Source organism: Zootoca vivipara, chromosome 2, assembly GCF_963506605.1.
Source record: "Zootoca vivipara chromosome 2, rZooViv1.1, whole genome shotgun sequence".
Classification (NCBI taxonomy): Eukaryota; Metazoa; Chordata; class Lepidosauria; order Squamata; family Lacertidae; genus Zootoca; species Zootoca vivipara.
In genome coordinates, this window is record NC_083277.1 from 93,411,447 (window position 1) to 93,553,509 (window position 142,063).

At 47.0% G+C, this 142,063-nt stretch overlaps 4 protein-coding genes across 10 annotated transcripts; all 4 read left to right on the forward strand.

Moving 5' to 3' along the window:
- Positions 1-667: 667 nt before the first annotated feature.
- Positions 668-11,288, forward strand: RSAD1 (radical S-adenosyl methionine domain containing 1). Its single transcript, XM_035104381.2, has 9 exons — positions 668-975; positions 3,053-3,186; positions 3,704-3,908; positions 4,980-5,345; positions 6,404-6,467; positions 6,690-6,837; positions 7,819-7,873; positions 10,198-10,301; positions 10,416-11,288. Exons 1-9 carry the CDS (start codon positions 823-825, stop codon positions 10,528-10,530), a joined length of 1,344 nt encoding a protein of 447 aa, XP_034960272.2. The 5' UTR covers positions 668-822; the 3' UTR covers positions 10,531-11,288.
- Positions 11,289-13,952: 2,664 nt separating this feature from the next.
- MYCBPAP (MYCBP associated protein) lies at positions 13,953-38,158 on the forward strand. Its single transcript, XM_060271872.1, has 20 exons — positions 13,953-14,083; positions 15,333-15,374; positions 15,946-16,073; positions 16,542-16,704; positions 17,023-17,129; positions 19,161-19,341; positions 19,815-19,930; positions 20,864-21,014; positions 22,662-22,777; positions 23,339-23,457; positions 24,246-24,351; positions 25,568-25,757; positions 27,444-27,631; positions 29,334-29,480; positions 30,728-31,036; positions 32,067-32,188; positions 33,377-33,492; positions 34,942-35,054; positions 35,506-35,688; positions 37,995-38,158. Exons 1-20 carry the CDS (start codon positions 14,026-14,028, stop codon positions 38,094-38,096), a joined length of 2,757 nt encoding a protein of 918 aa, XP_060127855.1. The 5' UTR covers positions 13,953-14,025; the 3' UTR covers positions 38,097-38,158.
- A 2,397-nt stretch (positions 38,159-40,555) lies between these two features.
- Positions 40,556-74,418, forward strand: EPN3 (epsin 3). 6 transcript variants are annotated; one of them, XM_035104366.2, is made up of 10 exons: positions 40,556-41,062; positions 50,470-51,166; positions 52,737-52,855; positions 62,655-62,738; positions 63,563-63,670; positions 64,606-64,783; positions 65,883-66,197; positions 66,831-66,920; positions 69,022-69,252; positions 69,904-74,418. In XM_035104366.2, the coding sequence occupies exons 2-10, from the start codon at positions 50,587-50,589 to the stop codon at positions 70,227-70,229; spliced, it is 2,031 nt and encodes a 676-aa protein (XP_034960257.1). In that variant the 5' UTR covers positions 40,556-41,062; positions 50,470-50,586; the 3' UTR covers positions 70,230-74,418. The 6 variants fall into 6 exon arrangements, with proteins under 6 accessions (XP_034960257.1, XP_034960262.1, XP_034960260.1 ...); XM_035104371.2 differs by having other exon boundaries at positions 64,606-64,690; XM_035104369.2 differs by having other exon boundaries at positions 62,658-62,738.
- Positions 74,419-83,648: 9,230 nt separating this feature from the next.
- On the forward strand, positions 83,649-141,922 carry SPATA20 (spermatogenesis associated 20). Of its 2 annotated transcripts, none has more exons than XM_035104363.2 (16): positions 83,649-83,847; positions 92,527-92,664; positions 94,716-94,780; positions 97,194-97,348; positions 97,443-97,586; positions 99,012-99,213; positions 99,458-99,588; positions 101,059-101,163; positions 105,395-105,469; positions 106,388-106,600; positions 108,545-108,737; positions 110,150-110,318; positions 114,835-115,037; positions 116,615-116,814; positions 117,694-117,774; positions 134,152-141,922. In XM_035104363.2, the coding sequence occupies exons 1-16, from the start codon at positions 83,756-83,758 to the stop codon at positions 134,320-134,322; spliced, it is 2,337 nt and encodes a 778-aa protein (XP_034960254.2). In that variant the 5' UTR covers positions 83,649-83,755; the 3' UTR covers positions 134,323-141,922. The 2 variants fall into 2 exon arrangements, with proteins under 2 accessions (XP_034960254.2, XP_034960256.2); XM_035104365.2 differs by lacking the exon at positions 83,649-83,847 and adding an exon at positions 83,850-83,985.
- Positions 141,923-142,063: the final 141 nt, after the last annotated feature.

Sequence of the window (142,063 nt, forward strand, 5' to 3'; positions counted from 1 at the left end):
CAGCAGTTCGAAAGCACGTCAAGTGCAAGTAGATAAATAGGTACTGCTCCGGCGGGAAGGTAAACGGCGTTTTCGTGTGCTGCTCTGGTTTGCCAGAAGCGGCTTAGTCATGCTGGCCACATGACCTGGAAGCTGTATGCCGGCTCCCTCGGCCTGTAAAGCGAGATGAGCGCCGCAACCCCAGAGTTGTCCGCGACTAGACCTAATGGTCGGGGTACCTTTACCTTAATGTAGTCCCTACCGCTCATAGCTGTCAAATTTTCCCTTTTCTCGCTTGTAAGCCTATTCAGCATAAGGGAATTTCCCTTTTTTAAAAAGTGAGAACTTGACAGCTGTGCGTACCGCTCCCTATTTCCTTCTCTCCTGCAAATCGCTCCCCATTTACTTCTCCTCTCCTGCAAATTTATATTCTCCCAAACCCCGTTGGAGGCGGGTCAGGCTAAGAAATGAAAACGGCTGTCCCCAGCTCTAGTGCTGACACGCCAGCAACCAACCCATCCCTGGGTTACGTGAGATACCGCTCCATGAGTGCTGAAAACTATAAAGCGCACTCTGCACATGCTTAGTGAGCTGCCCTTCCTGCGAGTTCTCATGCTAGATCCTTGCAGAGAAGGAAAGGGGCCGGATTTTTTTATTATAAAAAAGCGCATTACTGTATTTATTTATTTTTACTGTGCAAAGCAACGTGGGCCAGAGAAGCTTCAGCCGAGCCCAGCCTCTCCCGCCCCCTGCCCTCCCCGTCGCTAGGGGCGGACTCCTCGTCGCCTCCGCCCGTCAGGCGCCGGAAGAGATCTCCGGGACCCGAGAGCAGCGCGGAGCGGCATGGGCGCCCTTGGCAAGCTCTGGGCGGCGTTCCCGGCTGGCCTGCGGGCAGTTCGACCGCCAGAGAGGCTCTTCGGAGGCGCCTCCGCCTCGCAGCTCCGCCCTCAGCCTCCCGCTCCGGAAGCGGAGGCGGTCGCCGCGCTCTACGTCCACGTGAGTCCGGCGGGAAAAGGAACGCGACCCACCGCGCGCGGGAGGGAATTTTTTTTTTTAATTTTTATGCGCTTGCGCACGCCGGCTTCCCCAGGAGCGTTGTACGCTTTTGCGCATGCGTACCCCGAATTAAAGCTGCTGCTCCTCCTCCTCCTGAGCCGCTGAATAACTCCCGGCAAATCGTCTGCTGGGGATGCCTTCCACCCCAACCCACCTTTTTAGTAAAGTGCGCACGCGCGTTTCCTTAGTCGTTCTTTAATTCCGGAAGGAGGGTTTGCCTTGTTTCCTTTGCAGGCCTCTTTCCCTCACCTCCAGTGCGCTTGCGTGGGGTCTGAACGGGTGCAAGTACGCTTCCTCGACGGAGCGGGTTTCACTCTGCGCATGCGCAAGCTGATGATAATGTCTCTTCTGTTCTCCCCTCCAAAAAGACCCCCCTCTTACTGAAGACTTGCATATGTTTTACCATCACAACCCAGATGGTTATGACTCAACGAGAGTTGCACCATAACTCAGGAGGCAAAATACTACGGACAGATCTGTGTGTGTGTGTTCGTGTTCAGATCCAGATTTATCTACCCGATCTAGTTTCTAAGAAGTGTATAATGTATTCTGCTCAGCCAAAAGCCTAATAGACTTCCTCTGAAACAGAAATACGTGGCATTTTATCCCAAACTAAGCACACCTCTCTCATAGCTGACAGTCTTTCCTTGCCTTCATTCTTCCATGTCTGCCTTTGTCCTTTTTCTGTCTACTTAAGAGACAAGCTACACATCATTAACATGATAGGCTGATGCTTCCTGAGCAGTATGATTTGATTTTCAACTGAGGGTGGTTATATGAATGCTCCAACATGTTAAAAACAAAAACCTATGCATCAGGAAGAATGTATGTAGCACATTCCCATGAGTAAATGGGTCATTTTTGGAGGCCCTCTTCAGAAAAGAGTCCTGGAAAACCACCTGTGCTGACTTTCTGTGAATTGCTATTAAAATACCATTCCGCTCTTGCTCTTCCCCATCTAATTCCAAATTTGTGTTCAGAACCACAAACTGATTTTATTTCAAAACAAGTACATGCTGGGGCGTTGCCATAGCAAGTGTAGAAGACTAGGTTGCCTTGTGCTATACTTCCTCCAGCAATCATCCTCTTCCCAAGCATAATTCATTATGCAATACTAACCATATCTCCACAGAAGGAAGTCCTATTGAATTCAATGCCGCTTACCCCCAGGTTAACTTTCCCACATACTCCTTTGTAGGGTCCTCTCTTAAACATTTCACCTGCCCACAAATATGCAGACTGAAATACATGATGGTCACAATGACTGGAAAGCCTTTGAAGTTTAGCCAAAGCTAGAGATGGAGCATCTTTATGAAATAAAATGGGTTTGTGGCTGGTTGTTTTTTTAATTGGGCTGGCATTTATTGGCTGAGATTAAACTGTTGCGTAGGACTAAGTCTATAGTGCAATAAGTATATTTGTATTTTGAATCTACCATGTTTTTAAAACATGCTGGTGGTTACTTGGTGCCTTTGGGGTAGAGTGAGTGCAGAGTTAAATATTTTGCATTCCAGGCCGTTTTATTGATTGCTGCTCTTGGTAGGTAGAAGTGTTACAGTCTTTGGTCTGACAAGATGTTGACGATAGCAGGACACAGCAGGGTGAAGGTACCAGAAAGTGTGTTCTTAACAAATAAGGTTTCAGTGTATCTGAAGAAGTGTGTATGCACATGAATCATACCAATGACAAACTTAGTTGGTCTCTAAGGTGCTACTGGAAGGATTTTTTTTATTTTGTTTCGACTACTCCAGACCAACACGGCTACCTACCCGTAACAAAATAAAAAAATTCCTTCAGTAGCACCTTAAAGACCAACTAAGTTTTTATTTTGGTATGAGCTTTCGTGTGCATGCACACTTCTTCAGATACATGCACACGAAAGCTCATACCAAAATAAAAACTTAGTTGGTCTTTAAGGTGCTACTGAAGGAATTTTTTTATTTTACTTCGACCCAGACCAACACGGCTACCTACCTGTACCCATAACAAGAATTCTATTGTTTCCTTGGTCTCTTAGTGGCCCTACTGTGAGAAACGCTGCAGCTACTGCAACTTCAACAAGTACATTCCCCGAAACCTTGATGAGCAGAAAATGAGGAAATGCCTTGTTCAGGAGGCCCAGACCCTGATCCAACTCAGCCAAGTCAAGAGGTTAGTATAGTATAGTATAGTATAGGGGGAGGTTTTGAACAGTCAGGATTTACAGTCAAGGAACTTTGGAAGGAACGGGAAAGAGCATCGGATAGAGATGAGTTTTACAACAAAGCCAGCAGCTGCTCTTGCGTTGGGAATTTTGGAATAAGCCCAATATATTCAGTACTGATGCCCTTCACCATTAGAGGATAGTGGCTTTTGTGAAATCCTACAGAGATCTGAAGTCTTTCTGATCAGTGGGAGCATTATGTTGTATATAATAATAATAATAATTTATTATTTATACCCCGCCCATCTGGCTGAGTTTGCCCAGCCACTCTGGGCGGCTCCCAATCGAGTGTTAAAAACAATACAATATATTTGTTAAGTGGCTTGTAAACTGCTATAGGAAGATTTATTTATTTTATCGAAAAGCAGTAGACAAAGAAAAAGGCAAATTGTGGCTGAGACGTATATGGCTCAACACTGTGGGTTCCTCAGATATGTCCCTCTCACCCTCTCCTTGGTTTTGCAGAATCACATCAGTATTCTTTGGTGGAGGGACGCCAAGCCTGGCCAACCCACTCACCATTGCTGCTGTCCTAGACACTGTCTCCCAGTGTGCCCATTTAGCAGAAGGCACTGAGGTTACACTGGAAGCCAATCCCACTTCAGCAGATGCCTCGTGCCTGGCTGAGTTCCAGAAAGCTGGTGTCAATCGCCTCTCCATTGGCATCCAGGTGAGGTGACGGGTGCGTTGCTTTCAGGGCTGTCTTAATCTGTGCTGATCCAGTTACAATATTCCTTTGGGGGAAGTTTCTAAAAAAACATTTATGGAAATGTTTGGCAACTTGCATTTGTCAAAAATGGTTGAGCTTGCCCAAAGTTTACCCGGTCTGTCCCGCTCCGTTCACCAGTATTTCTCTTCCTCCCCCTCCTGCCCACAGTGTGCCAGAAACAGCCCACAGTTACTTACGTTTCCGAGCACAATTCAAAGTGTTGGTGCTGACCTTTAAAGCCCTAAACGGCCTCGGCCCAGTATACCTGAAGGAGCGTCTCCACCCCCATCGTTCTGCCCGGACACTGAGGTCCAGTGCCAAGGGCCTTCTGGTGGTTCCCTCACTGCGAGAAGCAAAGCTACAAGGGAACCAGGCAGAGGGCCTTCTCGGTAGTGGCGCCCGCCCTGTGGAATGCCCTCCCATCAGAGGTCAAAGAGAAAAACAACTACCTGACATTTAGAAAACATCTGAAGGCAGCCCTGTTTAGGGAAGTTTTTAATTTGTGACATTTTATTATATTTTAATCTTTGCTGGAAGCCGTCCAGAGTGGCTGGGGAGACCCAACCGGATGGACGGGGTAAAAATAATAAATTATTATTATTATTATTATTACTTATGGAGTAAATATCTCAGAATAAATTCCTTTCCTGTTCCTATTTTTCTACATCCACTATTTTCAAACTAACAGTTAAATTTGGCAAGGGGGAAAGCATACAACAACCTGGGGGGTCATTCAGGGAAGGAGTTAAAACACACACCTCCTTTGTTGCTCTGATCACACCCTCCCCCAAGAATGTATTTCAAAGGGGAGAGGGAGGAAATGGGAAATCTCGCAAACTGTTGCTTTTTGGCCACCAGACTCTTCTCTTTTTGCTCCCATTAGTTCCTGCTTGCACCTGACATTCAAAAATCTTCATGCTCTAATAGTGTTTTCACTCTTGCCTTACTCATATCTCTTTCCCGACATTTGCACTTCTTCTTCCCCTGATAAATGAGGCAAATATACTCATGTTTTCCCATCCTCATCAATAGTCACTTAATAATACGGAACTGAAACTCCTTGGAAGAAACCACACATCTTGGGACGCCCTACGAACTTTAGAAGAAGCCAAGAAACTCTTTGCAGGCCGTACTTCTATTGACCTCATATTTGGACTCCCGGGTCAGACCAATGCATCGTGGATCCAGGGTCTGGAGGAACTGCTCACCGTGGGTGATGACCACATCTCTCTCTACCAGCTGACACTGGAGAGGGGTACTTCACTTTTCAAGCAAGTCCACCAGGGCTCCTTGCCCATGCCTGATCCGGATGTCATATCAGAGATGTACGAGTGCTCCCGGCACCTTCTGCAAAATTCAGGCTTCCATCAGTACGAGGTCTCCAATTTCGCTAGGAATGTAAGTCTGTTACTTTGCCTAGAACCTCTGCTATATAGCCTAAATCAGGAGTGGGGGGACCTTACTCAGTCCAAAGGCAGCATCCAAACATTGTTAATCTTCCCCACACACCAATTCATACATATGTCACCTGCTTCCGTCCATTCTCACGTATAATACAGGCCATACCAATACCCATTCATGTTTGTTTTCTCCCCGCCATTAACGCACACACTCTCACATACACACACTCACTCTCTCTCTGACCGCACCTCCAAATAATTAGGCTTGAAAAAGGATTGGAGTTGCAGTCTCCACAAAGATCTCTCTCACACACACATAAACAACAGCTAACCTTGAAAACAGCTTCCTATTGGAGTCACTGGGAGACCTTTTTTCCAACGCTTTTTTCAAAGGTGGAGGGTAACTGGGGATGAGGGTCATAGCTGCTACGGGAAAGGTTAGCCTTCTCCCCCCCCCCTGTGTGCTGTGACACCCACACCTGGTTTTCAAGCCTGCCAAGCAAGAGGAGCTTTTTCCAGTGTGGGGGATTGCAGGATATGGTTAACCCTTTCCCCTTCAGTTGCAACCACTCCACACACAAACACGGAGAGGGGGACATGCAGAGAAGCACTCATGGGCCGCATCCAGTCTTCAGATGGATTGGTGGTGGGGTTCCTCTGACCTAATCAGAAGGGAGTAGACAAAAGAATTTCAGATAATGAAATCAGCTTGCTTGCTTGGTGTGTGTGTGTGTGTGTGTGTGTAGGAAAGAAAAGAGGAGAATATCATCCAGCTACAGAACTGAAGCAAACATGCTCTGAGGATGCCTTCTTAGCAAAGAACAGACAGAGCATGTTATGGAAGGCAAACTGAGACAGATAGTCAGAAGGCTTAGTTCCCTTTAAAGAGAGAGCTTTAAATCTGAGCTTTCCACTTTCTCACAAAACTTGCATGCTGGATCCAGTCAGGTGCTGAGCGTCCTCAGGAGTCAATCGCTAAAGGGTGCCCAGCATGGTGTAACACTGGACTACCCATTCCTTGGTGGTTATGTTGTTCTGGTTTTTTTTCCCATGCAGGGGGCACTTAGTACCCACAACCTGTCCTATTGGCAAGGGAGTCAATATATCGGGATTGGACCAGGTGAGCAATGGTTGGGGAAATGAGAAGGGCCAGCCGCTTCCCAATCTGGGCTCGCCAAAGTGCTTTTCAGATGGCACCATTTTAGCTGTGCTTCATGTTAGACATAAGTTGTTGGGGAAGGATGGCCTGAGCTATCTGATGGCTGGGCAGTTACGCACATTTGCTTCCCACACCCTCTAGAGACGAAGAATTAAGTCACAGCCCTGGCTCCCCTTTTCCTAGGAGCCCATGGGAGATTTGTGCCACGGGGAGATGGCAAGGTTCATCGGGAGGCCAGGATACAGACTTTGGAGCCAGATGTATGGATGAAGGAGGTGTTGGCCGTTGGGCACGGGACCCGGAAGCGGACTGAACTCAGCAAACTGGATATGTAAGCAGAAGGGGAGGCAAGGAGGCAGTTTTATCCCCATGTACTTGAGAGCAGAATTCCTTCAAACCATGGTAAGGCAGCAGGAACACCTTGGGTTCAAGTTTTGACTTGACCACGAACTCAGTAGTTGCCCATAGGCATGCCATGACTGCTTAGGCCCCCATCTGCAATAGGGGAATACTAAGACCTACATTACACTGCTGTTAGGATTTCTGAGAAAATCCATGTGAAATGCTTTGAATACTCTTAAGGGTGTGTCTGGATTTTCAGCTCAAGGGCTTCATTCCCTCAAGTCAATCTTTTGGGGTGACAGTGGTGGGTGGGGCCAGAGGCAAGAAATGGATGGAGCCACAATGACTCTTATCTTTGGTATGGTGGCTACATTTCAGCTGTGGAGAATCCAGAGGCTTCTATGCATACACATCTCTCCACCCTTCAACTGGGCCAGGGTTTCCCAAACTTGGGTCTCCAGCTGCTTTTGGACTACAGTTCCCATCATTCCCTGCTCATCATTCACTTGTCCTGCTAGTAGCTAGGAACGATGGGAGTTGTAGTCCAAGAGCAGCAGGAGACCGAAGTTTGGGAAACTCTGATCTAGGCAAACAGGAGGCATTCTCACAGTCCAGTTTCCTCATCTGTGTTCTAAAGCCCTATATAAACACCAAATATGTTTTAAATATATATAATGCTTGAAATAGCAGGTGAAGTGGGTTCAGTCCTCTGTCTAGGCCAGGCATGGCCAAACTTGGCCCTCCAGCTGTTTTGGGACTAAAGGACCAGTGGTCAGGGATGATGGGAATTGTAGTCCCAAAACAGCTGGAGGGTCAAGTTTGGCCATGCCTGCTCTAGGTTAATCTGCTACAGTCGCTAGGAATGGTGTGTGCAGAAAAAGCAGTACAGGTTTCTGGTGACTATTCCTAGGTTGCTAGAGAGTTCTACGTCCTTCTGTTAAATGTTACCCTGTGACTGTCTCCTTTGTAGACTGGAAGAGGTTCTGATGTTGGGGCTTCGTATGGATATTGGAATTACACACAAGGTGAGGTCGTGTGATTGTGCCAGCAACTGCACTTGCAGCCAATTGGGTGGGACTGAAATTTTCAGTGCCCTAACTCCAGAGCTTTGAAAGCTTTGAAAAACATGCTGGTTGTGGCTGCTAAATGAATGAAAGCTGGAAATAACATTTGTGGGATTTCCACTGGCCATGAGGCTCTCAATTTTAGGAACTGCAGATTTCCCCCGCCCTCAGTTTATTTTCCTTAAAACACACATTTTTACTTTCAGTGATCCAACAAGGAGAGAATTAGCTGTTGCCTAAAGCAACCCCCTGCACCTTTCTCTCTCTCCAACTTTTATTCAGAGTTACATTTGTCTCCTTGCGTCTATCAGCAGTATCCAGTTATGCACACTGGGAGCAGGAAAGAAAAGGAAAATAACATGGTTATATCTGACCAAAAGCATTACTAGGGTGGGGAAAAACAACTCAACACCCAGTTTCTTAATTTGGCAGCAGTGCTGTGCCAGGCATCTTGTTGAGTAGTACCGTAAGCTACACCAGGAACTGGGACCATGGGGCTCTCCAGATGTTCTTGGGATTCCAACTCCCATCAATCCCAGCCAACAAGGCTGGTAGTCCAAGATCCAAGTCCAACGTTGGGAGGGTCATGTTTCCCATTCCTGCCCTAAATCTTCATCCCTCCAACAAAGACAAAAATGGTGAAGTCAAGCTTTGAAAATCAAACCGATTCAAGCTTGCCAAATTGCTTAGCATATTTTGGTTATGGTAGAAATCTAGAAACCGCTAGACAATTTTGCACAGCCCCAGTGCAGGCTAAGATAAAAAAAACAATATACTCCCACCCTTGCTGCAACTTATCTTGCCCGGCTTATTCCCAACGATGGTTTGTTGCCAACAATATAAAAGGGGTGTTGGCATTCAAATATGGGTTTGCCACCAAACTAGCATCTAGATTCTGTTTTAGCAACTGGCATGGCCACTCAGTTACCGACCTTCATTACAAAGATGCAATCAACCTAGGATTTCAGAAAGATAAGCTAGCTTGAATGCTGGTTACCAGGTCTGGGACAGAAGGAAAAAAACAAAAAAGGAATTTATTTTTACGTATATGCATTGCTTCTTGCCTTTTGGTATTAGGAGTCTCAAAAGGTAGCTAGAAAATAAATAAAGACCATAAAAAACCAATTTACAACAACTCATAAATCAACAACTCATAAAATCAGTAAACTTCAAGCAATATGTAGAGCTGGGTTGAACATAATACTAACTATAAAAAGGGTAAAGGACGCCTAACAGTTAAGTCCAGCTGCAAATGACTCTGGGATTGTGACGCTCATCTCACTTTACTGGCTGAGGGAGACGACGTTTGTCTGCAGACAGTTTTTCCGGGTCATGTGGCCAGCATGACTAAGCCGCTTCTGGCGAAACCAGAGCAGTGCACAGAAACGCCGTTTACCTTCCCACCGGAGCAGTACTTATTTATCTACTTGCACTTTGACGTTCTTTCGAACTGCTAGGTTGGCAGGAGCTGGGACCGAGCAACGGGAGCTCACCCGTGTCGCAGGGATTCAAACTGCCGACCTTCTGATCGGCAAGCCCAGGGCTCAGTGGTTTACACCACAGCGCCACCCACATCCCAACAATACTATGGCTTAGTGCAAATGGAGAAATTGCAGTCATTTTGCTGCTGCTTCCATCTTGTTGCTGCAGTCCCACTACTGTGAGCCAAACCATGCCTTGGCTTAGGTTGTCATCTGAACCTAGGCTTGTGGTTTGTGTCACTCCAGTCAAAGCATGAGCTGTAACTATGGGGTGTTCTGGGTTTGCAGCTTGTAATTTGTCTGGAGCAGGTAAACACAAAGCCTAAGTTAAGGCAACATGCTTAGCCAAGGCAGGGCATAGCTCACAGCAGTGCAGCAGGAGGAACATTCTCCAGGAACACTCACACCAAGCCATGGTTTGTTTGGTATAGTGTTATATACAAACTTGATAGCAGAATGGGAGGCTGTGGGGGGGAGTTACTGCCCTTCCTGAAAATTTCCACGGAACTAGCCTTGCTTGTGAGCATCCTGGGGGACGTGCCACAAGAGAATAGGTCTGACTTCTTGAGGGCACCAGTTTAAACTCTGATGGTGGAGGGGAGCAACCAGAGCAGGGCCCCATCATATGCTCTTAAAATTATAAGAGAGGCTGAGCAATTCATTGCGAGGACTTTATAATTGACATTTGGAAGCCGCATCTCTCCCTCGGCTCATTAGTGTTCTGATAGGACATCAACTGCAAAGCAAATTCTCGAAACTATCAAGCAACACCCAGTTTTTCCTAGCAGCATTTCTTTTCTACAGCACTGGCTGCAATTTGCCCCTGACCTCAGCCTGTGGGATGCATTTGGAGAATCGGATGAAGTGAAAGAGCTGGAGGAGTGCGGTTTGCTGCTTCTAGATGACAAGTAAGGGGCCCCTATGGGTTCATCACGTTTCTCTGTGAAGAAAGATGCTGTTGTCCGCTGTGCAAGACTAATCCATGTCCTTGTCGGTGGGGATTGGATTTTTTTTTTTTGCAGGGGACTTAGATGTTCTTGGAGAGGCCTGGCTGTGTTGGATTCTCTGCTGCTGACACTTCTTAACCAGTTCCAGAAAGCCTGGGTGGAAAGAGAAAAAACGTCCAATCAAACCTGAAGTCCCTACTTAGGTTCCTTGAGAAGTAAAGGATCGCAGGAAGCAGCCTTATACTGGGTAGGGCAGGACACTAGGGATTAGGAATGCTACAACCTTGTGCACTGACTCACACTATCATCCGGGGCTAGTAATTTAGCCATCTTGATCTCATTTTCTCCACCTACTAAAGCTGAGATAATGACCATGAGCCTTGCAGATGAAATACACGTTATGGAACCACAGCATTCTCATGATGTTAGTAGCAAGGAGGGTAAAACAAGGCAACAAAATGGAATGCAGTGCATCGATCCGTACAAGGGCAGGGCCCACATCCTCAGGTGGCGTCACTAATCACAGGTCCAACAGGCTGAACAAGTAACTTTCTACATAGGATGAAATTTCAGCTGTTGTCCATTAAACCCATGGCTAAAAGCACAGTGCAAACTTATATTTCAGAGGTAGAATGACAGTATTTCAGGGGTGATTTAAATTGAGAAAGTATGTTGCTGCAGGAGCTTGGCTAGATCAAGTTTCCTACTAGATATAATTTTGGTTGCGTGTGTAGATTATAGTCGCACATTTTGAGAACCGTGGTGGGATTCAAATGGCTCCAGCTAATTTATTTGACAAATGAAATAAATTAAAGAGTTCAGTTAGGTTTTACACACATTATATACAAACTCCCATGCATGGATTCTGGACAGGAGGAAATGTGCTCCATTTTGCATTTACTGGCTAACACAGTAACACAGATCATAATAAAAAAAAGTAAACAGAAATGTGACATGTCTTTTCTGCTCAGGTTCATCCACTGGGAAGGTGGGGTGTGCAAAGGTGTGTCAGCTAACTTGATGCACACTGTGCTGATTGGCTGGCCTCCTATGATGTCACCAGGAAACTTCCTTGTGCTCATTCCCTGGAGCAATGCTGCACTGTTTTTTGAAGGCAATGAAGGGAAGGATGAACACATGAACAGGATAGTTTGGAAAAATAAATTAAAAAGGACAGCTGACCTGAAGCATGCTGGAAGTACAAGACTAATTAATGAGCCAGCGTCTGATTTGCTGATAGGCACATAAATTGTTTTGGGCTCACTCCACAGCCAAAGACCAATTCAAGCTCTCTTAGACTGTTCAATTTTATTCTTAAAAGCACACAAACAACAGAACTTTTAAAACATCAATAAAATTCAGTTCCAGAGACTAACAGGCTCTTTTTAAATATTATGCCTGGAGCTTTTGCACCTTAATTGTGAAAATAATTTAAAATATGTAAAATAATATGGCAGAAGCATGTGAATGGAAAGACCTGGAATCAAAGCAACGTCATGCAGCTTAAAGTTCATTTCGCCAACATGGTGAAAAGTTCTTACTTAGTATGTTGTTTGTTGGTTTGTTTTTTGCCAAAATTGAATAAGATTCCTGAGGTGAAACTACTTTTATGCTGCTTTTTTAAGGGAACAAGCCTAGCAATCTCCTGTGCTGTTGGTTTTCTTGCCGCAGGATAGACTTTTAAAATAATTTCTTGTAAGCCACACAGGAAATTTGTTGAAGGGTGAGATTTAGATTCCTAAATAAAACAGACTTGTAAGTGGCATAAGTACACCAAACACAGCTTCACTAAACATGCAAAAATTCTGTGAGTTTTGCACCTTGGTACAATTGCATGGAGGTAAATGGGCTGCTAGGTCATTTCTAACTTAACCATCAGGGGTTTGTGTGTGTGTATAATCTCTCTCATGAAAAACTGCCTCTTCTTTCCAAATGCAGGGAGAGAGAGAGAGACAAACACATTCACATCTAAGGGCTGATTAAAATCAGTAAAGCAATTAAAGCTTATTACAATCACTCTGGGAGGCAAGAGTAAACTGCTAGGGCAGGAATTAAACTTAAAGTGGAATAATTACAGCTCCTTTAATTGCAGCTTCTTTTTACGCTGGATTTCAATCTACTCTTCTACTATTGTGCACATAACTTTTTAATAGATTTACTATGATTAATAGTCTTTAATATTTGCCATTCTCCTCCTTGCAGCAGCTAAGCTATAGAATCTGCAATGTAAATAGGGCAAGCAGACACATTCCCTGCCCTCCCACTCCCGTTCTTCCTTGTAGCATTTCCTACGCTAGGGTTTTATTTTGGAACTGTCAGGAGCTCACTGGGCGTCTCCTGCAACCCTTAACGTTTCTACATCACTTGATAAACATGTAAACTAATAGGACTTTTCCTGTCACCGTCATATCCGAGTTTATGGAGAAACAAGCCTGCCTCAATGGAGTAGGCGGGGAAAACAATGGGCTAAGTACCGAAACCCCCGAACTGCATTTGCTCGCGTATTTGCGTCCTACTTCCCATTTTTAGAAGGGGAAAGGAAGGGGGATTTGCTCAGAGTTGGAGGCAGCCGGTTCTACCGCTCCTCTTGCAACTGAAGCCTTGGTGTGAAGTCGGCACTGGCGGAGGTTGGGGAGAAGGAGGTTGGGCATCAAAAACAGCAGAAGAAGAAGAGGAGAAGGTGGCGGTTCATGTTAAGCACAAGGTTTGAACTCGCTCCAGGATGACTGTGGGCAGGATTCCTGTGCTGCAGGGGATCTAGATGAGACTTGGGGCCCCTTCCAACGCTATGATTCTACAGGTGAAACTTGGAAAATTAGAATATCGTCGAAAAGTGCATTTATTTCAGTAATGCTACTTATTATTTTTTATTTTTCTTTTAATTTTTACAAATGCTTTCTTTTGGAAATTCCAGAGTAATAAAACAATAGTTACAATAATACAAAAATAAACATCGATGTTACATTTCATTAATTACATTCCATTTATAATTGACCTGCCTAACGACAAATAATTACAATTACAACAAATAACATCTCTTGCTTTGCATGTCATGCATCTCTCTCATATACTGGTTTCATCTTTTAAGTTGCATTACTGAAATAAATGCACTTTTCGACGATATTCCGAGTTTCACCTGTACGATTCACAAATGAACCAGGAAGGCAAGTAGGGAGCCACTACCTAGCAGGCATTGCCGCGCAACACAGCGGGTGCTTTTTCCGCACTCCTTCCTTGGAGCCAACCCGAGCCTATGCAGCAAAGCGCAGCTCAACGCGCTTCCACAGCTGATCTGCAAAACCTGCTTACGGAGGCACGCGCAGCGCGACTCTCGCCACGCGCGCCCCAGCTAATTGCCATGGGGTTTTGCACGGCTGCGCCGGCGCGCACGGAACACGGCGCCTGTGCGCCGAGCCGTGCGCGTGCGTCCGGGGAGACCCGGGCTTTCTTCCCTCTCCTGCTGCTGCACCCTTCCATCGGCGTGTGGGGGCGTGGCTCTCCGCTGCCTAATTGGCCCCGCCGCGAGCCCCGCGTGGGGGAGGAGAGAGGGGAGGAGCCGCCGCCGCCGCCGCCGCCGGCAGGGCTGTTAGAAGGAAAGTCGTTGCCGTGGAGACGGGGAACGCTGCGCGCTTTTGCGGGGAAAGTAGCGTAGCGGTTCCCGCGGGTGGCGAGAGCTGGAGGGAGCATGAGCATAATGAACAAGCCGGGAAAGAAGGACTCGCGCACCAGTAAAACGCCCCCCGGTAGGAAAGGGAATAATAATAATAATAATAATAAATAATACTCAGCCCATCTGGCTGGGTTTCCCAGCCGCCTTGGGAAGGAAGCCGCCTTGCATTAAGCTCGTCATAGAGAGAGCACTTTATTTATTTATTTTTAAAAGAGATGCCCACAGGAGGAGCTTGCAAGGTGCTCTAGCGCCATTTTTCATACCACAGCGAAGGATGGAGGCAGGGGTGCGAAACTTGAATAAAATAGGGGGGTAGGGGGCAGGTAAGCCCCACCCTGAATAATCGATCACATAACATGGTGCACACACACCATTTGAATGGCAGTTCCCATCAACTTTGCAGGGGAGGGGCTCGGCCCCTTAAAATATTTTATTGGGGGCCTGGGAGTTGGGTTCTGTGGAACGGAGGGGATGGGTCGTGGGGCCTTATAGCTGGTATTTTACCCTCTGATAAATTGAACATTTAGGAACTACTGCCTCTCACCTTAGAAGTTGTATATTCAAGCAACATAGGAAGTTAGTTGCCTTCCCGCTGTTGACCCGTAATGACTGGCAGCCAGGGGTGCAAACAGCTGGACTTGGAGTTGCCAGGGATTGAACCTGAGACCTTATGCACTATAACCTTCATTGTTGCTGCACTTTTCTATAAGTTCTACAGGTTTCAGGGTTAAGTGTTTGCTCAGACTAAGCCCCTTGCAGCTGGGGCATATCCTGGCAAAAACTCCAGAGACCTCTCTCTTCCCCCCCCTCCATGAATTTATTATTTCATTTCATTTCATTTCATTTATTAAATTTGTATCTCAGTCCCGGGATCACCATCTTCACAGAGGCAGAAAGTGGCAACCAAAGGGTGGTAGAACAAGCACAGTAAGAGAACAGGGTGCTGATTCTCCTGTGAGAGACCTTAACTCTGTGTGCGTGTGCGCGCACACAAAGTGAGTGCGGGGGGGGGCGTCTTTCAGTGGTCGGTTAATTCTTGACAGTAGAAAGAAAGTCCTTCTGCACATTGTGTGGAATTAATTTACAGAATTCGCTGCCACAAGAAGTGGCAATGATCACTGGCTTGGTTGGCTTTAAAAGGGGAGTAAACCAATGTGCAGGGGATAGGTCTGTGGCAGAAGTGTGTGGCTTCCATCAGGTCTCTGTGTAGAAAGAGATGTACTTATTTAATAAGGCATACATAAACTTTCCTGTAAGGAAGCACAGAAATGCAACGCTTAAATGTGTCATATGGTGATCAACTTCACCATGTTTTTGTACAGGAGAGCTGCGAAAAGCTGGGGCGCATGGCGAGTTGACACAAGGTATCCCTCCTTTTCTATGATTGTCCTGAGATGTTGGAATGCTTTGCCCTAGGAAATGAATCCATGGCTTAAAGGTGGCTTAAATAACCTGCCTTGTTTTGAAGCTATAAGCCATAGTTTCTGGGTTTGTCCATAACAGGAAGCTGCTGGTTAAGTGCTGGGTCCTGGGTTTTTCCAGGCATGGGCAAACTCTGGCCCTCCAGATGTTTGGGACTACAATTTCTATCATCCCTGACCAGTGGTTCTGTTAACTAGGGATGATGGGAATTGTAGTCCCAAACATCTGGAGGGCTGGAGTTTGCCAATGCCTGGTTCAGCCGCTCATGCAAAGGGGGAATTGAAGTGGCCACCAGGAAGAGTCTCCCAGCATCCCACATACAGCTCATGCATATTCTCTGCTTTGTGTGACCTGTATCTGGATTGAAGCCAGAATGTTGTATAATTCCAATATACCCTGGGGATGGAGCAATGCTTTTTTCTTTGCACTGCGATTCTACCAAACTTTAAACGATGTTTTCAAATTGATGAGTGAAATGGAATTTTTGTAGAAAACGAAGGAATTGTGTTTCAGAAAAGAAGAGGCAAAAAACATATGAGCAGCCTTCCTCGCCGGTTCAAGAAGAGCCGGAACCTGTGAGCTGTGTATTGCAAGGAGAGGATATCCAGGCTCTAGCCATCAAGTTGGAAGACTTGGAAAAGGTGGGTATAGGACAGGCATCCCCGAACTGCGGCCCTCCAGATGTTTTGGCCTACAACTCCCATGATCCCTAGCTAACAGGACCAGCGGTCAGGGATGATGGGAATTGTAGTCCAAAACATCTGGAGGGCCGAAGTTTGGGGGTGCCTGGTGTAGGATGTCAGCAGTCTTTGTGGAAGGCTAGATAGCTTCCTAGTGGTGCAGCAATCAAACTGCTAGCACATTAGTGAAGCCAAGCAGGGGTCTGGTGTGGTTTCGACTTGGATGCAGAACTGTGTGTTGAGATCCCTGCATTTCATGGCGTTGGACTACATGAGCCTAAGGCCTTTTCCAACTCTAGGATTCCTTCTTTGTTTTTCTTTCCTAAGAATTTCTTTTACTACCTGAACGTGTAAAAATGTTGCCATGGAGCCTAGTTCCATGTTTCACTCTAGCGATCATTTCATTGGGGCTGTGTTTTGTTTCGGTAGCTCCGTGCTGCACAACTGCCTCAAGAAGAGAAAGAGAAAACTCCTGTGACCAAGAAGTACCTTATTCGCAAATCCAAGCCCCAAGAAGTTGGGAAGAAGGCGTATTTCCTGGTTGCTTATCCAACTGTTTCAGATGAAACCAAGAAATCACTGCATTATTCTGGTATAGTCAATCTTCAGTTTTTATTCCAGAGTGAGCTATGCTAGATATTTGAAATTCCTGAATAGTTGTTGAAATTCCCTACACTTACTGTTTTAAAAAGCTTTGAGGTTTGAGCTTCCCCCCTAAAAACAAGTTCAACAACTTTGGCCTGCCCCCCTAAAAAAAGCTTGACAACTCCATCCCACCCCCAAATGGGTAGATCACTGCCAGTTTCCACCCCCCCCCTGGAAGTAGATCGCAGTCTCTTGGGAGTTGGACGTCCCTGACCTATACAATGGGTCTGTTCTATGATTTATTGTTTTGCTGTCTTTGTTGTAGGTCTAGAAGAACCGGCTGTTGATAACTTTGGATATGTCCTCCCCCATAGCATATTAGGAACTCTCCAGGAATTCAAGCAAGAAGCTGCAAAAAGAGGGCACGATCAGGTTGGTTTCAGCTGCTGTATTTAGTATTATTTTGCGGGTAGATTGAGCAGGCATCCCTCAAGGACCTTTTTATGCCAGCAGGCCCATATAGCTGTTTAAACCAGGCATCCCCAAACTGCGGCCCTCCAGATGTTTTGGCCTACAACTCCCATGATCCCTAGCTAGCAGGACCAGTGGTCAGGGAAGATGGGAATTGTAGTCCAAAACATCTGGAGGGCCGAAGTTTGGGGATGCCTGGTTTAAACTTTCTAAGACTGCCATTTTACTGGTGATTTTGTCTGACTTCCTGCATTCAAATAAAATAAATAAAATATAGACACTTTTATCCGATGCAGCACTAAGTGAATATCCCATCAGAGAAAAGATTTATGCTTTTGGAACAGGACGTTCTCGTTCTGTCCCATGTGCCTTGCACCTTCCTCAAATCTGCTCTGGAGGGTTGGGGGGAACACCCAGAACAGATTTAGAGGTTGCGTGGGAGGGTGGGGAGTCCTGTTACACAAGCTTAAAACCTAGCACTGATGGGACACTTTTAGATTGGATTCAAGTCATGAATACCTTTGTGCATGCCCAGAACAGAAAAAAGGCAGGGGAAGCACTCATTGAGGTGAGGGACATCACTCACCCATTTCTGCTCCAGATACATTCCATCAGGCTCTGCCCACTGGTGTAGATGATGAGTGGCAGAATGGCAATGATGGTAGAGAATGGGACTCTTAATCTCAGGTTCGTGGCTTCAAGCCCCACATTGGGCAAAAGATTCCTGCATTGTAGGGGGTTAGACTGGATCCTCCTCGTGGTCCCTTCCAACTAAAAAAAAAATTAAAAATTTCTTAGTTAATAATAATAATAATAATAATAATAATAATAATAATAATAATAATAATAATTTTATTAATTGTACCCTGCCCATCTGACTGGGTTTCCCCTGCCACTCTGGGCAGCTTCCAACAAAGATTAAAAATGCACTAAAATGTCACACATTAAACACTTCCCTAAAGAGGGCTGCCTTCAGATGTCTTCTAAATGTCAGGTAGTTGTCTATCTCTTTGACATCTGACGGGGAGGGCGTTGCCTCTCTTTTCAAGTTGTGTTTTCTGCAGATCAGTTACATTTGTTGTGAGACATTAGTGTTGCATGCAGTATTAGGTTGGGAAGGAAAGAGGGGGAAGGGTGGGGTGGGGTGGGGTGGGGTGGCAAGGCTTCTATTCTTCTGCTCAGTGTAAGTGTCGGGTTTAGTGTCAGCGTCACTTGTGCGGGTTCCCTTTCTATTCGCTTCTTATATTTCCTTGGTGGCGAGAGAGGCTGGGGGGGCGGGGCGGCCTACGGTGCAGTTGGTTGCCTTTGGTTGGCTGTAGTGAGATTTATTTGTGTGAGGGGTGGGTTTTTGGGTCAGGTTAGCCATATTGATTCGTATACTGTCAGCGGATTCTTGTTGTTGTCTTCTTGGGCTACAGTGGTACCTCTACTTACGAATGTTTCTACTTACGAATGGAGCTCCGTCCGCCATCTTGGATGCGGTTTAGATAGGATTTTTCCTACTTACTAATTTTTAGATAGGATTGCTTCGACTTATGAATTTTTTCTCCCAATGCATTCCTATGGGATTCGACGTACAATTTTTTTCGACTTACGAATGTGCGTTCGGAACGCATTAAATTCATAAGTAGAGGTACCACTGTATGTACGTGATAAAGGGGAACTGTACCGGGGTAAAGGCCAACTACAATTCTATGATTGTAACTGAAAAATCTGGGCTATAACATGCCCAATAAACATCCAGGAAAATCTGGATGCAGCCACCCTGTTTGCATTATAAGGCTTCTGTCTAGAATTGCCTAGAGTTATGTGTTAATTAGTGATAAAGTTTGCGGTCACACAAACTTTTAATGTGATAAATAAATAGTGGGTGCATCGCATCGGGTCAGTATCTTGCCTATTTGAGGGTTGTTGGTTTTTGGCTGTTGTTCCCTATATGGGAATTAAAGCCTGCACCGCTGTTTTGTTTTGTCGTCCCCCCCCCCCCCCCAGGTAGCGAGACTAGTTCCTGATGAATTACTTCATGGAGCGTCAGTCCAACTTTTGGGGAGGTTCAGAGAGAAGCGCGAGGAAGAAAAGAAAAGCGCCCCGTCGCCTTCGCAGCAGCACATGGCCCTTCAGAACTGGAACCGCAACATGATGCTCAGGAGGATGCAGCAGAAAAGGCTCTGTGGTAAATAAACTATTGCAGCAGGCAAGTTGCAGGCGTTCCCAAATAAACCTAGATACACCCGTGTTAGTGATGGTGGCTGATGGCGCTCACTCCAGTGTTGACTAGTGCCTTTTCTATATTTGACTGGAGGGAAGGTTTTAAGTAAGGGGGACAGTGTGGTGTAGTGGGTAGAGGACTGGGCTAGGACCAAATTCCCACTCGGCCATCAAGCTCACTGACTTTCTGTCAGCCTAAACTACCTCACGGACTTGTTGTGAGGATAAAATTGAGAGTTGGGGGGAGGGGGGAGAGAAGAGATGTGCTTCTGAGCTCCCTGGAGAAAAGTTGGGGTGTATATGCCGTAATTAATAATAAGTGATTGTAAGTGTGGAGCTATAACCCATAGCATATGACACATGCCGTGTGGATTTCCTAGATCTCGGGACTGGCCTACAGCGCGAGAACAACTGTCTGCTTGTTTGTTTTGTTTTTAGAACGTCTCCACAAATCGGAAAGCACGCTGCTGATGAACTTTGCGGAGAGTTACAGAAAAATCCAGGAACAGCGTACTCTAATTGACCGCAGCCTCCCTTTTCTGTACCTCGGAAAGGTGAATGTCCTTGATAGCTTACTTTGGGTGATGTTTGAAGAGACTTGTGACAAATTCCACATCTGCGTAGTTAAGCGTGTTTTGCACACGCACCCTCGAAGCATTCGGGGTGGGGTGGAATGCCAGTTATTCAGCTGGGCTTGAACCATTGCTCCAAATGCATCCCCACAAATGAATACGGATGTTGAAGGCAAATGTTTAGCTGTAGCAAACCTTCGTAGCAGCGCATGTGATTTGACTCTGGAGCAAGGCAAACGATGAGCCTTGGGTCAAATAGCCAGACTAAGGCAAATTGTTGGCTCACGGCAGTGCAGCAAGGAGGGAGGAGAAGCAATACAGTCACAGCCTCCTCTCCAGGAACTTGCATGCTTGTACATTCATGCAAAGTCATGGTTTGGCTCAGCATTGCATGAGAACCTTATAGTTACTTCTTAGCTTCAGAACAGTAAGATCGGCAGATGGGAAAGGCACAAGAGCTCTGCAGTATTTTATGTAACATAAACAAAAATACCGGTAATTAACATTCAGTCAACATTTTATTTCTGTTTCAACATGCAAACATTAAGTCACCATTTGGCTGTTTTTAATATCTACTTCATTAGATTTGTAGTATGCCTTGGTGCCTTTTCATGTCACTGATTTTGAACTTTCGTTGGCTGTGTGTTGCTTTGAGTGTTTCTGTGTGTGATTTAAAAAGTAAAATAGAAAAGCAGGGTCATAAATATAGAGATAATATCAAAGCAGGGTTGGATGGAGAGTAATTGCAGGTAACAAAAAGAGCTCAGGCGGTCACTTTGGTCATCCTTAAACCGAGCAGCTCTTCAAAATCCTGAGTCGTATCCTTACCTTGTGTTCTTATTTCCCCCACATTGTACCCACATTTTATCCTGTGTCGCAAAACCAAACCAAAGCTATGTGACCTTTCTTTCCTAGGGCTTCAATGTAGGGACTGAATTCTGGAACCAGCCTGTGCTCATTGGCGATGAGGTCAACGGACTGGCAGTGACAATGGGCCAAAGCGAGCTTGGCTACCCAGAAGAAATCACTCACATTGGGAAACCTCGCAGCATCTGGAAGGAGATGGGTTAGGCACCATGAACCTATTAGGCTATTTGGGGGGGGGGGGTATGCCGAGAATGACTTAGAAGGGGTAGAGTCATTTCCTGTTGCTTTGCTGCAAATGTGATCTTGCAGTCATCCTGCATGTGGGCAGTAGCACGGCATCCACCTGCGGCACTGTTTGCTGTCGGGCCCTAACAAGGCTGAGATGGTAAATATGGGGGGGGGAATTCTGAAGTCCCAACTATTCCCAGCTAGGATTAATATTAAGCAGGTGTGTGCAGGCAACAGAACAGAGCAGGCATAGGCAACCTTTGGCCCTCCAGATGTTTTGGACTACAATTCCCATCATCCCTGACCACTGCTCTTGTTAGCTAGGGATCATGGGGATTGTAGGCCAAAACATCTGGACGGCCAAAAGTTGCCTATGCCTGGAATAGAGCAAAATGGTCCAACAGTCATCCCCTCCATCAGTTTACTGGTGCCCAGAACAAGATCTATCTATATAACAGCTCAGGACCGCAATACCTCTCCCCCATATGAACTTACCCACACCTTGGGATCATCCTCTGAGACCCTTCTTTGTGTGCCTCCTCGAGTGGTCCAGAGGGTGGCAACATGAGAACGGGCCTTCTCTGCAGTGGCTCCCCTTCTGTGGAATGCTCTCCCCAGGGAAGTTTGCCTGGCACCTTCATTATACACCTTTAGGCGCCAGGCAAAAAGGTTCCTTTTTAACCAGGCCTTTGGTTGATCTGAATTACATCCTATGCCCTATTAAAATGTGTTTTTTTGGGGGGGGGCTATTGGGTTGCTGTTTTATTTTTATTGCGTATTTTGTGTTTTTATATCTTGATTTTATTCTGTGAACCACCCTGAGAGCCCCAGGTATAGGGGGGGGTATATAAATTCAATAAATAAAAAAATATATTCAATCAATTAGTAATAATAATATTAATAAAAATAAAAATAGCTATCTACACAAAAATAATGAGAACAGCAATGCATAACAAAGTAAGCTTCATTATATCGAAACAGTCCAACAGCAAATTCATATGATGAAGAAATCATATTGTTTACTATCAGTAATGATAAAACAACCCCTGCTTTGAAAAAAACACACCAGTTATTCCTTAATGTCAGCCTTAGCATGGCAAGAGATTTTGTGTCCAGTACAATATGCCCATGTATTCCTTAAAGAAGGAAATAACACTGAATAACGCAGGGGAAGGCAAAACAAAGACAGTACCATCCCAGCCGCTAACCCGTCCAATAACCCAGTTGAAATTATCTCCTCTGAGACTGAGGGGGAAATCGGTCGCAACACACACACCCAGCCCAAAGGCTGAAAGCAAAATCCAAACACTAGATTCCTGTAGAGGAAAATGATCACAGCATGCCGTTAGGTGCCACCACATCTGAGTGTTGCTGATAATCTCATATGAGGTTTTGCAGACAGGGGTTGTGTGTTTGTACCCAGAAAAGCAATAGAAATCTCCATGCTGCTTGGGAGCTAGAATTTCTGTTCAGATCAGCTTGAGTCAGTCAGAAACTGCTATAGCTAAGCTTGCAGCTTGGCATTCATGAGGACACTTTCTATCGGGAAACATAAAAGCTCAGTTGCTAGACCTCTTGGTGTATCCATCTGTGGGTCACATTTGGGTATTCCCCACAGGTACCAGACCTTCAAAATACCTCAGTTTCCATCGCACCTGGGAGAAGAGTCTCTTTCTGAAGCAGCGGCGAAACGAGTTAAAGGATGTCATGGAAAAGCTGGATTTTTACAACCCGGTATGTATGGCGACAATAGGGACGCGGGTGGCGCTGTGGGTTAAACCACAGAGCCTAGGGCTTGCCGATCAGAAGGTCTGCGGGTCGAATCCCTGCGACGGGGTGAGCTCCCGTTGCTCGGTCCCAGCTCCTGCCAACCTAGCAGTTCAAAAGCACTTCAAAGTGCAAGTAGATAAATAGGTACCGCTCCAAGCGGGAAGGTAAATGGCGTTTCCGTGCGCTGCTCTGGTTCACCAGAAGCGGCTTTGTCATGCTGGCCACATGACCTGGAAGCTGTACGCCGGCTCCCTCGGCCAATAACGCGAAATGAGCGCTGCAACCTCAGAGTCGGTCACGACTGGACCTAATGGTCAGGGGTCCCTTTACCTTTATGGCGACAATAATTTCAATGTGCAAGGCTGTTCATACGAGGCCAGAGTATAACTTCTCGGTAGCTTTCCCCTTGTCTATAATGTAAATGGTGTTTGGATATTCTGATTTTCCTTTTAAACAATAGAAACAAAGCCAACCACAAATCACAGCACATTTTCTCCCCCCACCCCCTCTCTCTCTCGAGTTAAGGACCTGGATGGCCTGGAAGTTGTAAGCAGAAATCACCCATACACCAGTGTAACAGCAGAGAGTCTATCATCCTTAGCAGAAGAAGAAGAAACTAGAGAATTTCCTGAAGAAAAGCACTGGTTAGTAACGTTTGGCTGAGGGCGGGTGGATGTGAGGCCTGGAACAAAGCCTGACTTTGTGAGGACAGCATGGTTTCTCCAAACCCGTATTTCCCATAAAACATTCATTCTGGGGCAGCAGGTATTTGCAGGGCGGGGGAATTAGTGAGTGCAAGTGACCGCTTAACGGTCCAGGCATGTCAAACCTGCGGCCCTCCAGATGTTTTGGCCTACAACTCCCATGATCCCTAGCTAGCAGGACCAGTGGTTGGGGAAGATGGGAATTGTAGTCCAAAACATCTGGAGGGCCGCAGGTTTGACATGCCTGGCTCCCCCACCCTCCAATTCTTCTATGCAACACCCTCCCCATTTTATTTTACTTTACCCATTCAGGCTCTGAAACCCAAAGTGAGTTGGGGCTTGGCTCTCTTATTCTTCTTTTGATGACATGCCTTGTATATCTCCATATTTGATTTAAAGTGTGTACCCCTCCAGCAGTGGCCTGCATGCAGCAATTCTTCATTTAAGAAAACTCTTAAGTTAATGAGTTAAGTTAGTCACTTTGGTTATTAAGAGAAGAAATTACCAATCGAAGACAAAAAAGCCCCGTTTAGAGAAGCTTTTAATGTTTGGACTACTGTATTTTAATACTTTGTTGGAAGCTGCCCAGAGTGGCTGGGGAAACCATTTATAAATGATAAATTATTTATTTATTTGTTAAAAATTGACTAAATCTTGCTGAGCTACATAATTGATACCTTGAATGATTCTCATTCTCATCATTTTAATTTTTTTGCTGTATTTATTAGGGACCCATTAGCAAAGTACCCAGATGTGGTTTCAGCACCAGTGTTGGGCCCGTCTCTGAAGTTCTGTGAACAACCAGCTCGCTGGATCAGCACCACTTGTGAAGAGGTGGGGGGGGGGGCTTGTTGTGGTTGGCATCCGTCTGTCTCGGGAGTGAACCTTTGGGGCCGAAGTCAAACCGTTGGAAGGTTACGGCACCTGCTGGGGCTGCAACTTCTGCCTCCTGCATTGTAAAGTGACCTCTCCAGGGCGCAAGCCCTGGGCAGTGTGGGTGGAGATGCTGGGCTGCCCAGATGGCAAGACCCCATCCCTCAGCCTCGCTGATACGGTCCAAAGCAAAGAAAAGCAATACATTTGACACCAGCTTATCTGCAGGAGCTGCCAGAGGAGGCATAAAAGATGCCACCCAGCTGCCTTAAGGACTCCACTCCGAATTTGTGTCCGGCTTACTCCTTAGCCTTTTCTTCTCCCAAAGATGTCCCGCAAAGCAGTGAGCACCAAAGCCTTTCTCACGAATGAGCACAGCCTCAAGTCAGTGGAGGTTTAGGGGTCAGAGTTTTCCTTCTCCTAGATGGGCTACCTTTCCAGGTTGATGAGCCCCATCTGCCGCTCAGTTCCCTCTACAGCGCATGCAGAAACTGCCTTCTTGACCGTTGGACCCGCTGTTGGTCTCATTCGCTCAATCCACCTGTCTTTGCACGCAGGAGATACAAGAAGTCCCTAACTCACCAAGGGTTTAAGACCCATTGGCTACCCTCACCTGATTTAACTGACCAGTTTAAGCTGTTTTCTGGGGTGTGGTCGCTTGTTGCATGCCGACAGCTTCTAGGAGCCACAGGTACGAGGGCAGGAAAGAGGTAGGCTAGGTTTTTAAAATCGTCCCCAAATCCATGCTGCCCTCCAGATATTAGTGGGCTCCAACTCCCATCAATCATAGCCCGCATAGCTAAGGGTGAGGGATGATGGGAGTTGTAGTGCACAATGTTTAAAGGGCACCTTGTTAGCTGCTTCCGCTCTAGCCTTCTGCCTTGTTTTCATTCAGTTTGTAATCATGTAGGGGTACCTAATGATGCAACAAAAGCTGCCTTCCAAGGCAGATCGTTGCCATGTGCTTTGAAGAATGTTCAAAATGTTCATGCGTGTCACATTTTCTGGGTCTTTGTTTGCCAAAAGAGAGGTAACAGAATCAGGAAGCAGGACTGGCTTTGGCCCTCAGCTGGTAAGGTTGTTTTTTTGGGGGGTGGAGGGTGGGCAGTGTGGTCATCTCAGGCAAAACCTGACCATTTCTGGCATCCTTGTGTTTTGTTTCCTTTCGGCCCAGTAGGGTGAAGTTGGCATCGCTGCCCGGGTCACCTTTGAAATTCTAGTAGGTGAGAAAGCTGAATCTCTGCTCACTGTGAGCAACGACGGCACGGCTGCCATCTGGTATGATTGGCGAAGGCTACCTCAACCCTTTAGCTTTCAAGAGAAAAAAAGGAAAGACATGCAGAATTTTTACTTCAACACCAGATCAGGTGGGTGATTCCTCTTCCCATCCCCAAGTTCGATGTTTGCAGCATCGATAAAAATGCCAAATGCAGGCAGGCAGGCAGGCAGGCAGGACAACCTCCTTAGGAGGTTGAATTGAGCATAACGGTTCTGATCTCAAGTTATCTCCCGCTTGGACTACTGCAATGCGCTCTACGTGGGGCTACCTTTGAAGGTGACCCAGAAACTGCAATTAATCCAGAATGCGGCAGCTAGACTGGTGACTGGGAGTGGCCGCCGAGGCCACATAACACCGGCCTTGAAAGATCTACATTGGCTCCCAGTACGTCTCCGAGCACAATTCAAAGTGTTGGTGCTGACCTTTAAAGCCCTAAACGGCCTTGGTCCTGTATACCTGAAGGAGCGTCTCCACCCCCATCGTTTAGCCCGGACACTGAGATCCAGCGCTGAGGGCCTTCTGGCGGTTCCCTCACTGTGAGAAGCAAAGCTACAAGGAACCAGGCAGAGGGCCTTTTGGCCACAGTGGCACCCGCCCTGTGGAACGCCCTCCCATCGGAGGTCAAGGAGATAAATAACTACCTGACATTTAGAAAACACCTAAAGGCAGCCCTGTTTACGGAAGTTTTTAATCTGTGATATTTAATGTATTTTGCTATTTGTTGGAAGCCGCCCAGAGTGGTGGGGGAAACCCAGCCAGATGGGCGGGGTAATAATAATAATAATAATAATAATAATAATAATAATAATAATATAAGTTCGATCATCTTTGTGTCCTGGTGGTAGCTAGCAGGTAAATGTGGATGCTTAAAGAGGAGGAGAGGCAGAGGGTGGAATTCAATGTTGTGATCTTATAGTCATTCCATCTATGCAAGCATGACTCCCCTACTCCCCCTCTCCCCTGTGCACTATTCTAGGGTTTCTCCCAACCCACCCAGAGCTAATTTTGGGGGGTGCAAGAAGGGCAGGGGGAAAGCCCCATTGTGCAAATGGAAGTCCTTGCAAGGGGCTTCTGACCGTGCTTGTTTGGTGACTCCCGCCCTCCACCCTTTCTATTTGCATGTGGCACTTCTGTGGCCAGGCATTGAGGCAAAGGGGATCCTCCTGGGTGCCAAATGAAGAAAAGCTGTTGGAAGTTGTAGAGTCACATGGGTGGGCTTCAACCATATGGTTAGGATACTGACCGTTTGTGCCTAGAGCCTAGTGTCAAACGTTTGAGTGTCGGTTTGGATCTGTTTTGTCCAAGGCCAGGTCATTATGCACTGACTGAAGAGATTCTGCCTAATAACTCCCGGTTCAAGGAGCGTGATATATATGAGACAAAATTAACAGGGAGGCTGGCACCAGAGGGTGAAGATTATATGGAGTATCCTGGCAAGAGGCCACCTAATAATAAACCGAAATCCTTCTGTTCTGTTCCTCCTTCCTACACAACGACAAAGGCATGCTTAGCGGTGCTTCTACATGAAATAGGGGGCTGTGGCCATCCTACAAGTGCTTGTATAATTTACACTGCGGCAAACACATGTTGTTGTTTTTGCAAGCCTGTGTTACATCCTTACAAAAGCCTTGAGGACTCTTGCTTGTTGATAGATGGGGATATGAATGTGAAAATACGTGAATGAAAACCAAAGCAATGTGTGAAGTGGATGTCAGAGGAGTTGCCTTGCCAGTGGAAACTGCAATGCATCCCCATCCCCTTCTGTTCCTGTTAGGTGTTATCCTCCCTAGAGAAACCAGGAAGTTTTCTTTCATCTTCAAGGCGATAAGCGCAGGCATCTTCACGGAGTCCTGGGAGTTTGGCACTCGCCCTGTGTTGTTAGGAGGTGCTATGTTGCAAGTGACCCTGTGGGGAATTGCTGTGTATGAAGATATATCAGCTGACCTCAGGAACGAGATAGAGGTAATCAAACCGGGGCTAACAAACATGGCGGGTTATCGGGTGCTCTAAGGTTAGGTGTCTTTTGTGAGATGAGTAGGCTTGAGCACACATTCTGTTATCCCACGGGGAAAGATACCTTCCTCGTCATGGTCACGCGGATGAAAGAATGCCATAAGGGGTTTCTCTAGAGCAGGGTGGCTTAGCCTGTGACCCTCCAGATGTTGCTGGAAACTACAACTCCCATCATTCCTGACCATAGGCCATATTGGCTGGTCCTGAGGGAAGTTGAGTCCATCACCACCAAGTCCATCACTATCACTGAAAGATTCAGGACTATGCCTCTCTTACGTAGTGTACAGTTTGCATTCAAGCCTGCAGTTCTCACGTGTTTCCCTGGATCTTTTGACATGAATACCCGACATACCTGCCAAGTTGCTGTCGGAGAAATAAGGGACCAGGCCAGAATTAGCAGACCGGAAGTAGCGCTGCCGCCATTTTGGAACTGGGCGGAGCATGCTCAGAAGTGACTTTTGATGCTGCTTTGCCCAGTTCCAAAATGGCCACCGCGCCACAAGTCGCACTGCAGCCATTTTGGAACTGGGCAGAACAGCATCAAAAGTCACTTCTGAACATGCTCTGCCCAGTTCCAAAATGGCTGCCGCACCAGAATAAACCGGGAAAAAACAAAAAAATCCGGTTTTTCAGCTAGGAACAGCTGGGAAAACGGGGATTTCCCGGGGAATACAGGAGACTTGGCAGCTATGATACCCGATTGCGCTCCAGATTCTGGCACCCCCAGAGTTAACAAAAAGCACACTTTATTGTATCGGGGGGCGGGGGGGGGGGGAGAGTGAAGGGTTGGGCTTGCCTGATGGGCTTGCCAGAGAGGAAGGGGTCTTTAGCTCTTGTCTCTTCAGTATCCAAAAGCTTCCTGGTTTGCTGAGGCGAAAAAGCAACAACTTTTGCCCAACCTGGGCCTAAAATCTGAAAAACAAGAACAAAGACTTCCAATCCTGTCAGGAAAGGTTTGCCCTCAATCTCTTGAGAAATGGTTTCTAAAAATACATCTTCGTCCTGCCCTCCAGTTTAGTGGGGGAGAAATAGATCGAGCTATCTTTGGGGGTTTTCTGGGGGGGGGACCTCAGACCACTGAAACTTCTTGATTACTTAATGTGTGGAGGTAGCAGCAGCAAGGAAGGAGTGACATTTTGGGTGATCTTATCTTGGCTTGACATTTACAAGTGATAAGAGAAGGTGGCAAAGATCTGCAGTGAGGGAGACAATGATCCAAGGGCTCAGCATGCACAGTTGCAACTCAGCTTGCTGGTGTTCCCTGGCTGACTATAATGGACCGTTCCTTTCTTGCCTCTCCAGGCCAAAGCAGAACTTCCAGCCAGGACCAGGGAGACCAGAGTTTAAAACTCCACTCATTCATGAAGCCCATTAGGTGACCTTGGGCCACTCACATTTTTAGAGTGACTTTGTGAGGCTGGCTGGGCAGAGATGCTCGGATACTGTAGAAGGGAGGGAGAGAAACCATGTGCCCATAGCCCTTGTTCATCTGGGCAGTGGCAGAGGGCAGAATTTCCTTCCTCTTTGCTTCTGCCGCCCTGAGGCGACAGTGCATGTTTATGTATTTCTCTCTCCGTGTGCTTCAGCGGATGAAAGCAGCAAGAGGAATGTGCACACCCAAACTTTCATGTGCTTTTCTTGGAAATCGCAGGAAGAGCTAGAAGCCCGGGAAGTTTCTGTCATAGTGGAAGAGAATCTGAAGGACCTGCTTGATCGAATCCGTGTACCAGAGCGACCACGGTCTCCTCACGATGCATATGTCACAGAGGAAGAGCTGTTCCACAGAATGAACCCAGAGGTATCTTTCTGCTTTGGAGTAAGAGTTGGTTTTTTATGGGTCAGGATGTAAGGAATCAGCTTTAGGGTTGATGCACTGCACTCCTGAACTGCCTCTATTCAGAAGTGCGTGCCACAGAGTTACATGCTACTTACTCCTGCCTAAGTGCATACAGGACGGTTGGCTTAGTCACCGAGGACGGGGCTCAATGTCATGCATTTTCTTCATTACTCTAGAGGTAAATGGAACAGGAAAGGAATACAGTGGTACCTCGGGTTACAAACGCTTCAGGTTACAAACTCCGCTAACCCAGAAATAGTATGCTTCAGAATGAGAACAGAAATCGTGCTCCGGTGGTGGCGCAGCGGCAGCAGGAGGCCCCATTAGCTAAAGTGGTGCTTCAGGTTAAGAACAGTTTCAGGTTAAGAACGGACCTCCGGAATGAATTAAATTCTTAACCAGAGGTACCACTGTAACTCTTTGGCAAGATGGGGACATACTTCTAACAACATTCCTCATTGAGGAACATTTGTATTTCTGTTGCCTAACGGCTAGAAGGAAGAGCTTTGAACTTTGAAGGGATTGTGGATTTTAGTGACACAGTCCCCCTTCCCCCCAAGAGGGGCTGTAGCCGCTGTTCCAGGAACTTATACTCTCAGTCTGTAAAGCATGAGACTCTTAAATCTCGGGGTTGTGCGTTCAAGCCCCACGTTGGGCAAAAGATTCCTGCATCGCAAGTGGGTTGATGACCCTCGTGGTCCCTTCCAGCTCTACAATTCTGTGATTCTATGCTCCTCCTGTCAGGTGATTTCAGGGAAGAAGCTAGGCCAAGATGTTGTTTTAACAAAGGAACAGCTTTATTGTAAGAGAACAGCATGATTCACTGCCACAGCCGGACACAGCGACACCTATAGTTGAAGTAGCAATCGTTAACTCTACATCACAACTCCCATGGCAGACCCGGGAGCCATTTTTATTTATTTATTTATAGCTGGCATATCAAGTTATATCCTAAAAGGGGATTTCTACATCATGGAATCCATCGGAATCCGTTCAAGTATGTTGATATCATAGCGCATTTAATCCTTCCTTGCTGCCCTTATTTTCTGAATACCAGTTGTTGGGCCTTGCAAGTAGGGAGAGTGCTCTTATTTGGGGGTCCTGCTTGCTGGAGTTCCCACGAGCGTCTGGTTGGCTACGGTTGAGAACAGAGCGATGAACCAGAGGGGCTTTTCTTATGTTCTTCTCTTCTCTTCTACCGCTTTCAGTTGTACTACCAGCACCAAGTGGTAAAGGAGCTGTATGAGCTGTGGAATAAACTCATGAATCCTCCCCCGTACGAGGAGGAGATGAGGAAAAGCCAAGGAGAATCCTCTCCACCCAAGAGCGGTAGGGAGTCTCGGCAGAAGAGTCCCGATGAATTGCCCCGTAAGAGTGTGTCCCCAGACGAGTCGGTGAGGAAGTCCATGGCGGAGGAGCTGGCTGGTGAGCTGAGTAGGTCTGATGTGGAAGACGTCAACCGAATGGAGGACATCAGCAGAGTGGAGTGGAATCTGTCCATCTTTGATTTTAAACAGGTGCTTGATTCGGGTGTTCCTTACTTCTCCTGGCTCTGCCCTATTCCTAGAAAGCCTCGTCCTCTTTATCAACATATCCAAACTTTTGGTTTATTGAAGGCAGCTAGATTGAAAGAAGAATCGGGAGTCGTGTCTAGGACTGAGACACTGGAACGTGGTGTGCACAAACGTGCCGTCTTAAGACGCTTGCACAAGTAACCTCAGAAGAGCAGGGCACTGTTAGTTCTATTTCCCAGTGACTGTCTTTCTTTTCCAATTACAGGTAGGTAGCCGCAGCTTCCAGAGATCCAGCCCACCCCCAATGCTGTTATCTTCATTAGAAACTCAAATGAAAATATGGCTTTTCATAGGTTTAGTCCCATGTCGTTTTTTAAAGGTGGATGCCAAAGGGGAGAATCCCTGTAACCAGTAAATGCAGATCTTGTGGCTCAGGCATTCAGTACAAGGATGCGGGTGGCGCTGTGGACTAAACCACTGAGCCTCTTGGGCTTGCTGATCAGAAGGTCGGCGGTTCAAATCCCTGTGACAGGGTGAGCACCCATTGCTCTGTCCCAGCTCCTGCCAACCTAGCAGTTTGAAAGCATGGCAGTGCAAGTAAATAAATAGATACCTCTGTGGTGGGAAGGTAAACAGCCTTTCTGTGCGCTCTGATTTCCAGCACGTTGTTCCGTTGCGCCAGAAGTTTATTAGTCATGCTGGCCACATGACCCGGAAAGCTGTCTGTGGACAAACGCCGGCTCCCTCGGCCTGAAAGTGAGATGAGCGCTGCAACCCCACAGTCGCCTTTAACTGGACTTAACCATCCAGGGGTCCTTTACCTTTTACCTTTATTTCCCATGGACAGGGGCGTGTTGGAGGTGTGGAAGCGTTACAAGGCTGAGGCCAGCTATTAACTTTCACAGAGGATGCTAGAGGTGGGGCAGCTCTTTTGCCCAATTTTTTCATTCTACCAGGCATGGTGATCTTGGTCTGGCCATGGATAGCCAGGAACTAAACCGAGAAATGTTGGCTGTGATTTCTCTCTCGTTAGGCTTTGCTGGCAATCCCTGAGGAAGAGGAACGAGAAGTTGCCCTGGCCCAGCTCAATAAAGCAGCCTTGGAGCTTTGTTATCCACCAGTGATGCCTCAGACAGACCTCCTTTACCAAATATGGTATGTTGCGGATGCTTGTAAAGCAGGGATGGGGTTACCTGTGGCCCTTGAGATGTTGCTGAAATCCAACTCCCATCAACCCCAACTAGCATGGCCAGTGGCAAGGGAGGATGGGAGCTGGAGTTCAGCAACATCTAGAAGGTCAAAGGCTCCCCACAACTGCTGTAAAGGATTGATTTTGTCCACCAGACACCTTACGCTAGCTAACTGGTAACATTGTCAGCCAAATTAGAGATGATCAGGGGTCTGGAAACCAAGCCATATGAGGAACGGTTGAAGGAGCTGGGTATGTTTAGCCTGGAAAAGAGGAGACTGAGAGGAGTTACGATAGCCATCTTCAAATATCTCAAGGACTGTCACACGGAACAGGGAACAAGCTTGGTTTCTCCTGCTCGGATATGAACAGGACATGAACCAATGGCTTCAAGTTACAAGAAAGGAGATTCCAACTAAACATTAGAAAAACTTTCTGACAGTAAGAGCTGTTCTACAATGGAACGTTCTCCGTCGGGAGGTTGTGGACTCTCCTTCCTTGGACGTTTTTTAAGCAGAGGTGGTATGGCCACCTGCCATGTATGCTTTAGCTGAGATTCCTGCATTGCAGGGGGTTGGACTAGATGACCCATGGGAACCCCCCAATACTACGATTCTGTTATCCCCTCCAGAAGCAAACCCAAATGCTATGTAGAGTAGGGAAGAAGCTGGGGCTCCCAACAGGTGGGTTGATCCATGTTAAGAGGAGGAAAGGTATTTTGGGGTGCTGGGTGGCTCACATTTGTCTTCATTCCTAAGCCAATTCTAGATGTAGTTGGGTTTGTTTGTTTATTCCACAGTCCCTTCTTCTAAGGAGTTCAGGGAAGCATGTGTTGTTCTTCTCCTGTCTCCATTTCCTGCCCCTTGCAGCAACCTTCTTGACTGGCCTGACAGATGGCGACTGGCCCCAGGTCATTGACTTGAGCTAGGTAGTTAGCTCAAGTTAGACTTGAGCTGATTTGTTGGAGTGTGACAGCAACACTTGGAGCTTCCCTATCCTGCCTTGTCGCGTTAACATGGGGCAGCTCCTGCTAGTTTCAGGCTGCCTTTGGTTCTGAAGGTGGAGAAAAAACATTGAAAAACAGGTAGCAACGTTCTGTTGCTTTCTCAGGCCCCCTCCTCCTCCGACTTAAATTAGTTCCTTTTTCATTGCAGTTTCCAGCTGTTGCGTGAAGTGATCGATGGTCTGGTGGGCCGTTCACTGGTGCTCAGGTCGCTGCTTGGTATGCCTGAGAAGGATACTTACGTAGAAACTGTTCCAGAGGAAGTAGGTGAGCTATTGTGTCAATGGAGGAGATCTTTCTGTGGAGCTCGGCAGAATCTGGAGAGGCCAGGAGTGCAGCCTGCCAATCCAGCTATGTAGTTAATGACCTCGTCATGCTAGGATGCAAGTGGCACTGTGGTCTAAACCACTGAGCCTCATGGGCTTGCCGATCAGAAGGTTGGCGGTTCGAATCCCTGCAAAACCGCTGCTCTGTCCCAGCTCCTGCCAACCTAGCAGTTCAAAAGCATGGCAGTGCAAGTAGATAAACAGGTACTGCTGCAGCAGGGAGATAAATGGTGTTTCCATACATTCTGGCTTTAACCATCCAGGGGTCCTTTACCTTTTACCATGCTAGGTAGTCATACCAGTGTTGTTGTTGTTATCATTAATTTCATTTCCATGACGCTTTATGTTTTAAAGAAACATCGCAGAGCGGTTTACAACCTACATCAAATGAAACAAGGATAAAACATTGCTGAAGAAAGTAAAATATAAAGTATATATATATATATGAAAAATTTCCACATACAGTCATACCTCGGTTTAGGTACGTCTCGGTTTGAGTATTTTCAGTTTAAGTACTCCGCAGACCTGTCTGGAAAGGATTAATCCACTTTCCATTACTTTCAATGGGAAAGTTCGCTTCAGGTTAAGTACAGACTTCCGGAACCAATTGTGTTTGTAAACCGAGGTACCACTGTATACACTTCAATACATTGTTTTACGACTTCCCATCCTGTTTTCCATGGTGATTTTATTTCCCCCCCTTTTACTGCGCCCTATCTTCTATCTCTTATATCAAAACAATATTATACTAAGTCCTTCCCCCTCCCCCCTGTTGCTCATGCTTCAAATCCTGCTTGCAAATTCATCATACTATAATATTTCTTTAAATAATAATAATAATATTTCCCGGCATTTTGACTAAGATCAAGTGTGGTATCTGTTCTTTGCAGTTTAATAAAGTATATATTCAAAGCAATATAATTAACAGGAAACTAAAAGTTTAGCATGAATGAGCAACCAAGTGGGCTCTCAGAGAGGAGATTGCAGCTGCTTTGTTCCTCCCCAGTCGTTTTGCTGCTGAGCTGAGCTGAACTAAGTCATGGTTTGTTGTAGTGCATCATCTGAACTTGCGTTTAGCTTTCTCCATACAAATCACAAGTGGGCCAGCTCAGCTCAGCAGCGAAAGGAGCAGAGAGGAGCAAAGCCTTTGCAGTCTGCTCTCTGGAAGCCTGCATGTTCATGTGTTCATGCTGAGCCGTGGTTTGGTTTAGGGTGATGTGTGAATGATGTTTGTTGAACAGGATCTCTCAAATGTTCTTGACTTTTCAGAGCTCGGTACTAGTTACCTGGCAAAAAAAGTAGATGACGGAGACCAGTGCAATAATGGAAAGTTGTCAATTCTAGTCCAAAGAGGGTTTGGTTTAGCAAAACTGCTCTGTTTTCTGTGCAGTTGAGGTGAAGCCAGTTGCCGTGAAGACAGGGAAAGAGGACCGGAAACTTCAGAAAGAAGACAAGAAGGCTGCAAAGGAAAAAGAAAAAGAAAAAGCGAAAGCTGCCAAAGAGGTACATAGCTGGACTCTTCTAAGACAGTGTTTCTCAACCTTTTTTGGGCAAAGGCACACTTATTTCATGAAAAAAATCACGAGGCACACCACCATTAGAAAATGTTTAAAAAATTAACTCTGTTCCTATATTGACTATATATAAAGTAATTCTCCCACGGCACACCAGGCAACATCTCGCGGCACACTAGTGTGCCACGGAACAGTGGTTGAGAAACACTGTTCTAAGATACGAATGCTGGAAACGAAGCACTTGGTTCAGAGGAAGTATTTGAAAAGGATTTTGGAGCTTCTGAACTGAGCTGCCTCTTTGCTGTGAAAGGGCTGCTTCCTTCGGACGTGCAACTTGCTGGGAAATACATATGAGAACACGTGCATGTAAATGCATGTCCTTGGCTTGCTCCGAACTCTCTCTCTATAGTCTATATCATACCTGTTTTTTTTCTAAACAGGAACGCCCAAAAAGCAAGAAAGACAAATTGAAAGAAGAGAGAAAAGCAAGAGGTTCTACAAAGGAGACAAAGGAGGCCGTCGCTGCGTTACAGGAAGCTATAGGGGCAGATGCTCAAGAAGCTCACCAAGAACAAGTGGATCCAATCCTGCAGGAAAAGTACCACGAGAAACTTTATGTCGAAGTAAGTCAGTGTGCCCAGCGCTGTTACCTTTTGCCCATTTCCTTACCGCTTTAGCTGAAGTTCTGAACCCTGTTATTTGTAGGTACAGTGGTACCTCGGTTTGTGACCGCAATCCGTTCCGCGGAGCCGGTCGCTCCCCGAATCGGTCACTCGCCGCACGTGCGCGCTGTGCAGATCGTTTCTGTGCATCTGAGCGCCACGGAACCCGGATGTAAACACTTCTGGGTCTGCGGTCGTCGGAAACCGAAGTGGTCGCAAACGGAGGCGGTCGCAAACCAAGGTTTGACTGTACTGTTAAAACTAGTGGGCCTTGCTTCTGAGCAAATGTGCCTAGGATGAGGCTGCTTGTCAGTTGCTTTTTCATTTTGTGCCATCTTTTCAACATACGGCAATTGATATCAGGCTTAGAACTTTCTGTGCAGTTGTGAGAGACGGACAACTGTTTAATCCGGGCTCCTGAGATGAAAGTTAAAAGTTCTCTATAATGATTCCTTGATGCATGCATTGCTTTTGAAACAGGTGCCTTCTCCACAATTTCAGAGTGACTTTTCCCTTTGCTTCCTCAGAGGCAAAGGGGGAAATAGAGTCTCCGGCAGTCCTGAAATACGAATCGGTTCTCCCCACTGACTACTTCTCGGTACTCAGGCGGACACTTTTTGTCTCTTAACAGCATAGGGCTAGGCTGCAAAGAGATTTGGGTAGGGCTGCTATTCCGGAATAAACTCAGCCAGAACCATAACATTTTAATACAATCTATGGCCTTTTAAACGGGGGGGTGGGGTGTTTTTGTTTGTTTTTATAATCTAAATGAAGGGTGGTATAGAAATTTAATAATAAAAATACAGTCGTACCTTGGATCCTGAACGCTCTGGAACTCGGACGCTTTGGCTCCCGAACGCCGCAAACCCAGGAGTGAGTGTTCTGGTTTGCAAACGTTCTTTGGAACCTGAACATCCGCGGGTTCTGATTGGCTGCAGGAGCTTGAGAGAATCCTGCCTGACATCCTGGAGAGCTGCTGCCAGACAGAACTGAGCTAGATAGGCTAATGATCTGATAAGGCAGCTTCCTCTGTTCCTAAAATCTTATCCATGTCTACTGAGCCACACTTGAGTATGCAGTGGGCAAGTGTGCATTTCATGGCCATCTAATTCCTGCCACTTCTCACCCCTGATCTTAGCTTAGAAGGGCAGGCTAGACCAGCACCTGAGGTCCATTCCAGAATCTCCCAGGACAGCCAGCAGGCACAATAACCTGCCTTCAGCCTCCACCAGCCAAAAGGATATACGGGCTTGCATCTTCTTCAGCTGAACAGGTCAAACATGAGAGATAAAACGTGGGACAGAGAGTGCTTCCCAAAAATTTATGAAGCACTTAACCTATTGAAATGACAATTCCACCCTGCCTCTAAATGCACAGTCCTTTTTTGCACCTGTGTGAGGCAAGGTTTCAGCCTTTCCTCAGCCCACTGAAAAGAAAGATGGGCAGCAGGTTACAGCACAGTCCTACTCAGTAGTCCTGTTGAATTCAGTGGGCCTTATTCCCAAGTTTGGTGAGGCTAGGGCTACAGCTTTACATGCACCCCAAATAGTATATGTTTATATCATGGGTAGGCAAACTAAGGCCCGGGGCCCAGATCCTGCCCAATTGCCTTCTAAATCTGGCCCGTGGACAGTCCAGGAATCATGTGTTTTTACATGAGTAGAATGTGTCCTTTTATTTAAAATGCATCTCTGGGTTATTTGTGGGGCATGCCTGGTGTTTTTACATGAGTAGAATGTATGCTTTTATTTAAAATGCATCTCTGGGTTATTTGTGGGGCATAGGAATTCGTTCATTTATGTTTCCCCCCAAAAGGTCTGAGGGACAGTGGATTGAAACAGTTTGCTGACTTATATGTTTATATATGTTTGTAGCTTCCTCAGCCATTATGCTAATGGAAGAAAGAGGCTTTAGGAACTGTTGGGATTGCTCCAATTTGTCACTGATGATGGAATTCTGCAGCAGTAATATTGAGGGTTATCCTCAGTTGCAGTTAAGGCTGCAATCCTACACCCATATATCTGAGAGCAAGCCCCACAGAGCATTCAGTGGGGCATACTTCTGAACAGACGTGTACTATACAGGGTTGCTCTGTTAAAGGCTGAAAAATGCCTCTCTCACACACAGAGAATGTTTGTTATGGGATGCCTGCACACACACACAAACCACCTGAGAAAAAACATACTTGACTGTTCATGCGCACCTTTCTACTGGGACTTTGCTGTCCACATTTTTGTCCTGAAAGCTTTTTTGACTTCTCTTCTTAGGTTTATGGACTGCTGGATTCAATGGTGACCAAAATGCTTTCCCTCTTTGAGGTGCTGAAGAAGGATCCCTTAGAAAACAAGAACAAACCACCTTTTGTCTAAATACTACTGATTTCATAATGAAATAATAATAATAATAATAATAAACCCTGTTTATATATGCTGTGCCAGAGCAGTTTCCTTTTGTTTACAAAGCTGCCAATTGGTTAAATAGACATGAGGGCTAATCTGCACAATTAACTCTGCCACAGTTGGCTGGTACGACTCTTTTCTCTGTCCTCTGCTGTGTATAACCCTGTCGAAAATTTCGGGGGTGTAATTAAGGGCAATCCACAGTATGGCAAGGTTTTCAGACCGATGCTATGACTGGCTTCATACAATAACGACGACATGGTTGAACCCAGGGGTAGATCATAACTTCTTGTTGTTGTGATTCACCATCAAGTTCCCTCTTCCTCATAAAAACAGATTTCAGGCAGCTACTTCTATATGCATTGCAGAGCCCTGGATTATGCTTGTTGGGGCCTGCAGAGCTCCATCAATGCTATAGTAGCCTGTTTACAGACAAGGCCTTTCCAGAAGCTTGGAAGAGGAATTGTTCAGCTATGGTGCTCCCCCCCCCCCAAGGAAATGCCCCATCAAGCTAGTTTTGTAGTTCTTCAAGCAAAAGCCCCAAACTCATACCCACCAAGCAGCATGGCCAGCCCTCCTGTGATAGATGTGCAAGGATCTGCTGAGGGCTGGTCTTTGGTCGTCCCCATGGGACCACTACCGATGAGCAGCTCTCTGGGAAATCTAGAAACTTAATTGGTTACTGCCAACTTTGGACTACATCAACACGATGCAGAAATGTGGAATATAAATGCAATGAATAAATGCCAACTTTCGAATGCTTGCAGGAGATGTTGTTTATTGGAGTTTGCTGTATTGAAAACATTCATGGGTGAATGGGCCACTTATAGAGAAGAAATGCCTCTCCTATAGCAATGGCCCCCATTCCCTGTTTCATCTAAAGCCTGCGACTGGGACTATCGGCAAGGGAGAGCCCAGTACCTTATTGCACTTGTAACTCCTGTGCCAAGTGTGTATCCCATATCTCTAGCCACCTGCTAAAATTGCCGACTTTGCAGCACTTCAGGCAGTATCTGGGTGAAAGCTCAACCTCAAAACTCCCAGCAGTTCTTCTGCTTGGATCAAGGCAGTTGGGAGGTCCCAACCTGGATTGTGCAGGACAATATCCATGTACCTTTTGCCTTTGTATGCTGTTAAGTAAATTGATAAGATGAATTCAAATAGGAATTGATAAGATGAATTCAAATAGGAATCAATTCCAGTATGATAGTGAGGCAAATAAAAATAAATTCCAGTGAAAAAATCCCAGGACAAGGTCCTGTTTCGTCAATTCTTCATCAGCAATATTTTAATGGTCAGAGTGTACCAAGTATGTTTGCCTCATCTTATCATTACATAAATAAAACCTTTTGAAGACTTACTTGAAATTCATCTTCCTCCTGGCCCGAGTTCTTGCAATTTACTGTTTATTTCTGGACTTCACCAAGAACTCCAATTTCTACATTAATAAAAAGGTCAGCAGGAACCCCCACCCACCACAGCACACCCAGGACCCTCCTCCCTCCCGGTTCTCCACAGCAGGTGGATGGGTGGCTTGTTCTCAGCTCCCGCTTCATCCCAGGAGAATCATAGAATCATTTGAATGGTAGTTGGAGGGGGAGCCCAAGGATCATCTAGTCCAACCCCCCTGCAACGCAGGGTTCTCAGGTTTTTTTATTGTTATTATCCAGGAGAACACCAGAACCGTCAGATAGAAAAGAGGCGAACAAATCTGTTGCTTATTCAAACACATGGTACAAAGAGTGGAGTGGAGGCGGCAGCTCAATGACGATGAAGAGTATGACAGCCGTCATCCCCGCCTCCTGCTCACTACTTGTCAGTGGCTCTTTGGGGAGGGGGAGGGGGTGAAGGTGGGGGTTCCCCCCCCCCCCGCCGCCGCGAACAAACACGTCGTCGGTGCTGAAGGGAGGTGGGGAGAGGTGGGAACGGGCGAAAGGACAGTCCTGGTGGTGGCGGCAGCCCTTGGGTCACGCCGCCGTTTTTGCTGTCTAGGCAAACATAACAAAGCCCCGGGGGCCCCCGGCGGTGGCAGCGCTCCAGCTCTGGGACGGCAGGGACTGAGCCTCGTCCAGGGCTTGTTAACGCTTCTGCCTCCCTCGGCCCTTCTCTCCCACATCGCCCGCCGCCGCCTTGGCACGCCTGCCTGGCAGTGCCCGCCGCCCGAAGGGGTTAAGCCAGTGATTCACTGCCTCTCTGCTTTCATAATCTCTGCCTCTCCCTCTCTCTCTCTCCTGGGCTGCCTTCTGCGTCTCCCTCGAAGCGGGGTCGCTGAGAAGACTTCGGAGAGTCCCTGTCGTCGACGTCGCGGGCCTGAAGCGGTTAACCAGAGCCGTGGCGGCAGCAGCAGCAGCAGCGAGCCTGCCTCCTCGCTCCCTCGCTCAGTCCCTCCTGCTTTGCGCGCCGCGCGCGCCTGGAGTGTCCTGTGGAAACTGAAGTAGACCTGCCCAGCAAGCCGAGCAACTTTTTGCTCCCCGCCTTGCTCTCTTTTAAACGCCGGGCTTGCGAGGAGGTCGAGAGACTCCCTCTGCAGCTGAGGGAAGACTAGGCGCAAACACCGAGCCTGATTGCGCGCCGTCGTCGCGTCGTGCGCCCCTGCGAGGCAAAGCGCCTGTTCCCCTCCTGCGTGGACTCGCAAAGGTGAGAGGAGGAGGAGTAGAGGAGGAGGAGGAGGAGGAGCAGCATGGAGGGACGGCTTCGCTTTCCCGCTGGATGGATTTAGGGACAGGGTGGCGGGGAGAGGAGGCTGTAAGGCACCGAGCAGTGCGCCTGGCTGATCCGGTCGTCTGAGGGGAAAAGCACCTGAAGGAGGGGGTTGAGGATGGCAGCCGCCGCAGCACCAGCCGACTGCGGACACCGCTGCTGAGGGAGAGCTTGGCGGCGGCAGGAGGAGGAAGAGAAGGACAGGCAGAACAGCAGCTGCAGCAACAGCGCCTGAGGTAAGAAGGACGCTCGCCTCAGGACTGCCCAGCGGGAAAGGACGACCCGGGTGAATGGTCGCCCTGCCGACCTGCGCCTTTCCTCGACGGGCGGCAGTGCTGCGGACCCCTCTGGAGTGAGGAGGAGGATGGCGCTGGGTGGGGGGCAGCAGAGAGAGGAGGCTCAGCCTCGAAAAGGTAGCCCGGAGGAGGAGGAGGAAGTGGGGAGAGAGGAAAGTTCTGGACGCCGAGCGCGCTTTCCTGACTGCAGTGAAGCCTGCTTTGATTGTCATCGCGAGTTTGGCAAAGCCGAGCTGCTGCCCCCGCTGGGCTCCTCGCACTGCGCCGCCGCCGCCGCCGCCTGCTGAAGTTTCCTGGTCCGCAGAGGGGTGGGGTGGCGAGCAGGGAGACCTGGCTTAAAATGGGGGGGGGTGCTGCTCTGGTGCTCTTGTGTGCGCGCACGAGGGAGAAGTCCCCTTTTCCTTACCCAGATGCAGCAGCAGCAGCAGGAGGTTACCCCGCGAGGTGGGCAGTCTGTGCTCTGCACACACACACACCCCGTTTCGCCTCGCTCCGTCTCTCTCCCCTCCCCGCCTCCCCTCTCTCGCCACCTGCATGCTCCAGCGCCCTGCCAAAGCCACGCAGGTCGCGCGCCTTTGGATGGGTTAGATCGGGCCTCTGCCAGAGAGCAGCTGCCGCCTCCGAACTCCCCAGGATTTCTTCAAGGTGTGTGTAGGCGCGCGCGCCCGCGCACACGGGCACCACCACCCCCCGCACACCTTTCCTTCTCTCTCTCTTCCCCCTCCCCCCTCTCTGGCGCTCGATCGCTCGCTCGCACAGGGACTAGGTCGGGATCGTAGGAAGATTCAGCAGGATTATGTAATGCCGGCTGCTTTGGCTAGCAGTGCTGGAAAGGGCTGCCTGCCGCCTGGTCGCGCGAGCAAGAAAGGGGGTAAGTCAGTGCCAGGCTTGGGGGTCCCGAAGCACTTGGGTGGAAGGCAGGACAAACAGAGAGACAGACAGACAGAGCACCAGAGAGTCTTCTACTGGGGCTTCGCCCGCCTCCCACCCGGCGCTTTGATGAATCAAATCAGGCTGTGAAAGTTTCCTTTCAGGTCCTGTTGCCAACCCGGCGCCCCATTTCAATCTTTTGCCCACCCCACCCCACTTTATTAAAGCTCAAGTCCCTTCTATCCCACTCAGATTGGTCCTTTTCTTTCCCAGGTCAGGTTAAATTTGAGGTTCAGATTACACTTTTGTTGTACATATTAAAGAGGGGAGTGGGACTATTTCACTGGCTACTTGCCTTCTTCACTGTTCGCCAAACTGGCATCCTCCTGATGATTCTGACTTTTCCCAGCTCCATAGTTGTGGTCCAAAGCACCCAGAGGGCACCAGGCCGGTGAAGGGTGGACTACTAAGAAGGCTCCCTGTTACTTTTCTGTGGGAGCATCTCTGGCAACACCACACCAGATGGAGACTCACTCCCTGGGCACAGTTATAGGGCAGAGCTCAGTGGCAGAGCCGTGCGCTGCTTTGTATGCAGAACCCCTCAAATTCAGACCCCCAGAAATCCTGGAGAGCCATTGCCAGTCAGTGCAGGCAACACTAACCTAGATGGCAGCTTCTCATGTTCCCAAATATTAGAAAAATTAAGAGGGGTGCATTGTTATTGTTGTTATTTTGTTTTGCAATCAAGTGGCATATAAATCGTATGAAATAAATAAATGAAATAAACTGCATCGGAGAGAAAAGGAGGGTCAGCTGTAGAGCAGGATGTTTGAAATGGATGGCCTGTGACCCTCTTTCCCTGCAGCCTCCTACAGTGCAGTCCATCCTTCAGGGTCTTTTGGAGAACTTGCTTCCTCCACCCCCTCGCATAGCCGTTTGCTGCCCCATCTCTTTCCTTCCCCAACAGAGTTTTGCTTCTTTCCTTCCTCTGTTGTAATTGCATATTCGAATCAGTGCTTGCCTCGCTTTACAGAGTGGCACAAACAAAAGGAAAAACAAAAACAGAACAACAGGGCTGGTCTCTGCCCTGATGAGCTTACAGTTTTATACTTTTCCAGCTTATTGGGAAAGACAACTAAGGGGGGTTAAGAAAGAGAGAGGCAAAGGTAACAAGGGCTGGTCCTGTGCAAATGTTACTCCCCACCCCCATCTTACCACCTTTTCTCCATTCAGGTTTTTCCCCTTGCTATCTCTGGAGTTGGAGTATTTCTTAGTGTCCCTGGAAATGAAACACAGAATGCATCCTATTCCTGCTACTAGTAATAATACTTATATGCAGTTAAGAGGGTGTTGTGGAAACCCAGCAGGGATGATGATGGGCCCAGTCTAGCAGGAAGTTCTCCTGACCAAGCCCTGTTGCCTGGGAGCTGTGCAAGAGCTGTGCCGTGTCTGGTTTGTTGCAAGCAGCAGCAACCTGGGAACCCTTGGCTCACCATACAGCCTGGGTTGTCTTGCTGCAGTGTAGGCTCAGGTGGTTCTTCTTCTGAATTGTGTCACTTAACTTAAGCTAGGACTTTGGGCATTCCCTGGGCAGTGAGTGCTAGTCCTCCTTCGCATGCCCTCCACACCTGACCATTTCTTTCAGTCAAGGTCACTGCAGTAATTTCATATGTAGCTGCCTGGTGCTGCTGTCTTATCTATTGCACGGTTTCTGTTTCCCTCTCTTTGTGTTCCTGGGGATATTGTGTTCGATAAAACTTACTGCTCTTAACACCCTTGGCAGTTCTCCAAACACAAACACTCTCTCCTCTCTTTTCCCTCTCCTCCCACCGGGGCTGAAACAGAGACTTCGAGGCCGAGGGCTCATGCTGAACCCTGAGGGTCATGGGCTTTCCCACACAAACACTTCCCACCCACCTACCCTTCTCCCCCCCCCCCCCCAGCTTCAGATGTGGTGAGGATGAGGCACTTTGCACATGCTCAAGGACACAGGAAGAGAGGACAATTGCCTGTGTTCTGCCCTGACCTATGCAATCAAAAGCAGGCTGTGCAACTAGGCCCTGCCTCTGAGCTCTCAAGAGATTTTTCTTTCTACACGTTGTGATTGAAAAATGCCCGGGACGTTTCTTTAATGGGTGCCTTTCACAGCCTTAATTAACTCAGTTGCCTGAGTCTGACCCTGGGAGCTCCTCTGGAGGTTGGAGCCAGGTGTTTGCTAGAAAGGAATGTCCTCCTCCTGACCCAAGACTTATGTTCTAGGGACGCTTTCATCAGCATGAACTTAGTGTTTGCTGGAGGAGGAGGAGGAAGAGAAGGAGCAGCAGCAGCAGGAGCTTTCATAAGGCGGAACCTTATCGGTAACCTTGTCAAAGACAGAAGGAGAATGTTGGTATCTGGAGTTCGCACATGATCTGCTGCATTGGGCCACCCAAGGCCGCTGCCCCCACATGCCACCATGTTCCCTTCAGTCTGTGCCGCCTTTGTAGGCCACAAACACCCCTGAACTGCAATCAGCTTGCAGCCAAGTTGGCTCCTACGGCTTTCAAGGGCCTCCCCAGATAATTTTATTTCCCCTGTATATATATCCAGGGATCCAGGTGGCGCTGTGGGTTAAACCACAGAGTCTAGGGCTTGCTGATCAGACGGTTGGCAGTTCGAATCCCTGCAACGGGGTGAGCTCCCGTTGCTCGGTCCCAGCTCCTGCCCACCTAGCAGTTCGAAAGCACATCAAAGTGCAAGTAGATAAATAGGGACTGCTCCGGCGGGAAGGTAAACGGCGTTTCCGTGCGCTGCTCTGGTTCACCAGAAGCAGCTTTGTCATGCTGGCCACATGACCCGGAAGCTGTCTGCGGACAAACGTTGGCTCCCTCGGCCTATAGAGTGAGATGAGCGCCACAACCCCAGTCGGACACTACTGGACCTGATGGTCAGGGGCCCCTTTACCTTTATATATATACCTCGGGTTAAGAACTTAATTCGTTCTGGAGGTCCGTTCTTAACCTGAAACTGTTCTTAACCTGAAGTACCAGTTTAGCTAATGGGGCTTCCTCCTCCTCCTGCTGCTGCTGCTGCTGCTGCTGCACGATTTCTGTTCTCATCCTGAAGCAAAGTTCTTAACCTGAGGTACTTCTTTCTGGGTTAGTGGAGTCTGTAACCTGAAGCGTCTGTAACCTGAAGCGTTTGTAACCCAAGGTACCACTATACACACACACAGTCACAAAGCACCTCAGAAACCCAGACTTTACAACCTAACATGCTGACCGCTCGATTAGCCATCACCTGCTGTGTGCTGTTCGCTGTCTGGTCATGGCCACTGGTATGCCAGTCCAGGCAGTGGCCCCCCTATTTGGCTTCAGTGCAGGTCAGCTTGGTGGCTGCAGTATCCTTTCCCATAGCCTCCTTTTTAAGTTTTAGTGGAATGGTGTGTTCCTTTCACCCCCTCTGTGAGTTGCTGTGCTTGGCTGCAGTCATTTTCCTGGCGCGCAAGCTCCACTCAGGATCTAAAAACAGTAAGTGGGTTGGATTGTGCAGAGCAATCAATACAGGGAAATGTCTTGAAAGAAACTCTGCAAGCCATACGCAGGCAGTCTCTAGATTCTCTCTTCCTGACTCACTTGTCAGGGATGCTTACCGTCACTAGGGTGGAGAAGGATGATGGCTTGTTCCTCACCTAGAAAAGTGGACACAGTCAGGTCATGCCTACTGCAAAGGGTGGAGCTGTTCCCCTAGAGAGGAGTAGGATATGTGAGTCATTCTTTTGGTTTGAAGAGCCATGCACAAACTTCCCGGGTGTGTGTTTTATGGGCATGCATTTCCAGTCAGCAGGGGAAACGGAGTGTGTAAGGGAAGCTTGAATTTTGACTCATTTGAGACGGCAACATCTGAAATCATGGTGATGATGAAGCAACTGCATTTCAGAGAGACTTCTCTCTAGGGGGTTTTAATTTAGGAACTACGGTGGTACCTCGGGTTAAGAACTTAATTCATTCTGGAGGTCCGTTCTTAACCTGAAACTGTTCTTAACCTGAGGTTACCACTTTAGCTAATGGGGCCTCCTGCCGCCGCCACACGATTTCTGTTCTCATCCTGAAGCAAAGTTCTGGGTTAGTGGAGTCTGTAACCTGAAGCGCCTGTAACTTGAAGCGTCTGTAACCCGAGGTACCACTGTAAACAGGGTTGGGGTGATCTGTCCCCAGCCAGTCCAGTCCTTAGTGGCTTGCTTTGGATCTATTTACAGTAACCCTGGAGAAAAACGTTGCTAGGTTGGTCAGTTTCCTACATTTGGGAACAACAACAAAAAAAGAAATAGAAATCCAGATTTCTTAAAACTCTTTTGAGTGTTCCCCAACATTTTATTTTAGGATGATGGCAAGAATTTAAAATATGTGGCAAAAGGGTAGATTTGAAACTGAAGGGCAGATGGTGTCACTCTGTTTCTGGTGGCTGGAGTTTTGGGTCTTGCAAAACTGCTGCAGCATTTCTTAAATGTCGTGATTTCATGTTGTGCAAATGATTCACCCTGAAGTGTGTTCATGGAAGAGATGATGGAGCCATGAATCAGCAGATGGGTATTGCTTCGTTACTGAGGCTCTGATTGATTGACAAGCTATAAACAGGGAGGAAAGTTTCCTGATGCCATATTGAAGATTCTGCCTTCCTTCGTTGAGGTATGTCACATGCTTGGCCTGTCTGAGCCATCCAAAACACTCTCATGACCACTCTAACAGCCATTGCATCCCTCAAATAATCCTGGGAACTGGGAGCTACAATTCCCACCACCCATAAAAAAAACACACTACACTTCCCAGGATTCTTGGAGGAGAGCCATGTGTTTTAAATATAGATGGTGTGGATGTGACCTGGGATTGTCTCTTCCCCTGTGGCTCAATGGACTACATTTGTTCAACTTTTCAAGGGGCCATGCCCCACAACCATGCATTGGCTGTGGAATCCTTGCATTTTGTAGAAGAGTGTGGGACATGTTCTAGGGTGCTCAACCACACCCGGACAAACCTCTGGTTTGCCCTGCTGGGCTGCATGAAAAGTGCTTGCAGTTCCAAACTGTCAATATTTTCATGCAACAAAAGCTGATTGGGGAAACAAACCCACTCCCCCCTTGCAAATATTGGACTTTGTTCAATAAGGATGAGCGTAAGTGATGGGAAAATGCACTGGAAAATACTTGATGCAACATAATTACCCAGTTGGGGGTGGGTGGCAGTTGTGGCCCATTGTGTCAGGCTCCAAGACCCCTGGGGGCAATGTTCATCCAACTGGCTGGCATTTGGGTAATCCCTGGGCTGGCCACATGGCACATTGGGAGTTCCTGCTGGCCAGCAATTTGAATTCTGGCCAATCTGGCCAGGCCTTGGGAGCGGGGCATAGGAGCAGACTGCAGCATAGTAGTCGCCTGCGCTCCCGACCACTCCTAGCCATTAAAAACCGCCAGCAACTTTCCTCCCCGCCTCTGTGACTGTCCCCCGCCACACCACTCTTTTGTAACAAATAGCCGGTGAAGCGGTTTAGCAACAATTAAAACACTGATTAAAAATAAAACGAAGGCAGAGTCTTAAAATGGAACCCACCACAATAGTTATCACAAATGTGTGTTGAGCGACACATGGCCCCACCTACAACAGTTCATCACACCTGCTGGTGGAGTCAGAACATGAGCACAATGCTCCTGGTCGTTTGGTGCATCATGTGCAATCCCACTCATAGCTTAAAATGGAAAGGAATGGTTGGATAGCACTAGGAGCCCACCCATCTGGAAGCAGCCTACGGCTGCTTGGTGATGCTGAGTCACAGGCAGCAATTTCTTGTCACTTGGTCCACGATAATGATGGCATGAATTTCCTATTGATTTCGTTAGAATCCCAGTACCGATTTCCAGGTTCTGAAGGGCGCTTGTGCAAGGCGCACTCCCTCTTCCCCAAGCTGCCCCTGGGTCTCCATTTGGTCCTCACCATTGCTACCATCACCGGCTTACTGAGCAGGTTGAGAGCCAAATGAGGGTGCTGGGGCAGAGTGAGAGGCAGGTGAGTAAGCAGGTTACAATGGAGAACAGGAGGATGGCCAGGGAGCTACGGTCAGCCAGGTGCTTGCAAGAGTGTTGATTCCTGACCATGCTCACCCTTGCTGGTTTCAATGGGAATTCAAGTGTGAAGTATGCGAAAATAGGTGTGGGTGTGTTTGTTGGCATGGGGGGGGGGCAGGATAGGAAAAGGCAACTAAACATTTCCCCCATTCATCCTTCCCTTCTTTGTGGCCTGTTGATAAATCAGCAACACAGAGAAAGAAAGAGGAAAAAGCAGGGCAAGTGAAGTTCAAGGTAAAGGGGGAGATTTGTTTGTGAAATTTGAATGAATCTCTCATGGACTCAAGTAGGACAAGTCCCAGATGAGAGCATCCCAAGCAAATGAAGGGTTTTGTGCATCTCTCCCTCCCCTCTTCTCCATCCATTCCCTCACTCTTCTTATTGTGTTATAGATTATTAGCCTACTGGCAAGGAATTTTCTCCTTCTAAAGTATTGTACAGCACCTAGTCATTTTAGGCTCTTTATAAATAAAATGTGATGACATTGATTATTATTTTTTCCATCGCAGTTCTGTATTTTGCAGGGCTTTATCTTAAGATTTTACATAATATTCTTGCATTTTTTTGCGGTAGTTTTTTTTAAAAGAGATTTTGTAACCCATCATGAACCCCCGCAAGAGAGAAACCTTGGTAATTAACTCACTCTAGATACTAGTTCTTTAGCCTTTTTTTTAAAAAATCAGATTTGATATTTAATTTTGAAGCTGAATTTCCTCGGGGAAATTCAGCCACAAGGCGTTTTGCTCTGAATGATCCGAGATAGATTTGGAAAGCAAAAAGTCATGTGATGCATGCTCCATAATGCACACTCCTATGCTCAGTGGCATATTAGATGCTGAACAGTTGGTTGCAATGGATGGAGTCCAGCTTGGTTATTGGATATTTTGGATGCCTACCCCAACCCAACTCTTTCTGAAAATCATATTGGTTTTCATTTCAAATCATATCCAGCTCTGGGGTTGCAGCAAGATGCTTCACGTGTGAATTAGTAGCCCTATTTGTATTAAAAGGTGGAATCCAGTCAATTCCGCAGGGCCTGGATGAACATTGCAATGCAAATGGTTTTGTTCACCCACACCTGCACCATTTGTATTTTGTATTTTACAGACAGGTGAATACATTTGCTTGATCAGGGGGATTATTTCCCTGTCACTGTATTTGTTTTTACTGTGAACCACAAACAATCCTGAACCTCCAAAGTTTGGAATACTGTAGTTCATGATTGCAAATGAGTCTCACTCTCCCCATCTCTTTTTTCCAAAGAGATTGCTTTAATTGCAACACAAAACTTCTGTTGCAAATGGCACACCAGCCCAACAGATGCATCAGTTGTTACAGAATGGGAGGATGAGGTGGGACTGCCCATTTAGTTCTTCATTTTAATAAACCTGGTTGTAGTTTGCAACTTGGAGAGGTTGGGGCAGTCACTTAGTTTGCAGCTATCTAACTCTGCAGCCTTAAGAGATGCAACTAGCTGTTCTGGTTGCTCAGCCGCTATAATTTATTACTGCCTGTTCCCTGTAGGGCATCAGACCCAGGGGCCAAATGTAGGCCTCCAGACCTTTTGGTCTGGCTCTCAAAACTCCCCTAGACCACACTTCTCACAGGCCCTCCCCCCCCCTTATGCATTGGCTCTATATGAGGGGAAGAAAATCTGTCTCTGTAGGTAAATGAATATTCTGATTTACATGTATTGATTTACTGGTCAAAGCCTTTACTGCCCCACCTGCAATAAAACATGTCTGTCCCATTTGCAGGGTTGACTTTACCCCTGAAGGTGCACTCTTCCATAGTCTCCTGAGACAGACAGATGCCAACAAATCAAGTCAAGTCAAGTCAATGTTTATTACGGCAAACAGCCAGCATATTAAACCAGAAATTCTGCATAATTCTCTACATGAACAATAAAAGCAACTGATATGGGGTTTTAACAGTCAATATACAATACTTAAAATACAGGTCCAGCGGAATAAAAGAAATGAGATAACATTCCCTTTGGGTTATAATGAATTTTCAACCAGAGGGATATTGCTTGTTCCCAGACTTTTAATTCAACTCTGGGCATTCCTGCCTCTTGTCTTAATATTACATTAGATGTGCTTTTAGGGTTGCCGAATAGGGATCTAAGAAATTTTGATTGAACTGTTTCGAGAATCTTAAGATTGGCAGAGTCCAATTTGTGAACCATAAAGAAGTTGGGCCAGAGATTTCGCCTGAAAGACTTTTAAGGCCATAGGAAGGAAGCCAGCACCTTTCCTTTTAAATAGTCTAAGAATGGTGTTAGCACTTCTTTCTGCTGAGGTGGATGCCAACAAATCTACTGGCTAAAATGAACTGGTCAACAGCCCTAATGCATATCTCATTGCCTCCCCCCCCCCAGATCAACCTGAAGAATCAGCATCTTTTTAATTGATTACACCAAGGTTTTGATTCTCCATCTGGGTTCCAATCCAGCCATTCCTTTCTGCAAGGTGAGATCTTCCTCCGGGGCACAACCATGACTACTTCTGCCTTGCGCCGGCAGGTGAAAAACATTGTGCACAATTACTCTGAGGCAGAGATCAAGGTGCGTGAGGCCACCTCCAATGACCCCTGGGGCCCCCCGAGCTCCTTGATGTCCGAGATTGCAGACCTGACCTTCAACACCGTGGCATTTGCCGAGGTCATGGGCATGATCTGGAGGCGGCTGAACGACAGTGGCAAGAACTGGCGCCATGTCTACAAGGCACTGACTCTTCTGGACTACCTCATCAAAACTGGCTCAGAGAAGGTGGCTCACCAGTGCCGGGAGAACCTGTACACCATCCAGACCTTAAAGGAGTTCCAGTACATAGACCGCGATGGCAAGGACCAGGGCATCAATGTCCGGGAAAAGGTAAAGCAAGTGATGGGCTTGCTGAAGGATGAGGAGAGACTGAAGCAGGAGAGAGCCTATGCCCTGAAAACCAAAGAGCGGATGTCCCTTGAAGGCATGGGGATTAGCAGCAGCAACAGCCAGCAGCTTGCCTATGGGCGGCGGGCGTCACAGTACGGAGAAGACTATGGCAGGTCAAGAGAGTCTCCGTCCTCCTTTAATTGTGAGTAGTACAGTGTGACATGGGCGAGCTGCCTTGTCTTTGGTGGATCAAGATTTGTGGCTGCATTTCTGACCACCACCTTTGCCAGTGGAGCAGTCTGGATGAATGCCTCGTATCATTTGTGAATGGTCTTGAGTTTCCCAGGTGTGGAGTTGTTGGGGCACCTGGTCATGTGGGTGGAGCAGAATAAGTATGTGTGCAGTTTTCAAGATACACATTCTGGGGAAGGTATTCTACGTTTCTCCCTATGATCGAATAAGGAAAGTTGGCAGGACCATTCCTGCCATTACTTAGCATTGTGGTTGGGAAGTAAAGGGCAGCTGGGTGGAATGGATAAGGGCCCACGGAGAGAGAAACCATGAGCTGTGTAGAGTGCAGAAATCCTTCTTAACATTTCTACCTTCAGAATCTCTGGAAGCTCCAACCAATGTCCCCCCTGCTTTCCAAGTTCCAAGCAGAACCTTCATGCATATTTTTCAGATTCTCCTCTAGCTGTGAAGATAGAACTTGGGAGAAGTTGCAGGGAGAAATAGGATTAGGTGGAAGATTGTAAGTCCTGTGTTAGGATGCCTGCTGTAGCTAGTGCAGGGGCATGTACATTACAACAGGGACTGGGAACCTGTGGCTTCAGTTGTATTACAGTTCCCTTCATCCCTGACTATTGGCCATGTTGTCTGGGGCTGATGGGAGTCGGAGCCCAACAACATCAAAGGCCAGATTCCCCACCCATGTATTATGCAGTTCTTAAAAAGGAGATTCTCCTATGGAAATGACATGCAATGCACAGGCAGATAATCACGCAGCATGATAGTGCTAAATCAGGCACCCCCAAACTGCGGCCCTCCAGATGTTTTGGCCTACAACTCCCATGATCCCTAGCTAGCAGGACCAGTGGTCAGGGAAGATGGGAATTGTAGTCCAAAACATCTGGAGGGCCGAAGTTTGGGGATGCTTGTGCTAAATGGTAATGGACTGCAGCTTTTTAAAGTGTGCACATTACACATATGCTATCACCACACATTAAAATCTACAAATGGATTTCGTGTTAACTCCTACAAAGAAGTACCTTTGATTTAAGAATTTTGTGAAGGGGTCTTTGGGGGCCAATCTACACAATAGATTTCCACCTTGGCATTACCTATGCCTCAGTGAACTGAGATTGAAATTCATGTCACTGCAGCAACAGGGCTAATCAGTCTCTTGATGCAGGTAGGGCAAGTATAAGAATGAGATTGGGGTGATTGTTACAAGGGTCCTCTGTTCGGTATGTAGAACCGGAAGCTCTCCAGATGTTGCTGGACTACAACCATTGGGTGTGCTGGCTGAGGCTGATGGGAACTGGAGTCCAAACATCTGAAGGGGAACAGGTACCCAATCCTTGGAGACCACCAAACTTTTGGCCTCCACATTTCCGCAAAAGGAGGGGAGGGGGGGTAGAATGGGAAAGGCCATTTGTTGCAAAACCCAGGCAAATGCCAGATTCTGGAACGGCTATGGACCATATTCAGCAGCCCCCAAGCTGGGCTCCACCCCATTTGCAGCATTAATTCATCTCTTCCTTGTCCCTCAGCCTCTTCCTCATCCCCCCGGTTCAATTCTGACCTGGAGCAGGCAAGGCCACAGACGACTGGAGAGGAGGAGCTTCAGCTCCAGCTTGCCCTGGCCATGAGTCGAGAAGAAGCAGAGAAGGTAATGTTTCAGCTTCCTTCTAGGTGTTGTTTTAAACCAGTGGTTTAATTAAGGGGTTGGACTCTCAACATGCACCATCACTGACCAGTTGGCTGGGGCTGATGGCAGTTAGAGCTCAACAACATCTCCAGGGCCACATGTCCCCAGCCTCTAAATCAGTGGAAAACTATCAGTAAGAAAGGCATGTTAGAGATTTGTGGATGTTTCCCACTGCTGTTAAGTGTGGCTCCCATCTCTTATTGGCTGCTCCATGTAAGCCTCATCATCTCAGGACATCAGGATGATGGGGATTTATTGCTTTGTTGATTTAGCATTCTTATACTGCGGGCACATATTCACCTTTCGACGGTAGACTCGAGTGTGCTTTAAATCAGGAAGATAAAGCTATTATAGACGGAGCGGAAGCCTGTACCTTCCATCTTCCCTTCTTCATGATGAAGGTCCTTTGAGGCTCATATTTAATGAAAATAGGTAAAGGACTAGGACACCAATACTATGTGCACTTGTTTTGAGAGTAAGCCCCATTGATCTCAGTTGGACTTCCTTTTGAGTAATTTTGTGTAGCTTGTAGTGCATTTTTGGAGCTTTGTTTGTGTGGTCTGGGAGCAATGCACCCGACATGGAAAGGAATGGCTATTACAATGGGTCAGTGCTTCATGGATTGCAGCAGTGATCTTATATGCAGGAATCTCTCACTTAGGCTTTTAATGTTTTTAACTGTGCCTGCTGTTTTTTTTTCATGGCAGCTATCAGCAGGCAGCTATTTCTCTTAGGCATTGCAAGTGGCAGGGACAGAACATAGCCCAATGTGAACTATGTATGTAGGTCTTTTGGGTGCTGGTTGAGGCTCAATGTAGCACTTAGCTGGCGCTTCTGGATACTTTACAGGGAAAGGGAATGCACACTTCCTTTTCATTGTGTTTTGTGCTCTGCAAATGGAGGTTCAACGAAGGACTTCACTCACCACCATGCAGCTAAATCAAATGTTGCACTTTCACATTCTGTTTCCAGAGCTTCTCCTAATGCCCACTCCTCTTGCCTCTGCAATTCATCTGTGCAAGTTCTCATTTGGACGATAGAAAGAAGCACTGACAGAGAAGCGATCATCAGGGCCATCTTAAGCATGTCGGGCGCCCGGGCGCCGTGGTGCGAAGATCGCTCCGGCGCCCCCCACGCCCCATTTCCCACTGCGGTTGTCTGGCGGGCACAGCCATGTGGCGCCCCCTGGCAGCCCTGCGCCCTGGCACCCTGCGCCACCCAGCCTTGCCTTAGAGCCGGCCCTTGCGATCATCATCTGCCACTTTGACTGGTGTCGCTTCTTAAGCTCTGAATCCGCTCTTTTGGTTTTGCTTAATTTGAAATGACTTTCACCGTTGCAGTCCAGCGACCTAGTCCCTTTGTATGCTTTCCACGAGCAGACTTCCTATCAGCTGATCTGCTTCTCCCTTTCGAGGTAGCCCAAGCATTTGTTTACATGCACCAAACACAAGATTAGCTCTGAGGGCCTTTCTTATGTCAAGTGACACGAGTAGTGACATTGGAGACGCATGAAGGTGGCAAGGGAAAGACTGCCTTGGTCTTGAAATGTCGGCTGAAGGGGCTGGGATCCCACACTTAACGGCTTACATGCTTCTCTCAAGCTTTGACTGAAAGTATCTCACCAGCATATTCTTGTGAAGACCTGTTTCCTTGAAAAAATACATAAGCACTCCTGTCTCTACCACACACGTTGCTAAAGCCAGCTCACATCCTAGTCTCTTAGGGAGCCTAATTATCACGTCTCCATTGGGCACACTTTGATTATTTTGCTTCATCTGCAAAAATGTCCATGGCCAGCTTTGGATATTCTTCTTGTAACAATAATCTTCATCTTAGCCATGCTAAGATGTAACAATAACTCATCATGGATATTGGATGTCGGCCATGAGAAGTATCTTCATGGGAAACTTGGCACAAGCCTTTAATCTGAGTCTACATTATTTTAAATGAAGCCGTCTCACAGAGTACAGACCACCATCTACTGCATTTCATTTTAATAATAATATATTGCTCCCTGGGCTTGATGGATATATGGCCATTGTTTGCTTACCGGTACTTATAGGGGTTGCTTGATAGCTAAGAGAAGCTCTAGGAGAAATCGGTCAATTTCAACATCACTTCTCTCTGTCAGCGTAGCTAGTTGAAAGGCTGGGGAACAGCTCCTGTGTCAACCTGGCATTCTGGGAACAGGATTCCTAGAATTTCTGAGAGATAACTTTCAAAGGCAACCCCTCCCCCCCCCAATATACTCCTTCTGTTCCCATAGAAGAGTACCACAGGTCTTTTGGGCCTACTCTAATTTGGTGAGTGATTTGCCCAATTATCCATGAGCTTCATTGAGGGAAATGGAACCCAAGCCTTAAGAGACAGCTTATCAAGGCATTAGCTGAGCAGGAGCACCATCTCAGAGATGAGATTCGGAAATTAAAGTATTGGAGTGCAAAGAAACTGAACTAGAGTGGGAAAGAGCTTGCTTATAAGGATTGCTTTATGAGCACTGAGCACAATGAAATGAAGTGTCCTAAAGGGCGAATTTGTGTTTGGGGGTAAAGACCTTAAAGGTGTTAGATTTCTAAGGGCGAAGGGTGTCTGTTCTGGAGCAAGGGAACTCTCGGAATCTCAGCTCTCAGAATTTCCGCCACTGTGAAGAAGCCAGGCAGGGGAGGAAGGGAAGGCTATTTGTGTCCTTAACAAACTTGCACAGCCAAGTGGAAGTGACAGCATTCCCACCTACCTGGGCCATCCTCTGTCATGCAGAGTAATTTTTTCCCCTCTGCTCCTGAAAGTAAGGATCTTCTAGTCTCACTGAATTATGCCTGCAGTGTGCCCTTTTATGCTTGGATACACCAGAGTCCATTTGCACATTTCACACAAGTGCCAACTAAACAGTCTATCTGACTGAGGAGGCCTTAGGACTTGCTGCTGTGTGTTCCTTGATGAGTTATGGAGATGAAATTCAAAGACGGGAATGTATTGTCTTTTGCAATTCCTCCGAGAGGTTCAAGGGTGTGTAAGTGGGGGCCTGTTCCTCTTTTCACCCTCATAACAACCCCACAGGGTGGGTCAGTCTAAAAGACTGTGACACTGACAGCTAGTTCAGACACTAGTTTAACAGCAGAGTCTCCTTAGTCATGTAAGGGCTGATCGCTACACCCAACAGACTCCTGTCTCACTCTCATGCTAACTTCCCTTTGCACCACCACCTTCAGTCTGTGCAGTGCAGGTGGGATTGTGGGAAGATGAGGGAGAAGTTCTTCCAGGTCCCCAAATTTTGAGCAATTGAACATGCTGGGGGTGCTACATAATATCAGTTTGACAGCTGGCACTGCTCAAGGTGGGGAAACTGCCAAAAAAGCAAGAACACCCCCCCCCCGAAAATTAATGACTTGGGGGAGGTGTCCAAAGGCACCATTGGGCCCACGAGTGCTACCTCGGGGATCTTCTCAGTTGGTTTCAGCATGTGGAACCTTTTCTTACCTCATCCCCCTTCCCCTCCTTATTAACCTCCAGTGGGGGATAGGGTTGCCAGACTCAATAGAGTACAGGACTTCTGTGCCTTTAATTGCCCTGCTCTCTTTTGAGTCTGGAAACCTTAAAGAGAAACCAGCAGACCCTTTTGTTTAATTTCCAAGCAAAGGGTCTGGTGGTTTCTCTTTAAGGTTTCCAGACTCAAAAAAGAGCAGGGCAATTAAAGGCACAGAAGTCCTGTCCTCTATTGAGTCTGGCAACCCTAGTGGGGGAGACACTTCGTGTTGGTCTTTGTGATAACAACTCTAAACTTACTAGAGAGGGACTTAATTGATAGGCCACAAACCCAGTCCATTCCCACACAACAACAACAACAGCACAAATACAAATAATAATATCTCAAAGATTAATTCCTCTAAAACAAGAGCCCACCTTTGGGGTAACAGAGCTATCCTTCTTCCAGGCCAGTCAGTCAGTCCCTGCCCCACTAGGGATCCAGAAGGAAGGACAAACAGAGAATGGGTGGTGGGTCAGTGTGTCAGTGTGAGGGTGTGGCTAAAGTACCGGAAGAGCTGTAGTAACTATCAAGGCTTAATCTCTTTAACCTGGAAAAGGATGGCTAACCCTTCCATTCAGTGATGCAGCAAAATGACTAGGCTGCCCCATGGTATAATCATGAGGATGCAGTCATATCCTTCTAATTGTTTTAATTGTTAGGTGCAGAGTTGGAAAACAGGCCAGTGATACCTAATGGCAGCTATAACCCTTTGTTCTCTCCTACACAGCAATTTCTGTTTTCATACTGGGGATGACAAATGAAACTCACACATGCACATTTAGCACGGTGCGTTCTATTATAATCCCACCCCCTCCAACGTAACTCACCTTCCCCTTTTCCTCCTTAGAGTAGACTCACTTTTGCTCTTTTCTTACCTCCAGAAGCCCTCCTTTCGTTTCCCCAATATTTAGTTTGGGGACTGATTTACATTTGTTGGAAAACACAATTGTGCCGACACACATACCTGTACTGATGAATTCTGTTCGCTGTAAGGTTTTTTCTTTACGTAAAAGCTCAGCTAACCTCTTATGCCTTGTATCTAGGGATTGGTTCACTCCCTGTTTTGTACATTATACTGGCAGAGCTCCATTCTGAATTGGCACTGACTCTATTGTGGCCCCCCAGCATTCTGCAGCCCCTGTGCCAGTGGAGATTCCTTGGGGTAAGCGCTAGGGCTCAGGCCATCCTCATACTGATCTCGTAGTTTTTCATATCGCCTGTTCCCACCACAAATTACCAGGAGCCTTGCAATGGTTTTTGCATCAGTGTCAGGGCTCTATAGCATTGTGGGTTGGACCACTGGACTGATGAAGAGTAGACTGAAGGCTTGTTCACACGTCCCACTGATCACAGCTACAAGGTGCCTCTACACATGTGTTTGTGTGAAAGTGTGTATGCTTGTTGATCTGTACAGCTCGCCTATTGTGCACATAGGTTTAATGTTATTGCACGAGTGCAAAGCTCAACTGCTTGTGTACACAGATGGTACACTTGTTGAACGCAGTATGCGAACACCCTGTACTAAATTGCATTATTATTGTGTGCCTCACCTGGAGTTAAGCCAAGGGCCTGTTCCTGCCAGCTAATGTCCCTCCTGCAAAGCTAGACTGTTTCATAGTTGGTGAAGGATTTAAAGGGTTCCACCCCCACCCCACACACCCCAGTGTAACAAAACAGACAAGCAAACACATCATTTTTATTACCATTGCATTCACTACCTGTGCTTACCGTTCAATAATGAGCCCAAATTAGCTGCCAGCTGGCAATAGCTGCCAGCTGGCAAGTTAGCTACGAGCTGTCTACCGGTTGGCAGTATGCTAGAATGACTGCCTAGGGGCGATCATGTTAGGCACAGGCATTCAGAGAGCTTAAAGTTAGCACATGACTGCATTGTGCTTCTCCACAAGTAACTAGTTTGGACTTGTTGCCTTTGTATCACCTGTATTGGGTAGGCATTTCTCAGTAGTTAAAGGCTGAATCAGCTCAGCTGTGTGTGATGAACGAGTTTTCACACAGTAAAGAAAAACCGCAAGGTGAGATAGCACATTCACCTCCTGCATTGTCCCGTTCCTTTACTTTACTGGTATTATTAGCTTTGTGCTCACGTTCCTTTATTGCAACATAAGCATCCCCTTATCTAAAGGTGCTACTAAAAGAACTCAGTGGCATATTTATCTGGAGGATTGTTTCTTGTTCGCAAGCATAAAGATGCCAACATAACAAATAAATCCTTTATTTTAATCATTTCTGAAATAAGAGCATCGCTTATCTTTGCAACATTCACCTTGCGAGTACGACCAATTACATAGCAGCAGTGCGAAGGGCACTAGCTCAGTGGCAAGAGTTCTGTTTTGCATGCAGAAAAATCCCTGGTTCAATCCCCGGCATCTCCAGATGGGGCTGAGAGAGATTCCCCGCCTGAAATCCTGGAGGGCCACTGCCAGCCAGTGTAGACACTAATAAGCTAGATGGGAAGATTTTCTGACACAATATAAAACTATGTTCCTGAGTAAAATTCCTGTGTGAGGGCATTTCCATGTGTATTGTGGAGGAAGGAGCTGTTGCCTGGCTTAAGGGTGTTAGGTCCACTATGGGAAACAGTGCAGTGAAGATCTAGAAAAGGTAATTCAATATCTGGCAGATGCAGAAAATGTCTAAAAGCACTGAGCAGTTTTTCTATGATCTTTCATTCATTCAAATTTGGGTCTCCCTAATCCACAATTAAATGCTCCATGTTCTCTGACAGCTTTACCAGGGTCAACAAGACCCAGGCCATACTTGATGTGCCTTTCAACTCTTCCCCCGCTCTCTCAAATGCTCAGGTTTTGGAGAGTAGCAGGAAAATTCTGCTTCCCATTCGAAACTTGCATCCAATACCACAGTGTATTCATGTCCCATCTTGATTTGTGTATTCTACTTCTGCATTTTTTAAAAAATCTTGATTTGTGTATTCTACTTCTGTATTTTCTTAAAATAAACAGCAGGCTTAGCAGTACATCACTTGAATATAGCAAGGGACATATTATGCAGTGCCTCAGTTTTCCCCGGGTCCCTTATTCTTGCTTTGTCCATCACAATTATTTTTATTTAAATCAGAATGGGAAGCAATTACATATGCAAATATAGTAATTTTGCAATGCAGAAATATCCACATTCTGAGTTCTCTATGTATTTAGCAATGTTTAAAGAATGTGTGCAACTCTGGAGTCATTTTAAAAAGTCACTAAATCTTCCCCTACAAAACACCTTGCTAAATAAGAAAAAGAGCAACATATTCATCAGGAACGAGGAACCCCCGTTATGTACAGTATGCAGGGTTGCAATGTGAAAAGCTCACCGAGTTCCTTGAAACATTCTGTGCTGGGCCAACAATGAAACAATACATTAAGGAACACATGACCAAGGACACTCTTTTCCCCAATGGCGGTGATTCTGATATGGACACAGCCCAAGTCAAAAGAAAGGAGATGATTGATGGTTTTGTTTGGTGGAGGAACATCTAGGTCAGCTAGCACTGGGATCTTGTTTTTTCCCTTTTTAACTAGTATTTGTGTTTGCATAGGAGTTGCCAGGGGCAGAGATCAGACAGTTTCTTGGGCGAGGTTTGGAACACAATGGCTGACATATGCGGCTCAATAGACATCCTTGCTTGAGCCATAATGTTGGTTGGCTGAATTGGCGGGATGTGCCTTTCTAATGGATGTGGACACCTGTATCCTTACCTGGAACCACCTTTTCCCACACTCAGCTAGAACCAGAGTAGGGCCAAAGGCAGTAAGTTCTGTGAAGCATTTGGCAAATTAAAAGTGTGCGATCAATGCTTGCTGCTTGCAACAGTCTTTCTTGAGGCAGTGTTAACGATGGTGCCTGAAAGGGCTAGGTCTCTGCAAGGAATGGTGATAACTGTTGTTTGTATTGGCACAAAAGTGTGATTGTGCTCCCCCCCCCATTTCTAGGGTAACAAAGCAGCCGTCCCTGCTGGCTTGCTGATCAGCCTCCTTGTAGGGAACTGGGTTTTGGAACGACACTTGATAATCTCCAGCCCGAAGAAAGGACAGAAGGGTCATAGCAGCCAGCAAGGCAAGCTCTCAGGTTACATTACCTTGGGAAGCCAGCCAGTTTGCTAAAAAGGTCCAAACATAAACCAAAGCTGTAGGCAGGCACCAGGGTTAAAAAAGAAGAAAGCTGTAGAAAGTCATTGGGTGCAACTTGCCAAGCTGTTGGTGCATTATTGTTGATTGTACATTGAGATCTTGGTGTTATAGGTTTGTGCAAGGTTACTGGGATTGTTTTCTTATACCTGTATGTAGGTGTTTGCACTTGAGTGGTCTAGTAGGGCAAAGGAAAGCTTTCTGTTGGGAAATGCACAAAAACCTCCTTGCTGCCATGGCAGTGCTCCTTCAGAAACAACCATCTATTGATGAACACCTGTGGACATCCATATGTTGCTATTGGCCTCCAGCTTCCATCAACCTCAGCCAGCACTGCCTATGGTCAGGGATGATGTGAGTTGTAGCCTAGCAACATCTAGAGGACCACTTCTTCAGTATCCCAAGCCACAGAACCATCAGTAGCCCACTGCAACTTCTTTGCAAGACATTTTGCAGATAAACTGAGTCACATCTGCCATGACTTGGATGTCACATTGAGCTCAGTGTCTGTATTGGTTGCCAGCTCTGCCACTGCTACTCAAGGTTAATTGGATGAGCTTCAGTTGATTTCACTTGAAGAGGCAGATGAGGCACTGAGACATTTCTGGGACAGAAGCAGAACATGGGTTGTAGCCAACACTGCTGTTCTGCTCATACAACAGGGTTTCCCCTTCCTTTTCTTCCCCCTGCATCCTTGACCCAGGCACAGTCAAGATGTGCTCCAGAGAGTTAGGGGACCCTCTGGAGCAGAATTCTGGAACATACAGACCAGGAGGAGGAGGAGAGGAAGAAGTTCTGTTTCACGAGCAGGGCACAGCAGGCTCAGCACTGAATACAACCCTATGTCTCTTCAGTTATTGACCTTCCTGGCAGAAGGTGACCAGCTATGGAAAGCTGGCCAGTCTGAATGGCAGAAGAGTGAATACTGCTTTTGGGGTTGCTGCCTCAAATGAGGAAATGATTCATCTCCTGCTGGGAAGCGGAGGGGGGGACCCCCAATAGACCTGGTTAACCTTGGGTAACTGTAGGCCAGTCTTTAACCTTCACCTATTGTAAAGTACTCTGGACAATTTTAATCAAACAGTAGAGTAGAAATCTTTTACAAATTAAATGAAAGCAGCTCCTGCCATTTCTGGGCAAGGATTTGAGAGACTAGTATCTGGAGAACTTGGTTGAAATGCCTGTTGGCTGAGGAAATGCCAGTCTTTGATTAGGATCACACACATTCATAAGGTTCATAGTTTGAGGATGCTCTTAGATTCTCAGGTGGTGGCCTTGAATCAGAGTGCCAGCTCTAGTTAGTTCACCATCTGCACCTCCTATGACTGAAATATAGAAACCTAGCTACTATCATTCATGTCCTGGTGACAGTTGCTTTTATTTAGTTACTGTTTTATGGATTTATTTGGATGCTTGCATTTTTATTGTTTGGGCAGCAGCTGCTATTATTATTATTATTATTATTATTATTATTATTATTATTATTATTATTGCTGAGAGGTGATTTAGCTGTACAGTGGTACCTCGGTTTGCGACCGCAATCTGTTCCGCGGAGGCGGTCGCTCGCCGAAGCAGTCACTCCTTGAAGGCACACTTCTGTGCGTGCGCGAAGCGCCAATAGAGCGCTTCTGCGCACGCAAGCTCTGCACAGAATGCTTCTGCGCATGCACGAGCTGCGTAGATCGTGTCTGCGCATCTGACACCGCAGAACCCAGGTGTAAACACTTCCGGGTCCGCGGCGGTCGCTTGCCGAAGCGGTCGCAAACAGAGGTAGGCGTAAACCGAGGTTTGACTGTATTGTAAGCAAGCCATGTGTAAATATATGGTTGTGGGTGGAAAGAAATAGAAGCAAGGGTTGGAAGGGAGGGACTGCAAACTTTGTGAAAGAATAGGCATTAAATATTTGTGGGATGAGTAGCTAAATGGGCAAACCTTAGTTGAACAGTTGCATGGCTGGATTCAAAACTCTTTGATTATAAAGGGGAAGGGGGTGGGTTTGGAAGGTTGTGTCCCAGAAATGAATGACTGAATACAAAGCCCTGGAGCAGGAACAAACTTTTATGCCATTCTCCTTCATTGTCAGCAGCCACTTCCTCCAGTCTCCAGCACAGATGAAGACTTGCAATTACAGATAGCGCTTACCCTGAGCAAACAGGAACATGAGAAGGTATCCCAAACCCAGGTGGTGAAAGGGCACTTTTAACTTTCCTCTTCTTGAATTCACGCCTCTTTAAGTGGGAAAGCTTTTGGCCTAAGCTTGGTGGCTCCTTCCTGAGACAATGCTGCTATCTCCAGAAGAGTCTAGAAATTCTGTACATCTTGTTCCGTTTGCCAGAGTTGGTATTTCCAGAAAATATCCATGTGTAAAACAATGAGGTTTCAGGTCCTCACGGTTCTGAAAGAAATCTTGATTCGCATAGGAGATAGTTTCAGAGACTTGGGAACTCAAGACTGGGTATCTCTGGATAACTCTGATCAGTTGTGGAAATTTGTCAAAACCCAACATTTGAAAACCAGTCCAAGGATGGTGAAATTGCCTCTTTTCACATTGATAATGAAACACCAAACAGAATCCAAAGCATATCTACTTGAAAATAAGCCCCATGGGGCTCAATGGGACTTATTCCCAAGTAAGTATATGTGAAATTGCAACTGGCCCTTGGACATAAAACCTGCTCATTTTTCTTTTTAAGATGAAAGAATTCTAGACCCCCTCCTCCAATTCCTACCTCACCCCAGCTATGTCCGCTTCTTTCTGCCTTCTGGGTCTTTTCTGGCTGGTATTTTTTTATTTTATTTTTAATGTAACTTGCGAAGTTCTAAAAACTAACTGTTCCTAACAGAGAACAGTTTAACATGGGGTATAGAAGTATGGAAATGGAAAGTGCAGTTGTCAGGCGTATCTAAATGATGGCCATGACCAGTATGAAATAATCTTTCATTTTTCTTGTATTTAGCTCATACCCCGTTGGCTGTTCATTTTGATTACAGGAAGTGAGGGCATGGCAAGGAGAAAACTCACTACTGCAGAGGGCATTGGAAGAAAGTCACCAGGGTGTGGAAGAAGAAGGAGAAGGAGAAAAGACCAAGAAAAGTCAGGTAGGAGGCATCAGCTGCTTGGTTATATTGTGGTGGACATACTTGCTTTGGTGTGTGCCAATTTGTATTCCACCTGTCCTAGCTCCACTCATCTCTCTGAAGTATCTATGGTGGCTTCTACTTCAGATGGAATTGCAGATTGGTAATCCTGGGGCTGAAGACCTTCCCACTCACTGCTGGTTACAAAGTGAGAATTTATCCTGAGAGTTGACCCTACAATTAACAGTGAAACTGAAGAAAACTGGTCAGCTGCTCATACTGCATTTGTTCTGGAGTCAAGTCCATTGGGTGGTTTTCATCCATCTATTTCAGGGGTCAGCAAACTTTTTCAGCAGGGGGCCAGTCCACTGTCCCTTAGACCTTGTGGGGGGGCCGGACTATATTTTGAAAAAAATATATGAACAAATTCCTATGCCCCACAAATAATCCAGAGATGCATTTTAAATAAAAGGACACATTCTACTCATGTAAAAACACCAGGCAGGCCCCACAAATAACCCAGAGATGCATTTTAAATAAAAGGACACAATCTACTCATGTAAAAACATGCTGATTCCCGGACCTTCTGCGGGCCAGATTTAGAAGGCGATTGGGCCGCATCCGACCCCCGGGCCTTAGTTTGGGGACCCGTGATCTATTTATTGCATATAGACCCTGCTACACTCAGAAGATGCTCTAACAATCCAATAGTTTAAAGCAATTAAGAGACCATTCACACACTCATAGCCTGTATAGCATGGGATCTTGTGTAGAATTTTACTTTCTGAGGCTCTTAAGGAAGGGAGAAATTGCAACACCATGCCTCGGGAGAGTGGAGGGAAGCCCTCTGTTTTTTTGATAGCTTCCAAACCTGTACAGTCTTGGTGCAGTTTGAAGCACACATGTTCTTGGGATCTCAAGGCCCTAATACATTTTATTCCTTTGTATCTTTCCAGTCTTCTGTGCTGGAGCTGGCAGACATTTTCGGACCGGCACCGATCACTTCTACCCACACTTCAGCTGACCCATGGGATATTCCAGGTGGGGGCAACAATCGATCTGTTGAGGTTTGGAATCATGACGCAGCCTTCTCTCCTCCAGCTCTGTCCTTGTCTACTTCTTGGGAGCACAACAGTAAGGATCTTTGCAGCCTCTTTCTTCTTTCTCCATTCCACCCACCCACATCTCCCATTCTATCCATGCTTTCAGCCAGCTTGGGCAAATGTTAACCCATTGTTTGCTATGGTTCTGCTTTGGGCTGCAGTGTTTAGTTGACTAATCCATTTGCTTAAATCAGGAATAGGGAACCTGTTGCCTTCCAAATGATGCTGTTGGATTCTTAACTCCCATCAGCCCCAGCCAGCATGGCGATTGGGAGCTGGAGTCCAACAACATAATTTGGTGGGCAACAGATTCCCTATCCTTGGCTTAAGTTTGTTATTATTATTGTGGATGAAGAAGGTGCCCTGGTTACTGGAGGGGGAGGCAGATTTTTCTCTTTAAACATGTTTATTATTACAAAAGTACCTACAAGCAGGTGCCACCTTGGAAGAAGGGACTTTCTCTCCTGCCTCCACCTTGTGTCTCATTCTCAAGGTGTTCTTCCTACAATAGTTCCTTTTGGGTCATATACAGTGGCACCTCGGTTGAGGTGCACAATTGTTTCCGGAAGTCTGTACTTAACCAGAAGCGTGCTTAACCTGAAGCGAACTTTCCCACTGAAAGTACGGTAATGGAATGTGGATTAATCTGTTCCGGATGGTCCACGGAGTACTTAACCTGAAGCATACTTAACCCGAAGTATGAGTGTAATTGGTTCTGGAAGTCCGTCCTTAACCTGAAACATACTTAACCTGAAGCGAAATTTCCCATTGAAAGTAATGGAAAGTGGATTAATCTGTTCCAGACGGGGCCACGGAGTACTTAAACTGAAAGTACTCAAACCGAGGCGTACTTAAACCGAGGTATGACTGTATGTGCATTGTCTAAAAATGTTCCCCACTCTTCAAAGCATGTTGATGTGCAAACTTGTGCACGTTTAATCCATTAATGCTCATGCAATTGATCAACTAAGATGTCTTTAATCAAGTAACATCTCTAATACTGCAACCATTCATCTGCTTCTAGCTTCATCAATACTAGCTCTTTAATTTATTTATTCCTTATTCATTTCCCCCCCGTCCACATCCTGTCTACATTTTGTTTCTCTTGATGCTCCTTTCCCCCCTTCCAGATACCAAGTCCACCGTAGAATCGACAGGAACATCCTGGGGTCCCACGGCAGACCCTTGGGTGCCCGTATCTTCAGGGGATCCTCTAAGTAAGACAGCATGTTCTACCAATCAAGCCTCTCCAGGGCTCTGGAACCTTCCTCATGCCTCTTCCTCCTCTGCTTCCTCTTCCGATCCATGGGGGGTCAAATCCCTGCCTTCGAGTGTCTCTTCTTCAGACCCCTGGGGAAAGTCCTCACCCCCTGCACTAGTTCCTGCAGGCACAACTTCTGCTGCTGACCCTTGGGGAGGCACTGTGGAGATGTCTTCCACGTCTGGTAAGAGAAGCTCCTTTTCACTTGTAGTCCTCCATGCCACCTAATCTGTAGAACTGTCTGGTTTCCCATTGCTTCCTTCAAAACTGCCAGCCGCAATTTACCCACCCCCTAGCTTTATGTGAGCCATGCCATGTGCTCTTTATCTGCTCAGCTAGGGTGAGAAGCAGTTCTCCCCAGGTGAGTACCCAAGTGGCAAACCATAGGCTGGAGCCTAGAAGCAGATGTATTAGAGATGGGACCAGCAGCTATCATGCCAGGTTGTGCATGTATCTCTTTCATCTATTGACATGAGAGAGTTCCGTGTGCAGCTTCATGTAGTGTCAGCAGCATGACCACCTCTTCCCCGCTGCTGCTGATTGGCTCCCAGTTCCAAGCAACAAACTGGTGATGGAGGGAGAGGATAAGCACATTCCCGGCCACCACTTTTCGAGAGCTCCCAAAGGGAACTCTTTTCCCTGTTCTTGGTTTCCATTGGGAAGGACAACGTTGGGGATTTATTGTAACCCCTGCTTTCCCCCAAACTCCTAAATCAGCAGTGGTGCTGAGATGGGATGGACACTCAAAAGGGGGTGAGCCCAACTCATTGAGCGCCCCCTCCCCTAAGCTTTCTTTCTGTTTTCAACTCCTCCATAGGCAGTGCTGCTTTTGACTTGTTTGCAAAACTACCTGAACATATGGATCAGCCAGAACATGACAGTTCTGGAAAATCCAACAGCCCTGTAGGTAAGTGAAAGGGGCAGGTCCTCCATTTGCATTTTCAGGCTTAATTTTTACTCCTACAATTTTGACAGCTGCCATGGAGGTAGATTTCACACGTACTACTCTTCTTCTCCCACTGCTTTTGTTTTATCGTATGCATCCTGCTGGAAAATAAGTCCATGGCTTTGCCCTTGCTTACACCTTTCATGTACAGTCGTGCCTCGCTAGACGAATTTAATTCGTTCCACGGGTCTTTTCTTATAACGAAAAATCCGTCTAGCGAATCCCATAGGAATGCCTTTAATTTTTTTTTATTTTTTTTTTGCCCATAGGAACACATTAATTGAATTTCAATGCATTCCTATGGGAAACTGTGATTCGCTAGACGAATTTTTCATAAAACGAATTCGTCTAGCGAGGCAACCCCCGCTCGAAAAATCCTTTCGTTAAGCGAGGCACCACTGTACTGACAATTAGTTCTAGCCTTAGAACTCCAGAGCAGCTTTCCCCAACCAGGTGCCCTCCAGATGTGTTGGACTACCATTTCCATATTCCCTGAATATAGGCCACAGGGCCTGGGGTTGATTGGAATTGTAGTCCAAAAATCTGGATGGCACAAGGTTGGGGAAAGCTGCTCTAGAGTTTCCATTCTGGTCTGATTTCCCACATTGGCAGTGAGTAGGACTAGAGATGGCCTTACAGGTGGTGCCTTCCAGCTCTACGCTTTTGATGGGGGCTGATGCCAATGTAACATCAGGAGCTCCTAAGATGGATTTTTTTAAAAAAAATGTCCATGTGCAAAAGTTATATTACAATGCATTACCCACAAAAGGTTTCTAGCAGCAATCCCAATTTGCAACAGAGTTTGGGAGGGGGGGAATGCCTTAGAGAAGAAGCTTCAAAGTGGGACTTGAACAATGAGACAGCAACAAATGTGTGTTAAAGGAAGGCAACGCTGAGCGTTAGGACAATTATGTAAACAATGCTTTCTACTTTGAACAATGGACACATCCACAGCAGCAATGCTTGTTGTTATGGGCAGCAGCTCTCCAGGGGCATTCAGGCACATATATTTACCTATTCTGGAAATTAAGTTCCTTTTAACTGGAGATTGAACTGGTAGTTTGTATACCTGCTGATAGAAGTCACACACACCCCTCTCCTAAAGCTGTACATAAGTGCATCTTTGAAAATGGTGGAATCCAAGGATTGTGGCAGAAATGCAGCGTGAAATAGATTCCATGTCCAATGTGCTGGTTTTAGCCTTTTTCAAGCCCTAAATGGTTTCATCAATCTGGTGCCTCCCCCAGATGTTGTTGGGCCACAACTCCTATTATCCCTGACCATTGGCTATGCTGGCTGGCTGGAGCTGATGAGAGTGGTAGTCCAAAAGACCTCAAGTCCACTGACTTGGGGAAGGCTGACTTGAGGATTCCTCCTCCCACAGGAGCCTGCTTGGCCCTTCTCAGGCCCTTCTCCAAATGCTGTCATCATCATCTGGTGCCTCACCTTTGGGATACCTTCTCAAGAGAGATTTGCCTGGTGCCATCCTCCTTCTCTTTTTGATGTCAAGTTAACATCTTTGTATTTGCCCAGTCCTTGTAGTTCTATTAGAATGCATATGAATTTTTGAGGTGGAGTTTTATTGTTGCTCTGACCCAGATTCAACTAAGCAGGCATGCTAGCGGAAGCTAATGCAACGGCTCCCACTAGGGCAATAGGGCTTACCCATCTCCTCTCCTCACAACTCCCCCAAATCGGTTAAGGAGAACCTGTGCAAGGGGAGGAGAGGGATCATTCTGTTTGGGAAACAGAAATGCTTGCATTGACAGAATGATCACAAGCACACAATTGAGTTATTCCATTTGCTTTTCTGTTTTCGTGTTTCCACTGTAGTGATTTTTTAAATTATATCTAGCAAGCTATTGTTTTCATTCATTTCATCAATTTATCATTAGCCACTCTGAGAACTTCATCTGAAGATGAACCAATACAGTACATCTAAGAAAGGACTGGATAATTGATTAAATGAGAACCCAGCGGGAAATGTGGGGCAAACCATGGAGTATCTCAGTGATAAGGAACAGATATAACACATTCTCCCTCTCTCTCTTATTGTTGGTAGATGTGGACCTGTTTGGTGACCTTATTCCAAGCACGAAAGAGAATGGAGTCAAGAATAAGGACGTTTTTGATATTGCAGGTTTAGGAGACTCTCTTCCTGATTCAAAGAAGGAGAAGAAAGACAGCAAAACGCCAGAGGCATTTCTTGGCCCAAATGCCTCCTCTCTGGTTAATCTGGACTCCTTGGTCACAGCCCCTCAGAACCTGATGTCTCGCAATCCATTTCTGGCAGGTAGGCCCTATAGGCAGAATAGATCCATCAGCAATTCTGTCCCCCAGTTTTGCCCAGAGCTTTGTAACGCGGCTGGCCCTACCATTAAGCCAACTGGGGTGGCGGCTGCCTCAGGCAGCAGATGGGAGGTGGTGTTCATGTGATGGACAGAACTGTGTGCGTCACATGGGCTGCCCTACACTCCTGGAGTCCTGTTTTGTGCCACATTTGATTGCACTCAGCCTAGCACATTAGTTCCCCATTGTACATTCTGCTCCCTAACGCCTGCCACACAGAGCTGCTATTCTTCCTCACTTCCTCTTTCTACTGGGCCCATTTCTTCACTGAAACCAGTCCTTCTCAGAAATTTCAGACTTGTTCCATACTAGGCAAGTTGATATTTGCCAGTTGCCATGATTGGTGCGAGGGCCTTCTCTGCTTTTGACTCCAAAACTTGGAACTCAAAATATGGGGCAAAATGGGAACCCTCAGCAACACATTTCCACACTTTCCTTGTTTAACATTAGAGTGTCTGGGTCACATGATTGTAGATACTGCCATTATTTGTGTGCATTTTTTTAAAAAAAACAGGGAGGGGAGCTTCACTTCCTTGACCTCTGACCTTTGGAATGTTGTGCTGATGGCTTCTCTCCTTCCCTCTCCTTCTTCCAGGTCTCAGCACACCTTCTCCCACCAACCCATTCAACGTCATGGACCAGCCCAAACCAACTCTCAACCAGATGCGGACCAGCTCCCCAGTGCCCACCATAGCTATGGGGATGACCATGAACTCCATGACCTACAGTGCTTCACTCCCTCTCCCACTCAGCAGCATCCAACCAGCGATGGCCCTCCCGGCCTCCATGAGTGCCTTCCCTCAGACTGGAGCAGGGCCTTTCCCAGAGCTACCTGGCAACTTGCCTCAACCTCTCCTACCACTGTCTGGCTCAGGTCCCCCGCCACTACCTTCTCAAGGTGGTATGAACCCTTTCCTCTGAGAAGACTCTTGTTGGTGTCATGCAAACTGTTCTCTTGCTCCTTCCCCAGCTGCTATGGAAAATCTCCCATGCAAAATGGCTTTGTGGGCACATTAGTTTTGATGGGGGTGGGGGAGGAAACGTCTCCCTGGAAACTCTTCTCTAGTTTCTGCCTAAGCCAAAGAGATTCATAAGCAAGAATCTCCTTGTTTGGTGGCCTATAGAAGAACCAACCGCTCCATCACGTTGAACATTGCCTGGAGTCTGCTGCTTCTGATGGAGAACTGGGACATCCCTGCCACTAGCTGGCCTTGTTTTGATGGGTACCCAGGAGACGGGAGGTCTTTTAAGAAGGGCTTGAGTTTTCAAGGGTCTTCATTCTCCAGTGCTTTTATGTTGGTACACACAGAGGCTAGGATAAAATAAAGATTAACTCATGGAAGATTGTCCCTTCAGAGGAAAGGGAATCAAATTATTTCGTAACCTGCATGGAAAACACAAAAAAATGTTTTGCCAAGGCTTGCAGCGGCACTGCGTGCATGACAGTCTCACTTCTGGAAAACAGGATAGGTCAGCAAGTATAGCACTGTTATACATTAGAGGAGGAAATCAAATTTCTTTTTGCAGAGTCACTTTCACTGGGTCCCTTAATGAAGGGGAGTCTCTTCCTCAGTTGCGCTTGTCCTCCAGTTACACTATGGGAAAAAATACATATATTCAGAAGTCTGCAACTAGAAAGCCTTCCTGACTGTAAAAATAAACAGCAGCAGCAGCAGCGAGACCAACTGCATACACATTCTTCTTTGTGCACCCTTCATTCTGCTTACAATTTTTGGAGCAAAGTTGATAAGTTTTGAGACTGGTTATGGGAAGGAGGTGTAACAGCATCAAGAACAACAGCCTGACCACTGGAAGTCTGGCCAACCTCTTCTGGCTTTAATTCTTGAGAAGCAAATTTGCCCAAAAAACAAGCCAGGCTAGAAACTTGCCTTGCTAAAAAAAAAAGGCCCTGAACTCGGATGCTCAGGATTCTGAAGAAGCATTACACTTTGCACTAGGAGAGCACAATTCTCAGACTCACTCTTGTATCTGCCCAGATGTTCCTCCGTTCTGAATCCGATGTCTCTGCCACTTGCGTTTCTGCCTCCTTCAGTCCAAATGACTTTCTCCTTTGACCTCTCAATAATCATTTGAGGAATCCAGTTTCTCCTTTGTTATCATCCTGGACAACCCCTTAGTTACAGGACATGCTTGATCGCAGACTTTTGTTGCTGTCCCCAGCGCCTACCTCTCAAGCCCCAAACTAAAAAACATGGGATACCCGTGACTGAGGGGCACTCCAGAAAGTGCAGATTCCACAGTGGAAAAGGGTGCTTGAATGAACTTTGGGAAACTCATGAGGAAGTTCTGGACTGCGTTAATGGAGGCAAATGATGGAGGTCATTGTTTGAATATGATGTCGGGAATCCTGACTCTGTGGTGATAAAACTTTATTATTGTGCTTGATGGCCTTGGAACATTTCATTTTGGGGCTTAAACTTGCTTTAAAAACTCAAGAGAGAGAGAGAAAATGTATCAATAGGTGCGTTATCTTCAATTCAGCCAACCTCTCCTTCCAAGCTGGAATGGCAGAGACAGAGTGTATGTACAGCATGAAGTTAAATCCCAGTTACCTACTGTGTCTTAATCTAGGATTTCAGCATGCCAATACAAAATTCATCTGCAGGACAAGATGTTTGTGGAGCACTGATCCAGCTAGAATAAGCTTGAGGTGGGATGTGAATAGGGGCCAGGCATGGAGAGCATTGTGGTACAACCACTGAAGTTTTGTTGCCTATGCTTAAGTACCGCCACAGCAATCGCCACACCAATACAACTTTTCTGGCTATAATGGAACATAAAGAGGGGGGAGGGAAATAAGAAGTCAATAAAAAGTTCAAATACTGTATGCTTGAGGTTTCACACTTCATAATGGATTTCTTTTCTGTGTTAAACCACTTTCCTTCTCTTCGGGTTTGATCAAAGGGGTCTCAAGCTAAGGTTGCACACTTTTGAAGGAAAAGAGTGCTTGTGGGGAGGAGGCGTCCTGCTGTCTTTTAATAGCCCGACTATTTACTTCTTGTATGCCTGCACACTGCCTCTATTGGCAGCTGCTTCAGTTACATCTTTGTTTTAGAACTAGGGTTTCTTCTTTCCAGCTATTCAGCCCACTCAATTCAGAGTCAGGTCAAAGCTCTTCAGTCTCAGCATAAATGGACAATTGCCATGACATGGCATCACCATTCAAATATTGTTATGTGACAACAGTACAAAGACAATTCAGAGTGCCAGCAATGTTCCTTGCCCTCACTCTCAACAGGCAAACAACCTGCATGCAACTGCTTGTGAGCTTTGCTGACTATTCACTGTTGGAGAGAGCATGATGATGCAGTAGCTGGACCTCCAGGCTGTTTTGAAATGCCTTGACGGTGCAAATGTCCTTACGCTAATTAATAACCAGAATCCATGGTGCACCATGTGATCAAAAACAGGAAGATTTTTTAGCTCCTTGAGCAGTCTTCTTTAGCAACCCGTGTTGGCAAACAAGATTGTAGTTTAGTGGAGCCTTTGCCTTTTGCTAACTGCAGGAAGTTGAGTCGTTTCCAAGCTGAAATGAATGAAAGCTGCTAACACAAGTGCAAAACAAATCAGCATACCTCTTGTTTGCCATGTTAAGGCAACAAGCTAGACATGTGCTGATTTGTTTTGAATTGCATTTGAGCGGCCTGGGTTTCTGCAGCCCATGCTAAAATGAATAATATTCAGCACTGGTCTGTAGTTCCCCTTGAGATGAATGTAATGGAAAATTCACTGATGTTCTTGCTGGCAAATTAAAACCATTTACAGTCTTGCATGGCTGCATTCCCAAGGCATTTGTTTATTGCTTGCCAGCACAGGTAATTAGAGGACATCACCTAGATCTTCCCCTGGGCAACAATTAACATGCTCTAACACTCTTTGATTTAAAAGCAATCTCAAAAACAGGATTCTCTTTAATGCCCACTACAGTTATTTCATTTACATTGGGTCAGAAAGACACAGATTGCATCCATGCTAGGGCCCATTAGTGTGGCCTTCTATAATGCTTCATTAGGAAGTCCTGGTTAGCAAAAGAACTTTGCAATGTTAATTAAAAGTTACCTACTTGTAGCTTCTGGTCATTTTATTGTTTGTTCAGGTTGCTGTAGGAGAAAATTAGTGAGGAAATGCAAAATAAAACAGAGATTGGCATTAATGGTAATTAAGGGGTATCGGTAATCCTGCTGCTGTGCTTAACAAGATTCAATAACAGAGGCAGAAGTTTCTAGAAAACTGTTAATTACAAGCACACGAGCCCCAAAAAGTCTTACTATAACTTTGGCTGTCCACACTGGACAGGTTTGCACTACAATGGCATTTTGATGCAAAAATGCCCCTCACCCCAAACACCCATAATCAGATCAAGTATGCCTCTGGATACCAGAGAGTGCTGCTCTGATCTTTCGCTTAACCTATTTTGGAAGGGCCCAAATGCAGCGATAAATAAAATAAAATAATCTCTTAGCTCAGTCACAAGAGAAGTCCTTTCTGTTTGACTCCAGCTATTGAACTTTGTTTTTAAAACCATTCATTCGCAAGATTTAAATAATAGGTTTTGATGAACCCATTACTCAGCATTGAAACGTCTACATATGCCACTGTATACCACGAGGTACGGTATGTATACTATGCTCGTAGAAAGGTATCCCATCTTTTCTAAGGGCATTATTATAGCAATGTAGTCTAGATTTGCGTTGGAAATGTTTGCTGTAAAGTAAGCTGAGTGTTAACCAGGGACAAAGCAGGGATGGGGAGCCTGTGGCACTTCAAATGTTGTTGGACTACAGCTCCCATCAACACCAGCCAGCATGGCCAATGGTCAGGGACAACAGACATTGTAGTCCAACATCATCTCGTGGGCCACAGGTCCCCCCCACCCCCTCTCTAAGGGCAAGATAAATGTAGTCAAAATGCAGAGAGTTGTTGGACGTTTCATAAGAATATCACAAATTGGCTCCCAGTACATTTCCGAGCACAATTCAAAGTGTTGGTGTTGACCTTTAAAGCCCTAAACGGCCTCGGTCCAGTATACCTGAAGGAGCGTCTCCACCCCCATCGTTCTGCCTGGACACTGAGGTCTAGCGCCGAGGGCCTTCTGGCGGTTCCCTCGCTACGAGAAACCAAATTACAGGGAACCAGGCAGAGGGCCTTCTCGGTAGTGGCACCCACCCTGTGGAATGCCCTCCCATCAGATGTCAAAGAGAACAACAATTACCAGACCTTTAGAAGGCATCTCAAGGCAGCTCTGTTTAGGGAAGCTTTTAATGTTTGATTTCTGTATTTTAATGTTTTGTTGGAAGCTGCCCAAAGTGGCTGGGGGAACCCGGCCAGATGGGCGGGGTATAAATAATAAATTATTATTATTATTATTATTATTATTATTATTATTATTATTATTATTAAATCACTGCTGCAAGAGGCTTAAAAAATGAAGGTTGAGAAAAGAATGGGGAATATTTGTTTCCCCATATCTTCTTGACTCTAGCTCCCTTCATCTCCAGCCAGCATGCTCAGTTGTCAGGGATGATGGGGGTTGCAGTTCAACAACATCTGGAGGGCCACAGATGGTGAACCCTGATATAAAGCAACAATAGTGATGGGGGACGGAGGAGGATCTGTTTAAGGCTGCCTCTTGAGAAGTTAATTACTTATAACCCAATTATCAGCTGGGTTTTGTGACTGGTTGCTATTCTGATTTTTTGAAAGCTTTTATCATAAATGATATCTGACAAGCACCATGGCCCTCCACAATTTGAATCAATATAGTAGCTTGGAAAGTGCCATTTAAAATTAAAACCAACCAACCTTTAGGTGGATGAGATTAGACTATTTCAGTTAGATTTGTTTCTGCCCAGGCCTAGGAAAAAACAGACTAAATTCCCAGTTTCAAATGGGCATGGGTGGGATTTAAATCTGATCATTAAGATGCTGACACACATGTTTGTGAGTAAGTATACTCACTGACTTGGCAGTTCCCCAGGCAATATGCTTCATGTCTTTTATATGCTGACAGTAGGTATATATGGTAAAGTGGTGGGTCTGTGCCACCACTCTGAAACTTCAGAAAAGGCTGCAGAAATTGGCTCCATCAGAGCTGCTGTTTTCATTAATGTATCTAACTGAAAAATGCATAGGGCGTTAAGTTATTTGCTGTCGCAAGAAGTAATAATAATATTATAATAATTTATTATTTGTACCCCGCCCATCTAGTTGAGTCTCCCCAGCAACTCTGGGCGGCTCCCAATCGAGTATTAAAACAATACAGCATTAAATATTAAAACCTTCCCTAAACAGGGCCACCTTCAGCTGTCTTCTAAAAGTAAAATAGTTGCTTATTGCCTTGACAGCTGCTGGGAGGGCGTTCCACAGGGCGGGTGCCACTACCGAGAAGGCCCTCTGTCTGCTTCCCTGTAACCTCACTTCTCGCAATGAGGGAACCGCCAGAAGGCCCTCGGTGCTGGATCTCAGTGTCTGGGCTGAACGATGGGGGTGGAGATGCTCCTTCAGGTAGTAGTTACGACCACCAATTTAGAAGGGAAATAGACAATTTAATGAACATTTAGGCTATCAATGGCCACTAGCCATGATGTAGTCAGGACCAGTCAACATGCCTCTGAATACCAGTCCCTGGGGAACAGTTGTGGGACAATCCCCCCCCCCAATATACTCGTTTTGGGCTTTCCAAGTGCATCGTCCTGGTTGGCCACTGTGGGAAACAAGAAGCTCAGCTAGATGTTCTGATCCAGCAGGCTTTTCTGAAGTGGCTTGCCTCCCTGCTTTTTCTAGCACCAAGCACCATTTTTATTTGGATGGGTAGAAGCGGTGAGGGTGCTGTCTTCCCCCCTTTTCTGCCCCCCAAGGGCATTTTAAGGCAGGGGGTTAGAAGCAGTGATGTGGATGTGGTCCCTACTTGTTTCATAGGCTGTTTATTGCATTTTGATTTATACTGTATTGGCGCAAATATAAGCCGCACCTTTAAAACTCAAGAAAAAAAAAAGACAATACCCAAATAGAAGCCACTTTGTTAAAATTGTGTCTTATGCTGGTGCTGGTGGTCCTAGGAGCCACACGCTGCTGTTGCGCCTGCCACCTTGCCTCACCGGAAGTCCCATTTTTGTAAGGTTGTGAATTTAAGCCCCACTTTTAACTTTTCATGGTCAGAATTTGGGGGGAAAAAGTGTGGCTTATATTCAGGCCAATACGGTAATAGGGGAGAGAGAACAGCAAAAGGGATGCCTGCAACACTTGCCTTGTAGGTTGCCTTGCCTTCTTGTCCTAACGGGATATAATAATAATAATAATAATAATAATAATAATAATAATAATAATAGCCTCCAGGCAGCTCAAGGTGGCCTACATAGTTATCCCCCTCTCCAGAATATTATCCTGGCAACAATCCTTTGAACCGGTGTTATGTACTGAGCTGAATCCTAGAACAATAGGATTCAGAATCAGCGGGAGCTACCCAATCCAACTCCAGGTGGAAGTGAATCCGCAACCTGATTGGCCTGCGGGAGCAGCCAATCAGGCGGCTGGCAGAAGTGAATCTGCTACCTGATTGGCCTGTAGGAGCAGCCAATCAGGCTGCAGGCAGAAGTCAATCCACAATATAATTGGCCCACAGGTGTAGCCCTGAAGTAGCCAATCACGCAAGGCCCATTGTGTAAATAATGTATATAAGCAGATGGTTTTGGGAAAAGAGCCATTCGTCTTCTCTTCTTCTCCTTGATGAATATGAGCTGAATAAAGAGCATGAAATTCACTCTCGACTCCGAGTATATTTCACTGGCGACGAAGGTGGGATCCTGCTGAGCTGACCGCCACCACGCACTGCACCGCAGCACCGCCACCTGCTGCACCGCTGCATCGCACCGTGCATCCAGGCTTCAGCTCCAGGACCCAAGGAACCCAGAATGGCAACCGACAGCAGCTTCTTGCCATTCAAACCAGCATCAGGAGACTGGGAAGGGTACGCCGCCCGTTTCAACTTCCTCCTGCAAGCGAAAGAAGTCACCAACGATGCCATGAAGAGGGCGACATTCTTCAGCGTCTGTGGAGAGGAGACGTTTGAAATCGCCCGGGCTCTCCTTGCACCTAGAGATGTCGCTACCGTCTCTTACAAAACAATAATGGAACGGCTGAAGGAGCACTTTTCACCACAGCCCTCGGTGGTAGCTTGCCGAAATGCCTTCTACGCAAAGCGGCAAGCCCCGGGGGAAACCATAACTGGGTTTGTGACCTCCCTCCGCCAAGCCGCCCGGTTATGCAACTTCTCAGAGTTGGAGAACATGCTTCGTGACCGCCTCGTCGGTGGCCTGAGGGACGAGATGTTGCAACGACGCCTCTACGCCAAAAAAGACCTCACGTTCCAGATTGCTCTGGAGGAAGCCCTGGCAACCGAAGCCGCCGAGAGGTCAACGCAAGAGGCACGACCGGCCCCGCCATCCCAACCGAGGGTCTACCACGAAGACCTCACCGACGAATCCGAATCTGACAGGGAGGAAGTACACCGAGTACAGCGGTGCACTCAAGCAGCACACACACCACAGCAGCCTCGACGAGAAGGAGGGAACTGTGCAAGCTGCGGGGAGAACCACGAGAGGAGGACCTGTCGTTTCCGCAACGCAGAGTGCAGGCAGTGCAGAAAATTGGGACACATCGCCCGGGTGTGTCGGGCTCGACTCACCCGTCGACAAGCATCAGATGACCGACCCAGGAGCCCCAGGTCACACGGCACCATGCACCAAGGCAACTCGACGGAGATCACGGACTACCAGGTATTCCAGTTGCCCCATCCCAGCACAGAGAAAATTTATATAGAGGTACAGATAGAGGGAGCCCCATGCCGCATGGAGCTGGACACGGGTTCAACTCTATCCATAATCTCGGCCCGAACATTAAGGGAACTGTGCCCTAATGGGGGTCCCAAACTAAGGCCGGCCCCATTCACCCTCCGGGACTTCCAGAAACGTAAGGTCCCTACAATGGGGGTGGGGACCTTCAGGGTGCAATATCGAGGGCGAAAGCAACAATTGGACTTGCTGGTAGTTAAGGGCCCCTACGTTAGCTTACTGGGACTGGCATGGTTTGGACCTCTGGGGCTAGCCGTTACCGGGGTGAACCGCACTAGCTTACAAGTGGACGTGGACGCCATATGCAAAGAGTTTCCAGGGGTTTTCGATGGAGCATTGGGACGATATACAGGACCCCCCATTGCCCTACAGCTAGACCCCGCTGTACGACCCATCAGGCACAAGGCCCGCCGGGTCCCGTTCGCCCTGAAACCCCGCATAGACGAGGAATTGGACCGGCTCGTGGAGCAAGGAGTGTTGGAGCCGGTGCCCAACGCCCCCTGGGAAACTCCAATTGTCACACCCGTCAAGCCTAACGGTTCGGTCCGCATCTGTGCAGACTACAAATGCACCATAAACAAGGCTCTCACGGCCCATGCATACCCAGTGCCAGTGGTCAGCCATGTCCTCGCCACCCTGGCTGGGTCAAAAATCTTTGGCAAACTGGACTTGGCCCAAGCGTATCAACAGTTGCCTGTGGACGAAGCCACAGCAGAGGCTCAGACGATTGTGACGCACAGAGGGGCATTCAGAGTAAAGCGGCTGCAATTTGGCGTTAGCGTGGCACCAGGCATATTCCAGAATCTAATGGACTCTCTCCTTAAAGGGATTCCTGGCGTCACCCCCTTCTTCGATGATGTACTGATCGCCGGGCCCACACCAGAGGAATTTGAGGACCGCCTCCGCTCCGTCCTGCACCGTTTCCAGACGGCGGGCCTCAAGGTGAAGCGGGAAAAGTGTTTACTGGGAGTGCCGCAGGTGGACTTTCTGGGATTTAAGGTGGACGCAGAAGGGGTCCATCCAACCGGTGACAAGGTACGGGCCATTTGTGAGGCCCCAGCGCCCAAGAGCAAGCCCGAACTTCAGTCATTCTTGGGACTATTGAACTTTTACCATGCCTTCCTTCCCCATAAGGCAGCGGTAGCGGAGCCCCTACACAGACTCCTAGATAAAAGGGCCCCTTGGGTGTGGGGCCAGCGACAAAGGGCCGCATTCCAGGCAGTCAAGGACTTGCTCGTCTCGAACTCGGTCTTGGCACACTTCGACGAGAGGCTGCCAGTGGTGCTGGCATGCGACGCCTCTCCCTATGGCATCGGCGCTGTCCTGGGACACCAACTCCCGGATGGAAGAGAGGTGCCGGTGGCATACTTCTCCCAGACGCTTGCTGCAGCCGAACGAAACTACTCACAGATTGACAAGGAGGGTCTGGCAATCGTGAAGGGCGTAAAAAAATTCCATGATTTCTTGTACGGGCGGCCCTTTACCATAGTGACTGACCACAAGCCGTTGCTTGGCCTGTTTGCCCCCGAGAAGCAGACCCCCCAAGTGTTGTCTCCACGTGTCCTCAGGTGGTCAATTTTCCTTGCCGGCTACCAGTATGCACTAATCCACCGCCCTGGGAAGGCGATGGGCCACGCAGACGCACTCAGCAGGCTACCACTACCAGAAACAGGCCCCGACCCAGCGCCTGCGCAAGAGGTTATGACCCTGGAGCTGCTTCCCGACCGACCCATTCAGGCACAAGAAGTTGCGCACCATTCCACAAAAGATAGGGTCATCTCCCGGGTCCTGGACTGGGTGTGGCGAGGATGGCCCAGCAGCAGCCCCGGGCCAGAATTCGCTGGCTACACAAACCGCAAACATGAACTGTCGGCCCACAAGGGGTGCCTGTTATGGGGAAGCAGGGTTGTTGTTCCCCAGCCCCTCCGCAAAAGGGTCCTCACAGCCCTACACGAGACACACCCAGGGGTAGTGAGGATGAAGGCCCTTGCCAGGAGTTATGTGTGGTGGCCGGGGATTGACAGAGAGATAGAGGCCTGGGTCCAACACTGCCAGACCTGCCAAGAATCCCGCCCGGATCCCCCAAGGGCCCCAGTCCAGCCCTGGGAGTCCGCCCGACATCCATGGTCACGCTTGCACGTGGACTTCGCTGGCCCCTTCCAGGGAAAAACATTCTTCATAGTGGTGGATTCCTACACCAAATGGCTGGAGGTCGCACTGGTACCGTCCACTTCTACGGCGGCAGCCATCCGGGTACTACGTAAGCTGTTTGCAACCCACGGGCTCCCTGACACCCTCGTCTCGGACAATGGAACCGCATTCACGTCAGAGGAGTTCCAGACCTTCACAGCGCAGAACGCCATCCGCCACATCCGCTCAGCACCATTCCACCCTGCCACCAATGGCCAAGCGGAGCGCATGGTGCGGACCACCAAGGACAGCCTCCGCCGCATAACACAAGGGGACTGGGAATACCGCCTTGCCGCATTTCTTCTAGCACAGCACAGCACCCCAAGCACAACGACGGGCCGGAGCCCAGCTGAACTACTCATGGGCCGGCGCCTTGCAACTAGACTGGACCGACTTCACCCCGACAGAGCTCAGGATGAGGTAGTGGTGGGGAAAGGCAGGAACCCCCGGACATTTGTGGCCCAGGACCCAGTGTATGCAAAGAATTTTGGGGCAGGCCCAGCATGGGTACCCGCCACAGTCACCAAGGTGACCGGTCCCGTGTCGTACGAGGTACTAACGGAAGGGGGGCAATGTTGGCGCCGCCACTGCGACCAGCTACGGCGACGATTCCCAGGAGGAACCCGGGAGGAGAGCGGGACAGAGGGGTCCCAAGGGGACAGCAGGGCAGTGAGGCCTGTAGAGCGAGAGGGGTGGGCAGGGGAAGCAGAAGCAGTAGGCACAGAGGGGCGCCCCGAGGCTGGAAGGACACCGGAACCAGAGTCACAACCTAGTGGTTCAGTGGCGCCAGACCAGACAGCCCCGGCACAGCCAGCAGCCTCGGAACACGAGCCAGAACCAGAACCCCTGACCAAGGAACACCCCAGGCCACAACGCACACGGAGGCGGCCAGCAGACCTTGGGGACTACGAATGCAACTTCCCGGGCAGGACTGGAACTTAGAGGGGAGGGGTGTTATGTACTGAGCTGAATCCTAGAACAATAGGATTCAGAATCAGCGGGAGCTACCCAATCCAACTCCAGGTGGAAGTGAATCCGCAACCTGATTGGCCTGCGGGAGCAGCCAATCAGGCGGCTGGCAGAAGTGAATCTGCTACCTGATTGGCCTGTAGGAGCAGCCAATCAGGCTGCAGGCAGAAGTCAATCCACAATATAATTGGCCCACAGGTGTAGCCCTGAAGTAGCCAATCACGCAAGGCCCATTGTGTAAATAATGTATATAAGCAGATGGTTTTGGGAAAAGAGCCATTCGTCTTCTCTTCTTCTCCTTGATGAATATGAGCTGAATAAAGAGCATGAAATTCACTCTCGACTCCGAGTATATTTCAACCAGATTAGGCTGAAAGACAGTGAGTGGCCCAAAATCGACCATATCCAACCAATAAATTGCTTCGTTCTATAGGAAAACCAGTACTGTACTCCCAATTTTGTTTTGAGCCACACCCTCATGGCAGCCATTTTGTGTCAAGCCGCACGCCTTTTGGCAGCCATTTTGTGACCAGTGCGCATGACATTCTCTCAACATTCCAAATATGCCACCTGGCCGAATAAAAGTTGGGTGACCTCTGTGCTGAAGGCAGTAATAATAAAGTTGCTACCATATAACCAGCAGGGGGCGCTTGTTCTGCTAAGAGTTTGGTGGCAAAGGACGTTTGTCAAGTACAATTTTGCCTACTGGAAGTGTTAAGAGCCATCTGCTTCCCTCTCCCACACATCACATTATAAAAAAGTATTTATTTAAAACATGCTATAACTGTTCTATTTGTAAAAATTCTAAGTGGCTTACAAAGGGAAACAAATACACCCCCAAATGAATTCAAAAATACATTTGTAAGAAGAAAAAGAACAAGAAGAAAACAGTGTGAAAAAGCCACCAAAGGTTTACCTAAATAAAAATAACATATATAGAAGCCAATTGCCTCAATCCATGGTAATGTGGACAGTGAAGCAGACAGAAGCTTGATAAAAGACTGCAGTCCTGTGCACTCTTTACCATTTGCAAAACAAGCTACATGAAATGCAGTAGGATTTACTTCTAAGTAGACATGGCTAGGTGGGAATTGTGTGCCCAACTTCAGGTTTTCAAAGTGTTTCATGTTCATCATCTCAATAATCTTTAAAACAGCCTCGCATGGTAGGTCAGTAGAATACCCTCACCCTGAAAGCCATAGTTTACCTAAGCTCCTGAAATCTGAATTTGTAGTAGAGGTTGATCACAGATTTGAACAGCTCAATTCAAGCCCAAACTGGGTTTTTTTGGGGGAAATGCCTCAAAATGCAGTATTGCATAAGAAACAGGATAGATATGGATTGTGGCTAAAATCATGTGTAAACCACTTCCCAAACTAGCAGTGAGAGTGCACCGGATGCAGAATTGAGTGTGTACACAACCGAAGTCCCACTGAATTAAGTGCTGGCTTCTGAATTGACAAGTATTGCAGTTAATTTGTGTGATATTATATTGGTTGTGGCTTTCATGTTGTTCTTAGTCAGGCATCCCCAAACTGCGGCCCTCCAGATGTTTTGGCCTACAACTCCTATGATCCCTAGCTAACAGGACCAGTGATCAGGGAAGATGGGAATTGTAGTCCAAAACATCTGGAGGGCCAAAGTTTGGGGATGCCTGTTCTTAGTTTTGCTCATACAGGGATTACTGTATTTCCGTTTGTTGGTGTTTTGGTGTTTTTAAAATTATTCCAGTCACTTCGATTTCCTTTCTGGGCCAGCTGTTGCCTCAGCAATCCGGTTTATGCCTCTCCTTGAAATACGCGGACTTAAAATTTGCATTTTATTCTTTTTTAAGGGTAGAAATCAGGCTTTTGTTGCTGCTCGCTCTTCTATAGACGACACAGAGCCATAATTAAGTCTAGCCTCATGTCATAGACTACTCCTCCCAACCCCAAAAATCTATATATAAGGAAAACAAGCCCGTCTCTCTATCCTTCCCGGGCAACCCTACTCTAGCAGCTGCCTCCTACCAGCTTATTAAAAAGTTAGAAAAAATAACTTTTTACTCTCATGGGCATCTCTGCCAGTTTCACCCCCCTTTCCATATGCACAAATAGTAAGTCAATGATCAAAAGTCAACAAGGCACCCGAGGTTAATATGCTTAATACGTTTCCCGGGCCTCGGATGAACTTCCTTCCTCTCCCGATTCAAACCAGAGTCACACCCGTTCCCTGACCCTTGCTCCGCTCCGGCTGGCGCTTCTTGCACCGCTACCCGAAGATCCGGAGAAACTCGGCCGTCCCTCCCACCCCCCAAGCCCGGCTACCGACAGAGCCAGGCTCCTCCTCCCTGGGCAAGCGGCGCTGCTGTCTCTGCCCGCCAAACCCGATCCGGGGGATCCCTTTCAGCGCCGCCCTTCGTTGCCCAGCAGCGGGGCCATGATCTCCGCCCCGGTCGCGCTCTTGCACCGCGCTGGGGGCCGCCTGCTGCTCCGCCGGGCTGGGCTCAGCCGAACCTCCTGGGCTCGCAGGTACCGGACCGTGCAGGCGAGAGGCGCCGCTTTCCCACCCTCTCGGCCCCGGGGGACTTCTAGATCCGGACTGGCGACGTGCGGGTGTTTGTTTACATGCAGATAACAACAAGCCAGCTGGGTTGCTGGCGTCTCCGGGTCTGTTTTGGCTCCCTCCCTGCCTTGTCAGCCCCTGGGTGGCTCCGCAGGGGAGCTTCGGCCCCCCAAATAGCCTTTGCATGGGGGGCGGGGCGGAACTGAACAGGCTTGGCTGCTGCGGGTTACACTGCACGTTGGCGTTGCTTGGCCCAATGCATTTATTCCTGCGCTTTATAAAGTACTAGCCCAGGGGGAAGCGGTGGGTGGCGATGTGGTTTCGCTTTGGGGCGCCACCCCTTCCCCTACAGAAGAGCATGGCATGTGCAGAGCCCTCTTCTCCGCCCCCTCGTCCCGCCCCCCCTGCAGACATAGACGGAGAGCTTTGCTCACTCCCACCCAGTCTCTCAGACCCCCTTTTGCCCCCATGTACTGATCCAGTAAGTAGAACAGGGGCGGGAGCCGGTGGCCCTCTAGAAGTGTTGTTTGGACTACAGCTCCCATCACCCCATCCTCACACCATTGCCATGGGGCTGATGGGAGTTGGAGTCAGGCAGCGTCCGGAAGGCACCAGGTTCCCCAGTCCTGCAAATAGAGGAGGTTTGAGCAAAACGGCGCTTTTGAATTTCTGCCCGACCCTTCAGTATTTTTTCTGAGGGGCTCCATGGCTGGTTTCCTGTCTGGTTCTGCTTTTTGTTGCAGTTTTCGTTTGCTCTGCCGTGCTTACTGCAGATTTATCCGCGGGTCTAACTATTAGAGCGCAGAGAACATTTCAGTTTCTCTTTCCGCCGTCGCGCTTCATTGCATTGTTGTTGTGTTTACAGTTCCTGCTGCTCCCAGATCTGTAGCCACCTACTGGTACCTATCGCTTGCTGTACTGTACTGTAATATGACACTTGGATCTTGTGCTATACATCCACTGCACTCCATCATATTACACATTCGCACATGCTCTGAAGGAATATATTTATAGAGACTGTTGCTCTCTCTAAGTGGCCAGCTTAATCACTTGGAGAGAGAGTGGAGTACTGCAGAGGTTTCACCAGGCATCCCCAAACTCTGCCCTCCAGATGTTTTGGGACTACAACTCCCATCACCCCTAGCTAACAGGACCAGTGGTCAGGGATGATGGGAATTGTAGTTCCAAAACATCTGGAGGGCTGAGTTTGGGGATGCCTGGGTTTCACCCTATGATGGCTAGTTTCCACAGCTTTTAATACCTTCAGCTCAATTTTTTCATTATGTGGCACAGTCTTAATTGGAGATTTTTTCTGGACTGCAAAGCTGACTTCGAACGTTTTCAGGATTCCAAGATCCTTGTATCATCTTTCACCCCCCACACCCACTTAAAGCGTCTTGACCTCAGAATTGCAAGGCCTTTTTTGGTTATGTAACTCAAAGATCATGGTCTCTGCCCTCCATGGGGCCTTTAGGATCAAGCAGCCTTTCTCAACCTTGGGTCCCCAGATGTTTTTGGCCTACTCCCATCGTCTCTGACCACTGATCCTGTGAGCTAGGGATCATGGGAGTTGTAGGCCAAAAACATCTGGGGACCCAAGGTTGAGAAACAGATTCTAGGCAAATGGACGTAGCTGTGCAGGAACATGCAGTTTCATCCCCCAATTTTAATCTGATGTTTTGCCTAAAACAAAGTCCTGTTTATAGCCACTAGTCACTTGCTTTTCCTGACTTTGGCAACATTTCCCAAGATTCACCCGTTCTTCTCTCTGTAGTAAAATTTAAGCTGGTTCCTATGAACCCAGAGAAATGGATCCTGCCCAGGGAGAGCCCAAGGATCCAGGCAAACAGACGAATTTAAGCGTCTCCTGCCTACCAAATAACAAAGACCAAAGGGCCATTCCATTGTCACGGGTGGGACACTTGGACCATGTTTTTTGGTATTCACACATGTGTAAGAATGTAAATATACATAAAAATTAACAACCAAAATTTGAACTATGTTCTTAATAAGATACTGAACATTTTACTAATTTTTTATTATTTTTATGGATATTTTTGACAATTTTATTAAATGTTAAAGTATTGTCACGGGTGGGACAAAAAAAGGACACGGAGCTTGAGATAAGTTTGATTTATGGAAAAACTCTGTGAGTTGGGAGGTGAATCAATTATAAACTCAGCATATCTGTTTAAATCAATGTTTATTGGTTACAACTATGCAATCAGAAATTTAGGTTAAGAAATTTAATGATACAAAATTAAGGAAAAAATGCTGTCACGGGTGGGACAATGAAATGTCACGGGTGGGACGCGTCTGGCATACACTTGATTTAACATACAATTAAGGTTGTTAAAAATGGAATAATTACAAAAAAACCTTTTGCTATTACTATACTTACTATCTACTATAGCCTACAAAGTATAATGTTGTATTTACTAAAATTAAAATCTATTTAAAAAATATTTTCTTCTAGTCCATCTCTGGGCCAATTAACCACTTTCAAACACATCTACATTTTCAGTAAATTCATAAAAAATGTTCCTTCTGACTCGTTTAACATTAGGTTGGGGTAAGATACTAAGAATATGTTCAAACTGCACATATGATATGTCTTTTTCATCAACTTGAAACAGCTTTCCAGAATTGTTAACTGCTCGCATACACATCACCTTGACTTCTCCATCATCTTCAACATTACTTTGGCATATTGCAGCATATCTATATTTAGTAGGCCTGGTTCTTTGTCTTTTTGTAGTTGCTTCAAATTCAACTAAAACATATGTCCCAATAGTCACTCCATCAACGAACGGCTTCACTCCAACCACCGGCACATCTGTTTCATTTGTACAACTTGCTACACCATCTTGTTTTTCTGTGTCACTATCAGAATCTCTGTAAACATCAGAAACTTTTAACTTGAACAGTTCTGTGAAGACTACGTGGGTGGACTTTTGAAAAGAAGGTCCATAAACTAAACTTCTTTTGTCTTTAGCTTTAAAAAAATGGTTGGACTGCACGTTTGGAATCTTCCTCACCAAAGTCCAGCGCTCATCTAGCATCGCCATATTTGCACTGATATCAGTAGGTGTTAAAAGGACAAACTTCACTCTCGGTACTGCTTTTTCAGCACATTTAACAAAATCTGATGCTGAATTGATTACTACTCTCCTTTGTTTCACTGCATTCCAAACTGCTTGCTTAGTTAATCCACCAATCCCATCCACGGCACCCTTGCCGTGGGATGTAGCAAAAAAAACCCATTCCCCATCAACACCAAAGTCTTCAGGCATAAAACACAGATTGGACAGTGTGTACTTATTTTTGAACTGACCAGCACACCCATCAGAAAAGATTTTGACCTTTGTCAGTCTGTTAAATTCTTTCTTAAGTTCTTCAATTATGGCTTTTAGGCATGCATATACTGAGTATTTGTCGTGGGTTAAGTGATCCAAAACCACGGCAAAAGAACGTACTTTGCCTTGAGTCCAAGCGCAACCAGTAAATACTGTGATTTGGTTGTGGGTCCAGTGTGCACTTTGGATTTCATCTTGCGATGTTGCCAAATAGTTTTCAGCAAAATCCACTTGAAGAATCACCTCATCATCAGCTACTGTGTCCTTCATATTTTTGAAAGCTTTAGCTTGTAATCGCTTTACAAAGAAGTGCTTCTTAAATTTACTAAATTGATTTTGTAGCTCATTGACAGCTTCTTCTATGGTTCCTTTTGCTTCAAAAACCTTAGGCCGGCTAGAACAGTCATCTTTCCATTGCTTCCAGAAAATCTCAGACGACATGTTTAAGTCTTCATCAATTAGGGTGTGCAAATTAAGTACACACTTTTTGCATTCACCATTCATGCACTTTTCATTTTCCAAATCACAACAAGTAAGGCTCAAAAGATCAGAATGTGTGGAAGGAAAAAAAATGTCTTTCCTACTTATGGCTTCAATTAGGAAATTGAAATTAGCGTGGTATTTGCAAACGCAAACATTGTGTGGCATTTGAGAAGCTAAGTCAATATTTTTAGGCCTCAGTTCATAAAATTTTGATTTGCTGATTTCAACTGTTGGGTTATCAATCTTAAATAAGGCATAGGCCTCTTGGACTGTCATATTCATATGCCGCTTTTGGATTTTGATTCTTTTTCCACTTGTTGGATCTTTAATAGATTTGACATCCTTAATTCCTGGTGCCTGCCTGCTAATATCATCTGAATTATAAAACCCATGGACCTTTGCGATATTATCTTGTGAAATAATAGAACTTTTGGTGTTCTGTTTAGGGCTTTTATCAAATAGTGTTTTTGACGCTTGAGGTGAACTCTCATACACAAGCTTTCGTAACACGGCTATTCTTTTCCGTGGACTTAATGGCAACACTCTTTTAACTTTGGTAACAGCCTTTCCAAGAGATTGTGGGCATTTAAATGACCCAATCTCTGGAATAGTAGTGTCGCCAATTGGCCTAGATTCTTTTTCTTTTATCTTTTGTCTGTACTTTCTTTTGCACTCAGTTTCTTTCCGTCTGTATTCCATAAGTGATTTTGCAGACAAATTCTTTACCAACTTCATCTTTTCTCGCCTCTTCTTATCTCTGACCCTCTCCTTTTCTTTGAAGCTTTCACATTTGTTTTTATCTTGTTTTAGTTTTTCACGCAGCTTTCTCATACGTTCTGCAGATGTAGTCTTTCCCATTTTGTGTATTGATTCAAAGGTTATATTATCTTTATTACTGTATGTATTCGCATTAGGGTAAAGTAACGGTAACTGCCTTTATGTTCCAGAAGGAACAGCTACTATTGGTTCATTCAAGCAGCTGCATTTGGCTCCTTAGTCTTATTGGTTTCCACCAAAAGGCAGCTTTGTGATTGCTTGAGATTGTTCCCTCCAAAATGTATCTCTTTCTAGCTAGTTCCCCTCTCCTCAGTCCCTCAGTCTTGTTTGCCAGAATAAAGAATTATTACATGAGGAATCTGTCTCCTGTCTGCAGAGAGCTGAAATCACTTGCTGAAATCACTAACTCAAGCTACAACAGTTAGCAACCTAATAAAACAAGCTGAAAACTGTCACGGGTGGGACAGAAAAAAATTATTAAAATTTCATGGTGTTTACATTAATTAACTGCATTTTTATTATTGATAGGTGTGTTATACTCTAATACATACTCCCACAATAAAACAAACATAACCTATAAATTAGTTTTATCACAAAATAAACTTTTGTACCTTTTGCTGTCACGGGTGGGACACTGAAACAGCATCCCATTCAATAATAAAAATAAAATAGAAATAACTTACCTATTTAAAATTTTTCAAGTCCAATGTGTAGACAAAGTTATTCACTTTAATAATATACCAACAATGACAACCACAATTTTTGTTTATCTTTAAAAAATAATGCCAACCTAAATGAACAGAATTAAGCTACACAATCAGAAAAGTGATACTGAAACTTCAAGCTCAAATTTCTCATGAAAAAAATAATTTCAAATTCTTTTTTCCTTTGGAATATTGAACTTTAATATGTTTAGTTAATGAAACTATAAGTAAAATAAGTATATTTTAAAAATAATTTTTTTCTTATCAGGCTCATTTTTCACGGAATGGCCCCAAACCAGGACATACGAAGCAAGGCACTTTTATTTTCGCTGTTGCAACAGGGTCCTTCCTCTCACTCAGGAGAACAAGGAAGGAACCCCAAACAAAGATGTCTTGTGCTTAAAAAGAGATTTGAAATTGGTTTCAGCCCACCCCCCAGAAGCATCATCCATATGTCACAGAAGGGGTGTAGCCCAAGACCCCCCCTCCCTAGATTCATCATAGGTACATCATGAAAGGGGAGGTCTGGTGGCAGTAATCTGAGCATCCTGGACCCTGCCCCCTGCCCCCAAAACCTAATCAACAAAATTGAGAGATATTTACATTTCCCTGTTTCCCAGCCAAGTTAATCACACCCTTTTGTCTGGCAGTCAGGTATCAGGATGCCAGGGTTATCACTTTAATTCCTGAGACAATGAGAAGGTTCCCCCCACCCCCCTTCTTCCTTGCAGAGGAACACCTGGTCAGAGAGAGAGTCAAAATGGTGTCAGAAAGGCCTGTCTTCCTGTGCTGCTTCAGACATGTGCCTGTACTGTACATTCATGTACATGTTTTATGAACAATTATTATATATATATATATATGACCTCAAGATTCTTATAACATCTCATTCGTACAAATTTTATTGATTACATTAAAGACAGTAATACTATAAAGAGTTAACTGTAAGTATGAATATATTCCATACCCATTTTGCAAAATAATATGTAACTTAATACAGTATGATGGTGTATCCCTATTCATACATTCAGATGAAGACACCTGTTTGTTAAGTGCACAAGGTCCTTTTTAAAAAGGTGTATACATGTAAAACACCTGAGGTTTAGACCTAAAACATGACACATATAGCCTTAAGATATATCCTATGAGATATATAATATAGTGTTGAGTCTCCCGAAATACTTTAAAGTGGTCTCCGTATTTGCTTCATTCCTTTCAAAGGAGCTGAACTGAAGCTTTTCCAAGACTGCGCTTGCTCCACTCTCTGCAGGAAAAGTGAATTCCGATTGGTTAGACACAAATCACGTTTCCGGAATGTGGGTGGAGTCAACACTATTTTGAAAATCCGCATCTCTGGTGTGGTTTCCTTGTGATGGCAAGGGTAACCAAGTGACTTTAAGGAAGAGACGAGAGAGGCTTCCTGGTCAAATTTTAAATAGAAGCAACAGCAGGGAGTCTGCAAGGCGTTTTCTACTTAACTGTGTTTAACAGAACTATGATTGTTCTGAAATGTGAGATCTATTTGCATTAAGTGAAGTTGTGCTGCTTTAGAAATAACGGATATCTGAATATAAGGGATGTGTGGCAGCTTTAAAGAGGAGACAGCTTGATGTCGTAGTCCAGTTTGGTTGTGTACCTTCAATTTCCTGTGGGGCTGTTTGCTCTTAGAACTCTCCTTTAGATCTCAACTGTAACTTCAGGAACTGGTACCTGAATTTGCTTTGCTTTCTTCATCCCTCTCCATTCCCTTTTCCTTTCGTACTGTGCCTATTAGACTGGAACGGTCTTACCTTTTAATCTATGCACAACGCTTTTAAACACAGTATAATTGATAACGTTGGGACGCAGGTGGCGCTTTGGGTTAAACCACAGAGCCTAGGGCTTGCCGATCAGATGGTCGGCGGTTCGAATCCCTGCGACGGAGTGAGCTCCCGTTGCTCTGTCCCAGCTCCTGCCAACCTAGCAGTTTGAAAGCACGTCAAAGTGCAAGTAGATGAATAGGTACTGCTATAGCAGGAAGGTAAACAGCGTTTCCGTGTGCTGCTCTGGTTCGCCAGAAGCGGCTTTGTCATGCTGTCCACATGACCTGGAAGCTGTACGCCGGCTCCCTCGGCCAATAATGCGAGATGAGCACCGCAACCCCAGAGTTGGACATGACTGGACCTAATGGTCAGAGGTCCCTTTACCTTACTTTAGAATCAAGACATTCCTGGGCCAAGGAATTATGAGCATGTGGCCTATTGCGAGTGCATTATAGTAACATACGACAGAGATAACAATTTGGGGGAAATGTATATGTTGGTGGAAAGCTTGGGAGCAATAAAGAGGAGATGCGTTTGTGGATGGTCTTGTAAATTGAGGCGTGTGAGGGAGAGAGGGAGGGAGGGTGAGTGGTTCTGTAGGGCTTTAGGGAAGAGATACTCCCAGCTCTACCTGCAGATGCCGGGACTTCTGCATGTCTTGCGCTATAGCCAAAGTTTGCTGCAATCAACCAAAGCTGGTAAAAAAAAGAAAGGTAAAGGACCCCCAGACGGTTAAGTCCAGTCAAAGGTGACTATAAGGTTGTGGCTCTCATCTCGCTTTCAGGCCGAGGGAGCTGGCGTTTGTCCACAGACAGCTTTCCAGGTCGTGTGGCCAGCATGACTAAACCGATTCTGGTGCAATGGAACACTGTGATGAAAACCAGAGGACATGAAAACACCGTTTACCTTCCTGCACGGCCTATTTATCTACTTGCACTGGCGTGCTTTCGAACTGCTAGGTTGGCAGAAGCTGGGACAGAGCAACGGGAGCTCACTCCATCGCAGGGATTCGAACCGCTGATCGGCAAGCCCCAAAAGCTCAGTGGTTTAGATCACAGCACCACCCGCGTCCCTTTTACCAAAGCTGGTATTGTGAACCTAACATGAGAAAATCCCTGTCATGCAGCAGCTGAATCGCTGGACAAGGAGAGACACTTTTCCTTCAGCTGTGGCACAGCTCCCTCACAACCACAGCAACACTTGCTGCCATAGGCCTCCTCCAAGAGGGAGCTCCACCCCAAGGGAGGTTCTGTGCCTGAAGTCAACAGGCATGGTCTACCTTGGGGTTGGCAGCAGGCCCTTGTGGATAGCCCCAAGCTTCAGTTTCATTGCTCGCAGTCCTAGGCTTGCTTCTTCAGACAGAGAAGCCTACATTGTTTACTAATATAATGCAGACCAAGTCTGTGCAGATGCTGAGAGGTGTGTCAGCCTCACAGAGAGGCCTGGCCCTGGAGCTAATCCAGATCTCAGCACCATGGGGATTAGCCTAGCTAATAGCCTTCTGTCTGCGTTTGGTGTTGCAGATCTATACAACTGAGAGCAGCTTTGGCCATGGCCACGGGTGGGAAGGGCAGCCAGTCTAGCGTTGCTCGTCCCACGAACCGTCTGATCCACGAGAAGTCTCCTTACCTCCTTCAGCATGCCCATAACCCTGTTGACTGGTAAGAGATGCTTTCTTTTCATGGGCTCAGAGGAGGGAGGCATGTTGGGTGGGCTTTAGGGAAAACAAACTCGGAATTTCATGGATGCGTTTCTGCAGGAAATAGAGCCTTCCTCTCCCACTCTCAACTGCTCCCAAGCCTCCACCTCATTTCGCCTTTGCTTCTACATGCTGATCTCTGACCTCTTTCAGTCTCCCCCTAAACCAGGGGTAGGCAACCTAAGGCCCAGGGGCTGGATCTGACCCAATCGCCTTCTCTATCTGGCCTGCAGACGGTCTGGGAATCAGCGTGTTTTTACATGAGTAAAAGGTGTCCTTTTATTTAACATGCATCTCTGGGTTATTTGTGGGGTCTGCCTGGTGTTTTTTTACATGACTAGAATGTGTGCTTTTATTTAAAATGCATCTCTGGGTTATTTGTGGGGCATTGGAATTTGTTCATATTTTCCCCCAAAATATAGTCTGGAAAAGGTTGCTGACATCTGCCCTAAACAGTCTGTTTTCAGGAAGCTTTTTCCTTAACACTTTCTGTAGTCTCATCCTCTACTGAAACAAAACTTGGGAATGTATATTATGAATATTTGTTTGCATAACTACCCCCACTAAACAGATGTTTGAAAACATTATTATTATTATTATTATTATTATTATTATTATTATTATTATTATTATTCAGACAGACGTTTAAGGTGTGATTTTTCCATTGTTTGAATGATCTTTTATGGTACTCAGTCCTTGCTGCTGCTATTTTGAGTTCCGGTTAACATTGTCCTTAAAAAAAATTGTATATGATGATCTCTCTTACTGTACACTGCGTTGAGTATATCTGCTTATAGAAATGTAGGGCATAACTGAAATGAATGCACACACAACTAATAAGTGAGTTATGTGACGTTTGTTTGGCTTTGGGCGCTGACTTCATACCCTGAGCTGAGTACACAAACTTACAATGCTACTGAAGATCAGAAACATGTTGTGCTTTATTTTTCAAGGCTTAAGCTCCCTCTCTGACTGCACTGAAACTGTTATATCATGGCTTAGTAAGCCTTTTTGCCTGCTCACAAAACCTCATGGCTCCTGCCCTTGTGAGAAGGGACTTGTGGGCAGAAGGCTTGTTCCAACTCAGTTGAGATGTGAGCATCCACACCTGTTCCATGTTCTGCAATACTTCTGCAGTTTTGACTATGGAACTAGAGCCTCTAAATCTGCTGTTGTACAACTTGATCCCCCAAAAGTGCCCGCAGAATCGAAGTGAGATGCTTCCTATAGTTGTTCAACACCCAGAGAGCTACATCTAATTACTAGTGGTCTATGGGGATTTAAAACCAACGATCCTAATTAAGTACAGCTAGTCTTGTGCCAAATGATCCTCAACAGCAACACACACACAAAAACCCTAACATGCTTAGGCTAGGAGATCAGCCAGGTGTTTCGGCCTCCACAGCTGGGTGTGGTTATAGGTAAAAGGTAAAGGTAAAAGACCCCTGGATGGTTAAGTCCAGTCGAAGGGGACTATGGGGTTGCGACGCTCGTCTCGCTTTTCAGGCTGAGTGAGCTGGCGTTGGTCTGCAGAAAGCTTTCCAGGTCATGTGGCCAGCATGACTAAACCGCTTCTGGCACAACGGGACATCGTGACGGAAACCAGAGCGCACGGAAACACCGTTTACCCTCCCGCTGCAGGATAGATACCTATTTATCTACTTGCACTGGTGTGCTATTGAACTGCTAGGTTGGCAGAAGCTAGGACAGAGCAACGGGAGCTCACTCGGTCGCAGGGATTTGAACCGCCAACCTTCTGATCAGCAAGCCAGCCCAAGATGCTCAGTGGTTTAAACCACAGCGCCACCCTTTTGTTTGTGGTTATAGCAGTGTAGCATACACATCATCTACGGACATAGTGGCAACTGAAAAGACCTTGTGTGTAATGGGAAGGATCAGGATTTAACCAATGAACTGCTTAAAATCAACTGCTTGCATTAAATATGGGCATATTGATTTGAGTGATTATAGACATAAATCCTGGCATATTTCTCCTCATTCTCTTCCCCTCAGGTATCCTTGGTGTCAGGAAGCCTTTGATAAAGCAAAGAGAGAAGATAAGCTGATATTTCTATCTGGTAACAGATTAACTTCTTCGTTTTATGCTACCCCTATGAAATATACTCGGAGTCCTGTGGTGACTTCATGCTCTTTATTGCAGCTTGTAAAACAGTGAATGAAATGCCCCCCAAACCTCAGGCTTTTATATGCATTATTTACACAATGAGGATCGTCTGATTGGCTGATTCTGCTTCCCTCCTGGAGCCTGATTGGTTCTTCTCCTGCAAGCCAATCATTTGTTGCATTCTAGGATCCTACTTGCCTACTGTTCTAGGATACAGGCTTAGTACATAACACCCTACACACACATTTACAACTTTAAAAAGCACATGCACATATCTGTGAGTTCTTAAAAGCATGGAGAAGAATGTCTCCTTCTCCTTCTCATTTTAAGTTTACTCCACTCTTCAGCTGAAAATGCTCCCAAGTGGCTGACATATAAATGGAAAAGCAGCAGCGAGGAAACAACCCCTCCTTTCAAGCTTAAAAGACATGACATGAAAGGAAAAAGGGATGGGGAGGGAGAAGAGGAAAACAAGCAGACTTCAGCACCAGCTCTGATAGTTACAGTTCTTGTAGCAACCAGCTGGCATGGAGGCTGCCCAGGTAGCCTGGCAGAATGGCGATTGGTAGGTTTCAGTTGAGGAACAGCCAAAGGCAGCTGGTCTCTCAGCAGGGCCCATGAAATAGCCTTGCTTCTCTCCCTTCCATCTGCTGCAGCCTGACAGAATGTGACAATGCTTACACTTGAAAACTGCTTGAAGCATGAAACAAATGTTTGCGCTTGGAGGAATAAATGTTGTCCAAATTGGGTCCTCATCTGCTGGGTGCTCCCTTGCTTTCCATAAGATGCTTTCTGGGAGAAGGCAGGGCAATATTTTTCCTGGGCTTGTAGTTTGCATCCGCAAAGAAGAGCACAGGAAGTACTTGTGAGGATAAGCTGCTCAGCCTACCCACCTTGTGAAGCTCATAAATTTACTAGTGGAGGAGCAGATCTGGGAATTGCTCCAATTTGCAGTTTCAAGCAGATGGGGATTTGGAGCTTGGGTGAAGATACACGTTAGAGTAATACTGGGAGTCTTGGATTTCTTCTTTTCAGCAATTCTAACAGCACAGGGCTATGCATGTTTACTCAGAAATAAGTGTGCAGAGGAGTGGAATCTAAAAAGATTTCTTCCCCTCTCCTGAACTCCTGCTTTTTGAATTTACATTATAAGCAACTAAACTTATAGAAGTTTACTATAGAATAGGGATAACCCTCCAAGTATTGTATGACTGTAACTCCCATAATCCCTTGCCATTGGCACTGCTGGCTGGGAATCATGGGAATTATAGTCCAACAACATCTGGAGGTCACCACATTGGCTACGACTGCTATAGAAACATCTCCTTAGACATTCTCAGTTGCTTGTTCCTCTATTTCCCAGGCTAGAAGTGTTCTAGTTACGTTCTTCCAAAACAGGCATCCCCAAACTTCAGTCCTCCAGACATTTTAGACTACAATTCCCATCTTCCCCGACCACTGGTCCTGTTAGCTAGGGATCATGGGAGTTGTAGGCCAAAACATCTGGAGGGCCGCAGTTTGGGGATGCCTGTTCCAAAAGGTCACTTTGCTGGGGTTTAGAAGCCTTGCATCGTTTATAGCCAACATTGAGCCATGAAAGGGCAGCTCTCCGTTTGTACATCCAGGTCCCACTAGCAAAATGCTTGTTATAGGAAAATTCACTTATCCAAACATGAAGAATTAGTACTCAAACTTTGCTACGCGGATTGCAGATTCAGATATCCAAACAGCTGGACTTGTGTGTAGTACTGCAAACAATTAAGCAGCCTTAAATAAGCATTACCTTTTGTGTTTTGCTGGTGCACGGCAGCTGTTTTGCCAGAAACCATGGTTGGGAAGGAAGGGGGTGAGATCAGACAAAACAAGAGAGCGTTTCCCCCTTCCATGTTTGCCTTTTGCAAGGTTTCAGAGGGTTTTATCCTCATTTTGGGGTCAGAATTTTGTGGCTCACAATGCATTAGTAATTCCCCCTTAGGAATAAATGGAAATCGTCCATTCGTTAGATCGATGCTCACCGAACAATCAATCTCCTGAGAATGCATTGTGTTTGGATCGCAAAACCTGTGTGCTTTCTGCTAACGCAGGCACGACCACTGTGGTGCCCTTCAGACGAGGTCATGCTACAACTCTCTTCTGCCCCAGCCAGCAAGTCTAGTGATCGGGGATGATGGGAGTTGTAGTACACCAAGGTTGGCTAGCCCTTTCTTAAACCCAACTCCTTGTCCTAGCCTGCTGAGTTGCTTGAATTACTTTTTTTACTGAGTTACTTTTCTGTTTTGAGTTTTCTTGCCCCCCCCCCCTCCCTGGGTACAGCAAGGCCTTCTCCTTCGGCGAGCCTTTCTTTAATCGCCAGCGTTTGTTTTCAGTTGGCTACTCGACCTGTCATTGGTGCCACGTGATGGAGCAGGAATCCTTCCAGAATGAAGAAATTGGCCAGATACTGAACGACAACTTTGTGTGCATCAAGGTGGATCGGGAGGAGCGGCCGGATGTCGATAAAGTCTACATGGCCTTTGTGCAGGTGGGGAGAAGGAACGAGCAGAGTGAACGGAAGATGACTCTGTTGCTCCCAGAGGCAGATGTTGAAGGGAGCCATATCTTTCCCCCCTTTGCAGGCAACCAGCAGTGGCGGAGGTTGGCCCATGAGTGTGTGGCTAACACCGGATCTCAAACCATTTGTAGGCGGGACCTATTTCCCTCCCGAGGATGGAATTTACCAGGTTGGCTTTCGGACCGTTCTGCTTCGCATCCTAGAGCAGGTATGGAGTCCGCCATCCAGGGTCATGGGATAGGTTGAGGTCCTCACTGGAGCAGCACATTGGGGGCCACACTATATTCGTTCCCATAGTGCCAGGCGTCAGGGAATCCAATCTCCCCATGGTAGGCTGCCGGGAATAGATAGGACAGGGAAAGTTCTTACCAGTGTCTTTTATTCAATATTCACAGAGAGAGGCTTGGAAATGCAGCCTCTTGGTGTAAAGGGTGTTGCTCTGAGTAAATCTCCACCTCCCCCTTCTCTCCACTTCCTCAATCGTCAACAGCACAACCCACCTTACAGTGGCCGCTTAGGGTCATTTGTCTCCAAGCCCTTTGCTTTCAGTGCCTGTTGGGTTCTGGGAGAAGTGGGGTCTGGAATGCTTTCTAGTGATAACATGTCAGCCAGCTGCTCCGGCTCTGCCTCCTCCTCTCCCATTATTTCCCAACTTTGCTCTTCATCTGCCTCTGAGCTATGACCTCCGGAAAACCACTGTTGTAAATCTATACTGTCTTCCTCTTCCCTGGAAGGATCAGGCTGGGGAGGCGGTCTCCACCACTCCTCCTCTGTCCAGTCCCTGACACATAGTGGCTTGTGTGCTGGGGCAAAGCCCCAGAGCTGTCTTCCTGATGCTGGCACTGCTGTGTTTCATCTGTGCAGGGTGACACCAGCAGAGCCCAATCAGACACCCCCCCCCCCCGTGCATTTGTGCAACCCTGTCCTTGCCCCTGCCTTGCCCCAGTCTGCTCAGGTAAGCTGCAGTGCTGTCAGAAGAGTGGCTGTGCCCCAAACACACCAGCCACTTCTGGCTGGGACTGAACTTTTTGTCTAAAGGCTTTTTAGAGCAGGGGATGCAAACTGATTTTGTCATTTTGGGGGTGAGTGTTCAGCGCAAGACGAATTAGGGAGAGAGAAGTTGGTTAATAGGAATTGGCTGACGTCACATTTGCCCAACGTGGATAGAATTTGCTATGGGGTAAGAACAATTGGGCATGAACAATGTTTTTCTCCTTTACAGTCTAGTGTGCGCCCGATGGAAGCATAGTTTTAATTAACGATACGTTGGCAAACATTTTTGCGGCTAAAAGTGTATAAGCAGACATTTGGGGGCCTGTTCTGCGATGCTTCCGTCGTGTGGCAGTGGCAACTGTAATACCATTCAGGGGCCTAGTTCACGCGAGTGGGGAAATGTGGACTCCTAGAGAAGAGAAATGGCCCTTCTGCTGCTGAGCTATACCAAGCCACACTTTGCTTTTGACATGTGAAAACTCCTTTAAAATGGTGGGTGGAAAATGATTGGCACCTCTTCTCTTTTTTGGAGTAGGTAGGTGGTTGTGCGAGGCGAAAGGTGTGAGTGAACACTAGCAAAATGATGACCTGGACTTCTTCCTCTTGCCCCCCACCCCACCCCACCCCGTTTCTTTGCCAGTGGAAGCGAAACAAAACTAGCCTTGTGGAAAACAGCCAGAAAATCCTGTCTGCGCTGTTAGCCAGGACTGACGTCGGTGCTCGGGGGGAGGAAGCACCCCCATCTTCAAAGGAGGTCATGAGCAAATGCTTCCAGCAACTCTCAGAGTCTTATGATGAAGAGTATGGTGGATTCTCGGAGTCTCCCAAATTCCCTACTCCAGGTTAGTCTGAGATCTTCCTGTCTAGCTATCGGAGTAGCACAGGGATGGGGGGGGGGAACCATGTTGTTGGACTCCAACTCCCATCAGTCCCAAGCCAGCAATTGCCCATGGGGTCACAGGAAGGATGGGAGCTGGAGTCCAGGAACACCTGCAAAGCGATTCCCCATCGTAGCCGTAAGAGGAGGCAGCGCTGCATAAGCAACCGGCCAAGGCTCATTAACTTTCCTGCTTCTTTGTATTCTAGTCAACTTGAATTTCCTCTTCTCTTACTGGGCTCTTCACCGGTCAACTACTGAAGGGGCTCGGGCACTGCAGATGGCCCTGCACACCCTCAAGATGATGGCCTATGGTGGGGTTCATGATCACATTGCCCAGGTATGAAGGGGTGAGGGGCAGTGTGAGTTGAGTGGTTTCGTGATTTTCACAAGGGGACTGGCATCCATCCATTCCTTGACATACAAGTTCTGTGTCCATCCACCTGCCTGATTTTGCTCGTTTACTCCATATTCTTTTTCAACTACCCACTTTCAGAGGAAGGAAGGTCTGAGAAAAGGTAATAATAGATGCAGGGTTGCCGTAGGAAACTAAAAATGGCTGGAAAGTGCTGTTGGAAATGGATATAAAGTGTTGCATCTTTCTGAGTTCCAGAGATGTACCCAAGAGATTCTTGGGTTTAACAGCAGGAGGTATTTTACTGAAGAAACTGGTCCAATTCAAAGTCATTTTATATATTTAATCCCATTCATTTGTGTAGGGTCAACCTGGTTATAAACACCATTAGGCGCAGGTCAATTCTGTGTCCAGGGCAGCTGTTTATCAGCTCCATCTGGTACGCAGGCTGAGACCCTACCTGCCCGCGGACTGTCTCGCCAGAGTGGTGCATGCTCTAGTTATCTCTCGCTTGGACTACTGAAATGCGCTCTATGTGGGGCTACCTTTGAAGGTGACCCGGAAACTACAACTAACCCAGAATGCGGCAGCTAGACTGGTGACTGGGAGCAGCCGCCGAGACCACATAACACCAGTCCTGAAAGACCTACATTGGCTCCCAGTACGTTTCCGAGCACAATTCAAAGTGTTGGTGCTGACCTTTAAAGCCCTAAACGGCCCCGGTCCAGTATACCTGAAGGAGTGTCTCCACCCCCATCATTCTTCCCGGACACTGAGGTCCAGCGCCGAGGGCCTTCTGGCAGTTCCCTCGCTGCGAGAAGCCAAGTTGCAGGGAACCAGACAGAGGGCCTTCTCGGTAGTGGCACCCGCCCTGTGGAATGCCCTCCCACCAGAGGTCAAAGGGAACAACAACTACCAGACCTTTAGAAGGCATCTTAAGGCAGCCCTGTTTAGGGAAGCTTTTAATGTTTGATGGAATTCTGTATTTTAATAATACCCATTGTGTATGTTTGTATGTGGTTTATTTTAAAGCCGAATTCCACAGATACACCCAAACTAAATCATGTTGGGTCAGATTCTAGGCAGATATAGAAAGGATAATCTTCTGGAAATCTCTCCAAGGGACAGAGGGGTATCTGCAGCTGGGCCTGTTGTGCATGGCCTGCTCCTGCTTTCACTTGCATCTAGCAATAAGCGGTGCATAAGGTTCCACAAGATCTCCTCCTCCCTCGTGGATTATGGACATTGCGGCAGTTCTCCTGTGGATAAGCATCACACCACTGCAGGCTTGGTTGGTCTCACTGGCTTCAAATCACCACCAGGTCCACTGACCCCTTTGCTGGATGCCCTCATCTGTTGAATTGACACCTTCCCCTCTCCCAGGCATGGGATATCTGACCGCAGTTACAACTGGGCAGAAGTGACGAGACGTTTCTTCCCCTCTCTCTGCCGCAGGGGTTCCATCGCTACTCCACTGACCAGCGCTGGCATGTGCCTCACTTTGAAAAGATGCTGTACGATCAGGGGCAGCTGGCAGCAGCCTACGCCAAGGCGTTTCAGGTATTTCCTCGGCTCAGATTATTGCCTCAACGATACCCCACAGCCCCCTCCGTAGTAAGGCTGTAATTCTTTGCTGTAATTCACTTGCCCTCTCTGAGCGTGGAAGCCAGTGGCAAAAGCAAGAAGGCCGAGGAGAAGCAGCTTCTGCCAGCACAGCGATTTAGTTGAATACGGCCCTCGCTTCTTAACCTCCTCACATTTTTGGCCTTCCGCTGAGATGACATAGAGGTAAATGTGATTCACTGGCTGAAAAGCAGGAGGTTAGGCGGGAAGAAGACAAATATTTGGCTTCTTGAGGCTGATTCCCGCATCCAGGGACTTGTGCCTTCAGGCAGAGGAGAGGAAAGGGAGATGTTTGTTGCTTTTCTTCATAGGCCATCTTCGTAGGGAGAGGATGGCATTTGGGTGGCAGGCAGGCGGGGGGTTTCCTTTCTTCTTGCAGCTGTTCTTGGCAGTTACATGGCACCTCAGGAGTGTTAACGAAAACCGAGAGCAGCACTTGGGCTTCGTGGAACAGGCGGAGCTTAACAGAGGGTTGTTTGGGGGGAGCGGGGAAGAGAGAAGCGAGAAATGGTTCACACGGGCAAAAGGCTGCTAATGTTTGCACTGTGGCAAGGGTGCCCCGAGATGGGAATAGTTTGCTGCTGCCACTCCCGGGGAATCTCGGACGCCTGCCTCGCTCAGTGCTGCTTTCCACGCAAGAGTTCCGCAAGCAAGCCCAACCACCGCTGTGCTCCTCTTCCTTAGAAATTGGGACGGAGAGCACTTGACAATGGAGAGGAGGTTTCATTTTGTTTCATCCAAGGGGAGCCTTGGTGCTGGAGGGGGGGGGTGGAGCTGGGCAAGCCACACACAACTTACCATGCACACCCTAAGCTAGCCTGCCCTCGAGTGCAATGGAGGACCTTGCCGCGTTGCCAGTGTAGAAGCTTCAGCTGCCAGTCCAGCCAGCTTCTGTATGTGAAATTGTGGGCAGGTGCCATCTTGCCCCTTGCCTCAGGCTGCAGAAAGCCTGTGGGCCCAAAGAGCAGTTTCTCTTCTGGAGCAAGTAGCAGCTTGCAAGGGGGCAGGGAGAATATTTGTTGGGAAAGCAGAGTGATGATGTGTTTGCAGGAGTGGGGTGCATTAAATCAAATTGCTCTCTGGGCCTGGCCCATGTCTGCTCCTTCCTTCCTCCCTCCCTCCCTCCCTCCCTCCCTCCCTCCCTCCCTCCCTCCCTCCCTCCCTCCCTCTCTTTCTTTCTTTCTTTCTGAAACAAATAAATGCGACCATACATGTAATGCATTGTCTAGGATGGTCCTGAGGGAGTCAGCTGTTGGGAGTCACTAAGGTTTCAAACTGTGCCAAGAGTGGCAGTCAACAAAAACTTATATCTCTCAGTGAATATGTGGCTTAGTTGAGGCAGAAGATTTCCCCCACTAGCTTTGGGAATGCTGTGTGTGTGTGTGTAAGGAAATGAACAAGTTGGATCCTTAAAACAATATATTGGTATGGTTTCTGAGGATTAGAAGTTAAGGGTCTCACCATATAAGCCTAATTATGTGCCTTCTGGTTTTACTGTGTCTGACTTGGCACATTTTATATGCTCTCAGTCTCTTTGTGTTTATAATTTAAGCAGAAGCATAAACAACTATGCGTGTTTTGGGGTTTAAAATTCCATTATAACATTTTTTGGATTTATAGTAGTAAATAAATTTTAAGGAGCAATTTCGAGGGGAGGTCTAGTCTTGCAGCATTAGAGTTTCTGGACATTTAATAGCCAATCTGAATTTTGGCAGGCGCAGTGTTTTGGGCTCCTGTGGGACTGTGATGTTACAAGCTGGGCCAGCTGAAATGTTCTCTTCTGCATACCTGTTAAAGATACAGTGCTCCAGTATTGAAGGCTGGCCATCCCTCTCTTAAATGGAAGTAGCGATGCCATTTCATTCCTGCACTGTCTCTTGTGGTGCATTTGATACTGTCTGCAACTCCCCACTCCTGTTTTCCCTCCTGGATCATGCCTACAGCTAATTCCTCTCTGTTGATGTTGAAGGCAGGGCCTTCTCTCTGGTGGCACCTTCCCTGCAGAATAGCCTCCCGGGAGAGTTCTGCCAGGTTTGTTCTGTCGGAGCGCTACAGAGAGTTGTAAAAATATTGTTGTGTGCACCCTAATCTCTGAGCAATGAGAGACTCCAGGGAGTGTGCTTGCCTTGGAATGAAGGTCGCTAGAGACACTGGTGTCTTTAGGACAGGCATCCCCAAACTGCGGCCCTCCAGATGTTTTGGCCTACAACTCCCATGATCCCTAGCTAACAGGACCAGTGGTTGGGGAAGATGGGAATTGTAGTCCAAAACATCTGGAAGGCCGAAGTTTGGGGATGCCTGCTTTAGGATGTATGGCTTTATATGCACAGATATACAACCTGATCATAAGATGGTAGGGCTCACAGCAATAACTCTTCAAACAAATATTGCTTCCTCCATAGATTTCTTTCCTCCACTCCAAAGCTATAGCTTAGCTTTCAGCACAGATAGCCTCTGTGTCTTTTCAGCTCCCAGTTCCAGAGCAGACTAGACAAAAACTAGCTATTGGGCTATTGTTTTCCTACCTGCTATAGGATGTGGCTCCCAGACAGGTGTTGGTGGGAGAGATGAACCTCTCCCGAAAGAGCATCACCAGTCAGTTGTCTCTATGGCAACATACCATAGCCATACTTCACCAACTTTTTAGACATGTAAATGGATGCCTAACAGGCTTGGACAGGCCCATTACCTTAACAAAGAGACTGGTTTGGTCAGTCCCTTCTACTACAAATTCCCACCTTACAGATACAAAACCGCAGGCTTGGTTGGGCACAAAGGCATAGACAAAACCAGCCCCCCCCCCCCCAATCTTATAACAATATTGTTCATTCTTCCAGGCTCTTGTAGGAAGGAGGGGAAGTTGAGGAATGCCTCACTGATTCTGGCGCATATATTTTAGCTGTGTCGTAACATGTTTTGTGAGTTCCTAAGTCATTTAAATCTATTTATAGTCTACAGATGCAATGCTGTGTACTGTTGATTTTAATTGCAAGAGACTTGGAGGGCTCTTGAGGCACATTGGCCAGAGCCACCTCCGGGGGGGATAAATTCCCATGTAGACATCTCTGAGAGCACGCTGGGCACTCTGTAAGAGTCGCTACTGATGTGGTCATGGCTGGAGGTGAGAGCTTTCATGCTGAGCCAGTCTCCCCCTCCACACTAATTTAAATTGCTCATTACCGGGCTCCCCAGATGCAGTTTGAACAGGAATTGCAGCTGTGGAATCCACAAGGGCTTCGAAGCCAGCAAACTACCCATCTGCTGCTTCTCCATCCTGATGATTGGCTTCCCTGCATCCTGAGATAATCTTGGATAGCCCCATTTCACACCCGATCTTCTGCTTCTGGCACCGGGATAGCAACATTCAACTTATTCACCTTTTTAAGAAAGCAGCTTTGAGAGAAATTTACACAAAGGCGGGAGAGTTGTGTCCATCTGTCCCAGATTCTGCAACCGGAAAGCCTAAATCCCGTAAGAATAAATTGTACAGATCAGACAAATAGGAACAGGCAGGTGTAAAGTTCCTGGGTTAATCCGGCTGTGAAATTCAAGTTCTTGCAGATCATTATTGGGTTGTTGCTGTTTTCCCCCGCATAGGTTGGAGTTGGGGGCGGGGGAAAAGGGATCAGTGAAGCATTTGGGGCCAGGATGTGTACAAATTGGACTGGAAATCCATACGGACAGATATCAGTTGCAGGTCCATCAGCTGCACCTATTTTGTTGTCGTTTGTTTCTGAGCTTATAGCAGGGAAATGGTTGTACGCAACGTGCATCTTAGCAGAGCCAAGAAGAGGGCATGTGTCCCTCGCTACCAGTGTCTTTCATTTATTTACTAGGCAACAGCTGCCCCAATGCACTGGGGGCTGAATGACCTGGGCGTGATCCTCCTCAGTATCCAACATTTCTGCTGCACAAAGATGGTTGAGACTGCATTGAGTAGCATTGAGATGCCAATCTAAACTGTATCTTTTGATTCCAGCAATGATGTGTCTATGTGTATCCTGGTCCAGACATGGAGCCCAAGCTAATCCCATTGTGGGTTAATATCTTGTGGCATCCTTCTCTCCCCACCTACCGCATTTGATCTTTAAATCATAAGCTCCCTTTTCCCCACCCCACCCCAATTACATTATCTTTGGAAAGCAATCTTCCTTGTGTCTTAAAACAGATCTCTGGGGATGAATTCTTTGCAGACATAGTTGCAGACATTCTGCTCTACGTTTCCCGGGATCTGAGTGACGGGGTAAGCTTATCATCTCAGGGTCTTGTCTTGCTGCTGTTAAATGTGGGTTGGACTTTGAGTCACTGACATCCATGTGAAACTGATGCAACAGCAGCAGGCTCAGTCCTTGAGTGTAAATATCGTAGCTTTAGCACATCCTCCCACCAAGCCAATCCAGAGCCTTTCCCCATTGTTCCTGTTCATTTTTCCTGGGGCTAAGCTGGGCCTGTTTGGGATCTACGCTTAATGATGTACCCTCTGACAGGCTTAAACAGAAGATAATTTCTTTCAATGTTGAAAATGTCCATGATGGATTATAAAAGGACTTCAAACAAGGAGACTTCAAATACTCTTAAAGCAGGGGCCAAACCACGTTAGGTGCAAATTCTGACAGCTGCTTTGGGTGAGGGTGTGATGGACAGGAGAAGGGTTAAGCTTCCTCACCTCTGTCACTTTTCTGATTCAAATTACTCCTGTCCCAAGCTGCTTTGCCTAGAAAAAACAGCTGCTGGAATTTTACTATACTGTACAGGCGTGTGTAAAAGGTGTAGCTCATTGCTAAAAAAGTATTCTCAAAGGGGATTTCCAGGGGAGCAGCTGTTTTAATCTGCTGTAGCAAAGGCAACACAGAGTCCCCTAGCACTTTAATTCCATGCTGTGGGACAGGATCATGACAGTGCAAGTAACTAGACCAGGCATCCCCAAACTGCGGCCCTTCAGATGTTTTGGCCTAGAACTCCCATGATCCCTAGCTAGCAGGACCAGTGGTCAGGGATGATGGGAATTGTAGTCCAAAACATCTGGAGGGCCGAAGTTTGGGGATGCCTGAACTAGACTTTCTTAATTGGACCATTCGCAGATAGGCTTTCACTAGGTTGCTGATGCCATCATTGGTGTATTCCACATGTGTGTCTGCTAATAGTGGTGCTTGTTTTTCAGTCTGGGGGGTTCTACAGTGCAGAGGATGCAGATTCCTACCCCACAGTCCAGTCAACAGTGAAGCAAGAGGGTGCATTCTGTGTGTGGACAGCTGAAGAGATCCGGTGGAACCTGCCAGACCCCGTTGAAGGGATCCCAGAGAAAAAGACCATGGCAGATATCTTCATGCATCACTACGGAGTTAAAGAGGACGGCAATGTGAATCCAATGAAGGTGCAGTGGGAGAGAAGGCACAACCTGGGTGGGAATTGTTGTGCTTCCCATCAGTCCCGATGTCACAGGCACTGCCCAATACGTGCCTGTGATGCTTGGGGAAACTCCAATTTTTCTCTGCTGGTGGTAGAATGAGCACTCTGCCTGACTCATAGATGAGGAGCTATTGAGGGTTTCCAACTTCAGGCAGCCTATAGATCTTTGAATTCACAAATGCTTACCAGCAGTCTCTAGACCAGGCATCCCCAAACTGCAGCCCACCAGATGTTTTGGACTACAATTCCCATCTTCCCCGACCACTGGTCCTGCTAGCAAGGGATCATGGGAGTTGTAGGCCAAAACATCTGGAGGGCCGCAGTTTGGGGATGCCTGCTCTAGACCCAAATTCCTCCTACATCAGGCAACAACACGAAGAGCTGGCGTGAGGCTGGGGCTTCATTAATGATGTGGGTCGGCAGAGGATTTCACTCCCTGGAAGATCTGATATTGCACGTCCTGTTCAGATCCTTCTTCCCCTCTTTTTCTCTTCTGCATGCTAACCCCGAAAGATGGTAATCTGCCTAGTAACATTTGATTATGCATCTTGGCATTGCATGCAAAACACTACTTACATTTCAGATAAGTGAGTTACAGTTATCAATAACTACTCCTGGCTGCCAGGAATCAATCCTCCCCTGGCCTGCCTTCCCCTGGAACACAAGCTGACTTCAGGTCACTTGGACTGCTCTGCTCCTTTGGCTCCAGCCCCCCAGCTGCCCCTTAGAAAAGGAAGCAGGAAGAGGTTGCAGGGTCTGGTTGGGGCTTTTTGGCTGGGTCTACAACCTGCATTTTCATTCTTTTGCTTGCCTGACTCCTTTGCTTGATCCTCTTCCCACAGAATCACCCCAACCCCACCCCACCCCAATTAAAGAGGAAAAAGTCCTAGTGGCCACACTGGAAGCTCCCCATTCCCCGCTAAGCCATAAGAGGAAGGGATATGATGGCCTTGATTCCAAGGCAATGTGGGACACATCTGGCCTCTTTATCACTGAGTTAGATCAATATTCCTCAACTATTTTATTTTATTTTATACAGAGTAAGATAAGACACAAAAAAGAAGAAGAAACAAGAAATAGTACCCATGTAAAACGCAAAAAAGATACTGTGTTCATTTAAAAAAGGGGGGATTGTTACTGTAGTTAACCAGACCTTAATCTGTTATGCTATTTATAAAAATGAATTCCAAATATCGTTAAATTTATCCAACTTTTAAACCCCAACTTTCAACATGGGATCCTCTTTTAATTTCCCCTGTATATGCTCCTCCTTTTTTGCTTTTCTTTTGTGTCTAGTTTCCTCCTCCCCTACCTGCCTCTGATAAAGGTAAAGGTAAAGGGACCCTTGACCATTAGGTCCAGTCGTGACTGACTCTGTGGTTGCGGTGCTTATCTTGCTCTTATTGGCCGAGGGAGCCGGTGTACAGCTTCCAGGTCGTGCGGCCAGCATGACAAAGCCACTTCTAGCGAACCAGAGCAGCACATGGAAACGCCGTTTACCTTCCCATCAGAGCGCTACCTATTTATCTACTTGCACTTTGATGTGCTTTTGAACTGCTAGGTTGGCAGGAGCTGGGACTGAACAACGGGAGCTCACCCCGTTGCGGGGATTCGAACCGCCGACCTTCTGATCAGCAAGCCCTAGGCTCAGTGGTTTAACCCACAGCGCCACCCATGTCCCCTCTGGCACCTCCTGCCAAACCAAAGTTACCAAGGGAGGGAAAAGGGACAATTCAATGGGTTGGGCATTAGAGGCGCAACTCATTCTACATTTCCCCAGTTACTGGCCTCAACTCGCCAGTGAGTTAGAGTAATCCCAATGGCAAGGGCTGCTAGGGGTGCCAGCCCAAGTCCCATTTGGAGAGTATGTCGTCCCTTCCCGTTCTCCAGTGTTGGCTTTTCCTTTCAGGACCCTCACAATGAGCTAAAAGGAAAAAACGTCCTGATTGTGCAGTATTCCCTGGAGCTCACAGCGGCCCGCTTTGGACTGCAGCTGGAGCAGCTGAAGGCGCTGCTTGCTAAAGGCAAGGAGAAGCTCTACAAAGCTCGTGGCCTGCGACCACGACCCCACCTGGACACCAAGATGCTGGCGTCCTGGAACGGTGAGGTTGCTCTTGCGCTGAGCTCGCTGCCATGCATCCATGTGTGCCCATTCACGTGCAATTGGCTGCACAGAGGTTGGGGGAATGGGTGGGAACACACAGGCAGTATTTTAGCTGAAATACGTTCTTCCATGATGCAAGCTGCTGAGCAGATATACCCTGATGCTGGAGGGACGGTTGCGGATAGAACCAAAACTGTTTACTCCTTCCTTATTCTCCTGCCCTTGATGTATACTCTCCACCCAAGAAGATACCTCTAGACCAGGCATGGCCAAACCTGGCCCTCCAGATGTTTTGGGACTACAACTCCCATCATCCCTCACCACTGGTCCTGTTAGCTAGGGGTGATGGGAGTTGTAGTCCCAAAACATCTGGAGGGCCAAGTTTGCCTATACCTGGTCTAGACTCTAGACCAGGCACCTCCAAACTGCGGCCCTCCAGATGTTTTGGCCTACAACTCCCATGATCCCTAGCTAACAGGACCAGTGGTCGGGGAAGGTGGGAATTGTAGTCCAAAACATCTGGAGGGCCGAAGTTTGGGGATGCCTGCTCTAGACTGAGGAAAGGACCACTATTTTTCTGAAACTCTTCTCCCCATTTTCCAGCAGGGGGCAGCAGAACCTTTCTCCTGTTTTCCCTCACAGGCGCTTTGAAATAATTTCCCATTAACCAGTGCAGCTACGGCATTACTCTGTCTTTTCACATTCTATAAAATGTGCGCTATGAAATAAAAAATAGGCAGGCATATAGCGGTGGAAAAAAAGTAGAGAAACACGGCAGTCTCTTGGGAGACAATGTGTGTGTGCTCAGAAAGTGGTTCTAGAATTCACGGGATTCTCCTTTCGGAAATTGCCTGTGCTTTTGGCTCGGAAGAGTGTGCTTATTTATTTATTATTTTAAAAAACACATTTTTGGGGGGGGGGAGAAATCGCTTTCAGAGCTGTGGAGACTGGCTGGCTGATTATCTGCGCCTGAGGGCATATATTTTGCCAGCTGACATCTTCCACGCAGGTAATATGAGGGAAATGTTTGGCCTCCTTCCAAATCCATATTATTATTATTATTATTATTATTATTATTATTATTATTATTATTATTATTATTATTTTGGATGGGAGTGGAAGGATGGTGGATTTTTTTCACCACAGGGTACCATGACTGTGCATTCGGTGGTAAGTCAGGCCCTGGAGAAGGATTGCCTGCCTTCATTCACCCTGCCTTCAGTGAATCTTGGGAGCCGCCATTTTGGTGAGAAAGTGACTTGGGCCTGTTAGCAGCATGTCACACCCGACCAGGCTTCTGCATCTACCGAATTTCAGGGGAAACACATTCCCCTCGCCAAACACATTGAGGGGAGTCAGTCACACTGACTCTGCGACACACTGACTCTGCCTCCCTCTCTCCTCTCCCAGGGCTGATGATTTCCGGCTTTGCTCAGAGCGGGGCCATCTTGGGCAAGAGCGAATACACCGACAGGGCCGTACGTGCGGCTTCCTTCCTGCGGCACCACATGTTCAGCGCCGCCACCGGGAAGCTGCTCAGAAGCTGCTACCGGGGCCAAGGAAACGGGGTGGAAAAGAGGTATGCGTCAAGTGATGGCAGTCAAGCCTGTAAAGAGGGGGCAGGCTCTTTGGGTAGGCGGCATGGGGGCAAAGGCACGTAGCTCAGCCCCCATGCCAAAACCAGCATTGCTACAGGCAGGGCGCTGGGATTGGTTCCACCTCTGGGTCTCCTCAACCCCAGTGCTCAACCTCTGTTTCTCCCAAGGGGAGGAAAGCTGTGAAATTCTGCGGTCAGGTTCTGCAACTGGCAGAATTTCCAGGGCAAAATGGAGAGAGACTTCAGTGTTTCCCTACAGTTCATTGCTTTAGTTCCCCTGGCCCTTCGTTGCTCCCCTTGCCTCTTTCCTCCACTTCTTCCTCCACCTTGGCCCAAGTACTGGGTTCAGTGTTCTTGTACTAGTGTGGGAAAACTGAATAATTTAGGCTCAGGATTACTTAAAGACTGCCGTATCCTGTACAGCCCAAGTCAGTCACCAAGATAATCAGGGGGAGCACCGTTTCTGGTTGCCTATGGGCCAGAGATACAGAGTTGTGCCTTCATGTTATGGCCCCAGTTCTGTGGAACTCCCTCCCACAAGAAGTTAGACAGGCACCGTCCCTACTGAGTTTCAGGCACCTGCTCAAAACCTTTTTATTTCAGAAGGCTTTTGCACCCGGAAGGCTTCTCAGATGTTTTACAGGTCTTCTTCTTCTTCTTCTTCTTCTTCTTCTTCTTCTTCTTCTTCTTCTTCTTCTTCTTCTTCTTCTTCTTCTTCTTCTTCTTGATTTTAAATTCTTGAAGTTTATTTTTTTGAGGTTTCATTCATGTTTTAAATTGTGTATATTTTATTGTTGTAAGCCACTCGAGACCTACATGGTGAAAAGCAGGCTGTAATTTTTTAAAAAAATAAATGAAGTCTTCTGCAAAATAAATAAACAACAACCCCCCCCCCAATTATGCCACTTCCTCTTCTTAATAAATAAGTGCTGTTTAAAATCAAGTATGCTGGCAACGCAAATATTGCGTGCAGAAATTTAGTTAGTTCTCTCAATGCTGAACATGAAATTGGAAGTTTTCACTCTGGGAGGACCTTTATCACATGAATCCAGACCTTTGGCTCTGACCTTAAAGCTGCAGGTGCAATCTCTTCGTTCCATTGAGCAAAGTGGCAAAACTCCCACCGCTATTAATTAATGGCTCCGGATTGCAACCGGAATGAGCAGGGGAGGACGTGATCTTCATAGCAATAAGCAGATCTTGTGTCTTCACAACCGCCTGTGCTTTGGCTCCTTTCCGAGTAACCGGGTGGCCTGTTAAAAAGTGTCTACATAGGTTTACTAACAAATAGGCATTTAGTGCTAATCCTATATAATAAAGTCCCTGTGTCTCTGCATCCAGATTCCGTGTGTCCCGTTTTCCGCGCTACTGATCATGTGCCCCACGGACACAGGGATTGGACGCAAAGACTGGACGCACACAGAGCCGGCACGTGTGGGTGGAGAAAAGAAGGGAGGGGGAGAGAGGGTGGAATGGGTGGGGGACATTGCATGTTCTAGCACCCGTTAATTTAATGGGCTTCAAGATACTAGTGCTAAATAAAAGAACTCAATATTTACGCAGTGACCCTGTTTGCACATAACACTAAGGCAAATCCATGGCTTTATTCAGATGCTTGGGCTTCCAGATAGCAGGTGAGCTAAGCCATGGTTTGGCCTTGGGCTGTCGTCTGAACCTGGGCTTGTGGTTTGCCTCGCTCCACCCAAACTATGAGCTGTATCCAAGGTTTGTTTTTCTTTTACAGCTCCTCGTTTGTCTAGAAGAGGCAAACCATGAGCCTGGGTTTAGGCGATATGCTAAACCAAACCATAGCGCAGCAGGAGCGGGATTAAAGGTGCCTTCACATTTGTGCTGAGCCATGGTTTGGCTTGGTGTTACGTGCCAACCGAGCCGTAAGTGCTTCAAAGCAGAGTTTCTCAACCTTGGGTCCCCAGCTGTTGTTGGGACTACAACTCCCATCATCCCTAGTGGTCAGGGAACACTGGGAGTTGTAGTCCAACAACAGCTGGGGACCCAAGGTTGAGAAACTCTGCTTTAAAGTACCCATATCCCTTTGCAAAAACTTTGTAAAGCATGCTGATATTACAGACGGTCGGCTGGTGCTGAAAGTGGCTTAAAAAGGACCCCTGCTGCATCAGAACAAAGGTCCATCTAAGTCCAGTGTTTCCCAAACTTGGGTCGCCAGCTATTTTCTGGACTACATTTCCCATCATCCCTGACCACTGGTTTTGCTAGCTAGGGATGATGGGACTTGTAGTCCAATAACATTTGGCAACCAGAGTTTGGGAAACCTTGATCTGCATCCACCATTCTGCTTCCCACAGTGGCCCACCAGAGGCCTCTGCGAAGCGAGGGCAAAAGCTGTCTCCCGCTGTTGCTCCCTGGCAAATTGGTAGAGAGAGGCCTAAGGAAGCCTGCTCCAGGCCAGCCAGCTGAGTCCATGTTGCAGCTGAGGACTTCCAGGCTCTCAATCATCGCATGGCAGCAGACCATAGCTGTCAAGTTTTCCCTTTTCTCGCGAGGAAGCCTATTCAGCATAAGGAAATTTCCCTTTTAAAAAGGGAGAACTTGACAGCTATGCACAAGACCCCTTGTATCCAATAGGAGAAGCACAGACATTCCACAAGGAGAAGCATGTTTGTGTGAAGATTAAGGACAGGTGCAAAGAAATGTAACGTAAGATACAGGTGAAATTAGAATATCGTCGAAAAGTGCATTTATTTCAGTAATGCAACTTTTTATTTTTTTTATTTTTCTTTTAATTTTTACAAATGCTTTCTTTTGGAAATTCCACAGTAATAAAACAAATAGTTACAATAACACAAAAATAAACATCGCTATTACATTTCATTAATTACATTCCATTTATAATTGACCCGCCTAACGACAAATAATTACAGTTACTACAAATAAAGGCTTGACATATCTTGCTTTGCATGTCATGCATCTATCTCATATATTGGTTTCGCCTTTTAAGTTGCATTACTGAAATAAATGCACTTTTCGACGATATTCTAATTTTCTGAGTTTCACCTGTATATGCTCTAGGGAAATATTCCATGCAGTATATGGTAGTAGATGAAAGATTTGAATGGAAACAACATGGAAGTAAGGCTGGGCAGTCTTGAAGGAATATCGTGTTTAAATTGAATTGAATTTGTTAAATGGTTTGAAAACTAATAAAAAATTATGAAAAAAAGGGAAAGATTTGGGACAGGTGCATGTACACTAGCGGGGCCAGAACACAGGCATATGTGTCACAGCTTGAGCTGCCACCAAGGGAACCCCCTTCCCTGCCGTCCCTGAGAAACGAAGCCAGTCACTGAAGGGGGCTGTTCCTGCAACCTCCCTTGGCATTCCTGGCGCCGGTGCCTTCTGCCAGGTGGCAAACGGATGTCAAGCCTGTGGCAACAGAAGCTTCGGAAGGTCCCCCGCCTCCCGGTTCCAAGCAAAACGCTCATCCCTGACTTATCTTGAGCAAACACAAAACGAAGCTCGTGTCAATAGAGATTAAGACAGCCGGGGAAAGTATGTGGGAGAGTGTGTGATTTGCTTGGCTACTTAATGCTAATAGCCGGCTCTCGGGCAACTGCCTTTCCGCTGCATGTCAAGCTGATCTTTGCTTACTTACCTTTTTGAGTGCCAGGCTCGTTCCAGCAGCAAAGCAATTTACTTTTCCCTTTCTGCACAGCCTCTTCAGCAGGGGTTGAAGTACGGTTCTTCCTCTTTGCCCCTCAATAATGGCTTCAGCTCAGTGGTAGAGCAGCTGCATTGAAAGCAGCTAGGTACCCTGGTTCAATACCTGGTGTCCCCAGGAGGGGCTGGGAAAGACTCCCAGCTTGAGAGCCCAGAAAGGTGCTGCCAGCCCGTGCAGGCAATACTGATGTAGGTGGACCCAACTTGGTCTAACTTGGTATAAGGCTTCCTTCCTAGGTTTCTGTGTAACGTATTGGGTGCTTGCATGTCCTGAGTACAGGAAACATAGGATCATAGAGCTTTAGAGTTGGAAGGGACCCCAAGGGCCGTCTAGTCTAGCCCCCTGCAGTGCAGGAATCTCAGCTGACGCACCAGCTTTATGGAGGACTCTACCTCTGAAGGGGCTTTGCCATCCCACTGTTTCTGCCTGGGAAGGCAGAAGCCTCTATGCAAAGGATGGGGAACTCTGTATGGGACCCTCTGTATGTTGTTGGACTACGACTCCCATAACCCCTCGCCAGGGCAGTCCGATAGATTCCCCTCCAGTGTTCTTTAACTGGCTATGCTGTCTTTCCCGAACATTGCAGGTGAAACAAAAGAAAGATCATTAAAAACCAACCATGTATGTTTTAAAGTAGTATTAGCCATGGTGACTGGGGTGGGGTGGGGATGGCAGCTAAGATAATACATTGGGGTAACATGAGGGTGGATGCCCTCCACCTGCCATGCCCATTATGTTCGTTAAACAACAGACTAATTTTTAGACGAGACAGCTCCATTGCATTCTTGTGGCCCTTTGCAGCTCCATCCACGGCTTCCTGGAGGACTATGTCTTTGTCATCCAAGCGCTCTTTGACCTTTACGAGGCCTCGCTGAACCCGAGCTGGTTGGAGTGGGCTGTGGAGCTGCAGCGCAAGCAAGACGAGCTCTTCTGGGATCCAAAGGGTTTTGCCTACTTCTCCACAGAGGCTGGCGACCCTTCTTTGCTCCTGCGCATGAAGGATGGTACGTGTTTGCCCTCGGGGATGAGACCGCCAGGCATGCACAAACACCCCAAGTGGATGAGCGAGAGTCTTAATCAAATCTCCGGGTTTTATTTTATTTTTTAAAAATATTTTATTAATTTATGGATCGCTTTCTGACAATTCCATCTGACAATGGAAAGCTTTCTGACAGGGACCCAGGTGGCGCTGTGGGTTAAACCACAGAGTCTAGGGCTTGCTGATCAGAAGGCCGGCGGTTCGAATCCCTGCAACGGGGTGAGCTCCCATTGCTCGGTCCCAGCTCCTGCCCACCTAGCTGTTCGAAAGCACATCAAAGTGCAAGTAGATAAATAGGGACCGCTCCGGCGGGAAGGTAAACGGCGTTTCCGTGCGCTGCTCTGGTTCGCCAGAAGCAGCTTTGTCATGCTGGCCACATGACCCAGAAGCTGTCTATGGACAAACGCCGGCTCCCTCGGCCTATAGAGTGAGATGAGCGCCACAACCCCAGAGTCGGACACAACTGGACCTGATGGTCAGGGGGCCCTTTAGCTTTACCTTCTGACAATTTACAAACCTACCATAAAACAGCTGATGCTGCCCCCTATGGAAGAGACCATTTCATCCAGCTAGGTCTAACTTTAAAACAGTTGAGTAGCGTCATATGGAAATGCTGACAGGTCCTTCCCTGGTGTTTCCAGTGCCTGTGCTTAAAACAAACAAACAAACAAACAAACAAACAAACAAACAAACAAACAAACAAACCATAAAAGGAGTTTCTGTGCTTGGTATAAGCCCACATCCATCTCCTGAGGCTAATGTGAAGCCTTGCCTAAGGGAAATGTCTCCTCAGTCCACAACCCCACCTCTTGCCCCACTTTCCAACCTTCAAAGATACAAGTGCTGGAGTTTCAAGCTTGGTACGTGGGTTGGTGCAGAGATGTACATCAGACGAGCATCTCTCTGCCTGCAGTAGAAACACACACACTGAGGAGGCACCACAGGCCTGGTGGTTTAGCCCGCTTGCCTTGTGCATTGATCACACTGCAGCCTCTCTATGTTACGTTAGCATGCTCACAACCTACAGGCTGTCAGTGTTCAGCGCTGAGTGGGGCAACCTGATTTGCAGCATACATGTATACATGGGTGAGGTTCAGAGGCTGGCTGTTGGCTTAGCTTCTCTGATGTCACAGATTGGGAGGGCAGTCTGGGAGCGATTGCCCAACAGCTAAGAGGGACATGGGAGGCAGGACTACTTGCCCGCTAAGGTCGGAAAGCAACTGCTTTAAAGTTAGGCCAGGATGTAATAGCCCTGTTCTGTGCCTGTTTGCTTGGCAATAAGTCGCACTTAATTCAGAGGTATTTACTCCTAAGTACCTGCGCAAAGGGCCACAGATTTCATGTTGTCCCAGGGCTTCTGAAATGCCACTTAGCAGGGTTGCAAATCAGCTCTGGGGTTTCAGAGCCTCAGGTTCAAATGCCCTTGGGCACAGAGAGGCTGGTGACCCCGTGCTCCTTACAGTCTGTGAATTTGCAAGCAGAAAGCTCATGCGCTCTGGGCGACTTGACTTGACTACTGCTTCTCCCGCCCCACACTTTCAGATCAAGACGGTGCAGAGCCCTGCCCCAACTCTATTGCTGTTGCTAACCTCCTGCGGGCAGCCAGCTACACCGGCCACAAGGAATGGGTGAAGAAAGCGGGGCAGATCCTGGCTGCCTTCTCGGAGAGGCTGCTGAAAATCCCTGTGGTCCTCCCAGAGATGGCCCGATCCGCTGCGGCCTTCCACCAGACCCTGAAGCAGGTAACCTTTTAGGCTCCTCCTTAATGTTAAGAGAAGGAAGAGACTTCCACTCCACAGGAAGATAGCCCCCATCCCTGCTCCCCCCCTTCCAAAGTGGCTGAAGTCAGGGTGGAAAGGAGAGACCGTTCCCCTCCCCGGTTCCCACCATTCAACCCCCCCCCCCCGTTTCTCCCTCCTTTGTTCTCAAATTTTTTTAGTTCATAGGATCAGAGAGTTGGAAGGGACCCAACTAGTCCAGCCCCCTGCAATGCAGGAATATGCAGCTGTCCATACAGAGATCGAACCTGCAACCTTAGCATTATCAGTAACCAACTGAGCTATCCAGGCTTTTGCCCTTCCAAGAAGAGAAGAACTTCAGTATATATATTCTGGGCTGGATTCAGCCAGCCCAATTTGTTATACCGTGTTTCTGTATCACGGCACACAAGGCAGTTTACAAGCTGAAGAAACTACCAAATGTACAACAAAGACCACATACCTTAGAACAACCTGATCCAATAGTATAAACGTAACTTTAAAATAAAGCGTGCATGAGAGGAAGGGGTGGAGAGGGAGGGTCCCTTGGCCTTTGTTTTGGCTTTTCTCCTACTGGGAGTTGGTTGGATCCCTCCTGAGTCTTTTATCAGTTGAAAGGTTCAAGGCATCCAGCCCAGAAATAGAACAGGCCCCTTGCGCATGCACACTGAGAGAGTCCCATGCGATGGGCCAAGGGGGACCCATGGCAACATGTTTCATCACTGCTTGTGAGCAGAGTATATAGTTGTACTGTATTTTGTTGATCATTTTCTGCAGAGGTGTTTTCCCACCTGTTGTTTTTTTTTTTGCTCCTTAGAGAAGTATTTGGAGCACATCCTTAATTCTGCTTTATTCTCCGGGCAGGTTGTTATCTGTGGTGACCCAGCAGGAGACGACACCAGAGAGCTGCTGCACTGCTATTATTCTACGTACACTCCAAACAGGGTAAGACCCACCAGCGGACAGCTGGCTCCTCCCTCTTTTGTGCTTCTTCTGGGTCTTCTGGCCCAGGTGTTTTCACTTTCAGGATGTGGGATGTCGGTGACCGGGGTGAAGGTGACCTTCACAAAGTCAAAGGCCAGTTAAGGTGAGGTCCCAGAAGGAGCAGGTCTTTAGAGCAACAAAGAGCCACAAGATTCTTCACCAGGTCAGGTCTGATGGGCAAACTGATGGATGGTTAGAGAGAGGCAATGCAGGGTCAGTGGCCCTACATATGTTGCTCGACCGCAGCTCTCAATCAACCCCAGCAAGCATGACCAATGGCCATGGGAGTTGTTGTACAGCAACATATGGAGGGCCTGAGGATTCCTGCACCCGAAGTAGAATAAATATATTAGAAGATCCAGGATTTGGGGGGCAGAATAACACTTTTATGGTGCAGAGAACTCATCCACTTATTGCCACTCGTGGAAATTTCATATCATTGGAAGGGCACCAAGAAAAGTACAATATGTAGGTGGCGTGATAGGGTCTCGTACTTAGCCTTTGTAGAAGTCACACAAGACATGTTTTATTTCATACATCAGTTCAAGCCCAGAGGGGCCCAGGCTTTCTAGTTTTCAAATGTCTTTCTGGAGAGGTTATTTGGCTTGATGCAATCAAGGTGAACAGTATGTTGAGGGGTGATGTTTGGAATCCGTACAGCGATGTCCATTTCTTTGTACAAGATCAGTCAGCGCCCTAGTATTATCTCTTCTAATGTGTGGCAATCATAGCTATTATGGCTGTCTCGCCTACAACCTGTGTTTGTATGTCTGTGTTGGATTCTTTTGTTACCCGTAAAAAATTAATGTTTGTAAAAAGAAGATTCGGGGGTGGGGGTGGGGTGGGGTGGGGTGATCAGGCTGGATACAGGCTGGCTGACCATAGGGATCAAGATGGCAGGGCATATGAGTGCTGTGTTTGGTTGACAGAAATGGTGGGGTTACAATGCCAGGGGATGTTGCCGCTGGCCTGTCCACAAGAGCTCCCGTCCCCTAGATTGAAGACTATAAGAAGAATGAGCACCCAAGACAATGTGATTTATTTTTTAGCCAGCGCGCTAGCCTGCAGACCCATGTATGAGATGAAAAGCCCCACCCCAGAGTGGCTCTCTTCAGATCTATGGACCAGGCACCTGTTTGGTCTGCTTACCAAAGCAGCCTGCTTAGAGTAACTGCCTTTAATTCCTTGCACCCCCAGGCAACCCTTGTGAAACTGCCCAGTGTTAGAAACTGAGAAGTGAAAGCTAGGAGCTAAATGGCACCTTAAACCTGGGTTATGGGCACAACAACGGAATGTCTAGGCATGCTTTATAATAACAAGAATACAAAGCTGAAAATGAATGAACTGCAGCTAAAATATTACGCTCATTTTTTACATGGTCTACTCCTTCCCCTGCCCACCCCACTAATATTCTTAAGAGGGTCTCTTCTCTAGTCTTCAGAGAGTAGCTGGAAGTGGGGAGGCAGGAAAAAGGTCCTCCTTTCCTTCCTCTCTGCAGTTTTAATCTGATATCTTAGATGCAGTGCTGCACCCAGAGCTCAGAAACTGCTCGCGCTAATGAAATTCCCTGTCTCAAAATGCGCCTAGAACAATGGGAGTTTCGAGCATTGAAGCTGCCATCAACTTAATAAGAAGGGCCAGATTCTGTGACCAGTAGATGTTGCAGAAATGAAGGCAAAGGGTTGCACTGTTAGTTACGGATTTTAGTTGTTCCCCCCCCCCCCGGGTTGGGTTTCTGGAGGTCACTGAAAAACACTGAGACTCCTGGAAGTGGGGACTGCAGAAGCTCTGTCTCCACCACATGGCTATTTTGCCGCGTCCTGTTGTGCTCGACAAGCTGTGCCTCCTGGCAGAATCCTTTAAGGACTGTGTGAAAATTGGCAAACGCTGAAATGTCTGCAAATGCAGCGAACATTTCTGAAGCTGAATTTGTGCATTCCATGAAGCTATTTGCTAGGCAAGAGAGGGAGAGACACACACAAGTCAAAATTCACCTGCCTTCGGATTGGGGTGTAGCACCCTGCTTGATCTGTAGCCTCCAAGCAAAGCTGCTTCCCTTGACTACCGTGGGATAAAATCTTTGCAATATGAAGAAAGGTTTGGGTTGTTTATATCTCTTTGTTCCTCTCTGTTCTTCTTCTCCTTGATCTCCTTGCCCTCTTGCCTTTGTTGGGTAAATTCTACTTCCCAGACACTCCCTTCCAGCTCGCTTGCCCTTCTTTCTCCAAGGCAAAGGCTGCAGTGTCTCATACTGTGGGGGCTGCTTTCATCTAACAGCGGCAACATCAGCAGCTTTGTCTTTTGGACCCTTCCTGGGAAGCAGGTTGTTTCGGCGGCTGCCGCATATGCTTTAGCACGGGGTTCTCAGCACTTCCCCTCTGGGGGGCTAAGCACACATCGCTGTGGCCTGCGTCTCGCCCAGCTGTCATCCTTGGATTGCCCACGCATCTGGAGTCATAAAGCTGACACAGATTCCATGCAGGAAAATGTCCTCTTTTCCTTAGCGAAATGGATGGTTTGGATGACAACAGGCAGACGGTTGACTGCAGAGTTTATTTCCCTCCTCTGGGGAGAGGATGCACGAGAGTGGTGGTTAAGTGCATTAGGCTTGGGCTCTTTGATCTAATACCGGTTAGGTTGTCCCAGGATATATCAGTCTGTTTCTTTGTGCTTCGGGTTTGCCAGTGCCTTGGTTTCTTCTGTGGGCCAGATTCTGCTTGAAGAAAGCTCTGCTCCAGCAGCTCGGGATAAATCCTGCATGTTGCTGTCAATTGCTTTGGATGCGTTATTTGGAGCATCTCACCATTCCGTTTTATTTTGCCTGCCAGTGATGTGCAGCAGGGGGAGGAAAAGAGGTGATAAGGGTGTCAGCTGTTTGGGGCAGTGGATTTGCTGGGGGCAGATGGAGGGCAGGGGAGATACTGGGATCCCTGAAAAGAGGCAAGGGGACTGAGCAGCCAGACATCTCAGAAAGCCACGACTTGCGCCAGATTTGTAGGCACAACCATAGCTGTCCCCTTTTGCCAAACACTTTACTCAGCACCGAAAAAAAGTAAGTCAAATTTTCTGCCTCTTTCGGGGTTGCAGGGAGGAACTTCAGTGAAGCTTTCACGCAGCAGAGGCTTGTCACTTATTTAAGTCTACGGTGGGGAAATGGATCCGACCAATGGGATAGATCCTTATCTCCACCACCTCCCACAGGTGGTGGGAAGGTTTGACAGGAAGGTGGGGCTATGAAAGCCCAGCTGATAGTTAGTGCATGGCGCAGGCCAAATGGCCAGGCCTGGTGGACTGCATTAGGCCCGTGGGCCAGGGGTTTCCCACCTCTGCCTTAAAGCTTCATGACGCGATGGGGTGTCGAGGTGTTTGTGTGTTTTGCTAAAAACAACCCTTGTGCTGCATCCATCCCAGAGCCTCCTGGGCTGTCCACACTTCCCAAAAGCCCTTGGGAGGACCTCAAAGCATGGGCAGCCTGGTAAAGTTGGTAAGCGCCCTGTATCTATAATGTGGCTCCGAGGATCTCCGCAGGCATCCTCCAGCGCTCTTACTTTGAGGTCTTCCCCAGAGCTTTTAGGAATGCAGCACAAGGATTATTTTTATGTGAACACATAGGCACATTCCTTGGCCAGCTTTTAACACTATGCAGCCTTAACATGAGTGACAAACCCCCCAGAAGTCCCCTCAACTTCCAGTATTTTCAAGGGTGAATTATTTTTGCCTGAGTAAATCACCAGGGTGGCGGTGGGGAGATGTATCAGCAGAACTTTAGTATCTGGATGCCTCCTATATTTTAGTGTGTGGCCTATAAGGTGGCATCTCAGGTCCCTGCTTATGGGCTTCCCAGGAGGCTGTTGTGCTCAGGTACTGCCTTTGGTCTTGCCTTAGGCATCAGGTTGACGACCGTGAGAACAGGATGCGGCATTAGGTGGGCCTTTGGACTGATCTAGTGGGACTCTTATGCTTTGATGGCAGCTGGCTCTTCCAGCAGCGTTTGTGTTCGCCAGGCTACATCCTGCCTCCTTATGACTGATATATTCCTTACTGAAGAACACGCCACGCTGAATGAAACTGGGATGGAGAAAGATTGGGGAAGCTGGTGGTTGCGTGAGTTTGCCTGCAGTTGGGTCTCCTCCGCAAGTGGCAATAAGCAGTCAAAGGGCCAGAAGCTCATAGGCAAGCCACAGAAACCCGTGGCCTTGCCTGCTTGAGACTTGTTTACTTCTACAGTATTGAGTTACATATTCATGGGCATTTGGGTTATTGTACTAGGGAGCCATATACCAAGGTGTTTGTGTCGGGAACATTTGTCCCCAGTCTCTACATGGAGCAGTATATATAGAATTTTGAAAACCTTAAAGAGACCTGAGACCTTGTGGCTCTTTTCCGTGTGCTTCCTTATAGGTGTGTTCAAAATGTGAGAAGAACAAAACATTTGAAATTGCCTTAAGGCACACAGATCTGGAGATGTGTCTGCAATTGTGGAACAATCTGCCTTCACAGTTGCTCTCCCTTTGCCACTCAAGCCTCAGAACCAATCGCAACAATACAATTCCCACAAAATTGGGGAACGTCAAAGCGTCGCCCGCTGACACAATACCAATCCTTTCCAAAACAGACAGACCAGATCAATCCCTGCTGATGGACTTGAGCCAATCATGGCTTCTTGAGCCAATCGCATCCTTCCTTAGCCTAACTTGCCTCACAAAGCTGGTGTGGGGAGAAAAATGGTACAAGCCATGCGTGAGCTAAGCTGTTCTGAGTACAGTGGTACCTTGGTTCTCAAACTTAATCCATTCCAGAAGTCCATCCCAAAATCAAAGTATTCTAAAACCAAGGTGCGCTTTCCCATAGAAAGTAATGCAAACTGGATTAATCCATTCCATACTTTTAAAAAACAACCCCTAAAACAGCAATTTAACATGAATTTTACTATCTAACGATACCATAAAAGAAAGCAATAAACAATGTACTGCAGTCACACAATCAATCAATCAATCAGTAGCTGAACTGGGTTCCACATAGTCACAAAAACAACAAAAAAACAGCCGCAAAAACAAAAACGCAAAATAAATAGCAAAAACAGACAGACCTCAGTGTAATTCTCAAAATGGAAGTGTGGCACTTAAATTGGAAGCGTAACACTCAAAATGGAGCATGTTTGGCTTCCCAAAAAAGTTCACAAACTGGAATACTTACTTCCGGGTCTGCGGTGTTTGGGTTCCAAGTTGTTTGAGTACCAAGGCGTTTGAGAACCAAGGTACCACTGTACTATACAAAAAGAATAGAATACAAATGTGTGTGATGGCATAAGAAGAGCCCTTCTGAGTCAGGCCCAAGGCCCACCTAGTCTGCCATCCTGTTCTCACAATGGCCAAGCCGATGCCCATAGGAGGCAGGAGAGAGCAGGAATCGAACACAAGAGCATTCTCCCTGCTTGTGATTCCCTGCAACTGGCACCCAGAAGCATACTGTCTCGAGCACTAGAGGGAGAACATAGCTATTGTGACTAGTAGCCATCAAAAGACCTTATCCTCCGCAAGGAAGATAAAGAGAAAGAATTGTTGTTTAGTCATTTAGTTGTGTCCGACTCTTTGTGACCCCATGGACCAGAGCACACCAGGTACTCCTGTCTTCCACTGCCTCCCGCAGTTTGGTCAAACTCATGTTCGTAGCTTCAAGAACACTGTCCAACCATTTCGTCCTCTGTCGTCCCCTTCTCCTAGTGCCCTCAATCTTTCCCAACATCAGGGTCTTTTCCAGGGAGTCTTCTCTTCTCATGAGGTGGCCAAAGTATTGGAGCCTCAGCTTCACGATCTGTCCTTCCAGTGAGCACTCAGGGCTGATTTCCTTAAGAATGGATAGGTTTGATCTTCTTGCAGTCCATGGGACTCTCAAGAGTCTCCTCCAGCACCATAATTCAAAAGCATCAATTCTTCGGCGATCAGCCTTCTTTATGGTCCAGCTCTCACTTCCATACATCACTACTGGGAAAACCATAGCTTTAACTATACGGACCTTGGTCGGCAAGGTGATGTCTCTGCTTTTTAAGATGCTGTCTAGGTTTGTCATTGCTTTTCTCCCAAGAAGCAGGCGTCTTTTAATTTCGTGACTGCTGTCACCATCTGCAGTGATCAAGGAGCCCAAGAAAGTAAAATCTCTCACTGCCTCCATTTCTTCCCCTTCTATTTGCCAGGAAGTGATGGGACCAGTGGCCATGATCTTGGTTTTTTTGATGTTGAGCTTCAGACCATATTTTGCGCTCTCCTCTTTCACCCTCATTAAAAGGTTATTTAATTCCTCCTCACTAAAGAGAAAGATCCCCTTCATGGATCAATGCCTTGTCGTGGCGAAGGGGCTTGAGCTATGAGCTATGCTATGCAGGGCCACCCAAGATGGACAGGTCATGGTGGAGAGTTTTGACTAAACGTGATCCACCTGGAGAAGGAACTGGCAAGCCACTCCAGTATCCCTGCCAAGAAAACTCCATGGGCAAAGACACCAGGCATATAAAAGAGAAAGAATACAGTAGTGCTATTCTAAGATAGGCTTCCAGGAGCTGTCCAGCACAACTGACTGTAAGGGAAATGTGGTCTGAAGTAGCTGCTCTTGCGCTGAATGCTGGGCTCTCTCAGGCATCACTGGGGTTGTGGAGCAAATCCTGCCCTGCCCTGTACCTGGAGCTGTTTGCTGCTGCCCTGCTGCCGCCTCTGCTGCTGCTCCACCTCTCCTTTTGCCTTTCCGGAGAAGGATTAAAAGCACTGACCCACTTTGGAGCTTTGAAAGCGCCGTGTCGGCAGCGGGGAGCCGAGCCTGCCGTTGCCAGTGCTAATAAATCACTCCCTTTCCCAACAGCTGTATCAGCTTTTTGATCCTTGCAACCTATACGTGTTCTGGGAGGGGCCCCAAGATAGATGATGAACCAGCGGAGGAGGCCTGTGGAAGGGGAGCATGATCAAATCAAACAGCATGGAAATTAAATTCCATTCTCACCGTTTAATTCAATTTACTCTTAACTGCAGCAAAGAGCTTTGGAAGGAAAAGCTGTGATTGTCAGCAGCTCTTTCTCTATTTGTCTTCCATAAAATGAATAGGGTGAGGCAAGGGGATGTTGCCCTCCCCCCCCTTGAGTATTTCCCCTTGGGGGGACGGACCCACTCTTCACTCTGTGGTCATCGACTCTCATTTCCTCCCCTGACTGCTTCAGTGACATGCTGCCACCACCTGCTGGCCGTCCGGAGGAGGAGCAGTGACTTTGCTGTGAAAGAAAGATCAGCCCAAATGGCTGAATCAAAAGTCATAAACAAGGTGCAATCAGCCCACCCACCCACCCACGAAACATAACGTGGAAGCTTCAGATGGTGGGTTGCACTGGCAGCGGACTCCACAACATGCGGCTGAATTGCGTGCAGGATTGAAACATGCCTGCAGTGAATCAGAAGATTAAGCATGGGGTGTGATCGCAGTGAGACTTGGGCCAAGGCAAGTCACTCTAAACAACTGCATGTGCAGAGATGAAACGCTTCCTACGTTTTTGTGCTACTAAATGGACAAATTGGGATCTCCAGTGGTGCTACAGGCGATCACCACCTGGCTTGCCTTTGTCATGCAAGACTGACCTTGGAATCAGCCAATGGCTCACTCACTCTGCAGATTACCCCTCTTTCTTTCTTCCACCAGTCTTCTGGTTTAAATAAGACCCTCTCTTTCTCCAATCTTGGCATATCTGCCTCCTCTGTGGGGCTTCTGAGATTCCCTCCGGTATAGACCTACTTTTGGGGGAGACTATGGGTGGAAGGCGTGTGGCAGCCATCTTTTCTGTGAAGATCCCTGGCTTTTTTCTTGATAATGTGCTCTCCATCCTTCTGAGTACCTCCACATCATAGGCTGCCACCCACCCCCGCTACCGAGTTTGAGTTCAGAAACTGGGAGCTTCTTAGAGGGCATCATCTGGCTCTCCCATTTGCATGCTCAACATTTTCACCATATTGTCCAATCAACATAGCATGAAGGAACCATCATAAGAATACAATTGGATCAATACAATTGCTCCCTCTAATCCAGTATGCTGTCTCCTGATGTGGCCAACCTGGTGAGCCCAAGAAGCCTGCAAGCAGAGCAAAATGCAGACAAGTCATCTCCACCTTCTTCTCTCCCCTCCCACAACCCCCTCATCATTCCTCAGAAGTGCATAGTTCAAACATTGGCAGCAGAGAAAAAATGCAGATGCCACGAACTCTTCGTTTCCCAGTTTTTGTAGTAATTTGTTGTAGCGGCCAAGAATACCAGTATTGGGACCATCCTCAGTAATAGCATAAGAAAAGATAGAACCAGGGCACAGATTCCTTCAGGCGAAGAGCAAACTAGTTCTAACTGATCTGGGTAAAGGCTTGGCTCAGAATGGAATCCCCCGGGATTTTCACGCACATCACAAACTCAGCCCCGTGTCTGGCCTCTTCACTGCTGATTTCATATTGTGGGAATTCATTAGCCAAAAGGACACAACAACAGTTGGGTACCAAGTCACTGTCCATGTTGCTAACTGCCCATGTGCCCCCAGGTAGCCACGTTGGCCTGAATTTTAATGTTCAATTAGGAAGAGTGTAAACAAAAATACTGGGAATGTGATGGCATTTGGGAGTGATGCTAGGGCACACGAGCAATCAAAGTGAGCAACTGGAACTGCAGAGTGGGGCAGTTTGAAAGCATTCAAGGCTTGCTGAGAACTTTGGCTGGCTTAGCATTACAGAATATCACAGGGTGGTGATGCCAAAACAGGCTTTTTTTCTGCAGTTGCCCCCTGCTCTGGAATGCCCTTCCCTATGCCTTATGCAAAACACCACCCAGAAGTTGCTTCAGACATCTTGTAAAGACTTATCCCTGACCCATATAATTGGACCCTCTTATTACTAGATCTCTGATGTTTTAAAAAACTCTCTTCTTATAATACTGTTTTTTATGGTTGCATTTATGGTTACACTAACTTAGAGATTTTAAAGGTTAAGCGGTTGAGAAATGCCTTTAAAATATATAAATAAACGAACTGAGTTGTCCCGCTATTCCAGTGTCATTAGGCGTTACCCTCTCTGGGATAGGTGACTGAGCACTTTCCAGCAAAGCCTGTGAACAAAAGTGGGTGAAGGTGTAGCCTGAGGCAAGGGAACGGCATAAAAAGGAGAGCAGTTGTTGCCCAGTCTAGGAAGAACTGATCCTCCTTTTGTGCACAGGCTGCGGTGCAAATTTAGGAAGATGTCTTCATTTTCTTTTTGCAACTCCATTGCTCTTTTTGTTTTCTTTTTCTTGCATGCGATGAGGCAGCCCTGACTCACTTCCCCCCCCCCCGGAGATGTGCTTGCTTGTGTAGGCAAGTCAAACAGATATATATCAGCATGTTACTTGACATCCTTACTTGCACTGTAGGAGCAAGGTGCTGGTGGCTAAGCCTGCCAGGGGGAACGTAATTGATTTGGTCATTATAGTAATTAATGCCTGACAAAACAATGTAGCAGCATCCTGCTTGGAGTGGAAAGAAAACACTCAATTCTAAGGTGGAAAGGAGAAGTCAACTTTGCTTCAGACAGCCTGTGTTGGAAAGATGACTGGTGTTTTTTTTCCTATGCTGGGACAGCATGGGAGGGTGGAACTGTGTGTCACACCCCAGCCTTGTGTCCTCAAAGCCCAGCTGTTGCATCTCCTCTGAAAATTGGGAACAGGAAGGGATGACGTCCGCCAGTGAAGTGGCAGGTACAAGTGGCAGGTACTGAGCCTTTTTGTCACCTGAGATGGTGGTTTTGTCCCCTCACCTGCATTCTTCATTAAAATTCCACTCATTAGGCCCCAATTGGCAAATGGGGAGGCATGCCCAGGCTTTGAAGTGAAATACAGTATGTAATTCCACTCCCTTGGGACTGCCAGAGGTCTTCCTGACCAGGGTTGCAGCTCTCTATCCTTTTGACGTGCTGGGTGCGTGGATGGTCAAGCCCAGGGTTCCCAGAATTCATGCAAAAAATATTCGGAACAGAAATGTTGATGTAGGGGACTTCACGACTTCTCCAGCTTGAGAAAAATACAAAATCAATGAAAACAATTAAAATGGAGGCTCATGTGGCGTCAGCAGCATGAAGTGCCTTCCATTGGCTTCAGCTGGTGGCCCAGCTATTGCCCCTATCTAGCCAGAGATAGCTTATCTTCTGTTGTCTATTCCCTGGTAGTCTGTAGGTTGGATCACTGCAGTTCATTGTACATTACATGGGACTGAAACCTCAGCTGGTTCAGAACTCAGTAGCCCGGTTGCTGACAAAATAAAAGAAGCCTGACATGTGAAAAGAAACATGTATTATACATATAGAAGAGTCAAGCCCCATGCTGTACTATATTTTTGCAGTATGGCTTTTTAAATATATTTAAGATAAACCTATTTTTACACAGTCATATGCACTGTTGTATGTATTTGTTTATGTGGCAGGTTACTTTAGGAAACCTGTAGCGTACACGTGGATATTATCTGAATAATAATGCACATTGCATGTGAGAATGGTTTGTATTTTTAGTGGAACTGGTGGTGGTGGGTGCTTGCTTCCCATTTAGATTCAGGAGTTAGATGGGAATTAGAAAGAAAAAAAATCCATGCAGATAAGCTCAACTGAGATTTTTAGGCAGTTCCATTCCTATCTCTTTCTCCTGGCTTGGGCCCCTCTGCTCTGATTTCTGGGCTCTGCCCTTGATGCCTGGCTCATCTCCGACAGCTTCCTACTCCTGAGCCTTGGCAGAAAACGGCATGCTTTGTTTTCCTTGAAAAGTGCCTCATGTTTGGGGTGATTTTTGACATCATTTGCAAGACAGATGCACGTTGCTTGGCAGTGCTGCTCTCCTCGGTGCCATTCTTCCCTCTCCTTTTCCCTCACAGCCCCATGGCCTCGCTCGCCATCCTCCTAACGGTCACGGTGACCCAAGCCCATGACGATCTCATGGACACTGGTGAACAAAACCACTTGGGTCACCCGTCACCACAACCAATCAGATTAAAGGTCGGCGTGACAGCAAACGAAGCTGAGGTCAGTGAGGGCGAAGAAGAATGAAAATGGCGCTGAGGAGAAGCCGCCACCAAGGGAATAAAAAAAAGTGCTGAACAACATTGAAACAACGTGAATAATCTGTCGGAGGATTTCTTTTCCCCTCTGCACACAATAATTTGCTTTGCTGCATGGCTTTGCTGCTTCAGAATTGCATATTGAAACCAGGGGCAGTTCAGTGCCTCTCTATTCCAGATGTGATGTGTCCCTCCGAATGACAGATTTGAGGGGGGCCCCACTGTTGGAAAGGGAAGGCAGTGTCACACCCCATTCTGACACAAAAATGAAAAAGGCAGGCGGTGGGCGGCAGCTTCAGGCTGGAGTTCGCTTTCTGGTTTATTATTCCCTGCCCTGCTAATGGCCTATGGGTAATTATGAAGGATTTCATTATCTCCTTTGTCCACCAAGTGCTAATGCTCTGGCTTTCCTTTATCCTGCCTGAGCAAGAGGACCTCAGGGAGGCTGCAAAAAATAAAAAATAAAAAATGAATTAATGAATTTCTGATTGGACATGAATTGGTAATTAATCACCCCTGGAATTCAAGATAAAGCCAATGAGAGAGAGTGGCAGTTTATAAAAAAGAAAAGAAAGACAAACGTGGCCAGTTTGTTCAGGGTGTGTGTATGTGTGTGTGTGATCACTCTTGAAGATGCTCTGAATGCACCAGGGAGGCCATGTGGGCGAAACAGGTGGAATCTTTACGAAGGTCCCTCTTCCTGGTTTAGGTGGATCCAAGTACAATAAAGTAGACGGTTTGTGTTGTAAGCAGGAGAATCCTTTGGGAGTGGGATGAAGAGGACTCTGCCACTTGCCAAGAAGTAGATGCAACTGAGCCAGGAATTTGCCAACATATGGAGGGGAGGATAGTGGGAAAGCCAAGAGTGAGTGGCAGGGGGAGCCACTGAAGGCATTGGGGCTTATCTAGGGCATCTTTGGGATGCTGGGGAATGTTTATGTGTATGAAGTATTTCCTGGAATGCAGTTGACCAGACAGTTACGGTTAGGAATGCTACCTTACTCAGAAGCCGCATCAGGTTTTATGCATGGTAGATGCTGTCTGAAAATGAAAGGCATTTTGACATAGATTTAGATATGAGTTGAGGCAACATATGCAATTGCTGACTTGGGGAGTGAAGGGTTGCAGTCCTACCTGTAAACAGATGTTGCATGTTTTAAGTCACTTGCTGTAACCAATTACAGTAGTATTAAGTGTGCCTTGGCACATGCAAGCGTGGCCATCTTTGGACGGGACCTGTTTGGTAGCTTTCCTGAATGGCTTTCCCAGACACTGGGTGCACTGGGTTGGCCCCTCTGATGGCAACTGACTTCCCAGGCTAGGAGGATTATGAGCCCTGGTGTGAATGTTCCAGCTGAAATGGTCCATAATCACCTCTGACTAGCATTTCCAGTGGCTCAAGAAGTTGGTGTCTCTTCCATAAGATCCCAGTTTGAGCTCAACAGTGCGTCACAGAAATGACTTATTTGCCTTTCCCCCAGGGTGTTGATGTAGGGAATACTGTTTCTAGGAGGCTTGGGTACCCTCTGTTTATTACCCTCCATGTGTATGAGAGTGTGTGCACATGGTCTTGCTTTCACACAGTCCAGAGAACCTTTTTATCTCTTTCTATGTGACAGATAGTGTGATAATTTCACCACACTGATGATTTCACCCTTTCCTGTTCATTTCCTTCTCTCTCTCTCTCTCTCTCTCTCTCTCTCTCTCTCTCTGTGTGTGTGTGTGTGTGTGTGTGTGTGAGAGAGAGAGAGAGAGAGAGAGAGAGAGAGAGAGAGAGAGAGAGAGAAGGGTCCATTGTCCTGCAATGACAGGAGTATTTAGTATATCTTCTACACTGTTTCATTTCAGCACACCCTGCCCTGTTTTACACCTTGAACAAAGGTAGACGATCCTTGCTCTTGACAAGCTTCATCCCCAATGCACTTTTCCATTAACGCGCAGGACCCAGGGGAGCTAATAATAATTTCTGTATTGTAAAAATTAATTAGCGCTGCAGCCATTCATTTCTCAGGCACGATTAGAGCGTTCCTAACAGGGGTGACCCAATGCGACAGGAGCTGCAGCAGCTTTGATCTGGCCTAGAAAACACCCCAAGAGCCCACTCTGAAATGTTTGTGTAGAGGAAAAATCGGAACAGGGAGAAGGATGCTGGGGCATTTTCCAGGAGCGAAACGAATATAATGAAAAGGAGGACCTAAGCAGAATGAAGACTGGCAAGCAGAGGAGAGCCTTGCACTAAGGAAAGGGCATTTAGATAGGCAGTCAGGGGTAGCCAAGTTACAGTGCACGTATAATTACAAGGGAAAAGATGGGGGAGGAAAACACCTAGGCATTTAAAAGGTAAGGGAGAAAAATGCAAGAGGTGAACAGGCTAGGAATGTGCATAGGGGTTGGATGCTTAAGAAAGTGCCTTAAGACACACACAGAGAGAGATAGCAAAGAGGTGATGTCCAACCTTAGCAAAGGAGGTGACAAGTTCAGTTCTAAAGGCAAGGCTGAGTATGGACCCTGAGGCCACATCCCTGGCTGCTGTCACAGAGAGAGGCACAATATCACTCTAAGTTAAACAATAATGCTAGACCTTCCATGCTACCATGCATATCTCAAAGGCTAGTAGTGGGGAGGATGTGGTTTGGGTGAATGGCACAGTGTTTCGTGCACATCAAAGCACTTTAAGCCTTGGCAATAGCCCAACCATTTCTTGAAATGCTGGGAACAGGAGACTGTAGAAGTGCCTGTTTGGTGGGGGGGGGAACCTCTTTGTGTGGAGAAAAAGAGGAAAGGGCCTCAAAAGTTTGGCTCTCGTGTGTCCTTTGGCTGGTTCCAGACTTCATTTCATCTTGGTATCTCCCTGTTCTCCACTCACGTGATCAGTGAATTCTGACCCTCTGGAAGCTCCACATTCAGCATGCATGGGGAAAGGTCCCCTCTATGTATGCTCAGCTCCTCTACCCAATCGGGAGCCCTGCTTGGTGCGCACAGCCCTTATCACTAATGCTAAATGTGCAGCTGTGTGGGGAGCATGACCCACGCTTGGATTAGTGTGGGAGGGACACACCGGCCACACTTGTACCTCGTCACAAGGCATTGAATGCACGGCAGGGTTCATCTGGACATTTCCCCATGAAACTAGTTTGTGTCAGACTCATTCTTTGGGTGTAGAGAGAGAAAGAGAGAGAGAAGCTGTTTGTGCCAGCCTGACATTCATCTCCTCCCATGATCTTGCTGCAATCCGGCACCAGGGGAACAGGGAGCTGGCTAGAATTTGGGATAGGCCTGGGCTCGAGCTCCAGAACCTACGTGCAGGAAGCTGGCATGCTGTAAAAGTGATTAATGCAGTTTGAGTTCAATTAGAGCGGCGTGTTTGAAGCCTGCTGGGCAAGCGGGGGTGGCAGCAGCATGATTCTGTTGATCACAGCTTAGTTGTGGCACAGATGGGGCTGAACGCGGAGAGGGTGGCAGGAGGAGGGGAGGGGGAAACACAGGCTCTCTTCCCCACAAATGGCTTCACAGTGCACAGCCCCAAGTCCCGAGTGTCAAGGAGTTGGACAAGGAGAGACTTGCTTAAATAAGTCACACCTGCACGGCTCCTCATGTCCAGAACACACACAAGCCAGTCGGGATGCTGTGGGCTTGTTTACACAGCCAGGCTGCTGGGTTGTTAACGGAAGGTGTCATTTCTGGTTTGCTATTCAGGGTAACCGTTTCTCCTTGGGCTTCGTTTCACGAATCTCGGTTTGTCACCACGGACCTGGGTGTGACAAACTCAGGGTGGGCTCCTGTCCTTGGTACCTTAGGCAAGAGGCAGGTGTAACACACCTTGGATAGTCTGTATTACAAAAAGGATATTCTGCTCCTCCACATTTCTTCGCAGCAGGCTTGGTAGAGAGACTGTAGCATTGCTTATGCTGCGTATTCCCCTGAGTTGTCAACAGGACTGAGCGAGAAGCTGCTGGTTCTTCCATGTTTTCTTTTCATGCAATGTCAGAATTTTTCCAGAATGACTGGAAAGGATCGAGAAGGAATCTGATCGAAATCCCTGCATGGAGAGGCAGGACCCACCATCCCAAATATTCTTACTGGAGTTGCATACACACAAGCTGTTCAGTCTGGAGTTACCATCCTTGGTTCACTTCGATTTTATGCAGAATCCATATGCATTCCAGTGTTTTCTGTGTTCCTGCTCTCTGCATATATGATTTTAGGCTACTGTTTTCACTTGCAGCACCAGCTTGTTGGGTGTGTGTAGCCAAATCTCAACTGAGACCTTTTAGGGCTGCTCAGTATTTAAGTAGAAGTTTCCTCCTAGTGGCTTCTGTTTCCAATTGCTTTCTATTCAGCATGTCCTTTGCCCCATAATCACTTCTTGTTCCCTTCGGGGGTGGGGTGGGGGAGGGTTGGGCGGGGGGGGGGAGGAAAGCAGGCTTTAATTACTGACTTATTTTTCCGGTCACTTTTTTAACTGTAAAAGGGCGTAATTTTGCAATTCAGGAAAATAATGAAAGGAAACCAGTCATTGAAGTCCCCCCCCCCCCCACCCGCCCCCCAAAAATAGACTGACCAAGAGGTAGTTAATCAGTGATGTTGCAAGCAGGGAGCTTGGAATTAAAGTTGAAGAGAACTTTTGCTGAATGGGGACAACTTCTGAGTAAACATTATAGACAGAGCTTAGCAATGGAGATGGGCATTTTGGATAACATAGTGCTACATTAAGTGTCTTGTGGAAGGGCCACCTTAATTGTGCTTCCAGCTGATTTTGAGCCCTAGTTTGCCAGCAACCCAGACTAATCCATATAATGTGTCACAAGCAGGAGAGGCCAAGGTGTGCCATTCCAGAGATACCAATGGAGCAAAGGGGGGGAAAAGCCCTGGAGAGTTAATTTCTAAACATATACTCTTGGCAAAGCCCAAGCAAAGCAACTTACAAGCAATAAAAACGACAAGTATAAAAAACCCCCACTATTGCTAAAACTTAGAATAAAACAGATTTGCAAAGTCGAAAACAAACCCAGACATCCAATAATATTTAACTCAGTTGACCCAGATGGATCCCAGAAGCCACATGTGCTGCACATGTCAGAAAACTGCAGGCAGAGCAGGGGGAATGGGAGGACAGATGGAATCAGCCACCAGTTTAACCCTGGGTCTCGGAATCTTTGCTGGATATTTGTGCCTAGGAAAGGGAGCAGATTGCGTCGTCTTTAACACTCACCTTAACCTGTGGGTCTTCCACATTGTCTCTCCCATTTCAGGTGCTGATTCTTGCAGATGGGGACACCAAGGGGTTCCTGTACCGTCACCTTGGCTTCCTCTCATCTCTGGAGAAGAAAGATGGGAAAGCCACAGCTTACCTTTGCGAGAACTTTGCCTGCTCCTTGCCCGTCACCTCCAGCCAGGAGCTGCGCCGTCTGCTGCTGCCCTGAGCTGCCTCCCCTGGTGGCCCTTGCACTTAAATGGACATGAGTAGAGAGAGCCCCGCTTGGACCCCACAACAAAGTCTGCTTTGAATAAAGCCAGGTTGAATAAAGCCAGGTTGGGCCCCACTTCAACCCGCCTGTTTCCATTTGAATAGCATCTCCCCCCCCCCCATGTTTAGTAGTGGCCACGCTTGTTTGCAGTTAGGGGCAACCAGTTTGCAGGGCTGGGGGACCTTGTGGGTCGTCCAGCGGTTGTTGGATTCCAACTCCCATCAGCCCCAGCCAGCATGGCCAGTGGGTCAGGGATGATGGGAGCTGGATCCAGCAGCATCTGGAGGTCCACAGCCTCTCCTTCTCAGCTGCAGGGTTTATTTTTAGGCTTGCAGAGGAAGCTCATCAAGGCCCTAACTTTCCTCACAGCTCAGGTTATGATGGTTTCATGGGCAAAGGGTCGTCTTGCCAGTGAGACACCCCAGGCTGTTTTAGGCACTGTTGTGGAGTGACCCTCACTGTATATTTTGTTAAGCTACTTTGAAGATGGAGGCCTGACCTTGCACATGTTAGTGTGAATGGGTGAAGTAAAGCACATGGTCCAAGATTCCAAATGGTGTACATGGTATATAATGAGAGGAGACTACATGGCTGCATAGCCCCAAGTTTAGTCCCATAAGGTAGAATCCAGAGCTTGGCCTTCATTTTTAATAAAGCAAGTTTCTAGCTCTCATATATTTGAAGGGGAAAACAAAAATGAACAGTGTTTTCTTGTTTATATACGCAACAAGGGCGCTGCTCCCTTCCCCATGAACTGGCATGTATAGCATTCCTTTCCCAGCTTGACAATACTTACTTCACCCTACACCAGTCCGGGAGCTGCCAGTAGATCTCCAAAATTCATTGTAAATACGCCGCACAGCTCTAATCAGTTGGGAGAAAACACATGTATATTGGTTAGCTTCATTTGCAGAACTCGGGGCTGTTAAGTTTATCAACCATGCCCATCTCTTCGTTTGCATACTCTGAAATTAAGGACTTGTGGGTTTGCTTCCCTGTATAGAGAAGAAGAGAACCATCTCGCGTAGCTGGCGAGCGTTGGCACCCATGATTGGGACATGCAAGGAAGAGGCTGCCTGCAAATGGCATTGCTGACAAGCCTCTCTTTCTCCCGGGAACTTAAACCTTCGGCTTTCTGCACTTCCTTTCCTGTGCTTAAGCCGCGAACCTTCTGGTCTCCAGTGGCTCAACATGGGGTCACGTATATGATTCAAGAAGGCACCTCTCAACACCAGCGAGCTGCGCTGCCAGGGAAGGTGGGGAGCGCTGCTGATAGTGTTTTTCAGTGTAACAAGATAATTGACTCCTAATGAAAAGCCACATTGCTATGCCTTTGGATGGGCAATTCTCCTAAGTGCCTCGGAGGCCGTCGCAAGTTGCCAGCTCCCCACTGGTGACGAAGGAGACATTTCAACCAGAAATCCTAGCAACAGAGCCAGGACAGACTGACACCTGAAGCCAAGAAGCTCTGCTCTTGGGCACAGTGGCATTTGCTGTTGCTCTGTTTGCTCCCTGTGGCCGCACCAGGGCAGCACAGGCTGAATGATTTAACATGCTCTCCTTCTGTTGTGAAGCTGGATGTGCCCTTCAAACCACAGTGCTCTCCCCTCCCCCCCCCCGCCCTTGAATCTTATATCAGGTATGCAGGAGTCACCAGGAGTCAGTCTGCCTGTGCCACATGAATGAGGTGTGCTGTGTGTGAGGGAGGCGGGGGGAGCACTGAGCATCACTTTCTGGAGTGAAACGGGCTATTTTGGGATGCTTTCAGCCCAATGCAGAACTGCTCCATGTTAAAGATCTTGTTGGAAACGTGGAGTTCATCTGAGTTGATTTCTGACAGTCTGAACATTTTCATCTCTGTTAAATGTGCAATAGCTGCTCAGTTGGAGAGAGCAGTCGTGCAGGAGTAGGGACCTTGTGTCCGTCCACATGTTGTTGGACTACAGCTCCCATCATCCCCAGCCATTGTGATGCTGGCTAGGGCCGATGGGAGTTGGAGTAAAATAAAGCTGAAGGGCCAAAGATTCCCTTTTCTCTGTAGTAGGGCTACGTCCACATCATCCCACATTTGAGGGAAGGGACTTTCCAAGACACATAAGCTCGCTATTCAGCAGAGCATTAGCTAAATTAAACCAATTTCTATATGGAAGGACCCCTATTTGGTTATGATATTTGGCCTGGCTCTGCCAGGGTTTGCATATTTCAAAAAGTAAAAACTAGGACACCTCGAAAATTGTTTTTAACAAATTGTTCCAAATTATCTAAATTTAATACAGGTTTTTTAAAACGATGATAATAAATAATAATAATAAGGTTTCCCACTCCTTTTACAAACATATGTCCAATTGCTTTCTGATGTTGCCACTTCATTCTTTAATTGTTGAGCTTTTTTAAGGACACCCCCAAAATGGTTGAGCCTAAGATCCAGGACAAAGCGCCACCTTTTGGAAATTCCCCAAGACATCAGACTTAGTGGCCCTAGTGTAATTGGGTAGGTGGTTACGTCCTCTCAAGTACAGTAATTAGGCTTGAAGCAAGGGCAGAATGGTTAAATCCCCTCTGGGACTGAGCACCTAATTCAGGATTCTTTGTCTTAGAGATAGTTGACAGCAGCTACAACAGGGGCGTGCAACCTGCAGCCCTAGGTCCTACTTCCTCATAACCCTTGATTTAATTTCGTGTAGGTGGCAATGAGGCGGAAGTAGCTGGAAAAGGGTGGCAGGAAGAGCGATGAATGGCAGGAAGAGAAAATGTATGGTCCTATTTTTCTAGAAAAAAAGGGTGCCGGAACTCACGATGAACATCTCCCTTGTTCTCTTATAATGGCAATAGCACCCACTTGAGAGGTGTTTTTTTAAAAAAGCCCTGATCTCCCCCACCATCAACAGCTGGCAGCCCCCAACAAAAGTATGGCAAGATAAAGCCCACCTTTGTGCTATGGAGTGTAGCAGAAACAACGGTTTGGTGTCACAGGAGACCCAATGGGGACAATCTGGCTTTTGTAAGTCCAGCTTTAAAGGTAAAGGGACCCCTGACCATTAGGTCCAGTCGCGGACGACTCTGGGGTTGCAGCGCTCATCTCGTTTTACTGACCAAGGGAGCCGGTGTACAGCTTCCGGTTCATGTGGCCAGCATGACTAAGCCACTTCTGGCGAACCAGAGCAGCACACGGAAACGCCGTTTACCTTCCCGCTGGAGTGGTACCTATTTATCTACTTGCACTTTGACGTGCTTTCGAACTGCTAGCTTGGCAGGAGCAGGGACCGAGCAACGGGAGCTCACCCTGTCACGGGGATTCGAACCGCCGACCTTCTGATCAGCAAGCCCTAGGCTCTGTGGTTTAACCCACAGCGCCACCTGCGTCCCACCCAGCTTTAGCAGCCTGCTAATTAATACCTAGCCTATCCCCTGAAATCCATCAAATTTGGGGCGAGATCTACAACCACAATTCATTTCTGGTGCAACACTATCTGGTGGATCTCCAGCTGGAGCTTTGCCAGTCCTGTAAGGCCTCTGTTATTTTGAACTCTGCCAGTATCGACAGGTACCGGGCTGCCAGCCAGCCAGAACCCAGGGAAGCTTTTGCATGGGACAGGAAAGGTCCCCGGGAACAAGGAATGTGGGATTCTGTGGAGCAGAAGAGCTGGCTGTGCTGCGACAGTGATGGATAGGTTTAGTTATGGGGTCTCCTGACCCTGCTGCTGTTCCTAGCAGTAAATTAGATAATGGCACTTCCAGACCTGATAGAAACAGTTTCGTCCTGTGCTGTACTAGCTCCCTCATTAGTTTTGCTTTGTGACAAGGGGATCGACGCCGCTCTCCCCTCCACCCCCAGCCAGAGGGTCTGGGATTGTTCTTGCCAGTGTATATAGCTGCGATGAAGTGCAAGACGGGATGCGGGGAGTGAGGAAGTGGGGCAGGCTGCACTGTCAGCAGGGCTGATGGTGGGACCAGACCACGGCACTTGGATAAAGAAAGCTTTATCTCACCCTTGGAGGAGCAGCATTCTTTGCAAGCTGTGTGCGTCCGTGTCTGAGCTTATACACAAGCACAGAGATAACAAGAGGGAAATACGGTAGGTAGCCATTAACAGGTTTATTTTACCCCCATAGCCTTTTTAGGGCAGACTCCAATAGTCGTAGAATTGCAGAGTTGGAAGGGACCCCAAGGGTCATCTAGTCCAACCCCCCTGCAATGCAGGACGCCTGCAATTTATTTTCAGCTGCAAGTCCAGATTCCTTTCTTGGCAGCCACATGCTGCGGGAGGCAAGGTAGGGTGGCAATACCTCTAAGCTTCCTCTTCCTTAGTGTTAGTGTTACCCTTGTAGAACTCACCTTGGAAGGGGTATCATGGGGCAGGAGTCAGCTTTGCCTGCTGAACAGCAGCCTGAAGGGGGAGAAGGCGGAATGACTCCACCTGCAGCTGATCAGTCTTCAAGGACACAGATGATGAGGAGGCGCTGATGAGAACCAGCTGGCTTCAGCCTCCTTAAGCAGAGCTTCCAGCAACAGTTAGAAGATGGTAACAAATGCTTTTAGTTCCTGGTCCTACTTTGCTGCTTCCTGCTTGTCTTGACCCTTGACCCCATGATCATCGGATTCCCTGACCACATGGATTGCTGTTCACCTGCCCCTAGGACTGGACCTGACTTCGGATGCTGACTCGGCCTCCAGGCAAGTACACCTCAGAGATACTTCTGGTTGGCTGGCCTCCCACTCCCATAGCTGCCAAGTTTTCCCCTTTCTCGCGAGGAAGCCTATTCAGCACAATGGAAAATCCCTTAAAAAAAGGGAGAACTTGGCAGCTATGCACTCCACTGAGCTCTTCCCATGGTTGCTCAGTAATGAGACTATGGCAAGGGCATGGGGGACCAAACTAGAATTATTTGGTTTTGTCTCTCATTGGCTCTGGCTCCACCTGGTGTCTGGGCTCCCTGCCTTCTGACCTGCCATTCCTAGTGGCCACCAGCCACCACTGAGCTGAACTGTCTCCCTCTGTGTGCGTCGTTTGTGTACACAGAGGATAGTCAAAAAAGGGTTTTGATTGCTGGCCTGTTGGCCTGTTCCCCTGACACCGCTTACGAGTACAAACTGTGGCAACACATGGAAGCACCAGAACATTCCTTGTCCTTGTTTCCGTGGGTTGTTCCTTTCTTCCAAACCATCCCAGCTACAAAGAGTGTTGGGCATGTTCCTTGTTAAAAGTTCACAGTCCCCATAGAACGTGATGGGTGTCCTCTATTTCGGTCTTCTCTGCTTCAAATTAATTGTGAAGATTTGGCTTGGCCCTTCTGGTTCTGCTCCTGAGAACTCCACAGGCCTCTTTCAAGTAAATGCATACAAGACAGTTGCTGGCCTGGGCCATTAGGCCAGAAATAGCCTTGTTTTCCCTGAGAAGTTCTGCCCAGTTATATGAAAGCAATTAACATGGTTTGTCCCAACCCTTCATTTTAAGAGTCCTGTTTCCTTCCGTTTCCTTCCCAAGAGTAAACATTTTTCATTACCTTGGCACTTTTGGTCATCAGTGACCAGTGCCGAAGTGGAAACAACAAAGCTCTGTTTGTTTTGCAATGCTGTGCGTTTTAATAAAGAAAGAGCATGCTTTCTGAACAGCAGATAGGAAATGGAGATATTTTATAAGGAAACAGGTAATTGGAAACTACTAAATGAAACAGCCCTGTGTATAACTTGTGCTTCTTCAGTTTAAGCGCAGCCATTTTACCAGGACAGTCCTGTGTGTCTCCTGCTTGTAAAAGAAGGGAGGAAATTGATCTACGATATGACTAGGAAAGCTCATGCTTGCCAGATGTTGATGGACTACAATTCCCACTGTCACTGACCATTGCCTATGCTGGCAAGGGATGATGGGAGTTGGAGTACAGTAATGGCTGCAGGTTCTCTTATGCTTGCTCCAATGTGGCTAATGGTTACGTTTGAGAAGTGGTTAAACTTAGTGTTTGCTAATATTATTTGATGTGTACGGTAATTGAGATGCATTTAAGTCAGTCACTATGGCAAGCACCACACCTCTTAAAGCTATAGCTGAAATAACGCAGTTGTTCTTAGTGTTTTTAAGTGTCAGGTGTAACTTCAGCCTGAACACAGCAGAGTTTGCGCAGGTTTTTCCGGAAGCTTCTGGCGGTAACTTAAATGACTAGACGTCTGGACGCAGAGTAAAACTATATACAGGATTTATTAAAATAAAAGAAAATCCAGAGTTTCTATGTACAGCTTTAGAACTCAAAACAAAGTAAAATAAATCCTTTCCTCTCTGTCTCTCAACCGATACAGCACCTCTCCTCCTACACTGACCACACTCACCACACCACGTACTGTGCTAGCTTTCTCTGATAACAGGTCTCAGTGCTGATATCAACCAATGAGAGCGCAGTTACTATGGCAGAAGTAGACCTTGGCTTTCTGCCCAGTGTTAATTGCTTGTCCTAGAGTTGATTGTGTGAAGAAGCAATCAACATTAGGAAGAACTTCCTGACAGTAAGAGCTGTTCGGCAGTGGAATTTGCTGCCAAGGAGTGTGGTGGAGTCTCCTTCTTTGGAGGTCTTTAAGCAGAGGCTTGACAGCCATCTGTCAGGAATGCTTTGATGGTGTTTCCTGCTTGGCAGGGGGTTGGACTGGATGGCCCTTGTGGTCTCTTCCAACTCTATGATTCTATGATTCTATGATGGTTTCTCACGCTACTAATTTAGCAAAACCCGAACAGTTGTATGCCAGTGCTTGGATGGACCAGACGTTGTAGTAAAATGGGAATAATGCAAGAGTGCCGTGGTACTTGAGAATCCCAGCATAGCTGCCAAGTTTTCCCTTTTCTCGCTAGGAAGCCTATTCAGCATAAGGGAAAATCCCTGTAAAAAAGGGATAACTTGGCAGCTATGGATAATCCCAGGTGCTATTTACATTATAGCTTGGGTAATGCAATAATCTCTGAGTGCTGTCATTTTTCAGGAGATGCACAATAGCATGTGATGAACATCTCACCAGTTTTCCTTTCTTTAACAACAGAATGCAACTGAGAGGTGACATGTAGTTCTCAGACAATCATGTTTCTCTCTATTGCAGCAAGCCACAGCCAAGGAAAATAGGTGTTGGACCTTGAATGCTGCATATAAGTAGTCACACTTCCGGGTTCCTCCGTGCCTCCCCCCCCCCAATGCTTGTGATGTTCTAATCTAAACCAATCTTAGGATTTCAGCAGAGTGTTCTGAGTCATAACTTGGGATCATGAGACTACATAGCAAAGTCATCATGCCTCCCAGCAGGACAGTCTATGAAAAGAGCAATGAGCAGGAGAGTTGGCAATCTCTGGTGCTGGCATGCAAGTTATTTTTAACTACACGGAGATTAGGAAAGTGGATTCCTTTCCCATGGCATCCTCTCTGTCTGGGCAAAAGTTGAAATAGCATCTCCAATGACAGGGCAAGCGTACGGCAGAATGGAAATATTTCTCCTTACCCGCTCCAAGATTTTCTGTTTGTGGCTTGAGATGCCTTGGTGTAGCTCTCTAATGTTCTCGAGCACTGCTTTGAAAGGAGCTATGAAACGCTCCCCCCCCCCGCCCCGCTTCACTCACAACCCCCCTCTCATCACCCTTAATGAGTGGCTGCTGCAATCTGGAAGTTTGCCTCAACTGGGGGAAGTGAGCATTTGGTAATGTGTGTTGCCAGCTGGTTATATCCAC

Bases quoted from the DNA above. Each gene is read 5' to 3' on its own strand.
- MYCBPAP (XM_060271872.1), top strand. From the start codon at position 14,026: ATGAGCATAATGAACAAGCCGGGAAAGAAGGACTCGCGCACCAGTAAA. The intron at 15,375-15,945 runs GTATCCCTCCTT...ATTGTGTTTCAG, and splicing joins GCATGGCGAGTTGACACAAG to AAAAGAAGAGGCAAAAAACA. The intron at 16,074-16,541 runs GTGGGTATAGGA...TTGTTTCGGTAG, and splicing joins AGTTGGAAGACTTGGAAAAG to CTCCGTGCTGCACAACTGCC.
- EPN3 (XM_035104366.2), top strand. From the start codon at position 50,587: ATGACTACTTCTGCCTTGCGCCGGCAGGTGAAAAACATTGTGCACAAT. The intron at 62,739-63,562 runs GTATCCCAAACC...TTTTGATTACAG, and splicing joins GCAAACAGGAACATGAGAAG to GAAGTGAGGGCATGGCAAGG. The intron at 64,784-65,882 runs GTAAGGATCTTT...CCCCCCTTCCAG, and splicing joins TACTTCTTGGGAGCACAACA to ATACCAAGTCCACCGTAGAA.
- SPATA20 (XM_035104363.2), top strand. From the start codon at position 83,756: ATGATCTCCGCCCCGGTCGCGCTCTTGCACCGCGCTGGGGGCCGCCTG. The intron at 92,665-94,715 runs GTAAGAGATGCT...TCTTCCCCTCAG, and splicing joins GCCCATAACCCTGTTGACTG to GTATCCTTGGTGTCAGGAAG. The intron at 94,781-97,193 runs GTAACAGATTAA...GTTTGTTTTCAG, and splicing joins TAAGCTGATATTTCTATCTG to TTGGCTACTCGACCTGTCAT.
- RSAD1 (XM_035104381.2), top strand. From the start codon at position 823: ATGGGCGCCCTTGGCAAGCTCTGGGCGGCGTTCCCGGCTGGCCTGCGG. The intron at 3,187-3,703 runs GTTAGTATAGTA...TTGGTTTTGCAG, and splicing joins CAACTCAGCCAAGTCAAGAG to AATCACATCAGTATTCTTTG. The intron at 6,838-7,818 runs GTAAGCAGAAGG...TCTCCTTTGTAG, and splicing joins GAACTCAGCAAACTGGATAT to ACTGGAAGAGGTTCTGATGT.